Source organism: Caretta caretta, chromosome 10, assembly GCF_965140235.1.
Source record: "Caretta caretta isolate rCarCar2 chromosome 10, rCarCar1.hap1, whole genome shotgun sequence".
Lineage (NCBI taxonomy): Eukaryota > Metazoa > Chordata > Testudines > Cheloniidae > Caretta > Caretta caretta.
The window spans coordinates 70,651,062-70,777,970 of record NC_134215.1 but is presented as its reverse complement, the minus strand read 5'-3'; the positions used below and the strand labels follow the sequence as shown (position 1 = coordinate 70,777,970).

General features: G+C 47.8%; 3 protein-coding genes and 1 long non-coding RNA gene across 5 annotated transcripts; 2 read left to right on the top strand and 2 right to left on the bottom strand.

Annotated features, from left to right (window-relative positions):
• Positions 1-27,799: 27,799 nt before the first annotated feature.
• MRPL46 (mitochondrial ribosomal protein L46) lies at positions 27,800-32,752 on the bottom strand. The gene is made up of 4 exons (XM_048867090.2): positions 32,544-32,752; positions 31,310-31,502; positions 29,324-29,497; positions 27,800-28,222 (listed from the first exon to the last, which is right to left on the bottom strand). The coding sequence occupies exons 1-4, from the start codon at positions 32,733-32,735 to the stop codon at positions 27,972-27,974; spliced, it is 810 nt and encodes a 269-aa protein (XP_048723047.1). The 5' UTR covers positions 32,736-32,752; the 3' UTR covers positions 27,800-27,971.
• A 42-nt stretch (positions 32,753-32,794) lies between these two features.
• Positions 32,795-39,501, top strand: MRPS11 (mitochondrial ribosomal protein S11). Its single transcript, XM_048867092.2, has 6 exons — positions 32,795-32,953; positions 34,412-34,531; positions 34,799-34,897; positions 36,137-36,266; positions 38,577-38,642; positions 39,153-39,501. Exons 1-6 carry the CDS (start codon positions 32,901-32,903, stop codon positions 39,258-39,260), a joined length of 576 nt encoding a protein of 191 aa, XP_048723049.2. The 5' UTR covers positions 32,795-32,900; the 3' UTR covers positions 39,261-39,501.
• A 16,776-nt stretch (positions 39,502-56,277) lies between these two features.
• DET1 (DET1 partner of COP1 E3 ubiquitin ligase) lies at positions 56,278-71,016 on the bottom strand. The gene is made up of 5 exons (XM_048866639.2): positions 70,886-71,016; positions 69,422-70,518; positions 63,167-63,357; positions 61,181-61,372; positions 56,278-56,767 (listed from the first exon to the last, which is right to left on the bottom strand). Exons 2-5 carry the CDS (start codon positions 70,502-70,504, stop codon positions 56,578-56,580), a joined length of 1,656 nt encoding a protein of 551 aa, XP_048722596.1. The 5' UTR covers positions 70,505-70,518; positions 70,886-71,016; the 3' UTR covers positions 56,278-56,577.
• Positions 71,017-71,084: 68 nt separating this feature from the next.
• Positions 71,085-92,592, top strand: LOC125643642 (uncharacterized). 2 transcript variants are annotated; one of them, XR_012670290.1, is made up of 5 exons: positions 71,085-71,219; positions 73,353-73,506; positions 74,211-74,359; positions 91,564-91,682; positions 92,503-92,592. It is a non-coding gene; the product is annotated as an uncharacterized LOC125643642 (long non-coding RNA). The 2 variants fall into 2 exon arrangements; XR_007358777.2 differs by lacking the exon at positions 92,503-92,592 and having other exon boundaries at positions 91,564-91,907.
• Positions 92,593-126,909: the final 34,317 nt, after the last annotated feature.

The window sequence follows — 126,909 nt, the reverse complement described above, 5'->3', positions numbered from 1 at the left end:
AGCAGTGGAGCTGGGCCTCCCCCCAAGCCGCAGCCCTGCATGTGACCTCCAAGTTTAGAGCACTCAGAGCAGGGGGGTTGGCTTGGCTCGGCTCCTTAATGGGGGTGGGGTCATTTGTGAAGATCAGATACAGATCTAAATCCAGACCCAAAGTGCCTCAAAGGTGAGCACTGTTTGGTTTTGGCCCAGGCCCAGCTCTCACCAGCATGATGAACATTCTTCCTTATCTTAGAGTTTGGGCTACCCCAGTATCTCTTCCCCCAATACAACAGGATCCATAGGTGCCGACTCCGTGAGCGCTCCGGGACTGGAGCACCCACAGTGAAAAATTGATCGCCGCCCCAGCTCGCTGCCCCAGCTCGCCGCCCCAGCTTGCCTCTGCCTCCTCCCCTGAGTGCGCCACCACATCCTGCTTCTCCTCCTTCCCTCCCAGCGCTTGCGCCATGAAACAGCTGTTTCACGCAGCAAGTGCTGGGAGTGGGGAGGAGGAGAAGGAACGCGGCATGCTTGGGGAGGAGGCGGGGCCGGGGTGGGGATTTGGGGAGGGGTCCAATAGGGGCAGGGCGGGGGTGGAGTCGGGGGCACGAGCACCCACCGGCGCCAACAAAAGTTGTGACAGGATCTTGCATAATTGGAGACTTTAACACGGTCCAAGGACATGGTTAAAATCCCATCTCTGCATGGTGTCAGGGGAGATTTGTGGTGGAAGCAGGGCCCTGATGGCTGTATTCCTAGCACATAGCTGGGCCTAGGTCAGGATTTGGCTTGACTTTGGGTGTGGGCTGGTGGGCTCTCCAGCCATACCCCACCCAGTCATGCCCTCTGTTCTGGTGCTGAGGGTATACCTGTGAGACAGGACTAACCCCTCCAATGCAGAGAAAAGCAGATTGGCTGCTGGTCAGAGGATGATATGAACAGCTGAGTCTCGGAGAGGGAAGTGTGGGGAGAGGGTGTCCTGTTATTAGATGAGAAGGCTTTGCATTGCCAAAGTGCTTGGCAAGCATTAACTAATTAAGATTTATTGGGAGTGTCAAGGCCTCCCCGACATCAGCACTTTGGGGTAGGGGATCTGAGCAGGTGGGCCTTCCCCAGAGATGGAGGAGAGAGCAGAAAGCACAGTGCACACTGGCCCTCCCGGGGCTTCCAAGGGAGTGAGTTCAGGGCCCAGATTTCATTGGTCAAACCACTCCCTCTCTGTGGAAAACAGAGGAGGCACGACAGTGGAAGCACTGACTGACCCTGCGAGGTTGGATCCGCCATGAATTGGATGCCCATGGGGTTGCTCCACATGGAGCTGGGCCATTGCCAGCAATCTGCCTTGCTAGAAGGGGAGTGAGGCAGGAAGAGGAAGCCAGCCGGGGCTGAGTGTCAGGAAGGGGAGAAATCACCCTGCCATGCAGAATGGCTCGCAGAGCCTGGGTTCTCTGTCTAGGGCAGCTCAAGGGGCTCCTGGTCCACTTGGCTCTGGTGAAAAGCAAGTGCTGGGCTGCTGTATGGGGCTGGGGGTTTATTGTTACAAACTCCTAGAAGAAACAGTTCAAGAATCTTGTTCAGACAGGAACCCCAATTGTTTACGCAGCACAGGCTGCCAGTTTGTTAGAAACACATGGGCTTTTATGATTACATTTCCCTGGGGAAAACAATGGTTTAAATTAAGGGGGAAAATATTTTGTGAAAACCAAAACTTTCTTTTTAAAAAAAGGCCTTGCCCTGGGCTCCCCTATCCCTTCCTGGTTCCCCTCTCAGAACTTCCTTGGTTTCTCCTAGGGAAGTTCATCCTCCATGGGCCCAGTTGCTCATGGCAATAGACCAGGGATTGGCAACCTTTGGCACACGGCCCATGAAGGAAATCTGCTGGCGGGCCAGGACGGTTTCTTTACCTGCAGCGTCCACAGGTTCGGCCGATCGCAGCTCCCACTGGCCGCAGCTCGCCGTTCCAGGCCAATGGGGGCTGCAGGAAGCAGTGGCCAGCACATCCCTCGGCCCACGCTGCTTCCTGCAGGCCCATTGGCCTGGGACGGCGAACCGTGGGCAGTGGGAGCTGCGATCAGCAGAACCTGTGGCTGCTGCAGGTAGAGAAACCGTCCCGGCCCACCAGCGGATTTCCCTGATGGGCGGCATGCCAAATGTTGCCGATCCCTGCAATAGACAAAGGAGTTGCCTTTGGCTGGGCTAACCATGCTGCCTGTATGGCTAACAGAATGGTTTTCTTTACAAGCAAAGTGTCTCCTTTCCCCTGGAGTATATAAGCCTTGCAATATCCCAGGATGCACGACTTTCTCCAGCTAAGACCTCCAAGAGTTATGGCCCTGGGACCTACCCACTATTGTGATGACCTGACTGTCAAGAAAGCGGCTCCTCCAATGCACCTCGAACCTGATCATCTGCACCCCCTGCTATTTTAGTCCTGGGCTCCCCTGCATGCACAGCTCTGCCAATGCACCTCAGTCCTGACCTGCAGTACCTCCTGCTGTTCCAGTCTCTAGCCCCTCTCACACAGCTCTCTGGATGCTTCTCAATCCTGACCTGCAGCCCCCACCTGCTGTTCCCCGCAGGAGCTCCTATGCATTCAGCTCTCCCCATGCACCTCAATCCTGCCTGCAGTGCTCTAGAAGCAAAGCATACTTTCATAAACATGTGCTACCTGGAAATAACCCTTCCGGGAGAGACAGATTAATAGTTACTAATTATACAATTATTTTATTCTGTAGCATTAATAAAAAAATGATTTGGAGTTTTTTTTTAAAGTCTAAAGATTTATTTAATTAAAACTACAATTTATTGAAAAACCAAGTAATTTTTTATTGATACAGACAATGCTGTGATTGTATAATTAGTAATTAATTACTTATGGGAATGACACTTTCATTTACTTAGACCTATTAATTTTTTTTTTCCTGAGCGCTGGTTGCCTCCAGAACATGGATTCCACGGAAGCAAATTGCTCTGCGCGGTGTGAGGTGTCCCGAAGGGAATTGGATGACATCCACCAAAGTCACTTTCATTTGTGGCCTAAGACAGAAGCTGGTCTCTGGCCCTGAAAGTGCAGTATGGCATTTGAGGCCTGATCCTTTAAACACAGCAGCTCACTCCTGTGGATCCTCTGACTTCTCCCCAGCAACTTCATGTTGCTGTGGCTATAATAGCTGAGATCAGTCCCCAGATCCCAAAGCAACTGGACAACCACAAGGGCTGCTCCAGCAGCACTGAAGGCCCATCAGGATAGGCCTGATGAAGGGGAGTAAAAACCTCAAGTGCTGCCCTCTAGGAACAAGCCATACGGCTCTACAGTGCAACAGGCTTCATGTCTGGAAAAATAAAGCACCGCCCCCAACTCCTGTTTGCAACAAGCAACAAGAAGCTGTGGAGCCAAGTGGCAAAATGCTCGTTGCAGCAAAACCAGGGGAAAGGCAAACCAGGTTAGACTCAGGCTGATCCTAGAGTCCACTATGCTCTAACAATTAGTTTGGGGATGTTCTCTGGCCTCTGTGTTACAGAGCTCCTACTGGCTAGATTGTTGGGCTCAATGGGTAGAGATCAACGGCTCAATGTCTAGTTGGCAGCCGGTATCAAGCGGAGTGCCCCAAGGGTCAGTCCTGGGGCTGGTTTTTTTCAGCATCTTCATTAATGATCTGTATGATGGGATGGATTGCACCCTCAGCAAGTTCGCGGATGACACTAAATTGGGGGGAGAGGTAGATAAGCTGGAGGGTAGGGATAGGGTCCAGAGTGACCTAGACAAATTGGAGGATTGGGCCAAAGAAATCTGATGAGGTTCAACAAGGACAAGTGCAGAGTCCTGCACTTAGAAAGGAAGAATCCCGTGCACCGCTACAGGCTGGGGACTGACTGTCTAAGAGGCAGTTCGGCAAAAAAGGACCTGGGGATTACAGTGGACGAGAAGCTGGATATGAGTCAACAGTGTGCCCTTGTTGAAAAGAAGGCTAACGGCATATTGGGCTGCATTAGTTGGAGCATTGCCAGCAGATTAAGGGAAGTGATTATTCCCCTCTATTCAGCAATGGTCACCTCATCTGGAGAACTGTGTCCACTTTTGGGCCCCCCACTACAGAAGGGATGTGGACAAATTGGAAAGAGTCCAGGAGAGGGCAACAAAAATTATTAGGGGGCTGGCGCACATGACTTATGAGGAGAAGCTGAGGAATTGGTCTTATTTAGTCTGCAGAAGGAAAAAGTGAGGGGGGATTTGATAGCAACCTTCAACTACCTGAAGGGGAGTTCCAAAGAGGATGTAGAGGATGTAGGATGTTCTCAGTGGTGGCAGATGACAGAACAAGGAGCAATGGTCTCAAGTTGCACTGGGGGAGGTCTAGGTTGGGTATGAGGAAAAACTATTTCACTAGGAGGATGGTGAAGCACTGGAATGGCTTACCTAGGCAGGTGGTGGAATCTCCATCCTTATAGGTTTTTAAGGCCCAACTTAACAAAGCCCTGGCTGGGATGATTTAGTTGGGGTTGGTCCTGCTTTGAGCAGGGGTTGGACTAGATCATAGAATCATAGAATATTAGGGTTGGAATAATCATAGAATATCAGGAGGTCATTTAGTCCAACCCCCTGCTCAAAGCAGGACCGACACCAACTAAATCATCCCAGCCAGGGCTTTGTCAAGCCGGGCCTTAGTAACCCCTAAGGATGGAGCCTCCTGAGGTCTCTTCCAACTCTAATCACCTATGATTCTATGATCACAATGGTTCCTTCTGACCTTGGAATGTATGAATCTACAACAGGTGGGACTGCTTCTTGCCCCACCACCTTCCATCCGGGGCTGCCTCGGTGCAGACTCAGGAAAGATGGAGGCAGGGCTTTCTGTGTGATGGAGTCAGAGCATTTGGAGAAGCTGGGATGATGGGAAAGGGGCAGAGGGACTGGATATGCAGGTGAGGAGAGAGGGGCTCTGCTGTGCATGGAGCTGCCTCATACTCAAGCTGGGTGAGTAGCAAGTGAAAGCCATTCCCATCTGATGGCTGTGTGCAGTGAGGCTCCCACCACAAAATAATTGCCAGCAATAACTCCCTTCCTGTCCCGCAACAGACAGTCTCAGGCTAGAGCCCAAGCACTGACCGAGCTCCCCTCAGACACAGTCCCACCAGTTCAGGGCTGACCAAGGCACATTGGCAGGGCCAGATTTATGCTATCCCTAGGGTGGAGCTGCTTTTTCTTACACCTTCCTGCTTATTGCTTGTCCTGCTGCACCCCCATCTCCTTCTCTGCAGCCCAACTGATGCAAGTCACCTAACTTAGCCCCTTACACCAGATCAGTTTACAATTCCCAGTATAAAGGAGCATAGGCTTTATTGTAACAGATCACATCAATAGGCTGCTCAGTCTCACTTCCTGCCCTATCAGAACAGACTGAGAGCACCTAGCCAACATGAATGGAGTTAGGCTAACCCTAGGGGCTTTGGGAAACCCACCTCAGCTGTCCACCTAATTCTACTAAACAAGCTATCCTGACCCTTGCAATCTACCTGCCCGCCTCCTGCCACCTCAGATCAGACTGGAGGCTAATTGAGTCCACTATCCTGCTTCTTCCACGCTAGATCTAGCCACTGACCTATTTCATCTAGCACTTTATTTCTGGCAAGAGCTAATACTTCAGAGGAAGCACACAATCCCTACTCTAAAACAAGCAATGACATCTAGCCATTTGTGCAGTGAAGTATCAGGTGAGGAAATCCCTGATTCCAATCAGCTGATGCCCTGAAGCATGTGGTTTTACTTTAGCTGACATAGCTAGAGATGTTACCAATGGCTATTAACCTACACGGTCCTCTTAAATCCAGCTATAGTATTTTGCTGGCTACCCTCCAGGAGCAGTGCTAAGGAGGTAGAGCCTGCTCCCAGCTATGCTGGAGGTTTGGGGATCTCCCAGAAGGTAATAGTGGGAGGAGTCAACCCATTCATTAGTGGGGACAGTGCACTGGTGCATTCACATGCTCACGATCCCAGCGGGGGAAAGATGGTCTAGTAACTAGAGCACAGGGTTGCAAGCCAGAACTCCTGGGCCACGTTCCTCAGTTTGCTTCAGACTTCCTATGTGGCTTTGAGCCTCAGTTTCTCCACCTGTAAAATAGGGAGAGTGATTCTCCATAGGCAGGCTGAACTCATTAATGCCTGTCAAATGCCTTGTGCTTCTCGGATGGAGGGTGGTAGAGAGGGGCTTTCCCCCTCCTACAGATCCAGACCCACTCCTCCTCCCTGCCCCAAGAGCTTCCCTTCTGCTTGACTACCCCACTCTGTGTGTTTCTGTGTGTGCGCGCGCGCGTGTGTCTGCCTCTGCAGGGGGAGTTCCCCCTCTGGACAGCTAATGGCATGGGCGGTTGTGGGGGAAGCTCTGCATTCTGGCTTCCAAGGCAGAAAACCAGCAGAATCAATTTGGGGTTGTGGCTGGGTTTTTTCCCAAAATAATTCCACACACAGCATATTGTGAGCCCTTGTTCATGGAGAATCTATATTAAGTGCCAGAGAATTAAAAATTTTCCCTGCCTGTCATCCAGCCTGCAGCCCTCTCTCTCCTGATTGGCTTTAACCATCTCTTGCCTTTCATGAACAGGGTGGCTGGGATACTGGGTTTGAGCCTGAGGAAGGGGAGATGCTGGAGTGCCCCTCCCATCTCCTTACCTGGCTGTGTCCCAGAGGAGGTAGATAGCACCTGCCTGATAACAGGGCTTCTGGGCCCTGGTGGGACATACCCCCTACCTACCTGGGACATGCTTTAGCACTGGAGCCAACAGGGAGATCAGTCTTTGCATGAATTTCCTTCCATGCTATGTGGGTGTGTCTTTGGCCTTCTGAGCACCTCTCCTCTGCCCTGATGCAGCAGCAAGGGTAACAAACATTCAGTGAGTCTCAGAAAAGAACCCAGGAGTGTGAACCCAGAGTGGAAGGCAGGGCTAGTGGCTAGGCTGCCTTGACCTGCCTAGGCAGAGAGGGAGAAAAGAGCAAATCCATAGGGACAGGAGATTTAAAGTGAAAACCTGAGGCCACTTTGGAGTGTGACTAAATTGGGATTTTGGGTGATTCATCAAGGACAAAAAACTTGAAATCCTTCCCTCCGCCCCGCCCCAGCTCCTGCTCCAGCTAGGGAAAGTGGCAACATCCCCACCCTGGGTCACCTCCTATGGGTGCTCTCAGTGCACCTCCTCTGTGAAAGGTTGACAGGTGTGAGCTTTCTGGCAAGGGCAGAAAATGCCCACCAGCAGGGCTGGGTTTCCAATTAGGCACTGCAGACACATGCGTAGGGGCGCTGACATTCTAGGGGTGCCTAAAAGTTAAAAGTGGGTTAAAAGTTTCATTTTTTACAGAAAACATGATGGGTAGCTGTAGACAGGGGGGCTGAAGATGCTGTGCCTATGGAGGCCACGGTGTAAATCTGGCCCTGCCCACCAGGGGATGGGGGGCGGGTTTGCTGTGCCCATAAGGACCTGCCTGAAAATTCCAGTCCCCAGGGAATTGGTAGCAGGAACCCTCAGCCTGAATCAGGGTTCCTGACCCTGAAGCCAGGACCCAGGGCTCCAGAAGAGTCCAGGAGGCCCATGAACCTGGGATCAGTTGCAGGTGTTGATGTGGGGGGCAGGCAATGATGTTCCTGGAGCAAGGGCCCCATCATCTTATCAGGCAAGGGACCCAACAAACTAAAAGAACCCCTTATCAGATCCATAACTCTCTGCTTGCAAGTGCACCGCCTGCAATTATGAGGCATGTGATAGCCCTTGGCTCAAGGTCGTAAGAACAGTCAACAGACTGTGAAAATATGGACACAATTAATCTCTACCAGAAGAATTTTACTGTGAAAAGAAGTCACACAGATCAGCTGAGTCTGGGATGTGAGTGGAACAGTGGGTGCCGTGCCCTTGTCACTGCCTGGCCTCATTGCCAGAGTCTGCCTAGCCTGGGGCGGAGGGGTACTGGCTGTCACAGCAACCATGGGAGCCGTCACTGCCTGGGTGCAAGCTGGGGCAGCCCCAGGATAGGGAAGATGCATGGCTCACCTGCTCAGGGCTGGGCTGGGGTCAGTATCTTTATCAGTGATTACGATGCATGATCCAGACTGGGCCCAGCTTGATGCTCAAAGCCCAGGGCAGTTGGCAGGGCTGGACGGTAAAAACCATCTCTTTTGAGCTGGGAAAAATGGCTCTGCAATTGCACAATGAACATGGAGCCCAAGGTGGCATTTCAGAGCAGAATTGTGTCTTAGTCCCAGGGAGCAGTGTGAAATCACACTCGGCACAGAAGCCAGCCACAAACCAGCTCTCTGCATTCCAGCCCTTCCCAGCCCCAAAGTCTATTGTTCAGTTGTGGCCATGCCACAGGACAGCTCAGCTCTTCAGCCCAGCGCTCAGGTGTTCAGGCGCTGCATGGACTATAAGGTGGATAGGAAGCTGGCTAGATTGTTGGGCTCAGCGAGTAGTGATCAATGGCTCCATATCTAGTTGGCAGCCGGTATCAAGTGGAGTGCCCCACGGGTCTGTCCTGGGGCCAGTTTTGTTCAACATCTTCATTAATGATGTGGATGATGGGATGGATTTCACCCTGAGCAAGTTCGCAGATGATACTAAGCTGGGGGGAGAGGTAGATACGCTGGAGGGTAGGGATAGGGTCCAGAGTGACCTAGATCAGTGGTTCTCAAACTTTCTTTTTGGTGGACCACTTGAAAATTGGTGAGGGTCTCAGCAGACCACTTAATGATCTTTCCAAATGTTGTTTGTACCATTAGCTAACTACTGTAAAGCGCTTTGGATAAAAGCACTATATAAAAAAAACCCATACTAATAATTAATTTTTTTGTTCTACAAATAAAAGCACACAACTCATATTTTAGTATCAGTAGCCTTACCTTTCTAATCCGATGGATGTGCCCTTTCTCCCTTGCTACAGCAGCCCCCCAGCTGGGGCTAGGAAGGAGTGGGGGTCTCTCCCCTGCTGCAGCTCCACTAATTAGGTGGGTAGCCCTTCATTCTCTCATGTGCAGCCGCCCAAGTGCGCACCTTAGAGGGACCTATCCGTGGACTACCTGAATGGAGCTCGCGGACCACTGGTGGTCCACGGACCACAGTTTGAGAACTTCTGACCTAGACAAATTGGAGGATTGGGCCAAAAGAAATCTGATGAGGTTCAACAAGGACAAATGAAGGGTCCTGCACTTAGGATGGAAGAACCCCATGCACTGCTACAGGCTGGGGAACAACAGGCTAAGCGGCAGTTCTGCAGAAAAGGACCTGGGGATTATAGTGGATGAGAAGCTGGATATGAGTCAACAGTGTACCCTTGTTGCCAAGAAGGCCAATGGCATATTGGGCTGTCTTAGTGGAAGCATTGCCAGCAGAGATGGGGAGGCTGAATTTGGGCATGTCACAAAGGGTTGCCAACTGTTGGCACAGCTGGGGCAGGCATCAGCTGGAGCCTTCAAGCCCCAGCCACAGAGGCACCCATCCCTTTGCCTATTGGGTCACCTCACGTGCTGCCCATTCCTTTGAATATGAAGATGCCCACAGGGAAGCTGAAGTGCCAGGCTGTGACTGCCTCCAGGGAGACAGGCTTCTGCCATGAGAACTCAGGCCACACCATGGCACAGATGCACTTCCGGGTTGGCACCAATGCTTTGCCCCATGCAGAGAGCTCATGTCCACTTGCATTACACACAGCGAACAATTTAATTTATCCCTGGCTCCCCGATCCTCATAACAATGGGAGCCTCCAGCCCCAGCACGCAGCCCAGATCCACTAAGACAGCTCCAGATTCATATTCATCAGGAAATTCAACCTCCTGTAAAGAATCCCTGCATCAGCATCTTGCAGTGAGTCCTGACCCCTCAGCCCACTCTGTCCAGCCAGGACATCATTACAAACCTCATTAGCGCAAAGGAAACAGTAATGCTGCCTGAGGGATTCATGTGGACCAGCGAGGGGCCTCCATTTTTTCCTCTGAGGCTAGAGTCCCCGTCTCCCCCGGCTGCTGACTTTGAATCAATGGGCTACAGAGGTACAGTGGAGCAGAGCTCCATCCTCGGGAAAGTTGCTCCCTGGTGCGGCCCTGCTGGTAGCCTACTAACTCGCTAGGCTGTCAGCCTGTTTGTTCACACACAACCCCATGCAAGGTCAGTTCCCTCTCATCTTGGGAACTTGCCCCTCTGCGCCCCTCCCTTTAAAGCCCTATTGGGAGCACCATGGGCGCCCATCCAGTGGGCACATCCCCATGACACCAGTTCATCTGGGAGGGGCTCAGGCAGGAGAGAGCTACAAGGGAGAACAAACCCTGCCCTGTGCCCCGCTCCGCTGTCTAAGTCAACACCCTGATCAGAAATCCCTGCAGGGAGCCAGGGAAGGAATTAAAAGCACCGGCAGGCCTGGCACTGCCTGGGACCCAGGGTGTGGTGTGAGCAGAGAGGCCAAGGAGACTCAACTCCCCACTGACCCCCAGAGAGGATCCTGCCTGGCAGCCGCTGGGCAAGCTCCTTTGACTCAGCCCTGCCCTGGGGATCAGCCCTTTGGTCTCTGGGGATCTCAAGAGTGGCACCTTCCATCAGCCCTAAATGAAACTTTAAGGGGAGGAAAATGACCAGCATGTCAATACATCCTTAACTGAGACTTCTAATGCCGCTTCTTTGGAATGTGCCCACCAGGGGGGCGGTGTTCAGCCCCTGGAACAAGACCAGCTGCCACCGCTGGACGCCTGCAACAGCACTCGCTCGCGGGAGTGAAGGGCAGTTCTGTGAATCCTGCTCAGAGCTGAAAGCCAGGGGAGCCAGGCTCTGTCCCCACAGCTCCTGTCATAGGCCTCCCCTCTCTGTGCCTGTGCCCTCAGGTGGAAGCTGAAAGGGATGGAAGATGGGGTATTAAGATGATCATTCTGCTCCCTGGTGCAAGCCGAAACCACCTGGTATGGCAGCGGGAGGTGTGAATAAGACCCTGGCCCTCACCATAGTAATCGAGGGGGTGGGGAGGGGTGGGGTTCTCCTTGTGGGTAGATGGGAGTCTAGAGAAGCTTCATGCTAACGCTGCCAGGTGTGTGTGCCAGGCTGGGGAGCCTAAAGAGAACCTTGGCCTCTGGCTGGATCCACAGTGCCTTGGGAAAAAGCCAGAATGCCCCCAATGCTGGGCTCTGGCCTGGAGCCCCAGGCTCAGGCAGGGAGGAGATCTGAGGAGCTCCCCCAGAAAGCCGGGGCCCCAGGCTGGCTCCTACGCTGGTGCCAGACGGTGGATGAGATTACAAGAATTTGGTTTTCAAATAATCCATAAACCTGGCTGAGCCAATGGCATTTTATATGCATTATCTTGTAATCCCAGAGAAGAGAACATTTCAGAGCAAAGAGCCTGATTCTCCCTCCCTGCGAGGACTCTAACAAGCTACAGATAATCCCTTTTTTGTTGGAAGGTACTTACAGGGAATCTACAAAGGCACAAGGGCTTTGCCAATTCCACAGCACAAGTGCCCGCTGGTTACTTTGCATACCAGTGGCACCTGGCTGCACATGGCTACGGTGCCTCTGTGACACAGCCTGGGGCACATGGATGCAGGGTCCAGCATGGGGCAAAGCCTAGGTAAGGCACCCAGCATGGCCAGGTTTGCATGGGTACATCACCATGTGCATGCTACAGACATGGATGTGGCAGATGGTTTCTAGAGTTCCATTAGAGGACACATTAGAGGCTGTGGGCTCAGCTACAGGAGTGCCAGGAGAGTCCCAAGGGATCTTAAGAATATAAGAGCTGCCGTCCTGGGTCAGACCTTGGTCCATCTTGCCCAGTATCCTGTCTCCGACAGCAGTCCATACTAGAGCTTCAGGGAGAGGGTACACTCCTGGCTTCTGGTAGTCACAGGTTTAGGGTTGCATCCTTGATCATCTTGGCTAATAGCCATTGATAGACCTATCATCCATGAATTTATCCAGTTTTTTTAACCCAGTTTTGCTTCTGGCCACCACAACATCCCACGACAATGGATGGCAGAGGTTAGTTGTGCATTGTGTGAAAAAGTACTTCCTCTTGTTTGCATTAAACCTGCTGCCTCTTAATTTCTTAGCATGATCCCTTGTTTTTGAATTGTGGAAAGGGGTAAATAACACTTCTCTATTAACTTTCTGTATACAATTAATGATTTTATAGATCTCTATCAAATCCCCCCTTAGTTGTCTCTTTTCTAAACTGAACAGCCCTACTCTCTTGAGTCTCTCCTTGTATGGATTCCCTTGATCATCTTTGTTGCCCTTCTCCAAACCTTTTTCAGTTCCACTATATCCTTTTTGAGCTTGGGCAACCAGAAATGGACACAGTATTCATGATGTGGATGCACCATGGATTTATAAGTGGTATTATACTATTTTGTCTTTTTTTTATCCCTTCCCTAATAGTTCCTAACGTACTGATAGCTTTTTTGGCTGCTGCTGTGAATTGAGCAGAAATTTCTAGAGAACTATCCACAGTGACTCCAAGAACTCTTTCTTGGGTGGTAACAGCTAATTTGGATCTCATCCTTGTGTATGTGTAGTTGGAATTATTTTTTCCAATGTTCATTACTTTACTCTAAACAACATTGAATGTCATCTGCCATTTTGTTGCCCAGTCACCAGTTTTGTGAGATCCCCTTGTAACTCCTTGCAGTTTGCTTTGGACTTCACTATCTCGAATAATTTTGTATTGTCTGCAGCCTTTGCCACTTCACTATTCACTCCTGTTTCCAGATCATGAATGAATATGTTGAACAGCACAGGTCCCAGTACAGATCCTTAAGGGACCCTGCTGTTCACCATTCTCCTTTATGAAAACTGGCCATTTACTCCTTCCCTTTGTTTTCTATATTTTAACCAGTAACTGATCCATGAGAGGTCCTTCCCTATTATCTCATGACTACTTTAGTTTCCTTTAGAGCCTTTGGCAAGGGACCTTGTCAAAGGCTTTCTGAAAGTCCAAGTACGCTTTATATCAACTGGATCACCCTTATCCGCATGCTTGTTGACTCCCTCAAAGAATTCTAATAAATTGGTGACACATGACTTCCCTTTACAAATGGGAACAATCGTGTTCCAACAAAATTGTGTTTATCTATGTGACTGATAATTCTGTTCTTTACTATAGTTTCTACCACTTTGCCTGGCCCTGAAATTAGGTTTACTGGCCAGTTATTGCCAGGAGTACCTCTGGAGCCCTTTTGAGGAATTGGTTATTACATACTGGTCTACAGTGTATTTGTTTCCCAGGCAGCTCCCACGCAATGTTACCAACTCTCCTCCAGAGGCAACCGAGTCCCACTGAGCTACAGGCAGGCTTCCAAGGGCCCACCCCAGCTCCTGTTGAATCAACAGCAAAACTCTGCTGCCTGCAGTGGGAGCTGGAGAAGGCTCTTTGTGGGAGAGTCTCACAGGGGCCTGTGTGACGGTCCCCCTGACAGTGGGGGTGGGACGGGACTCGGAGCTGGAGGCCAATGTAGACTCATGCCAGTTTTCTGAGTAACCCAAGAGGACTAACAGGGGTGGCGTTCTATTCTGAACTGAGATTGTACCAAGCCTGTGAAAATCCCCCGACAAGGCAGGGCTGTGGCCTGCAGTGTCCCAGAGGAAGGAGTCCAGCCACAGGGGTCCTTCAACCATACCCCTGGCCAGGTCAGGCAGAATGCCCCATACAGCCCAAGCCAAACAATCCTTATCCTTCCACCAAGCCGAGGAGCGGCAGAGCCTGCGTGGAATGGGGATGTTTCCATGGCATTTGGGGAAGGGCCTTGTCAGCTGAGAAACAAAATTTGCCTCTCATCTCAAATGGGTGGGAGCAGGACGGGCTGCAGCAGCTTCAGAGCTACTTTACTACAGAAGCAGAGGGCAGAGGAGTGGACACTGACGGGGGCAGGAGGGCAGCCTGTTCTTGACCCTCCTTCCCCAGTCCTGCTCCAGCAGCTCTCCCTGCTGCTCTCATCTTTGAACCCAGAACTTTCCTACTACAAATGCCCTGGGAATCTCTAGGATAAAGCTTGGGGGCTTAGAGATCAATGGCACAAATACATCCAAGACTCTGCTGATGCACCTTCCTCCTGACCCACAGGCTGCCCCCACTCTCCAATATTCTGCATCCAGAGTCTCTTTCTGGAGGCTCCTCTCTCCCCAGCCCTGGGGCAGACCGTGGAAGCAAACGCTGCTTACACTGGGCAGAGATGGAAACGTTGCTAAATGTTCCAGGGGCGTCACTCCCCCAACCTAGCTGTAGCCATCAGCTCACAGCAGGGCTGATGCAGCCCATGGGTCAGTGCCAGAGATGGTACCTCCTACGCCCCTCCTGGCCATCTGGAATATGCTGCTGGGCACGTCAAACCCAGGAGGAGAGGGAGGGGGAGGGGCTTTACAGCCTAATAATTTATGGAGCTGCTGGCGAGTTTTCACACTCTCGCCAGATTCAGCTGTTTGGGCTCTGATTGACATGCTTCCATTGGGGAGAGACAGCCCACCCCCAGGGGGAAGTTCTCTGTGTGGCTCTGATGAGGGCAGGGGGCAGCATGACAGCCCAGGGCCACCTGGCATGATAGGAGATACCAACTGGAACCAACACAAGCCCTGTTGGACACAAGTTCTGACAGTGATGGACAGACAGCTGGGGCTAGGTCCTGGGTCTGCTAAAGAAGGCAGCAGCCATCATTAAAGAGGATGCCTCAAAGCACAAGCAGAGCTGGATGCAGCCCAGGGTAGGACTAGAATAGCAGGGGGTGTTTAGGGTGCCTAGGAGTGGAGGAGCAAGGGGAATGGCAGGTTGGAGTTGAGACACATTGGCAGAGCTTTAGGGAGAAGGGAAGAGAAGCCAGGACTAGGACAGTAAAGTTTCTGCAGGGCCGAGGGTTGTGGTGCGGGGACCCAGAAATGGATTGAGGTGTCTTGACAGATCAGTGTAGGGAGAGCCCAAGCCTGGAATAGCTGGGAGTGCTGTAGGCCAGGAGTGAGGGGCATCAGCAGAGCTGTAGGGGGTGCAGGTCTGGAACAACTTTGGGGTTGGCCTGTTACTTTCACGAGTGCTACATTAATGCACAGGTTTTACTGATGGTAATTAAAGCGAATGGATTCTCTGCTAAATTGCAGCTGGGAGGCTGACACCCTTCCGCTCAGGAGCCAGTCACAAGCATTTGGGGATTGAGAGACTCCTGTGACAGCCTACTATGGCAGGCAGCTCTCCTCCTCCTGGCCCAGCACAGCCCTGGTATCACACTCCCACCTGCCTTGGGAAGAGACACAAACATGCAGAGAGCTTGGCCTGTTAGTCCTGGAGGGTTAGTCCTGGGCGTGGCCTGGGCTTGTGTTACCAGGCGATCCTACCCCTGGCCAAGGCTCCCCACCCTCGAGAGAGTTCAGTGCGGATGGAGCTGGTTCTTGCCACCCTCATGAATTCTGCGAGGGACGCTGAGAGGTGGGGGAAAGCATTAGGGGTCAAAGCAGTGTTTTAAATGGCTTAGAGCAGGGGTGGGCAATAATTTTCGCTGCGGGGCCACTCCATGAATTTTGGTAAGTTGCCATGGGCCACACATTTCTACTATATTAATAGAGGGGGTGCAGGGTCTGGGAGGGAGTTTGGGTGTGGGAGGGAGCTCCGGGCTGGTGCAAAGTGTTGGGGTGCAGGAGAGGGTGAGGGGTGTGGGCTCTGGGAGGGAGTTTGGTGCAGGAGGGGGTTCTGACCTGGGGCAGAGGGTTGGGGTGCAGGAGGTGGTGCGAGGTGCAGGCTCTGGCCAGGAGGCACTTACCACAGGTGGCTCCCACCTGATGGCACAGCAAGGCTCAGGCAGGCTGCCTGCCTGCCATGGCCCCACACTGCTCCCAGAAGCAGCTCTGGCACCGCCCTCAAGCACCGCCCCTGCAACTCCCATAGGCCAGTTTCTGGGAGTGGCATGGGGCCACGGCAGGCAGGCAGCCTGCCTGTGTGCCCCACTGCACCGTGGGACTTTTAGTGGCCCAGACTCGGAGATTGTGAGGGGGCAGAGGAGGTTGGACAGAAATATTAGGTGGGCCAGATCCAGCCCGTGGGCCGTATTTTGCGCACCCCTGGTTTAGAGCCACTTTTACCTGCGGCTGGAGTCCTCGACTCAGCCTCTTGGTCCCAGAATAGAGTCCCTCCATCTCTTCACAGCTCTGTAATTGAAGGCTCTCCAACCCTATCCACAACACAGGGACATATTCACACAGTGCAAGAGGGAAGCTATTTGCTACCTTCACCAGAGGAAGCACCTACCACTTGGCCCATTGGAAATTTGAGCCTGACAGTCTCACGGCTTGTGCCTGCCTCTAGCAAAACCGCCATGTCCACACACACGTACTTCGCCATGAACATACATGTGCAGCCACCACACACACACAACCATACACTCTTACCCCTCCACCCCTTCCATTCTCAATGGCCCCATAACCTGACCCTCCGTTGGCCTCTCTCTCTACTCCCCTCACTGTGCTCAAGGGATAGAGCCACTCCGGCCTTCTGAGCCACCGGGAGCTTGGCAGAGTGGCCAGCTGCTACACCACTCCCTCTGCACCAGCCTCCCCAGGGCCATTCTGGCACAAGCCTCCCATGCTCTGAGCAGGGTTGGACCATGGGGTGGTAATAAGCACTGGCAGCTGGTCCAGGCTATTGCTCCCGCCCTTGCTGCTGACACTGATGGAGCTGATGCCCTGGGAGAGCTTAAGGAAAAGCTCAGTGTAGGAGAAGCTGATGGGATTTCCCAGGCAGAGCCTGCCACCTAGTGGCACAGTAAGGTGTTGGCCTACACACTGCTGTCAACAAACATTTGCTAAACCTGTCAAAAGGTTTCAGAGTAGCATCCGTGTTAGTCTGTATTCGCAAAAAGAAAAGGAGTACTAGTGGCACCTTAGAGACTAACCAATTTGCATCCGATGAAGTGAGCTGTAGCTCACAAAAGCTCATGCTCAAATAAATTGGTTAGTCTCTAAGGTGCCACTAGTACTCCTTTTCTATTTGCTAGAAGAGGAAGCCAAATTTGCCTTTTAAATTAGATCTAGCCCCATATCTGAGCCAGAGAGCATGGACCAGAGCTGCCCACAGCCTCAGAGCCCCAGTGCAAAGCAGCTCTGGCAGGGAGCTTCTCCTCTCCCTCTGGGCCATGGCTATGAGAGGAGGGAAGGCGTTTCTTAGGTAAGCAGCAGCCCAGATCACAGTGGGTCAATTCAACGAAAGCATAGTAAAGACACACCCTGCTGAGACCCACCTCCACCCCTTAGTACAGTGTTTCTCATCCTCTCTCTGAAGCCGAGTGCCCACTAGCATCACCTTAAGGGATAAGGATCACCACCGACTCAGAGGGGATAGAGCTGGTAGCAGCTGGCAGGTCTGAAGAAAGAGGCCAACCCAGTAACAAGCGGTAATCAGCTAGCTTTGTCTCTGCAACGACCCTCGACTGTCCTATCTAACATGGTAGAACGGGCACATATCTGGGGCTGCAGGGTGCTGGGCCGGGCCAGCACACCCACAGGACCGAAAGAAGCACACCAAGAACTTTCCTCCCTTGTCCCACTGGGCAAGGTAGCCAGAAAGTCGCTTCAATGAGTGCAGGTGGGTTTGGGATCTCCCACAGAAGCCCAGGTGGGCCGCTCAGGAGTCTGAAGAACAGTTGGGTTTCCCCTCCTTTTCTCCCCACTAGGACCATTTGCATTAACATGGGTTGATTTCTCCTTAGGAGCCTCTTAACTCATCTGCTTATTCACCCCCATCTAAAGTGAATGACACACCTCCATCAGCCCCACTGCAGCTGGGATTTCCCCTACACCTGTGGGGTTAGGAGGCCAGTGGGAAAGAGCAGTCACCAGCAGATGGACTCAGAAGCCACAAGAATCCTGTTTCCAGACCAGTGAAATCAAGGGGGTAGAAAGGCAGGCAGCCTGGGAGAATGGTCACTACTAGAAGGTTTCTAAAGTCCCTGCAGCCCAGCACCATGCCAGGGGATTGGGATCAGCATTGACTCAGAGAGGACAGCACCCACTATTGAGTCACTAACATCATTTCCCCCAGCACATGGCCCCTTACTCAGCACAGGGTCAGAATTGATTCAAAAGGACCACCAGTACCACACCCTGAAGCAAGCCCTTTTTAGCACAACGCTGGGCAAGAGTCTGTCCTGAGTCAGAAAGATTCATCCATGCTGCTTCATGCAACACAGAGCCCCTCACACAAGTGGAGCACTGAAGTCGGCCCTGACTCAGAGAGGGAGAGTCACCCATACTGCCCCCTGAAGCACAGCAGCCCCTGCATGATCCTGGGGTCTGCAAGAGCAGTCCATGATTTACTAGCACCTACCTTTGCGTTTGGCTGTCTGCTCTTGAACACACCCCATAGCTTTCCTAAGATCATCCAACATTCTAATTCCAAGGATCGCAAAACAATTTGTTTTCCAGAGTGGCACACTGGTGTCGGACGCTAATGGGATACGTTGGTGATTTGGAAGACCGGCCCAGGGCAGGTCAGCGGCTTACAAATGTGCAGACCCAGATTTCATAATTAGCACATGGCTCAGATTTCCCCCAATGCTTCCAAAACAGCAATAGGCAACATTAACAAAAGGATTACTCAGAATTCAAAAGCGAATGGGATTTGTGACCCATTATATTAACCAGAGACGGGGCAAAGCTCTGCCGAGTGAGCACTGCTGACAGGGCACCAAACCAATTATGAAGAGCTCACAGATCACTAAGCTGGATATATACACACATCAAGATAAATTCCTATTTGCCTGCAAATGCAGGATGCTGCCTAAGCCGCCCTACCCAAGCTGGTTTGCTTTTCTATGTGCCCATTAAACTTGGATTATATCTAGTTACTTTCCCTGGTAATTCACTTCCCCCACAGGTTTAGTGCTCAGGAATAACATTTGGGAGGGTAAAACCTGAAAGGATAAATGTAATGTGTGTAATTACTTTGATGAATGAGAGAGAGCAGAAGGCAGGCAGGGAGTACACTGAGCTATAAGGCCACACACACACACAATCATGGATGGGAATGCCACCGATGCTACTGGCAGATACATAGAACAACCAGACTGGATCAAACCCGAAGTCCAGTCAGTCCTGTATCCTGGCTCTGGAAGTTAGATGCTTCATAGGAAGGTGTAAAAACCCTGCAGTGGGCAGATGTGGGATAATCTGCCCCAATCTTAGGTCTCCTCCTGATCTCCAATAGTTAGAGATGGGCTTCAGCCAATAAGCATAAGGTTTAACAGCGCTTCCAAAATGTGTTGTCAATCATAACAACTCTGGCTATTCTATATCTATATATTTATCTATATAAAAGTCCAGTCCCTTTTAGAATCCTGCTAAGCTCCTGGTATAAATGACTCCCTGGGGCAATGAGTTTCAGTCTAATCACATATTGCGTGAAAAAAGTCTTTCTTTGTATCTGTTTTGAATTTGCTCCCTTTTAATTTCATTAAATATCCTTTTGTCCCTGTCTTACAAGATACTTCTGGGTGGCAGGGGAAACCCAGCTGGAGTCAGTTTCCCTCTGTGGAGCTTTATAGATAGAATCATAGACGTGTAGGGCTAGAAGGGACCTCAGTAGATCATCTAGACCAGTCCCCTGCACTAAAGGCAGGACTAAGTAATAACTAGACCATTCCAAGTTCTTAAAGAGAAAAATGTCCTTCTTGCGAGAGTCATATCTTGTGAGAGTCATATCTAAAACAGCCCCCTGCCCTTAAACCTCCTGCTCCAATTGTCTCCCACTGACCTTGATACCTTCAATGCGTTTGCTTCTCTTGTTTTTCTGACTTGAAGATGTAGTCTTATTAAGGTCAGAAGGGACCATCATGATCATCTAGTCCAGGGGTGGGCAATATACAGCCCGCAGGCCAGATCCGGCCTAACATTTCTGTCCAGTCCACCAGGCTCTTTGGCTGCCTCCTTGCGATATCTGGGCCGCTAAAAGTCCTGCGGCGAGGCAGGGCACTCAGGCAGGTTGCCTGCCTGCCGTGACCCCACGCCACTCCTGGAAGCAGCCAGCAGCTGCTGGCATATCTCTGTGCGCCCCTGGCCGGGGGAGGCAGCTCCACACACTGCCCCCACCCCCAGCACCATCTTCACAGCTCCCATTGGCTGGAAACCAGCCGCCTGTGGTAAGTGCCTCCCGGCCAGGGCCTGCACCTCGCAGCCCCTCCCTCACCCCAACCCTCTGCCCCAGGTCAGACCCCTCTCCTGCACCCCAAAACTCTGCCCCAGCCCGGAGCTCCCTCCTGCACCCAAATTCCCTCCCAGACCCTGCACCCCCTCCATTAATATAGTAGAAATGTGTGGCCTGTGACGACTTACCAAAATTCATGGAGTGGCCCCCCTGTGAAAATTATTGCCCACCCTTGAGCTAGTCTGACCTCCTGCACATTGCAGGCCACAGAACTTCACCCGCCCACTCCAGTAATACACCCCTAACCTGTGGCTGAGTTACTGAAGTCCTCAAATCATGATTTAAAGACTTCAGGTAACAGAAACTCCACCATTTACACTAGTTTAAATCTGCAAGTGACCTGTGCTCCACTCTGTAGAGGAAGGTGAAAATCTCCCAGTGTCTCTGCCAATCTGACCCAGGGGAAAATTCCTTTCCGACCTCAAATACGCTGGTGAGTTAGGCCCTGAACATGTGAGCAAGACCCATCAGGCAGACACCTAGGAAAGAATTCTCTGTAGTAAGCCCGCCCCCTCTAGTGTCCCATCGCCAGCCATGGAAGAGATTTCTAAGTCAGCTCCTCTCTGCTAATACCTCACCCTGTTATGCACATCCTGACCCTCCCTTCTATCCCTGTGGATCCTCCTCAGTGCTGACCTACAGAAACCCCTGCTGGTCCAAGACTTGTCGTGCACAGCCAGCTAGGCATGTCAGGTTATATGGATGGTTTCATACCGTGGGAGAAAATATCCGCTAGACACTAGAGAGACCAGGTAAATGCTTGCCACTGGTGACCTAAATCAGGCTTTGAAACCCTTAGCTGACTGTGCCACCTGGCTGCACGGAGTGAAATTTGCTTTACTCAGCACAGGCGGCCTGCTCCTTTTGCAGACTGCATACACCAGCTTATGGGAGAAACAGGCAGAGCTCAGAAATGCTGTGAGCTGTCAGAGAAATTCCCGTACAACGTTCCTCATGCTTCTGATGGTGCAGAACTTCCAACACAAATAAGATTCAGGGGGGTTTAATCGAGTGAGAAAGAAACTGCCAAGAAATCTAGAGCCCTCTCTCTCCACCATTTTTTCCAGCAAGGAAAACAGAGTGCGCAGGAGGCCTTATATACCATCATTAAATATACCAAGAAACAGAACAGCTGAGGCCCAGCCAAGATGCCAGCAAGAGGCCTGTAGACCCCGCCCACACCACACATGCTCCCTACTGGCATTTCACACCACAGGAATGTTGGGGCTGTAAATGCAGGGATGAGACAGGGGAACATGGGGCTGGGGCCAAAATCTACCAGTCATGTACCCACTCCTGGACAGTTCTCAAACCCACTGGGATGTGAGGGTTAATGTAATAAAACACAAAGGATTGCTTGCCATGGCTTTTTGCATGTCCAAAGGCGTGTTCTGTTCCTGGGGGATGGGAACACTGGGGAAGGAGGGGCCATAGGGCTGAGTGGGAGCCAAACCTTATCTTCTCTTTCCTTTCCCAGGGGAGAAGGGACAAATCAGAGCAGAGATACACCCAGAATTGAGGGCACAGGACAAGATGGCCTGGGCTGTTTCTACCAGTGCAATGAACAAGATCTCATCCTTCCCAGCTCAGCAGAGCAGGATGGAACCACACTCCAATCCAGGAGTGAAGAATTAGCTCTTGTCATGCTGCACACCGTCCCCCAAATTAGCCAATTCAAGGGTGTCTACAGCACTAACCCATTGCCACCAACAGCCTTGCCAATATTGTCAGCAGAGAGACTAAGGCTTGCATGAGCCCTGGAGACTGGTCTCCCTTCTTCCCCCCAGAAATGGTGCATTTGGGCAAGCTTGAGGACATGTTTGTGATAGAGAGGAGAAAGTAAAACCTCTATGAATTTAAGGACAGGAGGAGACCAGGCGGCTGGGGTGTCAGTGCAGGACCTTTCCCAGTACAACACTCCCAAAGAATGAAGCTCCAAGGATTGTGTTTTAAGGGTCTCACACTAACTGTACTCCCTGAGCCCTTCATGGTCTACTCCAGAGCTCATGATCTGACCAGCAGAGACCACTGGCTCCTGAACACACACAAGGGGGAAAAGGAAAATTTTTGCCTTACCTGTGAATTTTAGTTCTAGGACTCTCCATGTCAGAAAGTCTTCACAATGGGTGTTCTCGGTCTCCCGGGCAAATGGAGGTGACCTTATCTTTGATGAGCCTGAGCTTAGGACTGTCCCTTGGAGAGGACTCTCCAGAATGATAACTGCCAACACTGAAAAATCACTTCTTTCTAAAAGTGCTATTTCACTCAAGCAATTTTCAGCAAAACCTTGACATGAAGCTCAGGGATTTCTGGAAGGGATCCTCTTCCCTTTCCTTAGCAAGTGAGCAGTAGCCTGAGAAAAACCTGGGCACAATGCAATCCTCCAATGAAGGGTCCTGGAATAAAAAATTGTGAATTTTCTCTCTGTCCCCTCCATGTCAGGTAGTCTTCACAATGGGACGTACAAAAGCAGCAAACCATCCCTACAGAAGACAGAGGATTCTATTTTCCCATGTAGGATTGAAAAGGAACTTAAAGGTTACTGGGTCACTCTATTGCGTAACACTCTTCTACCAACCATTGTATCTGAACAATTCTCAGTGGTTAAGGGGGGGGCAGGGAGATGTAAATGAAGCTTTTTAAGTCCACCTCTGAGATAAGGGGAGAACAGCCTTCACTGTCAAGTGTCTCTTTCTTACATAGTAGTACCTCAATTTTCCAACTGGACTTTGATGCAAATAGGTCCATCAACAGGATTCCAGCCTGGCCTGTGTAACCAAACAACCTGGCCTGTACATCAAACAGCGAGATGGTCTAGGTCACATTCCTTTGTTTCTGTGCCAAGTTATACTCCATGTCTCCTCCTTGGACCTCAGCTCTTCCCCTCCCCCGCACAAGACAGACAAGAATTCAGATATGTGCCCCTTACATGGGGTCTGGTATCTGTACTGATCACCAGCTTCTCTGGACCCAACACCAGACAGCTGTAAATAATATTAAGAAAGCATCTCTTGGTGAATTCAAGTAGTGGATTTGGACGAAGATGTTTACATACTGATTTGCTGCAATTGCTGTCTGGAAGCAAAGAAAGAATTGTGCTGGGTATCCACATGAAACCAGCTAGCCCAGGAGTTGAGTGAGATTTTAATCTTAAGAGAGGTGTGCTAATGTTTGGTGAACTATCTTCTTCCGTTTTTCTTCTGAAATAAATTTGGTCTTTGATCATTATTTAGTTTCTGGAGCTCTGAGCATGCTGTAATTGGCCCTACCACCTGTTCACTCAAAGCCCTGTTTCTGAAGGCTTTTACACAAGGCCCAGGAGCCATTGCTAGCATAAGGTCATCCAGACTAGGGTAGATATGTATCCCTTTCACTTGAAAGGAAGGTTGATGAAGCATTGGGCTGTATATCCATTTAGAAGTTGAGTCCAAAAGGGGACTGCTTTGTATTGAAAATGCTTCTTGTGGTAGCAGAACCTAAAAGTATCCCCGAGTGACTCCCCGTGCATACCTTCAGTATATCTCCTGGAGGTGTATTTTCATATTGCTGAGTTTGGGGGGTGATAATGCTGTAAGGACTGATTTCAGTATTTCTGCATGGAATATTGATCTCCTCCTGGATGAAAGACCCAAGATCTAAAATAGGCTGTGTGCTATTGTTTCTTTGTACAACAAAGAATCTTATGCCTTTTCCAAAATATGTCTCCTATGAAACTGGTTCTGTCATTGTAATGTGTAGGAAATGGACTTCTGCACCCTTCATCTTCAGATTCTACAAGGAGACTTGTTGTTACTAGTGTTGATTTATATTAATTCACTTTGGGGAAAGGATAAACTTTGGACAACAAATGAGCTCTATTGAATAACTTTCCCCGATTATCTCAAGTACCCATTTTCGTAAGTGGGTCACTCACAGATAAGGGCCCATCATTAAGGTAATAGAGGGAGGGTTTGCCCAAACTTGGAAATCCAAAAAAATCACCAGAAGCTTATGGGGCTAGATGTTTTTTCCCCCCCCACAAAAGAATCCCAGCCCGAGTCTTCCACCTCTCAGGAAAGGCTGTAACAGCTTCTTCCTCATGTGAAATCTAAGCTGGAGCCTAGAGGAGCAGAGAGCTTTCAAAGGGAACACCTGCTGAGATAAATCAGTTTGAAGATAATCTCACTGGAAGGAGAGTGGGACATATTACTTTGTATATAGCCTCAACGACAGCTTTGTTGCTGTGCCCCCCACAGATGATATAAGTTCCTGTGGGATCCCTGGAGGCTGAAAGGGGAAAGGAGGTAGGTCTATCTTCCAGGGAAGGGGATCTGAATCACCGCATCACCCTTTGCTCCCTGCTGCTGAGTCCAGGCTGAGCAGGGCCTGACCACACAGAATGAGGAGTGAGCTGGAGCCTCTCGAGATAAACAACTCATTGGTAGCAGAAAAGTCACAGGAGCTAGCATCTTTCCTGGCAGCAGAGGCCTTGCAGGTAAAACATCTTGTGGGAAGAGGGGATGCTTTGGAGCCTTCTCAGCACTGGGGATTCAGGCGGTTCCATGAAACTTTCCTGCTTGCAAGGCAAACTGTGGGAATAGGGATCCCATATGGGGGCGCTGAAAAGAAAGAAAAAAACAAAACAAAAACAACTTGCCACTGATTCTGGCCTGGCTTCAGGGAAGGCAGCTTCCACGCAACCTGCTTGGGCATGGACCTCACCCACCCGCCAGCTCGGAGCTGGGTCCTGGAGAGCTGCTGTCCTTCAAAACCACCTCAGAGCCAACTGGAATTCTTTTTGTTCTGACAAACCTCAAAGCCAACGAAGAGAGAGACATTTAGTTAAAAGCCTTTGCAGGGTTTCTGAACGAGAGCTCTGGAGCGTGGAGGCGAGCTCCAACAGTCCTTCCTGAGGGGCAGCTCTGAGCCCAGGCTGAGAACAAAGATCCGGTCTGCCTCCAGTTGCCATGGAGACCAGGAACATCCCACTGTGAGGTGTGCCTGACAGGCCGGGGCGGAGAACAAACAGGTACTTAGCAGGGATGGAAAGAAGTGCCCATCTCCTCCTGCTGCAGACAGCTTTTAGCATCACAGCGGGCTGAAGTCCAACCCTTTGCCCCTTTCGGTGAAGCTGGAGTCACCAGACCTTGGCAAACTAAGCTCACAGACCCAGGGCACATTCTCTGCTTTTATTTAGTTTCTCTTTGCAGCCTGCTCTCCCTCTCCCTAGTCTCTCTGCGATGGTTCAGCTCCCCACTGAGCCTCCCAGGGCAATCTAAGACGAGAGGGGTTTTTATATAATTTATTACAAGCTTTGAAATTCCCTTGCTTTAGAAAACAGAAGGCTGCATCTCTGATTGCTTATGGGTGATTAACAGCTTTAATTTGCAGCCTGCAGCTCAACAGTTCCCAAGGGGTTGACAAAATACATATTGCAATCTCCTGTTGGTCCCCTGAAGCCCTGACTCTCCCAAGATGATTCAGAACTGCTTTCTCCTCTCTCCCTGTGCCACTTGAGAAGGTTGTTGCTCCACAAAGTACAGTGAGCACCAGATCCATACCTAACCCAAAGTCGGCAAAGCTTTCAGTTAGAAAATGCCTTTGGAAATCAGACCATCAGTGGGGAGATGGGTAAGGCAGAGCCCCGCAAGCATGGGACAGTCTTCAAAAAAATCACCCCACTACCCTGTAATCTGAAGTCACTGTAAATAACAGAGGCACTACCAAGTAAGGTTAGCAATTCTGGCCTAACAAGCTGTACGTAGGAATGGGGAGCCAGGAATTTCTAAATCCAGCTTGACAGAGACTGGCCTTGGATAAGTCATGTCCCCTCCATACCTTCTCCTATCCGTGAAGTGGCAACTCTAATGCTGAACTTCCTGATGGGACTGAGAAGATACTTGCTGGACAGTAGGTAAGGGCAGAGTGTAAGCAGCAGCTCTGCTTTCTGTGCTTCTAAGTCTGTCAGGCTTCACTCACACACTGGAGCAGTGGTTCTCAAGCTTTTTTTCCCCCCCCCACGGACCACTTGAAAATTGCTGAGGGTCTCGGTGGACCACTTAATGATCTTTCCAAATGTTGTTTGTATCCTTAGCTAACTATTGTAAAGCGCTTTGGATAAAACCACTATATAAAAACCTTAATAATAAACTTTTTTTGTTCTACAAACAAAAACACACAACTCATTTTAATATCAGTAGTCTCACCTTTCTAATACGATGGATGTGCCCTCTCTTCCCCGCCGCAGCAGTCCCCGAGCTGGGGCTGGGAAGGAGGGCCGTCTCTCCCCGGAAGCCGCAGCCCTGGAGCTGGGGAAAGTCACCTCTTTCTCTGGCCGCCACAGCCCTGCACGTCCCAAATTTCCTCCACCCCCTTTTCTCACCCCACTGCCCCCTCCCACCTGCCCCCTATTCCAAGGCCACCACATCACCTTACCATGTGTGTCTTCTCCAGAGTTCAGGCAGCTAATTAGTGGAGCCATGCCTGCACGGCTCCACTCATTAGGTGGGTGGCCCTTCATTCTCTCATGTGCGGCTGCCCAGGTGAGCACCTGAGAGGGAACTACCCATGGACCACCAGAATGGAGCTCGCGGACCACTGGTGGTCCACAGACCACAGTTTGAGAACCTCTGCACTAGAGGGTTGCAATGGCCTCACAGAAGCCCTGTCAAAATGGTGACAGGAAAGCTACATGATGGTCTTTATGCTAAAGAAAGAGAGTTGTGTGGTACGTGGCCAACACACCACCTGCTGCTGCACCCTTACAAGGCCCGGGAGTGCCACAGACAGGGATGAAACAGCTGCATGTGACTTAAGCAGTTTGACTTTCATTGTGAATTTCCCATGCAGATAGAAATAGAAGAGAAGCCAAGTCCTCAGCTGTAGCACGAACATTTCCTGGGGCATGGCTCAGAGCATAAAGGTCAGATGCTCCACTTTGCTGAGAGGACAGTTTGTCTTCAGCCACCGTATTGTGGCGGCCACTCAGACATACTTTCTACTGAGGCATAGATGGCACAAATTAATACACAGCACTGGCCTAGAACAGTTCTCCTTCGTTAGATAAATTACAGTGGCTGCCTCTGGAGAGGTCAAAGGACCCCCTGGCAGGTTAAAGAGGAGGATAGATGGGACTCAGCAGTGTGTACAATTTGCATCAACAGGGACCAGTGTGTTACTGAAGATGCTGCTTTCCCACGTTCCAGGCCAATGAAAGCTGAATTCCTTAGAGAAGCAGGTGGCTGCTATTCCCCCCACACACTGACAGGTGCGCCTCCTCCCCAGAGGGGCCACAATAACCCAGAAGGAGATTAAGGACTTAAAGGCTTGGACACAGAGTTTAAAAATGGGGAACTTTAAACATGGTCCTTTGCCAGGTTTCCCAATGCAACTAATTGGTAAATCCCCTTCTTACTCCTCTAACAGTGTCTCATCCCACCTAAGCAAGTAAAGGGAGCTCACTCACTGCTCCTTTTATTGAGGAACAGCTGCTAAAGGAAGAGTACAGCTTTTCAGAGAGACCATTTGAGCTTCAGGCTACTATGGGGATCCAGTGAAGAGAGGTACCACAGACCTAGGGAATGGCACAGCTGGGAGGGGGGAAAAGGAGAATCCTAGGGGCATTAAAGGGTGCAACATAAGCACAACACTCTTCACTTAGCAGAGGTTTTAATATTTTTTATTTGATACAGGCCTAGAGAAGAGGAACAGAAAACAAGGGGGAGGTTGGATCCTTCTTCAAATGCCACTCTCTGTACACAGAGGCAATGCACCTGTCTGAAGTTGTTTTTTGCGTCCTCCCCATTTGCTTGGAGCACAGCCCTGACTTTCACTGGTCCATCAAAAATCTGTTGACTTGTGTTAGGTAGTCCGGTTTCAAGTAATCCCCCAGCTCCCCCCTGCTGACCCACACGTAGTCTTCTTTCCTCTCTGCCTGGGGCAGATCACCGCTCTGGAGGAGAGCTTTGAAGAAGAATATTTTGGCCCCAACACTGCCCTCTGTCCTGAGGGCCCTGGGGAACTTGTACTTATAAAGCCCACATGGTGCATTCCCTAGGAATTTGGCCTGGATGCAATTTCCTGTGAGGTCCAAGGGTGTCCAGAGGGGAAAGAAAACAAAGCAAGAGATCAGGTCACACAATGACAGCAGCTGCCGCATCTAAGGGGTAACAGTGGGACAGTAAAGGACTCGTCATGCTTAGTTTTGGTTCAATTCTGTTATCTCTTTCTAGCAAGAACACCCCCTCCCACAGGTCCACACTGTGCCGTACCTCCCTCTTAGGGACCCTTTTTGGAGTCTCAATAACCCCACGCAAGGACTGGCCAGAGGTAGTGTGGTCCAGGGGATCATAAAATGCCCCCTCCCTTTGTCAGGCTAACTGTGCGGCTTCCACAGTGCTCCCCTGCTGGGAAGCAAGAAGAGACCTGGCTGAGGATAGGCTTTACGTGCCAAGAAAGGCTGCTAATGGGCTGTGTGTGTGATGGAGACAGAAGCCCTTTCCCCGACAACAGGGTAAGTCTACACTTACGGTGGTGTGCAGAGTACAGACAACACACACACACACACCCCCTTGCAGGGGTATAAATGACAGGGTAGATGGTGAGGCATGGCTTTGATGAGTGGAGTGCCCTACATGCCTGAACTCCGGGTACGCACCCCACACAGGCTCTCTACATACTAAGCAGCACCTCCCCTGTCTATGCTGCTTTTTTTTTTTTTAAAAAAGCAGTTTGTGTGTCCCTCTGCATCTCCACTGCCGACGTCTCTCTCTGCGGTGCCTCTACTGCAGTGATAAGTGTGGACGCAGCCTGCCTTTCACTGCCGCTGCATGTGTGGTACCTGTACTCTACATGCCGCTTTAAGTGTAGACATAGCTTGGGGCACCTAGTGCCCCCTGTCGAGAGCCTATACACTAGTAGCTGAGCTGGAATGTAGAGCAACTCTCCCTGCAATGGGCAATACCCCTGGGCTTCTAAGCAACTTTACCCAGACACAACTCTCCTCAGAGACCCCACTGGGTTCAACCCACCCCATCTGCTACTACATGCCCTTTCTCTGGCCAATCCTAATGGAGTATAATGGGGCTCTACTAGTATGAGCTGATAATATCCCAGTAATGACACAAGAGAAAGAAATGAGGACAGGAAGGGGTGGCAGCAGCTGCACAGCAGATGACTTACCCGAGAGAGTAGCCAAAGCTCGCTCTGCAGTGCTTCGCAACGTCTCTCCAGCCTGCCACTCTGCTTGAGGAAGGAACCACAACTCTTGGTTGCCAACTTTCTCTTTGACCAGAAGCATCAGGTTCCGATCCAGCTTCCTGTTCAAAGATGTCCGGTCATTGCGTTTATCAGCATCTGCCAAGAGAGAACAGATTCCAGAGACAGATAGGCTCCAAGTGGGATGGGGTCATCCAGTACCTAGCTCATCAGAGCCCACGCCTTCCTGTCTCTCAGACCCCTGACAACAAGGACACATGGAACAATTCCGAGTGATGCTTCTAGGTACAAATGCTCTCATCAGCTCTAGGAACTTTCTCCAGGGGTGGTCCAAGACTGTGGAATAAATTCCCCCAAGAAATAAGAAACATCACAAACCTCACTACTTTCCACTCCAAGTGCAAGGCACATTTCTTTGATATTGATTTTTCTAACATACACCCACAGTAATAGGTATATTTAATTAATAAATAATAATAATAATAATAAAAAAACCTACCAAAACAAGACATCTCCCCAATATGCAGTGACAGTCAAAAACAGTGTGTTAGGAACCATTAGGAAAGAGATAGATAAAACAGAAAATATCATAATGCCACTATATAAACCCATGGTACATCTAGACCTTGAATATTCCATTCAGTTCTAGTCACCCCACCACAAAAAAGATATATTAGAAATGGAAAAGGTATAGAGAAGAGCAACAAAAGTGATTAGGGATATGGTAGCTTCCATACAAGCAGAAATTAAAAAGACTGGGACTGTTCATCTTAGAAAAGAGACAGCTAAGGGGGGATATGATAGAGGGTTATAAAATCATGAATGGTGTAGAGAAAGTGTATAAGGAAGTGTTATTTACCCCTTCACATAACACAAGGACTAGGGGGTCACCGGACAAAATTAATAGGCAGCAGGTTTTGTTGTTTTTTAAAATCAAAGAAAGGAAGCACTTCTTCACACAATGCACAGTCAACCTATGGAACTCATTGCCATGAGATGTTGTGAAGGCCAAAAGTATAATGGGGTTAAAAAAAAATTAGGTAAATTCATGAAGGATAGGACCATCTTGGCAAATGGCCATTGATGGACAGGGACGCAAATCCATGCCCCGGGTGCCCCTAAACCTCCAGCTGCACGAAACTGGGACTACCCAAAAGGGTATAGAACACTCAAAATTGCACTGTTCTGTTCATTCCCTCTGAAGCATCTGGCACCGGCGACTGTCAGAAGACAGGATAATGGATTAGAACCACCATTGTTCTGACCCAGTATGGCCATTCTTATGTTCTCAAGACACTCCACTACACATGCTTCTCCCACTGGGTAGATGATATGAATATGATAGAAGTTAGTCGTGTTACTTAATGCAATTCTGGAAGGCACTCAGATACTATCGTGATGAGCAAAGTATAAGAACCTACATACAACAGAATAGGTGCCACCTGGGGATCTGGACAGAATCCATTGATTTTCAGTCATGTTTCATAAAGGTGAAAGCAGGACTGCACTTTAGATGCTCTTCTTTTTAAAAAAGACCATTTAAAGCAAGTAGTTTAAGTTTCTGTTCAACTTAGTACCTAATAACTAATAGTCAATGATTATGCAGGACCTACATAAAAACAACACTAGTATTGTGTGCTCTTGTGAACTACAACTGGGAGTCAGGCTGGTCATGGTTTTTCTGATAAGGACAGAATAACTAGCCTCCATACTTTATCCTCTCTCAAAGGTTCTATGAGAAAAGGAACAGAACACAGCTCTTTTCACAGACCAGATAACTCCTCCTATAATAGCTGAAAGGAGTCATGGGAGTCCCATGGAAGCTCCCTCCTCCTGAAGGCTCAGCACCCTGCCTCACCTCCACTCCACTATACCAAAGTCAACCACGTTCAGATAGACCAGGGAGGCCCCATCCCTCTCCTGCTCAGCTGAGAGAACTTGGATCAGAACCTGTTATTCGTGGGCCAGCTTTGAACTGTTGGAATTTCTGTTCCCAGGCATCCTCCAGGTCTTGGGCCAACACAATAGCTTGCCCAGAGTCCGCTTCCTCATCCTGTATATTGTCTTTCATCTTCTGCAGCTGCTCCTCTTCTGCCAAGCGACGGATCTCATGGTCTGAAAAGTTGCTTTTCTCCACCTCTATCTGGAAAGAACACCATAGAGAATTGTCAAGTATCAGGAGCCCCACTATGGGTCACAGTTACTAGCGCTGTTATCCAGGGTCACATGTAGAGAATAAAGCAATTTTTTATTGCCCCAAACAGGGCTTGCGTTTATTTCTTTGTGCTGGACCATAACGTCTCTGCCCAGAACATAATATGCTCTACCCCAGGAGGTTAAAGTTACACTGTGCAGAGATCACATCTAATATTGACGACATAAGGAGATGCTAGCCCACTGTAAATACAGTTATGTACTCACTACAAAAAATATGTTAGCACAATATTGTAGTCTGGAATCTAAATGCACATAAATCAGGAAATCCAAAAATTGAGGGTTTCACAGTAACATGGCCTCCATGTGACGTATAGCGGATATCCCCTTTGAGAACTACAGCCAGGCACTGTAGTCATTACTGCCTCAGAAGGGAGAGTTCTCTTCCCAACAAGTCACCCCCACCACTTGTGGGATCCCAGCTCCCACTAGCGCAGCCGGGGACATAGCGTTCATGACTCAAAGGACATGCCTAGTGCGCCATCCACACCATCCATACACTAGAACGCTACTCATGGAAGCGGAGTCACAGTGCTTAGAGCAAGAAGGGGACATGCTGATTGAGCGTCACAGCCCATGGAACCTCACCCAGCAACTCCTGCATCAAAGTGCTGAAACTCCTGGGGCACAGCCTGTGTCTTGCCCCAGTACAGTTACAAAGGGGCATTTTAACCTGGGTTTTAACTTTGTGCTTTACAAACTATTTGCATTTTAGACAGGGGACTTTTCCAGGTGGGTCCCAGCCCAGAGGCACAACAAACTGCTTTTCCTCAGGTCTGATACGCCTGAGCTTGACAAAGGGGAGGCAGCAGTCTCCTCCGGGGGAAACACAGCATGTGTCCTACACAGATCTGGACCAGCTCCACTGCCGGGGGCGGCTCCGACTCCGACTCCAGCCCCATCCCCAGGTACGCCGGGGGGTTTTCCTGCTCCCCGCCCCAGGAGGGTCGCCCACCCCCAAACCCACTACCTGGTGCACCAGCTGCGCCATCTCCTCCTGCTCCGGGCTCAGGGCCTGCGTGATGCTCGGCGGCCTCTGCAGACACAGCGCACCCACGAGCCGCCACCGGGGCGCGGCCGCGGCGGCCAGCCAGCGAGGGCCAAGCGCCCACCGCCATGGCACCGCGGCACCGCACAGTGCCCGCTGCATGGGGGCCGCCATCTTTTGTCCCCGAGACCACAATGCACCGCACCACAGGGCCAGCCGGGCGCCGCCATCTTTCCTCCCATAGGCCACAATGCACGACGCTGACCTTTCCCCTCTTCTGTCGGGTTGGGCCCTTGGCTCCTCGCTCTGGGGCCGGTCGGACGGCAGCGGGGAAGGGCCATGACCCGGGTGCCGGTGGTTGCCTGGCAGCGGTTCTTAGGGGCCGGACTGGGGTAACTGGAGCGGGGGCCGGCCAGGGCCTGTGGGGGGAGCGGAGCGGGCGGCCGGGGAGTTGCGGGGGTGAAGGGGGGAGCGAGCGGCCCGGGCATTGGGCGTGAAGGGGGGAGCGGGCGGCCAGGGCCTGGGGAGTGGGGGGCGGAGCGGGCGGCCGGCAGGGCGTTGGGGTCCCAGCGCTGGGCTGGCCGCAGCGCCCTGGGGGTGGGCTGCATTGTGGGTTCAGGCTGCCCCTGCCCCAAGCAGTGACTCCGCCAAAGGGGCGCTGTGGGGCTCTTTCGCTGTTCTCATCTTTCCTGATTCTGGAGCCAGATGGCGCAGAGCGCAAATGAAAACATTTGTTCTGCCCCCCCCCCCCCCCCCCCGCCCTGCGGACTCGGGCTAGCCTCCCTCTGGCTGGGTATGGTCACCGGTAATAAAGGTTCTGTTCCCCGGGGATACCTGTGCAATCACACCGTCTTCATGTTCTGCTCCTGTATACAGGCTTTGGGCCTTGTCATTGCAACTCCGTTCACCCTTGTGTAGACGAAGCATGAGGTGCAATAGACAGAAACCGGTTCACTTTCCAACTAATGAAACATAGGTAGCTACTGAAGTCAGCAGTTCTGATTGATACACACGGGGAAGGTCTCTGCTGGATAGGAAGAGATTGTTTTGGGTAGAACTAGCTCAATTATTAAAGCTACATATGTTTAACAAGCACCCTCCTTCCCAACTCCACCTGTAATAAGATCATACTGTGTGTTGTTGCTGCTGTTTCCATGTCAACAGATCAACTTGTGCAGAATCTAAGACCAATAGAGAAATCCAGGGCTTGAGGTTGAGGCTCTTAGGGTATAGCATAGGCTTGGCAGGAAATGATTGGGCAAGACTACTGTTTTATTGATGAACAGTCTTATTTTCAAACGTGCTCCCAGTTAAGTCTCTCTTCAGAATGGATGTTGTCTAATTTTGTTTGTATTTTGACAGAAACGTAAAATCCCCTCCTCTGTCCCACTAAAAGGATTATAACAAAATACCTTTCAGTGCTCATTTCAGTGTTTGTTTGCTTTTGCTCCTCCCTAGCTCCTGGCCAGTGAACTTAGCCTAGTCCCTTTCCATTTCTGTTTCTTGTGCACTGCCAGCATGCTGTCTGAGTTTATTTTTATTGTGAAAACAGTCCTCAGTTTTGCCCAACTGTTTGTTTTTATAAAAAACTGGAATGTGGACACCTGACAATGTCCCTTTGAAAAAGTGATGTTCCTGGGGTGGTTACTACTTGATTCCTCAAGGTGACTGGGGAACCGTGAGGGTGATGTTGACTGCTTGAGATAGTCCTGCAGTTAGCAAATAGCTTTGGTTGTTTCCTGTGCGAAAATATACTATGGGAGGTCTTATGTGAGGTGGCAAAAGATAATGTAAAAGACTATTGTGTAGCTGTGAAATCCTAATCTATTTCTCCCACTTCTTTCACCTAGTGGTTACAATGTTGCATTGTGTCGTGACATACACACAGGTTTCCAGAGGTTGCAGGAACAAATGGAGAATACCAGTGTTGCACCTGAGGTGATAGCAAACCAAAGCAAGAGTGACTTCAGGTGAGGCATCCTGTATGGCTCCAAACCAAGCTGTGGTGTAAAGTCTCTTCATCTGTCTCCCATCAGGGGGGTAAATCACCTCAAGCATCTTTCAGGAAAGTAAGGGAAACAAGTGACGTGAAACAATCGCAAACACAGTTTATATAAGAAGTTCTGAGCTTCGTTTGGCAGCATTTAATCCACATTTTTCCCAAATTCCAAGACTGTATTAAAAATTAGCATTGCGTGATATTGCAAGTATTTGATTCCTCTTATTTTACTTTTCAGCCTTTTCCCCCCAGTACCAGGACAAGAAAGTTCCTTAACTTGGGGTGGAAAGAAATATGAAGATATCCCAATAGCTCACATCAAAGCTACGTACAACAAGTAAGACACAAACTTCTTGGTATACAGGTCCCATGTAAAAGGGCCTGCAGCAGTACCGCTTTATGCTGAGAACACCCAAGCTAAGCAACTGGGCCCTGATCTTGGCTAGATGGGAGGTCTCTATGGAAAAGGCTGGGAAGTAGTGTTGGAAGTAGTGACTCAGGAGACGGCACTCTTTCTTATGAGTCAGTACTGAAGCAATAGTTCAGTGCAGTGCTGGAGGTGCCAACTGTAATGGGAAATGTAAGACCAAGGCCATTAACACATAGTGCCTTTCACAAGAGTAAAGCTGTTGATTGCATGTTTTGACCAAATTCAGGTATGGGTAATTACATCTTGTCCCCCCTATATTCCACAGGCAGTTTTAACAGGATACAGGAATCTGATAATTTCCTGTCCTACATTGTTGCAATATTGCTGTTCAGCTGTTGAACAGCTGCCGTGGTGTTCACCAGAGGTGGTTGCATTTCAGTGGTGTCCCCCAATGAGACATAATTTATAATTCTGTGAAGGTCTCTGAAGCTTAACAAAGGTGTTCTGTACATTTTAAAATAAGCAGAGGTGGTGAATCATACGCAGTGGGAAAGTGGGTCTGGAAATTTGAGCAATTTCTGGCAGGTGTATATTACCCCAAAAGACAGTACTCTCTCATTCTGCCACTCTAGCATCACCCTTAAGACAAACCAGGGCTGCTGCAGAGCCTTCTATTGTTGCCTAGAGCAGTGGCTTTCAACCTTTCCAAACTACTGTACCCTTTTCAGGAGTTTGATTTGTCTTGTGTACCTGCAAGATTCTCCTTGCTTAAAAACTACTTGCTCACACACTCAGGCATAAAAATACAAAAGCGTCCCAGTACATTATTACTGAAAAATTGCTAACTTTCTCATTTTTACCATATAATTATAAAATAAATCAATGAGAATATAAATATTGTACTTACATTTCAATGTATAGTCTATAGACCAGTATAAACGAGTCATTGTCTGTTTAAAATTGTAGTTTGTACTGACTTCGCTAGCCTTTATATAGTCTGTTGTAAAACTAGGCAAATATCTAGATGAGTTGATGTACCCCCTGGAAGACCTCTGCGTATCCCTGGTTGAGAATCACTGGCCTAGAGTGCAGTAGTGTAGAGGTATTGGGTGGGGCCTTCTGGGTGGCCTTGAGGATAATCAGAGCAAGAAAAGATTGGAGAATTACTTTCTTATGGCTTCCTACCCCCCTTTTTCTCATCCCCAGCACCCACATCCAGGTCATCAGTCCTGAGAACTTGCCATTTGCCCATACGTCCTGTGGCACAGAAGGATTCAGAAATGCCAAGAAGGCCACTGCCATTGCAGCACAGACTGCAGGCATTGCTGCAGCAGCGGTGAGTCTGGCCTGGTCACTCTGCTTGTTGAGGTTAATCTTGCTGAGTTCGGAGGAGGTGTGCTAGTAGTGGAGTGATTGCCAACAGAATGCATTTGTGGATGGGCTCTGAAGTTCTGCTTCCTTCTCCCATTTCTGTCTTCTGTTGGAGGAGAGAAGTAGAGTCCGCCAGTTCCTGTGTGTCTGAGCAGTACACCCCATTTACACATTGCTGCCCTTGTTTCCTTTGAGTGGGGGGCCATGATGAGCATCTCAGCCTGGATAAACTGTATGTGAAATGGGAGCTTTAAATGAAAATGTGGTGGCTTTAGTGGCCTGTAATGGAGAAATGTAAGTTACTTCCTATCCTTTTTTGGCTCCAGTTTGGACAGTGTTGTAGTTTAAACCATTGGTCTAAATGTTAAGCAGCACATTTCATTTGACTATTAAGCCCAGATGGAAACAGGTTACTCAGCTGTGACTTTCCTTCCACATATCGATGCTGTCATAAGCAGTGTCACTCATTGGTAAAATGGCAGTTGCTGTTGTGAGAGACAGAGCTTCCATTTCAGTTATAAGCTTATACAGGGTAAGAAATTCTTGTTACCTTGTGCAGAGTTGTGGCCCTGCCTTGAGTGTAGCTTTTGCTCAGATGGTCTCACTTGAAACATGGACCATTTATTTTCAAAAGCCAAATAAGGGGAAATGAAATCTAGGCACAAACCGAGCAGGTGTGAGGGGCAGGAAGGAATTGCTGTGTTTAGAATTATTCCATGAGCAGCACCGCATAGTTGGCCCGGTGAAGTCTCAGCTGTAAGCTGCTGTTGGAGGCAGAATATCACACCAAAGATCTGAGCCATTCTGGTAACCCTTCATTCCTAAAAGAGCATGGTCAGACTTTGAGAATATGACACAGTTGCACTTTCAGTTATTAGTTTCACACAAGAGTTTAATATCTGGTCCTGTGGATCTAGTGTAAGTATTTCTAAAAGAACCAAATTTTGTGTGTGATGTGTGGGGGAAGATGAGACTGCTTGTGTCCCAGACTCCAGCACTGCAGAATGGGGGGCAGTGAGAATGAAAACCTAAAGTATCCCCATTCTGAACTGGATAGAACTCACTCTAGTTAACCCTTTAGCCTCTGGAGTTTTTCTTTCCTATTGTGGGAAGAACAACATGTTGCTATTGGTTTAGATGAATAAGAACCATTTCCAGCACTAATCTTATGCATCGGGGACTGATTCTTAGAATACAGGTGCAGTGCTGTACTGTTACCCCTCACAAACAGCCAGTGTCAGAAATTAGCCTCTATCCCTGTAATCCTGGGGCCTGGTCTGTACTGGGAACAAACATTGGCATAGTTCTCAAGTGTGAAAAATCTACACCCAAGAGATGTAGCTATGCCATTGGAACTCCCGATGTAAATGGTGCTAGTTAGGGTGATCAGACAGCAAATGTGAAAAATCGGGACAGGAGGTGGGGGGTAATAGGAGCCTATATCAGAAAGACCCAAAAATCAGGACTGTCCCTATAAAATCTGGACATCTGGTCACCCTAGTGCTAGTTCACAGAAGAATTCTTCTGTCAATCCAGTTTCTGCCTCTCAGGGAGGTAGATTATCTACACCAATGGGAGAACCCCATCAGTCTACACTAGGAAATTAAGTCAGTATAACTCTGTTGTGAAGGGGTGTGAAAAATCCACACCCCGAACAATGCAGTTAAACCAACCTAACCTGAGTAGGTGGAGTACCTACACCAATGGGAGAAGCCCTCCGGTCGGCGTAGGTAGTGTTTTAACTGAAGTGCTTCAGTGCAGCTGCAGTATTTTAAGTGTAGACAAGCCCTGAAACTCTGCGGCTGTAGCATTTTAAAGTGTAAACATGTCCCCCGACAACTTTTAACATGCACCATCAGGGAGGGTTAGAGATCTCCACTAGGTGGTAGTGCTGCGCCACATTAGGAGAAACCGGTAAGGTTTGTTGATTTGAAGTTCTTTTAGGCCCTCCCTAATTTGGTCACCTACTAGCCTTAAAAGGACACAACATCTGCTGCCTCAACTCATGACCCAAGACAGCTTCCCTTCTCAGCTCCCCTTTCCTCTTTGTACATAATGTTGTGTTAAATCTGTCCCCGGCCACGCATTTCCTATCTTTCCCCAAATCCCTGGCTTTATCCAAATGATCTCCATGTTTATCTCCCAGGAACCATTCTTGATTCCATTTTCCTTTCTATCTGAAGAAGCTTGTGAGAGTGGATGAAAGGGATTAATCCAGAGAGATACCTTTTGACCTGCCTGCCTTTCATCACTAAAAGCTCTTTTTTCCTCACAGAAAGCCTGCGGGAAGGGTGTGTCCCACGTGCGAGTGGTGGTGAAAGGTCTGGGCCCTGGGCGTATGGTAAGTGCCTAAGATTCCTCTTCACTGGCATGAGCCCTCACCTATTTGTTCCTTTCTCTGAGGGCTGCAGGGTTTTTTATTCAGGCCTACAGAATTATGTTGCCTGTTAACCTGCTTTTCTGAAACTGATATGAAGGACAGAGGTGCTGGAGGGAATTTACTGTTTTGTCACCCCAAAGCATTAATCACAAAAAGAAAAAAAAAATGTCCTCCTGGTGAGATCCTAGAATAATTTTGTATAAGGGCCTGAGTGAAAGCCAAATTGTTTACGTCACTTCAAACTAGAGTAGCAAAACAATGGAGAATACATTGTAAGAAACAATCCTGCCCTAGCCAGGAGGAATGGACCATCTGGGACCAAACAGGGCTTCCTGATAGTTAAGACTATTCCAAAGAGATCGCCCTGTTCCAGATTGCCTCCTCAAAGATACCTTTCACTTTTCTGCCGGTCTGTGCTGATGGTGTAATAGTGCAGCATGCAGTCTAATGTCCATTCTCTTGCTCTTTCAGTCTGCCATCAAGGGGTTGACCATGGGGGGTTTGGAGGTCATCTCCATCACAGACAATACCCCAATCCCACACAACGGCTGCCGTCCTCGGAAGGCACGAAGACTTTGAGAGGGGAGTGGAAGGGAGACACCGTGTACAGTATCAGCTTGGTGCCCTGTGAACTAGTTTTGAATTTTGTCTTTGATGGATCTTGGCAGGACGTGTTCCTTGGAAGCCTTTCCTAGGAGAAACTTAGAGAATGGACACAACCCTGGTCTTTAGCTTAGTGGTTGAAGCGAGCCTGTATTTACTTTCTGAGTAGGAAGCATTGTCTGTAAAGTTAATAAATAAAATGTTTTAGTCTTTGTGATGGCCATGTCTACTTGGATTATTATTATTATTTTGGATTATTCTCTCAACTGCTGTTTTCCTCCTGTCACTGCTATATGTGGCTCTTGACAAATCCAGGTGCTGCTACTCTTGTCATTAGGAAGGGACCCTCTTGCAATGAATGGCAGATTTTTCTCGTCTCCCTTTTATCCAAACACAGAGATTTGGAAGCTGGAAGTGGAGAACCTCTTCTCTCCATCTAGCTTACAAAGCGTGGTGTTCCCACCAGAGCCCAGTACTGCTATGAGAGAGGGGTGCAGAACAGCCAGCTCCTCTAGCTGCGCTGAGTGGAGGAGTCTGAAGTCATTGCTGCTGTAGGTTTGTTTTGTTGCTTCATTTTGCCTTTGCTGCAGTTGGCTTATTGGTGGTATTTACTAACAGAAAACCCCAGTTCTACTGAAGCAGGAATCTTGCCAGCTTTGATCTACGGCATCATTGCTGTGACTGTGCCAACTCCATCCATAGCTAGCACTGTGAAATGCACATACAGTCGCTGGTACATTTTTCCCACCTATTTCTGCATGCAGTATTTTCAGTCCTCTCTCATGCCAACTGCACCTGCTATGCCAGGGTTCAAAGGGAGAGGGTAAGTAGGGGATTAGGAGGCCTGAGGAACAACCAAATGCTGCCCAAGAAATTTAAAATGCTAGGTCAGGCCAATGCTGCCCTTGGCTAGAGGCAGGACCTATCTGCCTGGAATGTACCTGCTATTTGCTGCCACCTATTTCAGCTCCACCTAAGGAGAGTCTCGTAGGCTAAAACAATGAGGAGTCTTCCACTCCATGCATCTGATGAAGTGGGTTTTAGCCCACGAAAGCTTATGCCCAAATAAATGTGTTAGTCTCTAAGGTGCCACAAAGATTCCTCGTTGTTTTTGCTGATACAGACTAACACGGCTACCACTCTGAAACCTGTCGTAGGCTATTGGCACTCGGGAGTGTGAAAGAGAGGTGGTAACTCTAGCAACTGAGGAAGGTGTCTCTTCCTGGCTGAGGGAAGTTTGCTCCAGGAGGAGACCAAGAGGAACAGAAAGAAGCATTGGTTACATATCCCAAACACTGGGCAAGTACTTCCTCTATCAGGGATGTTAATGAGCACAGATTTTTGGTTTATCTGCCAGGTCTAGCACAAATCCAGGCTTCTCTGTTCCATTATTTCTCTTTTCTTTTGCTTCCTCTTTAGTTTCTCAAACAGTGTAATTAGCTATTCTCTTCCCCTTTAAAGAGAGAGGGTGCCATAGCAACACGGCAATGTTTAACTCATTCATGGCTTTGTGAGATGTGCAGAAAGCTAATGAAATCAGGCTGTTTAGAGGAGCCTACCCAGCTAAATTTAACCAATGACAAAACAAGGCTTAAATGACTCCTCCTACCTCATTCCAGCTCTGTGTATGTGAATTTGGGCAGAGGGGAAGTTGTTTTAAAGTAGGGGGAAGTCCCTTTACAATTCACAAGACTGCAGGATGGGGAAGAGAAGCTTTTTCCTGTAGCAGGGTCCCCACTGATTTGATTTAATCACTCAAAAAGTTGAGAGCTTTCCCCCAACCCCAGGAAAGGGGTTTCTGGGCTTCTGCTGACTTCCAAACACTGTCCAGGAGGAGATGCTGGGTCAGTTGTAGACCCTACAGAAAAATATTAACCACATGCTTCATTAATGGCCAGGGAGAGTGTACATGGAGATGTGGGTGAAGCTTGATCATCTTTAGTGCTGGGTTCAGCAAGTAGGCGTGTGTATCCCACACATACTTAACAAGTAGCAGTATCCCAGAATGTGTGTATTCACTATCCAGCCAAAAAAATGGCATAGTTCTAAACAGGTGCATGTCTGAGCATTGCTGAACAGACACAGACTTTTATGAAGATGATAATATATGTTTTCTGGAGCAATCTAAATATTCACTCTTGAATACAAGTAGCTTATGTGCTGCTCAATCCAGTGGTACTGTGAGCACCAGTGGGGCAGCAAGAAGTGCTTCTAAGTGTAAATGGTACAAGGGAGTGAAAAAATAAGTGCTGTGGGGAGGTCTTGTTTTTTTTGAGTCACACGCTCATCACCTCTACCCTCTGTAGGTCCAGGCCAAATCTAGAGTAAAGCTTGGCCTTTCCCACTCTCTTAGCAATTATGAAGACGGGGCTTTTAACACTGTTGGTTCCTCAGCATTTGTAAAAGACATATGAAGCCAACAAACTCTTTGCACTGTATGTGCAGTAAAGAAGTTTCTCATCTCTTCTCTGCTGTTCTGTCTCGCCCCATTGCCTATTTCTGTCTTTTCCTATCCTATATTGATGTTTGCCTAGCTCTCTCTTAGAATCCCTGTGTACCTGGCCAGAAGTACCTGGCATTACCTTTCCATCTGTTCATTAGCTGGCCATATAGAACATCTTGACATGTTTGTTTCTCTTCCAGTCCCCCAGCTCAGCATAATCTTCATGGGCTTGCAAACACAATGTGTCAACTACAGAGCTTGTTTGTGAATTCAAATCCACCACATCCACCTCCTTTCTCTCTTTGACTTCACTGCTGAAAAATGGACAATCTGAGCCCAGGCCAATCGCTCATAAAGTGTGAGTGGAAGAGCACGGGAGCCTTGACTCTGCTGCAGCTTTAACCCTCTTTGTTCTGCAAAGCTTAGGCCCGTGCTGCAACTTTTAGCCTTGGGGAAGAGCAGAATTGCCTCCAAACTGGACTCTTACACCCCTTGTGTGGGACAGTTACCTTCACACACTGTGCTGCAGATGAAAATCTGCTGCAGATCTTTTAGGGCCGTGTGCTCAGTTGTGCTTTTTGGGTACGAATGGACCTCAACAGCACTTAATTACAGGATTTCTTTACAATTCCATTTCAGCCGTTAATTAAAACCCGATTTGAGTCAGCCACCAGGATTTACAAGTTTTAATTGCTTTCCCTGGTGCTTGGGTGATGTACAGTTCCATGCTGGCTTGCTTAGCTGCTGTTCCTCCCTGCGCAGCACCATTTGGTCCTAGTAATTTTGTTCTGGTCAGACTCTTCAGCCCCTGTTTGACTTCTCTCCTCTCAGGAGTTCTCTGTTTGCCCTGGCACTCACTTGGCATAGGGAGGCTTCTCGCTTCCTTGCTTTGATAACTCTCTGCCTACCATTGTAGCTTCCACTTCATGACTCAAGGCTGCAGTCCTTTCTTGCAAAAAAAAAGTGATGATTGTGGCACTCCTGCTTCGGGCCCCCTTGCTATAGCCCAGTGGCAAGGGTATTCAGCTTGAAGGTGGGAGACATGAGTTCATGCTTCTGAATCAGGTAGAATGGGGATTTGAACCCAGGGCTCCCACATAAGCGGTGAGTGCCCTAATCCCTGGGCTATAGAACAAAAAGGGGCACCATCACCTTTTTTGATGTAAAAGCACACTTAGTGGATCAGGCAAGACAGGAACAGGGAAATGACTAGTTTGTCAATCCCACTTGGGCTCAGTGTGAGCCTGGCATGAAGCAGCTCGGTAATGTCAAGTATGAGACCGCTTTCTGCGTGCTCGCTAGCGGGAATTTAGGTTGGACCCAGGTGCCAAAGTCTTCCTTGTGCATCTGTGCTTGGTGCTTTGAACAAAAGCCACAAAAACTCATCCCTCACAGTGCACTGCTGTACGTGGGGGAACCCCCTTCCTAGTCCCTGCACCAAGCAGTTTCCACCCTGGAGCTGGAGCAGTGGTCATCCTTGTTTGCTCAACCAGTGATTCACTATTTCCTTTGTAGCTGAGCTGTAAATGGTTGTTGGTGACAAGTCCGGTGCCCAATTCCTTTGCATGTTTCAGTTGAACCATTAATCCATTAACCAAGTGCAAGTGAGGAAGAGAAGAGGGCAGAGCTTCCAGTGCCAATAAACTGCAGTAGCTGGGGTGGTTTACTTCAGCCCAATGTGTGCCTGTGGTAGGGCTTTGCCTTAGTTTTCCCTCACTGCCCCTAGGGGGAAATGTTTGTAACCAGAAATCATCCTCAGGAGCACTGCAGTGGAATTACACTCCCTTACATTGGCAAAGTGGTAGTGGGCCAAAATCATGCTCAGTTATAGAGGGTAAATCAAATTAACTCCATGATTGGACATTCCTAACTACGAAGCCTTATGAACTCCCCTAAAGGGTGGAGGGGATCCAACTGAGGTCATGATTCTGCTCTTCCTGTGCACTGAGACTTTGGCATAAATAGAGGTATTCTCCAGTCTGCAAAACAAATCATTGATACCAACCCAGCTCAAGCCTCTTTACCTTGGCCATCTCTCTTCCTTTCCTAGTTACCTCTCCAGGTTCTTAGCATGCAACCTCTCAGGCCAAATTAGGTCAAGGGTCTTCAGATTGTTTTCTTGCTTTCATAATGCTCTCCACTCCCCAGGAAGAGGCTCAGGCATTAATTGGCACTCAACAGCAGTGAGTGCTTGGAGGTTTTGCTTTTCAGCTAGCTAATGGCATCCAAGTTCCTGAGATAATGGTGGGGGTAGGCAGCACATTTCACTTGGGGAGGGGGTACCAGGAGAAGTAGGCAGACAGTGGCTATTTTCCTTTTCCTTTTGCTGATCAAGTTCCTGCTGGGCAGCTAAACAACAGCTGGTGAGAAAACTGAGCACCAGTGTAGGAGGAAGCATTGTGTTCTCAGCCTTCCTGTAAAAGCAGTGGCAAAGCTCTCCTGTCCCACTGACCCACCCCCCTCCCTTTTGTTTCTCAGATGCTCATGATCCTTCCCTCACTGGGCCCCACATCTGCTGAGTGCTGGAGAGTCTACATGGGCTCCTATCTGAACTGAAATCTTGCACCAGCTGGAAAGCCCCAGTAACTCTTCCCCTATGCCCAAGCCAAGTGAGGCTGTTCCTGGGAGTAGCTAATGTAGTCAGTTTAGAGCTATTGTTCTAGAGGAAGTAGGCAGAGCAAACACATGGGGCAGGGGACCGAATGCTAAGCAAAGATGAAGGGAATGAAACAGGAGCAGCTCAAGAAGAGAGAAGTCTTGGATCAAAGTACAGAAACTGGTTGGTTATATTCTGCCATAATTATCCAAATCTTCTCCCGTGCTGAGCTTCCAGCTCAGTCTAGAGACGTCCGTGTTACCAAAAGCGTCTGGCAGTATGAACAGGGACCACTGCAGCAGTAACTGTATTCTAAGGACTTACAGCTATTCAAGGAGGACTTGTGGCACCTTAGAGACTAATTAATTTATTTGAGCATATAAATTCATTTGAGTCATTCAGTCTGACTGAATGCATCCGATGAAGTGAGCTGTAGCTCATGAAAGCTTATGCTCAAATAAATTAGTTAGTCTCTAAGGTGCCACAAGTCCTCCTTTTCTTTTTGCGGATACAGACAAACACGGCTGCTACTCTGACAGCTATTCACATGACTCATTCCCCTTCCCTAGCAGGGAAGAACCCTGCTTTCCCAAATCTCATCCTCTCCCAATACCCAAAAAAGCAGCTGAGTTTCCATGTATCCCTGACATTTGCATGAAGTGACATGGGGAGTATTCACTTAGCTGCCTTTAATACTGGCCTGACAATCCCCTTGGGAATTGACTCCCAACTTGCTCCTCTTTAGTAAATTTTAATTTCTCTATGTGGAAATGACACCCCTCAAAAAACTTTCCTTTCCCTCCCGCTCTGGTTCTGAAATGCTCCATGGGTCTGGCCATAGGGAAGCTCCAAGGGTATGTCCATGAGGCGCTCTCTGCTATGCACAGATCCCTTCTTTAGAGCTAGGTAAAATCAGAGCAAGTTTAGGACCTGCAATATCTCACCAGTTAGGATTCTGATTGGCAAAGCCAAAGTGAAAAACAGGAATGGCCTGGGTTCATGTTCTATATTTGTCCAAAACCATTTGGATAACAGTTTCACTACTGGTCCATTTTAATCACGCGTCCTTGTTTCCTCCACTAACTACCATGTCCAAGAACAGGCTGCATTTCCTACAGCAGACTGGACTCAGCGTCGCATAAGAAAAACAGAGCTGAGCAAGAGCCACGCTCACAGCCCTCCTAATCGGTCCCTCTGGCAGGTCACAGGTTGAAAGATTATTCTAATCTCTTCCCATTCCTGCCTTGAGGCAAGCAACTTTCTCCAGTAATTGTCAGGAATAGCCCTCATGCCACCCATTGCACAGACCTGGACTCTGGTCTTCATTTGCTCCTGCAGGGTCCATCACAGAAGCAGATGACGGATTAACTGAGCAGTCAGGACCACACTCTGCCCAAAAAAGTCTAGAAAACAAGAGTCAGACTAACCTCCAGTGTCAGCCCCCAATGCATTTCTCCTTATTCCAGGGAGGAAGGGGGAATAACAGGTGCAGCTTCTCTCCCTACTCCTCCCTCCAACAGTCTTTGTTGCACCCAACATGCATCAAAATGCTTCATCATTGTGCATGTTGGTAAAGAGTCTGTTTAATGCCAACAATGAGAGCCACGCTGATATTGTCCATTTCCCCACTGAACCGTAGCCAGCTGGACAGCTGCAAACAAAGCTCCCTTCCCAATGGGCCTGACCAGCAGCAGCCAGTCCATCTTTTCCCTCTGCTGAGATTGCCACCCTGTGTGCTGGTGTTTGGTGTGATACAGGCACCTCTGCAGCAGGAAGTGAATATTGTCACGCTCAACTCATTCCTCAGATGTCAATGAAGGACCACTGGAGGGTAGCGATAAGCACAGCTGGGTTTAAACAGGCCCTGTGGAAGAGAAATGCTTCCAGCACCCTGCTTCTGGGCCAGCCAGGCCCTCATATAGATGCCTCTTTAACTTCAAACCTATTTTGGAAGGAGCAGGTGCAGGCAGAAGAGAGATTTTATTCTCCAAAATGTTGGGTGGGAAGAGCGGGGAGGGCTAGACAAGAGATTCACAGCAGTCAGTGTGGGTATACAGAATTGCAGCTTTAAAAGAAAATAATCTCTTGGCCCTAGGCTATAGCTAGCTTTAAAAAGTACTTTCAGTCCTTCAGGTCAGTTTCACCTTTCCCTTAATCAGCACAGGATGAGCCCAGAGAGACAACGAACTAGATGAGGGGTTGGAAAGCAGAGCTGTTTGGCTGCCAAGCGCTACTTTCCTTCTCCCTCCCAACAGGCACACATTTTAGCCAAAAAATGGAATTAATGCCCATGCCTGTCCCTTGCTTTTATCAGTGCTCTGCACGCACTGGCTGGGAGAGAGACAGTGCCCAGCCATCTCTACCAATAACAGCATGTCTAACCTGGTTGGACGCTGGACTCAGCCTCTAGCTAGAAAATGGAATAAGCAGCACTGAAAACCTTCCCTCGGGGTAGGAAAGAAAATGAGAAAGAGGGACCAAGAGTGTGAGCATGGGGCCTACCCTGCAGGTGACACTAGTTACTAACCCCCTCGTAGAAAGTATTGGCATGAGCATAGTCCCAGTAGCAGTTCTTTGGCCATTGTGAACAGAGTTGTTGTAAGAGCCTGCTCCGGGGTTGTCTCCAGGGCTGGCAAGCACCATTCTCAGGAGATGTCCTTGCGCCGCTTGCTCTGAGTAGCAGGTTCATTCGACCCTGCTGTCATCTAGCTCAGGCTGCTGCATCCCACCCTGGGGAGGCTTAACGAGGACAGGGGCCTTGCCCAGACACTGGGCCAAAGGGTGGGAAATGACCTCGGCCACGTGCAGAGTAGCTATGTGCGCTGCCGCATCCTCCCCCCCTGAGCAGGAGAGCCCAGGCTGTTTGCTGGCTGCTCTTTCTTCTCCAAGCGGCTGTTTTAACTGGGTTTTGTTGCCCTGAGCCGAGGACGTTGCCATGTTGATAGCTGCTTTTGCGGCCTGTCTCTTCTGGTTGTCATGGTTACAGTGATTAGTAAGAGCTCAATCCTGAGATGGGGGAGGAGGAAAAGCTGCATCTCCCCATGTGCTCTCCAAGGGCAGCAGGTACATCTAATCCCAGCATTGCTCCGGCTTACGCCTTTGACAAGCATCAAGGAGCTATCAAATGACCAGCTCCAAGACTGCAATAGTTGCTCGGAGAGGATGCAGTACTCAGCCAGCTACTCCTATTAACACTCTAAATCAAATCTGACCAGAACTGGCAGACAGGTGTCTCTGGAGATGGCTGGGTCACCTCCTCCCACCTTGTTATATTTGTTCAATTCCAGACCGGGTTCTCCCTTTCCCCTTGCCCATCATTCCTGCTTTCTTACTGGTGAGAAACCCACTACCTGCAGGGCAGCCTGGGTATAGCAGTATGTCCGCACATCTCTTGGACACCTTCTGGCCTGAGTGCAGCTGTTCACATGCCTCAAGCATACCACCAAACTCCACATGCCATCTGGCTGCAGGCTCACCTCCATACCACTCCTCCCAGACACAGGCTAGGAAAATGCAAGCAGCCATACCCATTGCTTTGAAGGACCTGATCATTCCTTCCTCACACATCCACACTGAAGCCAGGAAGTTTTATGTCATAAGGCATGGAGAATGGGGCTCAGAGTGAGTTAGGGTTTACTGTCTCCTATTTCTACTTCGCCTTGTACTCAAGGCCTATAGCTGCCCCAGTGAGGCTGGGAGAAGAGAGATATGGCAGGTGAGAGGGGCAGGAGTCCCAAAGAGGAGCTTGCTCTGCAGGGTAGTCCCAACTTGGGAAGTCTGAAGGTGTGTGTCCAGGAGCAAAAGCCTGATGTGTCCTTCAGGCGAAAGCCAAACAGCGTGTGCCTGTGAAGGGCTCCACTTCTTTGAGATTTCTCTCTCATAACCAGCAGCTGACACATAATGAAGGCATTTGGAATGCTCCCGACTGAGGAACAGGGATAGTTGCTACTAAGTATGTGACTGGTTAAAAATTAACAGCTTCTGTTAAATTCAGTTGATCCTTGTAAATTAGCAATCCAACAAAGAGTATTCACTTCTAAGGCCAGTGACACCAAGCATCAGCCTCCAACCTGACAAGTCAGACTGCCCCACTAGGGTAGAGGCTGGGGATATTTAAGGTTTCCTTTAGCTCAGGGGTGGGCAAACTATGCCCTGGGGGCCGCATCTGGCCCTCTAGACATTTTAATCCAGCCCTCGAGTTCCCACTGGGGAGCGGGGTCTGGGGCTTGCCCTGCTCTAGCCAGGGAGCGGGGTCTGAGACTTGCCCCGCTCCGTGCGGCTCCTGGAAGCAGTGGCATGTCCCCACTCCAGCTCCTACACATAGGGGCAGCGAGGGGGCTCTGCATGCTGTCCCCACTCCAAGCGCCGCCCCTGCAGCTCCCATTGGCTGGGAACCATGGCCAATGGGAGCTGCAGGGGTGGCACCTGTGGACAGGGCAGCTTGCAGAGTCGCCGGGCTGCACCTCTGTTTAGAGGCCAGAGGGAGGACTTGCTACTGCTTCTAGGAGTTGCTTGAGGTAAGCGCCCCCCAGAGCCTACACCCCTCCCGTGCCCCAACCCTCTGCCCCATCCCTGATCCCCCTCCTGCCCTCTGAATCCCTCAGTCCCAGCCCGGAGCACTCTCCTGCACCCCCAACCCTTCAGCCCCACCTCAGAGCCCGCATCCCCAGCCGGAGCCCTCACCCCCCTCGGTTCCAGCCTGGAGTCCCCTCCCGCACCCTGAACTCCTCATTTCTGGCCCCACCCCAGAGCCCACCCCCAACTGGAGCCCTCACCCCCTCCCACAGCCCAACCCCCGATTCACGGCCCACCATGAAATTTCTGGACCCAGATGTGGCCCTTGGGCCAAAAGGTTTGCCCACCCCTGCTCTAGCTTCATGCTGCCTCATTTCAGTTTCCACAAGACGTTTCCCAGCCCCAGTGACTGGCCTCCAAGCCCTCTGGATCTTCTCAACCACCAGTGGATTCTTTCCCTGGTCTCCTCTCTAAGCTCAAGTAGGTTCTGCTAAGCTCACTGAGCAGCTGGCGATAGTCTGTCTCCCCACCCCCAGTGCAAGAATCAACTTTTCCCTGAATTCCTCAGTGCACTTGGCATTCCAGTCATTGCAAAGCAGATGGCAATTCTGTCAGGTGGATGAACTGCAGGAAGCAGAAGATGTTTTAAGAGAGGATCTCGCCAGCTGCCAGAGTGAGAAAACAAAAGGGAAGACCATGGAAGAATAGCCAAACCAGGCAGAGATGCAAGAGAAGTCTACCAGCTGCAGCTGTCTGTCTGGAAGCCAGCTCTTTAGGGCATGTCTCTACCCACCCACAAGACAGTAAAGCTTCCAAGCCTGCCATCTCCTAGGATCAAAGCAACAGAGTCAACACACTAACTTAGCATTATAGCAGAAGCTCCAAAACATGACACTGTAGGACCAACTGAGGTCTGGAAATATGGATTACCATTACTAGCTGCTAATGGAGCATAATTAGATGCAATACAGCTCTGTCAGAACTCACTAGCCCTTCTCGTTAGTATATCCCCCCACAAACCTCCGCTATGCTGCTGGTCACCCACGTCACGATAGTTTTCTGGTTGTTACCGTCTTAAAGCCTGTATTTTTATCCTGTTACATAAGAAAAACCCCATACAATTCAGCATTTTCATATCAGTGTTTCTCTGAATAAAACCAGAACTCATTTTCCAGCATGCCAACTAAAATTCTGCACTGGAGCAGACAGACTGCCAGCCAAAAAGCAGCTTTGGTTTTGAAGTCAGCCACATCTCATAGCAGCTGGCAGGGTCCTAGAGTTAAGCAATCTGCGTAAGAGTTTACTTTGTACAACTCAGCAGAGCATGTTTCTGCAGCCCAGCAGCAACAGGAGTTTGTAGCTGTCTCCCTCGCTCCATTCCCTTCCTTTCGCCGATCATTTCTCACAATTACTCTGACAAGAGAACAACTTTTAACATGATGCCAGGGACGCAGAAAGGGACAAGGACACACTAACAACCTGGACCCTAACATGGCATGAGTAACATGAACACACAACCATCACACCTGGCACATGATTTATTGATTACAGAACATTTTCTACATTCACTCTTTTAAATCAAAAAAACATGTAGCAGAAGCAATCCTGGTCTTACTAGACCTCAGTGACTTCTTCCCCTTTCCCCCTGGGGTGAAATGGTTCCCATAGAAGGGGGTGGTGGAAGTGAAGAGACAGGAAGGACCTGAAAAAAAGTTGCAGAAAGCCACAAACCTGTTTTTTCCCGCCGTGTCAGAAAAGTCCTAAACAAACCTAGCAGATACACTGGAGAGCATGTGAACAAAGGGAAGCTACCATAATTACACTGGGACTGCAAGGGAGCAAAGCCAAGGAAGAGGGCAGAAATGGTGGAAAGGAAGTCTGTGCTGGAAGGTTAATTGAAAGGAGTCTTAAGAAGGGATCTACCTTTAGATGAATACACAGATGTACAGAAGGCTGCATTTTTGAGCCCACAATGACTTCTGTAGCTTGTCACTTAATACAGCTATATATAATCCTCACACAACTGACCCAATCTTATTTTGATTGTCTGCCAGATCAAAGATGGCTGGAGTCACTGAAAGCATAAAGTAGAGCCGTTGTTAACCAACACACGGTCTTTTCAAGGCATGAGTTTCCCTGCCGGTTAGTTCAGAACTGAACTGAATTGAGGAGTGCTCAGTGCTAAAGGGCTTCTGTGGGGTCATTCTGACACAAGCTCAAGAGAAGCCGTAGAATAAAGAACACCTACACACAATAGAGGGAAAGGGCTCAGGAAGTGCGGTTATTGGCCTCTCCGGTGCTCTCCTGCTTGAAACTGAGTATGGAGGTACGCACACACAGTGTTGCTATTGAGTACTCGGTGCAGCAGAGCAGCGAGAAATCCAAAGCTGTGGAGCCTCAGGCCGGGCCCATTTGTGCACTGGCAGCCACTGTTCAAGCTCAGCAGAGGCACTTTCTACCTGGGAGGACCATGCAGTGAAAAAAATGCATAAATCAAAACAAAACCCACCAGTATTTTTGACCCTGTCAAGGAACTCTAGGGTACGGATGTAGGGACCTGCATGAAAAACCCCCTAAGCTTATTTTTACCAGCTTAGGGTAAAACTTCCCCAAGGTACAAACTATTTTACCTTTTGCCCTTGGACTTTATTGCTGCCACCACCAAGCGTCTAACAAATACATAACAGGGAAAGAGCCTGCTTGGAAACGTCTTTCCTCCCAAACCCTACACCCCTTTCCTGGGGCAGGCTTGATAAAAATCCTCACCAATTTGCATAGGTGAACACAGACCCAAACCCTTGGATCTTAAGAACAATGAAAAAGCAATCAGGTTCTTAAAAGAAGAATTTTAATTGAAGAAAAAGTAAAAGAATCACCTCTGTAAAATCAGGATGGTAAATACCTTACAGGGTAATCAGATTCAAAACAGAGAGAATCCCTCTAGGCAAAACCTTAAGTTACAAAAAGACACAAAAACAGGAATATACATTCCATTCAGCACAACTTATTTTATCAGCCATTTAAACAAAACAGAATCTAATGCATATCTAACTAGATTGCTTATTAGCCCTTTACAGGAGTTTTGACCTGCATTCCTGCTCTGGTCCCGGCAAAGGCAACACACAGACAGAGAGAACCTTTGTTTCTCCCCCCCTCCAGCTTTGAAAGCATCTTGTCTCCTCATTGGTCATTTTGGTCAGGTGCCAGCGAATTTATCCTAGCTTCTTAACCCTTCACAGGTAAAAGGGTTTTTCCTCTGGCCAGGAGGGATTTAAAGGTGTTTACCCTTCCCTTTATATTTATGACAGGCCCACAGTAAAAAGAGTTGGTGACAGCCCTGCAAAGCCACTCACATTGGCTTAACTTTCACGTTAATGCAGAGGTGGGCAAACTCTGGCCCACGTGACCGTCCTGCCTGGCCCCTGAGCTCCTGGCCCCTCCCGTGCTGTTCCCCCACAGCCTCAGCTCGCTGCATCGCCGGCACAATGCTCTGGTCGGTGGGGCAGCGTAGCTGCAGAGCTACGTGGCTGTAGCGCTGCCAGCCATTGGTGCTCCAGACAGCATAGTAAGGGGGCAGGGAGCGGGGGGGGGGTTGGATAGAGGGCAGGGGAGTTCGGAGGGGAGGGGTAGTCAGGGAGGTCAGAGGGTGGGGAATGGGGGTGGGGTTCAAGGGCGGCAGGGGGCAGTCAGGGGACTGGGAGAAGGGATGGTTGGATGGGGCAGAGGTCCTGGGGGGGCAGTCAGGAATGAGAGGAGGGGTTGGATGGGGCGGCGGGGGGCAGTCAGGGGCGGGGGGTTCTGGGGCGGCCAGGGGACAGGGAGCAGGTGGGGTGGATGGGGCAGGGGTCCTGGGTGGTCCATCAGGGAACAGGGGGGTTGGATGGGGCAGGAGTCCCAGGGCGGGGAGTGTCAGGGGGCAAGAAGCACGGGGCGGGGGCCAGGCCATGCCTGGCTGTTTGGGGAGGCACAGCCTCCTCTAATTGGCCGTCCATATAATTTCCGAAACCCAATGCAGCCCTCAGACCAAAAAGTTTGACCGCCCCTGTGTTAATGTCTCGGGGAAAGGAGATAAAATAGCCATAGGATGAGGCCTTAGGAACAGGCAGAAGGAAAAAGTCTATGTTCACAAGTTGGGCTGGCAACTTGAACACCAAAGTGGAAGAGAGAAGTGCGTCCCACCTTTGTCATTAGCTCACACCATTGCTCCTACAGACTCATTTGTATGGACATCTTAACAGCTCTAAGGGGAAACTTCAGCACAATGAATTAATATCCTAGACTTATGCAGACCCTCCTACACATATAGGTCATGACTCCTCAAGACAAATGCACCCTGTTTTTTCTTAATGAAAGGATTTAAGTTACCACTGATATCTGGTAGGAGATCTTGGAAAGAGGATACAAGTCAGACTCATGAAACAAGTTCTTCTTTATTCTGGTATTTATCCTGTGTTGCTAACAAGTTTTCATCCTAACCTAGTAAAAATATTAGATAGAAAATATATGTCCCGCCCCTACACCCGCACTTCTTGTTTCTTAAATAAAAGAATCAAAATTTCAAGCATGAGAATGAGACAGGCTTTTCTTTCAACACACTCCTGTGGTAACCTAAATCCTTCACTAGATACAAAATGTAGCAGCCCCAGCCATAGAATCTACAGTGCTGCACCAAGGCATTCATACTCCTCACAACCATCAATCTGTGCCTTCAGAAACACATTAAAGCAATATTTAGCACTTACCTGATACTTTTCATCCACAGAACTGAAAGTGCTTTACAAAAGTGAGTCCACATCATCTCCTTTTACAGATAAGGAAACTGAGGCAGAGGGAGGGGAAGTGACTCGCCTGAGATTACACAATTTAGTGGCAGAGCTGTGAATATGGTTGTTACTTATATCACTTAAAGGAAACGGTATCAACAGAAAGCGGAGATATTTTGAAGCACGGCTCTACCCCATCTGGAGCTCCAGGGTGAAGGAATGCTAGCTTGTGGCATTAAGGAGTTAATGGGAACTGCTGAGAACTTTTGGGAAAGACAGAAAGATACATTAACAATGGAAAAGGGTAATGAAGAGTGAAGTTTTGGTGAGAGAGGAAGCAGATAACTCAGTTATCTATCAGATACAGTGTGTTTTATCAAGCAGGAGACAATATGCGAAGACTCCCTGCTCAGAGCTTTAATAGAAAGAATTTGAGAAACAGATTGTAGGTGAAAGATTCTAAAACCATGAAATAGTGTTCTGGGCTGGAGAGGAATGAGGCACTACTGCATGCATGTCCTGACACCTCCCCCAGCAAGCGGCCTCCCAACCTGGAGTCATTTGTTGCAGCCCCGAGAAACTTCCCATCAACTCAAATACCCTGGGAAAGAAGACAAAGAAATATGTATTCTTGCCCTAGGACTACATTTTCCATAGCCCGGCTTTGAAAGCCCTTAGCAATCCTGCACAGATGCGGATGGACTACTGGTTACAACTGGAAGTCAATTCGATACTCAGTTTACACAAGGTCATATGAATTATTTCATCTGAGTCTCAATTTCACCATCTGCAAAATGGCAGCAATACTTTTGTAAGAGTGCTTTGAGATCCTTATACAAAAACTGCGTTATAGTGTTGAGATGGGGTTATGTTTGGGAGGAGAGAAGAAAGGAAGATAGAGCAAAAGAACTACACTGAGGGCTGTAAACATCCAAAGGACAGGATGGCTCAAAGAATCTGGTGTGGGATGTGGAGCCTGTCACATCTAGGTGAGGTATCCAAACCTTGCCCAGGTCAATAGTGACAAAAATAAGATTATCTGATGGCTATTCAGTGATATGTGAGATGAGCTTGTGACCTCGGGACTTTCTGAGCAGACAAGTGGCCAAAACGTTAACCACAACTAGCCCCCTTTTTGGTACCTTCAGCAGATATGAATGGGCTTTTAGTCTGAAGGGCTTTCCTTCGAGGGGGGCGCCCTCAAGGACAGTGCCCTGTCACAGCCCATCATGTGCATCAGAGAACAGCAGTCTCCAGTGTCAATCCAGCACCTTTCACCAGCCCCGTGTTTGCCTAAGATGACAACATTCCCTAGCAACATGCACATTTTTGGTATGCACACGTTTTGAGAAAGCCTATGTGCTACCTTGTAGTACAAATGCAGCAAACAATGAAGTGGTCTTCAGATCAAGGCAGGGCCAGCATTTTTATAAGCCTGCACTAGCTTAGACCCAGAGGCATTTAGGTGCACTTCTTCTGGATTCAAGTCCAGCAGCTCATTTTGCAGACATCTCAGACAATGTAGAAGTCAATCTTGCTTCAAGTATACAGCAACACACCAGCAAGATGTGCTTCAATCCCAGGGAGTCACCCATTGGCACCCCTTACCACCTAACCCCCAGTTCTCACAGAGAATAGGGTGTAAAGCAGGAGAGGACAGGCAGCATTAAGTCAGCAAAGTCAAACCTTCGGCTACAAGCTCCCAGCAATACACATGAATCCAAGTCTCCCCTTCTCCCAGTGCAAAATCCAGCCTAGCTGTCTTCTAACTGCAGGGGAAAGGCAAGTACAGCAACATTCTAGTGCCAAACAGATGCAGACACTATGGAATCAGCTCTCTCAGGTCTAACTCCGTTATCCCTGGTGACTATAACCTTACAGTTTGAGGCATCACATAGTAGTCATGGGAAAGACAAGGATGCCACAAGTCAGACATTCTCCACATTTACGTACCTGGCGTGCACCAAAGACTGGGGCTGGCTCTTTCCCATCCTGTCAGCAGAAACAGGGTGAGGGAAGAGGACGACACATCCCTGGGGATACATTCCTGGTCCATGCAGTGCTTTTCCCTAACTGAGGCACCAAAGAGAAAGCTGCTCTCAAGTTCCAAGCCTCTCTCGTGCATTCCTGCTGCTAGCTACCCACCAGCTCACACATTAGGCATACAGTCAGCTGTTCTGGTTTCCCTCCCTTTGCCACCTTTCATCTGAGGGGCTCAAAGTTCTTTACAGAAGGTGGCTCAGTCACATCCTCATTTTACGGTTGGAAACTAAGGCACAAAGATTAAGTGACTTGCATAAGAGTCAGGAACAGAAATCATCTCCCCTGCTTCCAGTGACCTGCTCTAACTACTAGACCTCCCCACTAACAGAGACCTTTCTCCCCTAATACCCTGCATATTGATATGGCTTGAGTGCACTGTGTGAATCACAAGAGCTAGTTTCATTTCCTCATAACAGTGAAGGTACAAATTTAAAAAAAAAACCCCACCACCATGGCTTCTATTCTCGCTCTGTAAGATGGACTACTTGTCTTGACTAGATGGAAGGGCACTGGTACAGAAGGAGTCTTGGAGAACTCTGCCTTTGCTATCACAAAGCAGACAAAGCAAGAGAAAAGACAACACTTCTTGGGGAAACAGGCAAGGTTTCTCAGCTACATTTTGTTCACCAATAGTTATGGGAAAAGACAGGATTTAATGCAACAAGGGGCTTTGGCAATATGAACTGGATGGTATCTATAGAAAGAAATGGTCACAAGACTAATTTCCGATCAAGATGGCTTCTTCAGAAGCATAATGGGATTCTCTTTCAATGGCTTGCAAGTGCCAGCTGCAGATGCTGGGGAACAATGCTGGTTGGTTAGGGCTTCCACGTCAGGTTCCTTAGGTGAGCAATGGTTTGGTTTCCTAGAAGGCATGAGTGTCCCGCTTTGGTGTGTCCATGATGGCAACAGCTGTCCCAGCCCAGTATTGTACTATGTGCAGCTGTGCCTCATGTGGAAATTAACAACATACTCTGCATTAGTCCGCTGCACCGAGATAGCAAAGGGCTCAAAGGGGTGAAAGGTGAATGCAACCAAGCGTCGTACTGTGTGATTGATGGGTCGGCCCAAGAGTCCTGCTTGGATTTCAAACTTCAGGAGGCCAGAATCCCTGGCATAAAATCTGTAAGGAAGAGAAACAGAGAATGCTGATTATGTCTATTCCTGCTCACTGGTTTTGCCATCTTGAACTCTGCATGAAAAGGGACAGGTGCCACTGATGACTGCTCATTATTCCATCCCTGGTATTTACCCAAAGGCATGCTGGCAAGATGGTGCGACAGACTCAGCCTGCCCTGGCCAATACGTAGCATTGACTAAGCAATACAAATGATGGAAGGTCATGTAGGGAAAGTCCCTTCCTGGGTAGAAGTTTTTAATCTCTAACTTTTTAACTCATTTTATTGCCATAAATGAGAGAAGCCTCTTGCAAAGAGCTGTATTTCACTCTTGCGGCCTCCGATTTCGGGATCCACAGTTAGAATAAAAGGGTTTATCCCTAATAAAATACATACTGGCTCCCTACCATCCCACTGTAACATCTCCCATAGTCATAATGGGAGTTACACATGAGCAAATGAGCAATGTCCACTTCTTACCTGAGCCACATTGCAGAGCACTTCAGGTTTGGGGAGCAAGGGTCCTATCTGAGTCTCAGAGGTGGATCTCTGCATGGTAGTATATTGGATGATTTCTTTCCCTTTCCAGATCACCCAGACTTGTTGTGATCACTGCATTTGGCCATTAAGCCAAACATCTCCCATAGTCATAATAGGAGTTACACATGAGCAAATGAGAAAACAGACCCATAAATTTTAAACAGCCTTCGCTCTCCAACTGTGAGAATGTGTTGTCTTTCTCCTGTTCTACCAAAAAGACATCACAACACCACATTGCTGCTACGTGACTTGGCTGCTCGCACATCATGTCCCCTCACTGTATCCCCATTCAGAAGATGTATGAGAGCTACTGGACTTGACTTGCTCTAGGGTTCCTTAAACTACTTTACAGCCAGACTTCACAGTCACTTGCAGATTTTCAGTGAAAACTGTCAATGTAAGAGCCTGGGAGGAAGTCACTTAATGGCCAAATGCAGTGATCACAGCAAGTCTGGGTGATCTGGAAAGGGAAAGAAATCACCCAATGTACTACCATGCAGAGATCCAACTCTGAGACTCAGATAGGACCCTTGCTCCACAAACCTGAAGTGCTCTGCAATGTGGCTCAGGTAAGAAGTGGACATTGCTTTCCACTGACTTTCTGGCCCATAAGCAGAGCAGTGTTGGCTGCCTCTAAAGGGAGTTCTGCCTAGCCGTCCTTTGTTTGTTTGATCTTTCCTGTGTTGTGGAGGAACTCCTCTCCATGTCCAAGAGTTATGCTGTTTCAAGCTGCACCCCCCTACATCTCTAGCAGAACACAATGATCTCAGCAACTTCACCTTCCACCCAATACTTCAGTGGGTTCTTCTGATAATTTAGAAACCAAATGGCCTCCTGTTATTACACAAATCCATCAGCACTGGCCCTGAAGTTGGCTCAACTACTAGGACCTTTTTCCGAGCACAGACTCGTGCTGGTCATTCTGTCCCTATCGGTTTCCATTTCCTTCCTGCCTTGTAGCTTTTGGTTGTTTGCATTTGCCTCTGGTTTCAGCTCAAAATTGCTTTTGTATCAGAGCACATTCTTCCCAACACCACCTGCTAGCCTGATGCACTCACAGCTCTTAGGCTGGCAGCAATGGCTCCAGACAGATTCTTTCAATATCAGACACCCTCCAGGTTTTGATAATGCACTTAAGGAATTGCTAAATTCCTTGCATTTTTCTAGTGCGCCATTCTCCCTCCTCACCTGAATAAGAATGCCAACCAGCTGGCATGCCGATTACACATAAGAACGAAGCAAAAGAGTTACAATCTTAGATTCATAGATACTAAGGTCAGAAGGGACCATTATGATCATCTAGAAGTAGTTGGCTTTCTAAAAAGCTCCCTCCTACACAGAACTAGGCATGTGGGGGGTTGGTTTCTAACTAAAACGGGGCCTATGCGCTGCTCCTCTTTTCACAATTCAATGTAATTTAAACACACTCAAGATGAGCTCCCTGTAATCTCAGGTAATCTCAAAGATGTGCTCAGTTTGGTATAGTGCTCTGCAATCAGAGGCCATTTCCATGGACTCTCACTCTGTGGATAAACTAGGCACTGAAATATAAGACCTTGCGTCAATAAAAACAACAAGACCAGGCTTTTCAAATTGTACAAAAATGGTAAATTTACCTGCAGACCATTTCTGTAGGCTCCTTATTAACCCTTTAGATTTACAAGATTTAACCCCCTAACACAGAAGTTGCTGTGTTAAGGATTTGGCAGCCCATGCATCTCCCCCACAAGCTTTGTGGTTCCCTGCTGTGAGTTTGCTGCCAAGCCTCTTGTAAACAGATATTGGGGAAAAGGCCCTGAAGGCATTCCATCAGCAAAGAGGCCAGGAAGCAGGATGTTAACCACTCCAGCAGCTGAGAGAGAGGGCTGCTGCAGCCTTCCAGGGGAAGAGAGACAGTAAAAACAAGAGTGAGGAGGAGGTAAGCTAAAGGCAGCATGAGTGGGTGCCGAGTCGGTGCAGGACACAACTATGGGACCTCAAACCATGTATGGCGTAGAAGAAAATAAAATATAGATTGAGTGTATCTTGGGCTGCTGATGGGCTCTGTGCCAAAGCCAGGTGCATGGAACTGTCACTATAAATCCTACATTACCAGTAAAGAGAAAATAAGCTAATGCGTCTTTATTTCAAAACCGATTTCTGCATGATGGGCCGCTGTTGTATTTTATTAATCACTGTCTTGTGTGAGAGAAACACGGCAGCACTTTTCCAGCTGTTCAAGGGTTAAGGGTTACTTCTGCTATTGAATTGCCCTACATACTATAAGCAGGCAGCTGGGAAGCAGGAGCCCCCCCAGCTCCAAACCCCAATTCAAGTCCTGATTGACTCTGGCATTTTATAACCTGATCTTCTAAAGCGCAAAGCTACACGTCTACTCAGGGGAGAGAGGGAAGGTGGTTGTTTGCTTTGTTTATTACAGAAGATGTGACCATAGCAAATGTCTGCAGTCCTACTCCCTTTTGTCTGTAGAAGTGGCACAAATGTTGGCAGATGCGGACAAACACCACCCAGTGAGATCTCTGAACATCAAGTAGAGTGACAGGAAAAGAAGCAGATATTTCTCTGCAGACTGCACAGAGTTTGAGATCAAACCAAACCATACACGAGAAATCAATTAAATAGCTATGATTTGGGGATTGTGTGTATGAATGGTCAAAAGTTCCCAAATCTTAGGCAGGTGTCATGTGCATGGTGCAGGAGGGAATACTGTGGACAGCAATAAAGTTGGTGGTTGCGACCTGTTTCCCATCTCTCTGGGCAGAACAAGACACCAACCTCAGGGCAGTCACAGAGCACAGGATCAACTCTTCGATCTCTCTCTTTGTTCACAAAATGTAGGATTTATTTTGCTCTTCAAGCACGAAGAGCTGTGCAGTTTTCTGCCTTGGGACACTCAGCACATTTAGGCCCAAAGTATGATCTTCCTTAAGACGTTTTGAATCTGGTGGGGGAAGTGCCAGAATCCAAACAGCTATTCTTGAAATCCATTGCTGTGGCCAATAGACAGAAACAATTTGTGCATGCCCAAGATAGAAATGTGCAAGCTCCACCTGTTAGTCTGCAAGGAGCATTGCAAACCTCCCTACTTTCAAGGTTAGGCACAGTCCTGTTAATAAGGCACAGACAGAAAGAAGAAGAATCGCCCTTAGGTCTGACCAAAGCTTCTGCTGTGCAAGCAAGTTTCTTATGCATTATAGGTTTCCAATTAATGAGAAACACAAGGGACGATAGGGAAAAGGGGACCACGGACTCCAGTGTTTGTTAAATGAAGAGGAATAAAGTTCATAGTGAAAGATGACATTGGTTTCTAAGTTTCTCAGTGTGCATTACAGACAACGGAGTATGAAGACAGTCAAACCCTGCTGTGAATGTTATGGATAACATATAAAGATATTTAAACAAATCAGACCTGTATAAGTGCTTGCCAGCCCCACCTCCCAAAATGAACATTTTCTTGACGTGGCAAAGCAAACTCATACATTGCAACCATAGCATGCTGGCTGTCATATAGCAGAAGGCTGGAGTCTGGGAAGAGGAGGAATTTAATGTTCATATAAAAGGCTGTTCAAGTTTCGCTACCCATTTCTGCCTTTCAACATGGCCAATGCGCCTCAACTCCAATTTTGAAAGAGCCGAATGTAAATGTGTGTATGTAAAATAGGCACAGTCCATAGGAGAGAAAAGACAGAGCTTCCTAATTAACTGGTCTCTCTGGAATAATTTACACAAGGACTTTGATGGAATGGGACACAGGAGGGGAAAAGGCAAACAGCCCTATATGTACACTTCAGTCTGAGACACAGTCGAGACACATGTACATTTCTGAGAAACACACATTCAGTCCTAGCCATATGCAATTTTCTGACTCTTCTTCATACCTGATGGGGTGATCTCCACATGTCTTTGGCCGTTCCATGACTGACACCCACTTGTCATCATAACTGAAGAGGGAGAGGTCAAGGTAAGGACTGCCACTGTAGGACTGAGCGCTGATTGGGAGCTGACCCAGCAGCCTCCGCACAGCCTCTGTGTGCCCTCCATACTTTGCATTCACAATAGTGTCCTTAAACCTGGAGCACACAAAGGGACAGATTTTATTTGCAAAGCACACAGGTAAATGGCACAATGTAGATACATTAGTGTTCGAAAAGGACAGAGATAAAAATCAAAACAGCAGCAGTTTAAAAACTAGTACTACTAAATTCAGAAGTTGTATTTCATCTAATACACCATCAGTCTCAATTCTGGTAACCTTTTACCAGTGTTCTATTCTGTTTTGGAACTATGGACTGACAAGTGGATAGGAACTTGTCATTCCACAAGGTCTCGCTACAGCTGCCCAGCAGTACTGGAAATGTACAGATCAGAAACGGGGAAAGATGGATTAGCAGCTTATCAATCAATCCAGGTTTTATTGCAAAGATTGTAAACATTGTAAGTGAAGCCTGAAGGGTGTGCTATAACAGTTGAATTCCTGAGGTTAAAGGAGGACTTGGGAATCCATCTCTCCCCAGCCATTATGTTTTGATTGCATAAAGGGAAGAAACTGTAGAAGAAGAAGAACCTTGAAGAAAGAAGCCTGCAGCTGTTTAGCTCAGCACAGTCTGAAAAGTTCTTTCCTGTGAGAAGATTGATCTGGATTGGAGTTTTTCTTCTTTACAAGTTAGTAAGCAGAATCTGAGATTTCTGCTGGTGAGATCCAACTTTTTTTATGAGACCAGCGGTATAAGAGCAACTTATCAGGAACAGTTTATATTGGACTGTAAACTCTCAGGGCAAGGGCCTATTGTGTTTACTTATCTAACAAGCACCATACCAACCCTATAACCACCTCCGTTATAGGCTCTGACCACCAAGCAGAAGACTGAAGAGGTTTTTGCCTCTGGTTTCAGCTACAAAACAAGAGCCGCACTTCATATGTTGGCATTAAGTTCTGTCTCTCACAAGCAGTACGGAATCTCCAGTGGGAGTTATGGAAATATACAAGACGACTAAGTCTCCTTCACTTGCAGGGATTCAACAACTTGAATCAACAGAAGTCTCCCCTATAAGCAATGGCAGCAATGGTCACTATATAGTTCTGCTGAAGTTTAATAAGTTGTGGGAAGTACAAGAGGCTCTGGCACACTTGGGTACATCACCACATATTCCTAGGACCACATTTTAGAAACATCACCACCTGCATTACTCACATGACTTTAGTCTATTTACAAGAATTTTAGAAGCCTGATTTACTTTTATCTCTCCCTCCACCTTCACTGTGACACTAGACTGGTCAGTTTTACTCTCACACTGGAAAGGAAGGTCCCACTGAAAAAAGGAACAGCATACTTTTTGCTGAAATTGTAGAAAATGCCATAAACACACAGTTTTATTCATATTACATTTGGGGAAACCTGTCTGGCAAAATAAATCCCAAATGTGGTGACATTTTTGGTTTAACAAATCCTAGTTTTGGGCCCTAACTACTCAGAGAGCATCACTTAAACAGCCCCAAAGGAAGTCACAGCACAAGGTGTGCTGGCAGCATGCTTCCCTCAGAAATCTTTCTCCCTAGGGTTGAGTGCTTAGATTGTCCACTGTATATTTTCTAGCCTTGGTCTACCATTTACATGGCAGACCAAACAAGACAGTGAATGTGGAATACAGAACCAGACGTACCCTGCCTCAGCCTTGAGTTTTCAGCACATTTCAGAACCATAAGGCTGTGGTGAGATGTGCCATGTTCAGAATGGACTCATACACCAGGTCAGTCACTAATGAGCTATGTTTCTCAAGGTTGCCACCGCTATTTGATACTGGCCTTTGGCTGGCAGTGTTGAGCATGTACCCATATGGTATAAGGCATGCTCCGAATGGCTCACCGGCGCTGGATCTGTCTGGCAAAGTTGTTACTGGAAGCTGAGCAGGGAAATTGGACAGCCTCGCTGTGCAGGGTGGCATTCCTGAAGAGATCACAGAAGTTCTCAAAGAGTTCCAGTAGCTCATCCGAAGTGTTCTCGAACACAGCAATAACTTCTGTGGTCACCATGTTGTACACAACAAAGAATGAAGGCTGCAGAGAGTAGCAGAGTTAGTGGTTTTCCAACAGAGTGCAGACAGACAATACAGTGTCCATATTAGTTGGGAATCCCTCCCCCCGCATACACACAACACACACACAAAAGACTACCCATGATTACTCTGCAATGTAGGAGAATCTCACATTCACTATACAAATTCATTATGCTATTCAAATACCTCAGAGGGTACCAGATTATCCAGCCTATTCACGACAGTGTATTTATGAAGGGAACTAAATGCACTTTCAATTTTTCATTTCAAACTGGATGTCAATATTTCTGTTTTCTCTTCCTCACTCTCCACCAAATATAAAATGCTTCTTAAAGTGGCAGATTTAATTTTCTTTCCTGCTGGGGAAGTGATTTTAAACCAGGTGCTGGCTGGCAACAAATTATTTTTCTTGTATGTGAAGAGCTGAGAGCTTTTTGGGGGGCATTTACTGTTTTCCCCCTCTTAATATTTCCAGCATGCAGAGATGAGATTTTTTAGTGCATTGTGTTCCAACATTGCCTGCAAAAGTTTTACCCATTATAGAAATGAAAGTCTGAAGGACAATAACTATTCCTTTTTAATACTGACACTCTTATCCAAGAATTTCCAGGTGCCATTGTAAATCCAAAACATAAGTCAGGTACTTCTGCAATAAATCTTTCCCTAGATAAGGTTACTCAATCGTTAAAGACACTAACTCTCAAACCATGGGTGTCCAAATTTACTGGCCTTCAGAGCCACATACAACAATCTTCAGAAGTTCAAATGCCGGAGCACATCTGCTGGGAGCCAGGGTTGGGGCTTCGGCCCAGCTCCTGCTGAAACCCCGAGCCCTGCCAGGTGTGCTCTGCAGGGCTGATGCCCCAAGACCCACCTCCCCGCTGGACAGAAGCCCCTACCGCACCGTCCCACTAAAAAGGCAGAGGTCCTGAGCTTCCTCTCCTCCCCCAGTCTGGTAGGTGAAGAATGCGGGGGCATAGTGGGCTCTGCGAGCTGCACTTTAATGGTAAAAGAGCTGCATGTGGCTTGTGAACCACAGTTTTGCCACCCCGTCCCAAACCCAGATACCAGTCACATGCTTGACCTCTAACAACATAGTAGCACCTTTGTAAATTCAGATGAACTCAGACCTTAGGATTTCCATATATATTAGATGCTTGGGGAAGCTCTGAACATATTCCCAACCTATAGACTCCACCTTGCTATACTCACAATGCAAGACTGGCCTCATTTTACAAAAAAGCCCAGCTGCAGACACACCTCAAGACTTCACCCTCTAGGATAATTTGTGGGCTGGGGAGAAGAAGAATGAGGAAAGAACTCAGATGGGTCTCTCAAAATGGGACAGAGTTTAGACTATCACTATACCAAGCCCATGGCTTGTTAAAGAATTGTGTTGGTTTTGGAGAAGTTGGTCCATGCTATCCAGTTTTCTCTCTCAAGGGAGCTGTTACTGACACATTGTACTTAGACTATTCAGAAAATGGGGGAAATGGGTGGTTGCCAAATACCCACATATTACTCCCAATCACCTGAACTATTAGCTAAATCACCACCTCCTGAAAAAAAAAAGTCCTTCTGGGCTATAGGATTGGAGTGCAGAGGGAAGGAGAAGGGCTTGACTACCCTCGATTCATTCCTGTACAAATATTTACCACTTTAAAGATTGCAAAATTACACTTATAAGATATTTCTTTTACAGGGATCTCTATATTTACTGTAATTATGTGTCTATAGAATGTGCTAAACCAGAGAAACTTTTCTCAAATTATGTTTTAAAGCCACTTGTAGTTCCTGGGTAGGATGTTATGCTATACTTGGCATAAGTTAGGTAACCACATAGCTATTGAGCAAAACATAGTATTTCCATAGAACGCGTCATATCTCGACCCATCTGAATAACTGAGAATTCATCTTCCATACTTTCAGTATAGGTTCCCACTACTCGTGCTGGTGTTAATCAGATGATTGAGATAGGAAAAACCTACTAAATCATCTGGTCCATGTCACTGCCAATTTAAAGCTCAGATCGTGTGAGTGTGAGTGTGAGTGTGAGTGTGAGTGTGAGTGTGAGTGTGAGTGTGAGTGTGAGTGTGAGTGTGAGTGTGAGTGTGAGTGTGAGTGTGAGTGTGAGTGTGAGTGTGAGTGTGTGTGAGAGAGAGAGAGAGAGAGAGAGAGAGAGAGAATAAACCAGCCATAGATATTCAACTGGATCATCGTTTTAGGCCTCACTGCATAATCAAACAAACAAAGGAAAGGTTAGGCTCAAGTGCAGAGGAAAGAACAGAATTTTCACTAAATATAGAACCCTGCTACAACTGTCATAGAAACCATCCAAGAGCAGTGGAAGTGGCAGAGCATGAAGAAGGGACCTTGTGGCCAGGTTGGCAGATCTAAAACGTGACCATTTTTGCTTTACTTTGTACCACTTCTTGTTTATTAAGATGCATAAATATGTTTATCAAAACTCAGGCTTCATGTACAACATTTGAAAAACAACCTTTTAGTGAGTTTTAATAAAAATTAAAACCTTAATTTTTCCCTCTCAATGCACCCAAAAAAAACAGTACCCTAAGTACCAATCCACCCAACCCCTCCTCATGGAAACCCTAGGAGATGAGATGGGCCTAATTGTCAATAAGCTCTAGCTCCCTCAAATCAGAAGTAAGGGGAAAGACTTTCCACAACTGAGAGCCCTACACACAGAACAGCTTGCCACAGGTGCTTAAATCTAGAACCTGTTAACCAGTTATCTTGAATGCCTCAGCTGATCAGACTGCCAGAACCTACACAGAGCTTCACAGATCAAAGTCAATATCTGGAAGTGGACCCAGAAACAAAGGGGAAGCTCAGTTCATCTCCTGAGGAACTAGTGTAGTCTGCTGCCTGCCTCTGCAGCTTCAAGCCAGCCACAATCTGCATTAGCTGTGAAGTCTAAGTGGTCTTCAAATGGAAGCATTCTAGAGAGCATTGCAGTGACCAGTCACAGATGCCTGTCAAAGTCCAGATCCAAGAGAACTGGTTGCATTCACCGAATCAGGAAGGCTTATGATATTTTTGGCCACTGACAGAGCTCAAGACTCCAGGAGCAGTAAAGTGGGCCCCAAAACCTCCCAAATTGCAACCCACTTGGACAAAGGTTTAATATCTTTGCAATATCCATGTTGTTTATGTGTATTTGTTAGACAAATATTTCAATGCTGCTTTTACAAAAGACTCTCAATCCTCAACTACTTTACAATAATAAACAGTGCACACAATCTACAGCAGACTAATGTATGTGCACAATGGAAGAAGTAACACACAAAGAAATCTTCAAAGTGGACAGTTAACATCCATTCATTCCAACTTCTAGCCCTTGAAAAACAATGGGACAAATATTGAAGGGGGGGCGGGGAGGAAACAGAACAGTGAGCAATGAGCAGCACTGCAAGTTTAGAAAGAGTTCTTGCCAGACATTTTTAATAGAATTATAAAATAAGCAGATGAAAGGAATTAAATAGATTAAAAAACTTAAAGTAGTCTCAGACCATCTCACATGGATTGAAAACTGAAGATCTCTAGGAAAAAAGGCAATGACAAACATGTGTTATGGTGGGGACAGAGCGGTAAAGGATGTCTACCATAGAGATAGGCATTAGAGCTGGTCTGATTTAACTTCATTACCGACCTGGAAACGGGAGTAAACAACATTTTAATTAGAGATAGCAGATGATACTAAATTGGGGGAATTCTGCACCTCTACACAAGTGCAGAATTAATGTCCTCCGCAGATTTTTTTCCCCCTGCAAAATAATCAATTCTGACAGGAAGGCAAAGGGAAGTCATGTGAGGAGTCATGCTACAATTACATCTTTTGCCCACCAGGGGCTGATGTGCTGTCAGAAGAGAGGACAACTGGCTCATGAGCAGGAGCAGCCAACCATAGAGAGGGAGGGGGCAGATGCTGTCTTCCTCACAGAACCCTGCCTGCAGAGTCAGGTAAGGAGGCATGGAATGGGGTGGGGGGGGAGACAGAGAGTGGGGCACATGGGGCTGCTGCGAGGGGTCACGCAGACTGGAGTTCATAATAGCTAGTGAGGGGAGACAGATTGGGTACAGGAGCTAGTGGGGGACAACATTGACCCAGGGGCTGAATGGGAATGGTGATGCAGGGCCACAGGGGGATATGGGCAGCTATACCTGGCTGAATGGGAAGAGGGGGGTGCAGGGACACATGGAGACAGGGCAGCTATGCATAGCTGAGTTAGGATGCAGGGACACATGGGGAAAGAGGGGAGTGGGGGTGCAGGACCACACAGGCACATTTGCAGATATGCCTGGCTGAACGAGGAGTGGGAGTGCAGGGACACACAAGGACAGGGGCAGATGTACCTGATTGAATGGGAAAGGCTAGTAGTCAGCCAGGGTCTGCCTGGGGGAGGCTCCCAAACTCCCTAACAATTGCCCCCCCTCCAGAAAAACACCTTGTTCTATACTTCCCCCACCCATACCCAACAACACTCCAGATTCTCTCCCAGACTCCTTCCCTCTCCCTCAGCTCCTCCAATACCCCCAACTTCCCAAAGCCTTTGCACTGCTTTGGAGGGGTGCGGGAAAAACATTTCTGAATTGTACTTTAAATGAATTATTACTTAAAGTTCTGTATTAATATCACGAAAGCTTATGCTCAAATAAATTGGTTAGTCTCTAAGATGCCACAAGTACTCCTTTTCTTTATGCCTAGTAGGGAATCTATTTGTCAAAAACCATTTCCTGAATCTTTTTTGTTGTCTGTATTGTTACAGACATACTTGCTGACAGGTATTTTGAAATAAACTACCAAAATAATTGAAACTGGCATGATTCTGACAAATAACATTTCCAGAATTTTAAAATATTGTGTGCAGAATTCTTAATTTTTTGGTGCAGAATTCTCCCAGGAATAATTGGGAATTGCAAATACCATCCAGGATAGAAAGATAGTAAGAGGCTTTGAGAGATTAGAATTTAAGCAGAGAAAGTGAGATTCAGCTTGGAAAAATGTCATTACATCTGAAAAATACTCAAACACACATACCTAATAGGAAAGAAGCATCTGGAAAGCAGTAATGGCTTAGAGATCCAACTATGCAGTACAATATGGCAAGAAAAAAAGGTCAGTTTGGGGTGGCACATGCAGAGTCTGTAGACCACAGAGTAGGGAAATTAACAGTTCTTTCTTTATATTACTCTGGCATGATTGCCTCTGAAGCACTATTTAGTTCTGGGCACCCTTCAACAGAAAGAAACTGGTGAGAGTGGGGAAAAGGAACAAAATGATCAACAACAAAATGGAGGTGTTGAAATAATAAGCTAAATTAAAGGACTAATTGTATAGTTTGTATAAATTGGTTAGTCTCTAAGGTGCCACAAGTACTCCTTTTCTTTTTGTATAGTTTGTGTAAGACATCTGACGGGGAAATGACTGGATGACTCTCAACAGGTAACTGAAGGGTATATTTACCAACGATGGAAAAAAGGTCACAATACGTAGGGTAGCACTTGAATATAATTAGGAATAATTGGAAGAAATTAAGAAAAATTTCCATTAAACTGTGAAATAGTCACCCAAGGGAAGTAGAAATACTGTCACTCGGGACATTTATAATCAGATTGTATGCTCATCAGGACAGAGACTATTTTTCAGCCTGCATTTGTACAATGCCAGACATGATAGGTCCCTGATCCTGACTACTAAAAAACAACAACAGACTGGACAAAGCACCAATAAGTGTAGTACAGGAAACGATCCTGCATTTGCGGGAAGACGGAATTGGATAACCACGTTGGTCTTCTCTCTTTCTAATTTCTATGAAGTTTTGACATTGAGAGAGGGGGAATCTTACTGAATCCCATCAAAGATACCACCAAGGCCCCTCACAACAGGATCCAAATTATATACTGTGTAGGTCCTAACAGAACATTTCTACCCAACACTCAAAGACCCAAATCAGCACTTAGACCAGAAATGTAGTTTACAGTATTTATCTGCATGAGAATAACCTCAACAAAGCAATAACCTGCCCAAAGAGGACAGGCCCTACCTGTGAAGGGTCTGTCACCCGCAATGTGACCACATCTTCACTGGTGTATTTAATAAACAGATGGCTCTCATCCAACAGCTGCATTTTCCACATGCGCAGCTGCCTCAGCTGATCAAAGTACTGGAAGAACCTCCTTTTTGCCATTGCACTCCCATCCTGCTCTGCCCTCCTCCACAGGTACACCAACAGTCTGTGTTTCAGAGAATTTATGAAGGGTTCTTTGTACGGGTTTGCCATCCCTGTCTGAGTGTCTCGCTGCACTTCTGGATAGACAGCGGACAGGGTCAGGAGATCATCCTCATAGCAGAAGCGACCTATAGTCCGTACATCAATGAATGTGCCCTCAGGCGTCACCTGAAAGACATGAATAGTCTGCTGCTGCACAGAGAGAATAGCCAAGATATTCTTATACAGGTATAGGCCCTGGTTGTGAGACAAGATGACTTTGTCACATTTGAATGTCCTTGTGTCACACAGTCTACCTGTGTGAAGATCTATGATATGCAGAGAATAGTCCTCCAAAGGAGACCTGGGATTAGGGGTCACCGACTCACTGTTGCGATAAACCTCAAAAAATGGGGGATGAGGTTCCTCAGGCAGGTAGGCAGCAGAGCCAACGATTACATAGCGACAGTCATCTGTGAACAAACTGCACTCGCGGTTCAAGTGCTCGCCATTGGAGGCCACATTAGTGATATGAAGCAAGACGAAGAAACGTTCAAAGAGCCGCCCACGGATGTTAACAGATCTTTGGTCATTGCCATTGGCCAAGATCTCGCCCTCATAACCCTGTAGGAGATCCTCTGCTGCCTGGCAGCCCTGATACTCGTAGATCTCCAGGGAGGTCTGGTCCGAGGAGAAAGCAATGAAGTAGCGCCCATCGGGGGAGAACTTGCGCAGGAAGCAGGGCGGCTTCTCAACATTGACCACAGTAAAGTTGGGGAAGACATTCTGGTGGAAGACCCGGACCTGGTGCCAGTGGGTGCCGGCCTTACCAGAGCTGATCCTTCGGCGCTCCAGACGGTGGATGACGTTCTGGTTCTGGATTCTGCGGGGCCTGATGGTTGGAGTGTCATGATCCATCACTTCATCGTTCCCTGGGAGGGAAGGAAACACAGAGGCCACTGTACTGGACAGGGAGCAGCACGATCCTACACCGGACCGTGTCGCGGGGGGGTACTGTCAGGGGGTCTCCTAGGGGTGCAGGGCGCCGCAAGGGTAACCCAGAGGCGAGGTGCTCTGGAGATGCCTGCTGAGAAGAGGGGGCGCGGGAGGCTCCCCCGGAGGCGGCCCCAGCGTCAGGGCCCGGGGGTGGGAGGCTCACAAGGTTAGGGGGCCCTGGGCGCCCCGGCAAACGGAGGTAGCGGTTTCCAGACGCCGGGGCGCTGCGGGGCCGCGGGCCCCCAGGATGGGCGTGCGGCGGCGGAAGCCGGGGGCGCTGGCGGGTGTCGCGCGTCTCCTCACCTCTCCGGGCCGCAGCGGGTCCTGGCGCCTCCGCCGTCCGGTCACTCTATGGCCGCCGCCATCTTTCCGCCAAGGCGGCGCTGCTAACGACTCCTCCGCAGCCTTGGTGACGAGAGCAAGAGGGTACCGCGCCAGCCCGGAAGGGCTTCCGGAGGCCACGGCGTCAGGTAGGCGCCGAGTGTCCGCCGCAACCGGCAGACAGTGGCCCCTGGCGGCCGGAGGAGTCACCGCGGGGCTGCGGGAGCCCAGGGCCCTTCAGCGCTGCCTTCAGGGGCCGGGCCAGCCCCGCCCCGCCAGGGACCAGGGCAACCACGGCAGCCGGGCATTATGGCAGGTGGGCCCCATCCCCAGCAGAGCAGGGCACCCCCGACCTCCCCCCACCCAGGGCACCGGCCAGGCATAGCCCAGGAGGGAGCTGTGCCCCCTCAGGCGTGCCAGGCACCTCCCTGCCCAGCGTGCAGTGCCCACCCTAGCCCCTCCCCTGCTCCTAGCCTGACCCCTCGCTTTACAGCCATTGCTGGCAGACTCTGGGGGGAGCCTGGCTCTGAGGGGCATGGCGGGTGTAGGGTAAACGCCATGGGAACTCGGAACTCTCTCCCAGGTGCAGGCTCCCACGGCCTACTGGGGCCTGGGTTTCTGCAGTGCTGCCTGGGGCACTACCCCACTTCCCTCGTATGACATTTTGGGGTGCAGTCCAGAGCAGCGAGGGGCTGTGTCACCCCTGCCCTTCAGCTGTGGGTGTCACACAGTGCTTTGCTGTTGTGGCTTCTAACCTGGGCTCCTGCCAAACAGCCTGCAGGTCACACCCTGAGTGTCTGTGTGTCCTGGGCCAACAATTCTGACCCCAGCAGCCTGTCAGCAAATACCAGCCACGCTCTGACTACCAGCAGCCTTGATTACCACATGCAGGGTAACCCCAACACACTCCCAGTCCTGGATTTCCCCCCCAAAAATGTACTGCCCTCTGCTGGACAGATCAGATCATAAAGGTCTGTTGTCCCTGTAAAGGAACAATATACAATTTGCCACCTTAGTTGGAGTTACCCACACAGTTCACAACACTAGATTAATTTTGATTAAAGAACAAAAAAGTTTATTTAGCTACAAAGAAAGAGGTTTTAAGTGAGTACAAGTATTAAAGCGTTAAAGTCAAAAATGGTTATAAGAAAAAAAGATACTGTACTAAACTTTTACAAACTAGGCTTGGTTCAAGGTAAAATTCTTACCATATGTTTCCAACAACATTACTGACCAGTCTTCAGGTCAGGATCCTTCCCAAAGTCAAACAGCTGGATTCTTTTGTCTTCTTAAGTTCAAGAGAGATCGATAGGGAGAGATAACTTGGAGTGGTTTTGCCTCTTATGTGTATACTTCAATCACCCTTTGAAATGCATTTCCTTGAGAAAAAAGAAAAGGAGGACTTGTGGCACCTTAGAGACTAACCAATTTATTTGAGCATGAGCTTTCGTGAGCCACAGCTCACTTCATCAGGACATATCTGATGAAGTGAGCTGTGGCTCACGAAAGCTCATGCTCAAATAAATTGGTTAGTCTCTAAGGTGCCACAAGTCCTCCTTTTCTTTTTGCGAATACAGACTAACACGGCTGTTCCTCTGAAACATTTCCTTGAGAGTGACCCTTGGGCCTTGCCTACACTGCCACTTTACAGCGCTGCAACTTTCTTGCTCAGGGGTGTGAAAAAACACCCCCTGAATGCTGCAAGTTTCAGCACTGTAAAGTGGCAGAGTAGACAGTGCACCAGCAGCTCCCAGCGGTGGTAGCTATTCCCCTCGTGGAGGTGGAGTGCCGCAACTACACAGCTGGTGCCACGACAACACAGGCACGTTAAAGCGCCACCATGGCAGCGCTTTAACATTGCAAATGAAGACATATCCTTAGATAACGTTCTTTCCAGTCAGAAGAAAAGGAGGACTAGTGACACCTTAGAGACTAACCAATTGATTTGAGCCTAAGCTTTTGTGAGCTACAGCTCACTTCATCGGATGCATTCAATGGAAAATACAGTGAGGAGATTTATATACACACAGAACATGAAAAAATGGGTGTTATCATACACACTGTAAGGAGAGTGATCACTTAAGATGAGCTATTACTAGCAGGAGAGCGGGGCGGGGGGAGAAAACCTTTCATAGTGATAATCAAGGTGGACCATTTCCAGCAGTTAACAGGAACGTCTGAGGAACAGTGGGGGATGGAATAAACATGGGGAAATAGTTTTACTTTGTGTAATGACACATCCACTCCCAGTCTCTATTCAAGCCTAAGTTAATTGTATCCAGTTTGCAAATTAATTCCAATTAAGCAGTCTCTCGTTTGAGTCTGTTTTTAAAGTCTTTTTGTTTAGGTCTGTAATCAAGTGACCAGAGAGATTGAAGTGTTCTCCGACTGGTTTATGAATGTTATAATTCTTGACATCTGATTTGTGTCCATTTATTCTTTTATGTAGAGACTGTCCAGTTTGACCAGTGTACATGGCAGAGGGGCATTGCTGGCACATGTGGAGAGCAAGGAGACATCAAGTGTGTGGGGGGGAGATTTCATACTGTTCCTTCTCTCCCCTCTGTCTGAGGGCTCTGTTTACAGCTTATATGCAAATTGAGGTAAACACACATCCCTTTGTTTAAGACTTGCTTGATCAGCTTTACCTAATGGTTACGTGACTTTAAACATGGGCCTTTAACATTATACAGGGGGGAATTTCATAACTTTACACAGAATGTTGCTACATACATTCCACCATGATATTATTGACCAGTGAGATATTAGTTTTCAAATGATACCTCATAAGGTGAATACACGAGTGCATTCCATTACACCTTGTCACAAACATGTCTTTCCAAAATGTGTTGTGGGTGTTCCCCCCTCAGGACAGGGACTGATGCACAATCCCCCTCCTGTACTGCCCCACTGCCTACTTTCTTCAGTCCAGCTCTCATTGGCCATCTGCCATGGAGCCTTCCTGACCCTTCACTTTCCAGCATTACCTCCCCTCCTGGTAAAGCACCATCGCCCCAGAAGAGTTTTGTACAGCCTGAATGCAGAAAAAGCTGATACTCAATGTGGGGAGGGCACACTGTGCCCCATTTCACTGCCCTTCTAGTCAGAGAGAACCATGCTGCTCGAAGACTCTAATGCTCCCTTCACATCAGTTCTCAGAGGAGAGTCCACCCCACCCTCCTCCCTGAGGATCGCCTGGCTTTGCCCACTCCCCGTAAGATTATCACATTCCTAATTGCCATTTGGGAATAGATTAGGAGTCAATGAGAGCAACAGTTTTGCTAACTCAAAATGTTCCTTTCTAAAGGATATGACCTGGCCCCTTGTGACCAGCAAATTCATCACATTTGTGATCCAAGGAAACTGGGAAGCCTGGTCACCTCCAGAGAAGAGAATCAAGTGCGTGCTGTCACGTTGCCACCTGGTCCTTCAGTGAGGCAGTGAAAATCGTCACAGGTTTGAAAACCTTTTTCCTGTTTTGACCCCTTCCTTCGGTGGTTGGAATATCTCTCTCCTCTCAGTGAGAGGTTCTGCAACGTTCCTGTTGTGTATTGTGCATTTAATTCAACAACAGCCCCTGTGGTTGTAGGCTCTATTGATCATTAAATATGACAGAAGTGATGCAGCCTGAGTTGTGCCCCACGCCAGTCCCCAATGGATGCAGCTGACCTATTGTTATCAGAACACAATGCAATCCAAGGGTTTGGCATTTCGACCATTCGTATAAAACTATGAATATTGTGCCAGTGAAAAATACAGGTTCAGCAGTGCTAAAGATTGAAACCTCTATAGATCACCAGGGCAGGCAACAGCAGGCAACCATGTCCCCATGCACCAGCCTCTTCACCAATGGGCCATTTCAAAGGTGTGACAGATGAGTTCAGCTCCAGGGCCCAATGAGTCCTTGGCCTCTATGGTGGGATCCCAACAAGGAAGCCAATTTTTTTGTTTTTTCATGTGATCATGTTCCCAAGGATCTGAACTGAGATTCCCTCTTGCCCTCTTATCACTGAGATTAGACTGCACTAATGCATAATAGTATCCCTGCCATCTCTTTCCTTCCCCAAGGACCGGGCACTAGTTTTCCTGAACACTTTTTGATGAGATATCTTATCATTTCTGGTAATCAGAGGGACTCACTCATGCATGCTCCCTCATAGTGGGAGTACTGGAATAGAGAGGATGTTTCTTCTGTCACTTGGTGTCACCCTTGCTTCTTGATGGGAAGAGCTATGCTTTGTGTATCTCAGTCTTCCATTCTAGTTAATGGCCAATGACAACAGTCATTGATTGGATACCAATGGGCATTGAGTGGTGTAGGGATAGGATATACTTCCTGCTATCTTTCACTTCTGTCAGTCCCATCCCCTTGTTCTTAATGAACATTATTTTGTGGGAGGGAAGCAGCAATTAGAGGAGGCTGCAGATTGAGATGGGGTCTTTCCTGAGGTCAGATTCAGCAAAATGGCTTGGAGGGCAGAATTTCCCCTTCCTGTTTCCCCATCCTCTCCCATCCACAAGAGATCTGCATGCCTCACACATACAGAGCCCTGAGTTTGTTAAATAGGGACATCTCATTCTAGAGCTCAGACTGTTTCCAGTCCTCCAAGGACTAATTGCAGTTACATTTACATCAGCACAGGAAATGTGGTGTCCTCACCATTCTGCAGACTGCAGGCTTGTAACTGTTGTAACTTTGGCCTTAGTGACCAGATGGCCACTAGGGAGAGTCACCCGAAAATGAGAGAGAAATAGGGAAAGCATTGAGCTGAAAACTGACCCATGGCCTCCATTAGTGTAGTGTATGGTCCATGAGGTGTGCATGGCCTCCACGTTTTCAGAGCAGTTTGTTTGCAGGAGGACATGATTTTGTGATCATTCTATTTCATGGTATATTTTTTATGGGATTCACCTTCCAAATAAATGATTCCCCAGGGCAGTAAAATAGCAAAGAAGTGATACCATTCACCTTTCAGAGTATGGTGTGTGGCGGGGGGACAAACAAACAGAAAAGGTTATGGCCCACTCTGATCTCCACTGGCCCCCACAGTGGGGCCAAAGGGAGAGACAACTCTCAGGCCCATTTATGTTCCACTCCCAGCAGCCTCTTTTGTTCGCTCGCCCACAAATTGCAAGGCTGGCCCTGAGCTGAGCTGTAACGTCTGTCTCAGTACGTCTCTGCATTAAAGACATTGTGAGCGGCAAAACATATCTCGGTGCTGCGTGGAGCTGCAGGAATGAAACAATTATTGTAAAGTGCCTCTTATGCAAACACCTTCCTCCCAAAATAGCCTGAGAGGCAGAGAGAGGGAAACAAAGCAAGCAGGAATTTGGAGTCGGATTCTTTCAACAAAGAATCATCTGCCCTTTCTTGTAGTCATTGGGGGCCTCATATTCAAAAGTGCTCGGCACCAGCAGCACCAATCAACTTGAGTGAAAGGGATGCTCAGCGCTTATATCTGCCAGGCGAGATGGGAACTAACTAGAGCGAACGCTGCCCCCTCAGCCAACTTTCAGCAGCTGGGTCTGTAATTTAAACATACAGGATTGAATGTGACTGTCCATTCGGAGGCACTGGCAGAGCCATGCTGGAACAATACAATCTGACCAGTGTGGCTTGGGACTGTTACACCCAAATGAGGCCATTCCAGTTTATCTGCAGTTTCAGAGTTGCTTCTGTCGGCCCTGCTCCTCTGAGTCAGTGACTTCAGTGGGAGCTCAGCATCTGAGCAGATCATGTTTGTTGGTAGAACAGGTTCAAGAAACAATGAGCATGGAGTTATGTTAAGTCAAATTCAGCACTAGTGTATTTAAATCCCTGGTTGTACTGTACCCAGGTTACAATGCATTTCTATCCATTCTGATTGCGCGGAATAATTTCTCTCTCAGATGGTTTCTGATTGAACGTCAGCTGTTCCCATATTTCAGTAATGTTTCTCGGTTGACCCCTATGCCTCTTCCACCCCTTCTACCTCTCACCTGTGCTGTACCAGCAAAGATTATTTATAGGGAAAAAGCCAAGAATCTCCCTCTACCTCTGTATGCTTAGCAATTTCCGAGCCAGGGAATGAGTTTGTCTGCTCTCCTTCTCTGTGTTTCTGTGGTTTGCATTGTCATATGCAAACTTTATTACTTCACGCTGTATACCTTGCTCCACAGTCTGGACAGCTGTGTGTGGCCTCCCTTCTTGCACAAGTAAATAGCTGTCCCCTGGCTGCCTCTGCTACACTGAGGACCTCAAGATCTCCAGTCAGTGCAGGTCAAGCCTAGGCTTCACGGCTAGTGTTGAGTTAAAATCTGCTGGTATTTGATGGTGGGTGGTATTTTTCGACCCAGACTAAGGCACATGAAAATTTGTGAGACACACTTTAATATACAGCAAAGGCTGGTCTTCCGTGCACAGTAAACACCTCATCTTTTCAGAGAGATTGTTCTAATTCCAAGAGATGCTGCTGATGTTGCAGGGTGCTGGAAAGCGATCTGCAGCATGGTGAGAAACTGCAGCCGTCTGGCCTCCATTGCCTTGTGTTTGTTAAATAGGAATCGCTGCTTTCTCTCCATCCCCTTTTGCCCTTGCATGCACACAATTCTAAGGACACACTGGATTCTAAGGGCTGAATTCTGTCCTTTGGTACATGTGAGGCAATGTCTTTTATTGGACCAACTTTTGTTGGTGAAAGAGGCAAGCTTTTAAGCCATACAGAAAGAGGAGTTCTGTGTGACTCAAAAGCTTGTCTCTGTCACCAACAGAAGCTGATCCAATAAAAGATATGACCTCACCCACCTTGTCTCTCTAATATCCTGGGACCAACATGGGACCAACATGGCTACAACTACACGGCATACTTTCATGCGTGTAACACACTCATCCTGAAGACAGGAGGAGCTTTGCCTGAGGATTTCAGGGCTGGTCCCACAGTCCCTCCAAAAAGCTTTACTCACTGCCTTACTCTTTGGAGGTCTGGTCAGTCTTCCCCCAGATCTCAGGGTTGCACATGCTGTGAGATTCAGTCATAGCTGATTCACGGAAGTAATTTCTCAGAGTACTGACTTTCTGCAAAACCTTCCATCCAAACAAACAAGCTACAAAATGTATTCTGCCCAAACTCCTCCTCTGCCAGTCTGTATCCTTGAACACTGACCTCTCTAGTGGCACAGGCCCTTGTCTAAAACAGTTCCTATACAAACCATCTTTTCATTTAACTCAGTACCACTCCATCTTGCCCTCCTCATGTTTCTTTCAAACCACATCCAACTCACCCAGGGCTCATAAGCTCACACACAATTTTTCATAATGGTGTCTTCCCAAGAGAGTCCTGGGTCAGGAATAGGATGGGTCGTTACAGACCAGCATTTAGGTGCATTGGCTGAGCTGTGTGTGCACGAGGGTGTTCCTGGGCTACACTCGGGGGATATTGTGGGGCAGGATTAAGGGGCAGTGGCAGAGCTGTGTATGGGGAGCCCAGATCCAGAACAGCAGGGAATGTTGTAGGTCACTAGTTGGATGTATTGGTAGTGTTGTGTGGGGAACCTGTTCTGGACTAGGAGGTCAGGATTGAGTTGCTGTGGTGTTGCTGTGTGGAGGCTGGAGAAGCTCAGGACTGCAACAGCAGGGGATGCTGCTGGTCAAGAGTGAGGAGCATCGGCAGACCTGATGTGGGAAGGCTGCCCATCCCCTCTCTGTACCACACCTACCTTTAGCCAGTAGCTTTTTAATTCTTCACTTTCACAAGCTCTATATTAATATAGGCTTTAAATCAAATTGATTCCTTATTTTTCCCCTTCTCAACTCATTTCTTCCTATCTGTGCATGACATGGGGACTATAACTGGCCGATTAGCCTGGTCGGTGGGTGTCTTCTTTACCTGAGGAATGACCAGTGGGCAATGGGTTGCTCAGGAGGGGCAGCACTCGGTTGCTTTTAAAGGCCTTGAAAGCTTTTTGTTTCTCCTCAGGTTTGTGCAGCAAACTGAGGCTTGAGTCTGCAAGGCTTTTAGCAGCTCTTCCTCTCACGCCCTTTGCATTAGTGACATGCAGCAGCGGCAAGGAAGCGGGAGCGGGGAAGATGCACTAGAGGGACACTTGCCTTTTTTTTCCCCCTTTCCTTTTTTCTTTGAAAGGAACAATGTCAGGGGTCCCTCGAGTTCCATTTGCTGGCTGCTGGTCTGTCCTCTTTCACTCTGAGGCTGAGTGGTTTATTAAGCATTCCTGGTGCAGGCACTTTGAGCTACTTCATAAAGCAGGGATATAAGTGCAGTAGATATAAAAGAGAGATGGGACTCGGGGAGGAGGGTGAAAGAGGATGATGTTGAAAATGCTAGCATTCTTTATCGCATGGCCAGCAGTCTGAGTGGGCCCCTGCTTGCTGTAGGGTTGAGAGGGGATATTGGAGCTAACCTATCTATGGTCTGTAGAGAGCCTGTAACCGGGCCCCATATACAGATCCACCCACCACAAAAGGCTTCACTGCAGTAAACAAAATAACTTCCTGCTCGGAGGCCTCATTTATGTGCTGCAGAGACCATCCCATCTAACGAGACCTGAGTGCAGTGCCCAGCCCAGCAGTCCTGGGCAGGCTACACAAAGGAACCAAAGTGGTGCAAACTAATAACAACGCCAGGCTCAATTCCCAGCTCTTCTCAAGATCATTGCCTGAGCATCTTGAGGAAATGGAGAGAAGTTCCCTCTGGCAGTCTCTCTGTACGCCCCTTTGTGGGGATGGCGGCACAGCTGTGTGAGTGAATCAGGCTCAGAGGGCTCATACTCTCTCCCAACTCCCTGAGCTTTGTCAATAGCTGTCCTTGGCTCTAGTGTCTCATGGAGCCCTCCTGTCCCAATAGGTAGGCTGATGCCTCCTCCCTTATTAGTAAAACTGGGACCAGGGTGCATGAGGGTCCCAAAGGATCTGTACTGGCTGGCACAGACCCCATCTCCCAGGTACCTAGGTGAGAGGGGATTATTATTTCCCATCCAGTGGATGATCTAGAAATGCTATTATTATATATTTTGTTTTCAAAATGCAGCGTGGGGAGGGTATTCACCACCGATCTTACATCTGGTTCCTCTGGGCAATATCCTATATTAGAATTTACTCTATAAATACAAAACAAGGTTGATCCTTGGGCTAGGGACCATATCATCCACGTATCTGTACATTGCCCAGGACAGCGGATGCAGGCACCAACTTTCCAATGTGCCAGGGGGTGCTGGACTCCAGGCTCTACCCCAGGCCTCACCCCTACTCCACCCCTTCCCCCAAGCCCCCACCCCTACCCTGCCTCTTCCTGCCCCCGCTCCACCCGTGCCCCGCCTCTTCCTGCCCTGTTCCACTCCATCCCCCAAGCGTGCTGCATCCTTGCTCCTCCTCCTTCCCTCCGCCCCCCTGAGCCTCCTGCATGATGCAAAACAGCTGATTGTGCCAAGCGGGAGGCATGGGGAGGGACAGGGAGGTGCTGATTTATGGTGCCTGCTGGCAGGCAGGCAGAAGATACTAGGGGGTGAGGGGGAGCTGACAGGGGGATTGCTCAGGACCAACCATTTTTTCCTCATGGGTGCTCCAGCTGCGGAGCACCCATAGAGTTGGCACCTATGACAGAGGGACCCTGATGCCGACAAAGGATTTGACACAATAGAAATTTTAGATTACATTTAAAAAACTATGTTAAAAGAATGTTAAGATTGCAGAGTCAAGCACTCAAAAGCTAGGCAATGCCAGACTCTAATTTGTCTGTGCAGCCTTAATTTGCCTCCCCTTGTGCATATGCACTATGATACAGTCTTTAATTACACCATCACATACTATTTTCTCACAGCATCCCAGCCACATTCAGTGAATAGGTAGCTCTTCAATGTTTCTTTTATCCTCCACATTCAGTGTGTGACCCCAGGCCTTCCTTACTGCACACTATTCAAACCCTGCTCTGAATACAGAAGCATTAATTTCCTCATTGGCTTTTCTTTGGCACTCATTGCTGTAGCGTCTGAGCTCTTCACAAACATGAATTGATTTATCTTCACAACCCCTTTGTAAGATCCAGGGGTATACCTGTTTTACAGATAGGAAACTGAAGTACAGAGAGGTTAAGGTCAAAAGTATCCACTAATTTTGAGAGCCCAATTTGAGATCCCTAGGGTCTGGTTTTTCACAGTACTTAGCATTATGTAGCACTTTATTTGTTCAAAGCACAGGTCTCATTGACTTCAGTCGTAGCTGTGAGCGCTCAGCACTTCTGCAAACCAGATCCCAGGGTCTCAAGTCAGGCACCCAGTAAATGAGGAACACTTAATTAGTGAGTGTCTGCAAAAAACTTGGGTTAACTGACTTGCCCAGCATCATGTAGGAATTCCGTGGCTGAGGCAGGGGTAGAATCCAATTCTCTAGGGCAGCATTCAGCTGCTTTAATCATGAGACCCTCACGCTGCTGTTGTGTTTCATCCTCACACACTGGACCCCTGTGCTTTAAGTTTCCTGAGTCTGAGTGGGCTCCAGCACTGTCTTTTACCTTGGGCTCTCTGGAACACTTCCTGGACACAGGCTCTTTACCTGTTACCTTTGCTTAGAACTGAGACCTCACAATCCAGCTGCCCTAGGTCCCCAGGACCTGTCCTGATCCATCATAGGCTCCCCAGTTCCTTAAGGACACCTTTTCCCAAAGCACCAACCTCATGGCACTCTGGTTTACTGTATCTCCCCCCAGGGACATGAGATAGTGGAAGCACATAACCGCCTGTTTGCTAAGGTTTCTAACACAATTACTCTTTACTTTAGATAGCTCAAGGAATACACAGAGCTAGACAAAAATCTAAACACCTGTAAGCATTGCCCTGCCTCAGTTTCCTCCAAGCTGCTTGCGCACCAGCAGAGGGAGCATTGAGAGCACCGGAGATACAGTCTCCCTGCTTTCAACGTCCAGGGCCACAGCGATTGGCAACAGCCCAGAGCAGTACTTGCAGGGAAGTCCTGTTCAGCTGTGAAGCCCTGGGATGGAGCATGCCTAGTCATTGTGTGGGGATGGTGCATGTACAGTCCCACAGGCACCGACTTTTGGCTTTCTTTCGGGGTGCTCCACCCCTGCTCCACCTGAGGCCTCAACCGCACTCCACCCCTTCCCCCAGTGCCCCTGTACTGCTTCTTCCTGCCCCGCTCCTCCCCATCCCCCAAGTGTGCCCCAACCTCACGCCACCTCTTCCCACCCCTGCTCTTCCCCCTGTCTCCCAATGCCTCCCGCCCACCGCCAAACAGCTGATCGGTGGTGGGCGGGAGATGCTGGGAGGGGGGGAGGAGCTGATCAACGGGGCCCACCGAACAGTCTGTTTGGTGGGTGACTGGTGGGTGCTGAGCACCCACTATTTTTTTTCCATGGGTGCTGCAGCCCCAAATCACCCACGGAGTGGGTGCCTATGCACAGTCCAGTCAGCATGTCAGACCTGTGAGGTATTGGAGCTTGTCCCATGCGGATGGAATCTTTGGAGAATTTACCTGCCAAACTCTAACAAGTCCCTGCTGAGCATGTGAAAACAGAGATTTTTCAAAGGCTTATAACATGGCCAAATTGGAGTGTTTTTTCATGGGAACAGAAAAGGCAAACCCCTGACATCAGGACCTGCTGCCCCCTGCCCACACCCTGCCAAACTGCAAGTCCTTGTTCCAATGAATGGAAGTGCTAGAGAAACGGTTGGAAGAATTTTTTTTGTCATGGGCAAAACAATGTATTTTTTCAGATTCTCGTTCTCGGAATTTTCTGAACCATTTACGCTGAAATTTTCCAAAAAAAATTCAGCCAGAGACAGACACCCTGCATGGGAAATTTCAGTGCAAATAGTTAACATCTGGCAAAGTTATAAGCAACTGAAAACAGGGTGTTATAATGGAAAGTGTCTGGAAACCTGGAACTATAGGGTGCTGCTGGCTCCACCTATAATCATAGTTGTTATTATTATTATTATTATCATTGCAAGGGGGTGAGTTTCATCTAGCCTAAGTATTTGACCCTCACCAAGAAAAGAATCCAAAAGCCCACACCTGAGTTTGGAGGCTACTAAAAATGGTTTAAGAACCAGATGATACTAGAGGGGTCAGTGCAGTAGGCCTTCCACCTCTGGAAAACCGGGCTCCGGCTCTGGGAACTACTGCAGTTCAGGACAGAGGCTCATTGGCAGAGTTGTGTGGGGAGACCTGGAATGAATCAGTGTGAGGCAAGGTGGGTCAGGATTGAGGAGTGATAGCCGAGCTGGGTGGACTGAGGAGAACAGGACACTGTGGGCCAGGATCTTGGGAAATACATGCCAGTTACTGCACCTAGGCCAAATCGAGACTGGAAGAACATTCAACGTATACACCAGGGGTGGCCAAACCATGGCTCATGAGCTGCATGTGGCTCTTTTACAGTTGAAGTGTGGCTCCCGGAGCTCCCAACCCCACCCCCCATTCTCGGCCTACTGAGTGGGAGCTTGGGGCTTCTGCCCTGCGGCGGGTGCTGGAGCTAGGAGCAGAGACGACTGGTGCCTGCTGGGGGGGGGAAGGGGGCACAATTGAAAGGTTCGTCCCCCCACCCTCCAACAGCTTGAGTCACACCCCCTCCATGCATACACCACCCTCTTACCTTCAGCTGCCCCTCCCTGCAGCTCCCAAGTGTTAGCTCCGCATGGAGAGACAGCGGCAAACAGCTGGAGCTGCAGGAGGGGCTGCTGCTTTAGCTCTGCAGGGAGAGACAGTAGCAAAAGCAGCGGCTTTTCCTGCAACTCGCAGCTGTTTGCCGCTGTCTCTACCCAAGGCGCAGCTCCCATCTTTCTGACTCCAGCAGCTGCAGTGCAAGAGGGGGGGCCTGGTGCACCATGTGACCAAGTGGGGCCAGAAAACCACGGCAAAAATCTAGGGGAGCATGTGACCCCCATATGCCTCCCTCATGCATTGCTTCTGGCTTCTGCCCAGCGGGAAGGGGAGTCTCAGGGTTTCAGCCCTGTGGGGTGCACCTGCTGTGGCTCAGGGCTTCAGCCCCATAGGGCGCATGTGCCAGGGCTCAGGACTTCAGCAGGAGTGCGGCTGAAGCCCCGAGCCCAGGCAGGGGCTTCCCACGGGGCTGAAGCTCTGAGACCTCCCTCCCCACAAGGCTGAAGCCCTGACAGGCACCTTCCGCGGGGCTGAAGCCCCAAGCCCCAGCAGGCACGCCCCAGCTCTTGAACTTCTGACAATTGCCATATCAGAGGGTCAGTAAGTTTGGCCACCCATGATAAACACCAAAGAAAACTGCATGAAAACACTGCTGAGATGGGGACCCTGAGTTTCACAGATCTTGATTCCAATGCTGAGAACAGTAAAATGACCCCAAGGAGTGTAAGCCCTGTGCCCTGCCTTATGCACAACAGACCTTGCTTCAAGCAGCCATCAATAATCTGCATCTCGCGCTGCACATCTTACCTTGGTTTCCATGTGTTTATTTTAACCTTGATTTTATTACATGTTCTTTGCGCCTTAGGCGTGTGTAGCCCAGGCACAATTGGTCTGGAGGCTGGGCAGGATCGGAGATTTCCTATTCGAATGAAGGTTGCCCAAGGCACCTGAGCCTCGCCATACTGGTGATAAACGCCAGCCAGGCTTTTCTGATTCCTTCAATGCAGTTTTTAAGTGCTGCTCACGTGTACGATAAAGGGAAAATATGGAGACAGAGGGAAGGGGACATAAAAGTGTCTTGAAGTAGCTGCAGGGGAAGTGCTTTTATTCACAAGGCTGGCAATGAAATTAGAGGCAATTGTGAGGACCAAAGATTCAATAAAACCCAGGGAGGATGTCAGGTGAGAGAGGGGCTGCACGGCCATTTCTGTAAATTGAACAGATGTTCCCTGCTGGTGCCAATAATCAGTTACTGATGGTGCAGTTAAACAAACAGCGCCAGGCCTGCCTCAGGTGCTGTAAAGCTGACAGGGACATCTGTTACTACCACCTTTGAACTTCAGAGTGAGAGGACAGGCTTCTTTCACTTTGGCTCTGGTTTAATGAGGCATGGTGCTTTAAATAAACCCAACAGCCACTACCTGTCTGATGGGCAGAGAGGTGAAAGGGCACTGGGATGTGACAGGCGTCACATCTCCGCTCTGCTCCGAAGTTGTGACGCGGGGGAGATTCAGGAGAGAACTGAGGGGATGATGGGTGTTCTGGGGCATGTGCTGGGACTCATGTCAATGTGTTCTCGGCATCCTCATGCCTGGACATGCTGTTGCCAAAGGCAGTGAACGTGGAATCGCCAGCTATGCGGATATTTACAGGGACTGAATGGAAGTGGAACGACACAGCTGCAATATTCCCTGCTCCCCTGGCAGTGAGAAGGGGTGCAACACTCGCTTTTCTTTCCTTTTTCTTTTTGGGTGAATGGTGGGGTCTATGAATCTGATAGGTTCAGAACGTTGGCCAGAAGCAAGTGAAGTGCCAGCAGGCTCTGAGCAACTTCCCACTCCTTCTGCAGCTCTGACAGTGCTCCTCAACCTGATCTGCAGCACCTTTGCTCTTTCAGTACTGGGCTTTCCTACCCAATTCTGTGGCTGCATCTGAATCCCAACCTCTGGTGCGTCTAACTGTTCCGGTCCATCAGCCACTCCAGAGTGAAGTCATGTCAGAATGAGTTGCTGGTTTCATGGTGTGGTCATGTACTCAGTTCGCATGGGGATCAAACTGAGCCCATCAAACACATTCCATTTGTGATTTAATCAGAAACTGAATTCAAGTCAGAGGTGAAAGGCTAGTGTATTAACCCCCTGAGCTAGACGGGCATCTTGGTTATCCTCAGTCTTATAGCTACATCTATGTTGCAAAAGCATGATGCCAGGACTTAAACGAGTGGATCCCAAATTCCCTCTTTGTCTCTCTTCCTCCTGTGTAATTAATTGAGATCCACCTTAATAGGATAAAACTAAATACTGAATAGCATCCAAACGCACAGTGGCTGGCAGGAAAACAACAGCCAGACATAGAAAGGGAGAAAGGCAGCTAAATGGACAAAAGACCCATTTAAGAGTGTTCATTAGAGGTTCCTAAGCTAATAACATCATTATTACAATGTCAACATGGCTGTGATGAGCTTGGTGTGTGCCAGGAGGGGCGATCTTCTTATGTGTTTTGACTAATCAGCTGGGGATTTACATGATACACAATAAATCTTATTGATTCTAAATGAAATGTGCCTTTGGGAATCTTTAGCATTCACAGCGAGCCTGAGCCAAACCAGGCAGCAAAGCTCTGTCTCCATTGGACTTGGAATATAAAAACCTTCAGACAAAAGGATTTAATGGAAAATATGGACAGGAATGAGCCTCTGAACTGTAGTATTACACGAGACAAGCAAACATGCAGATATGCCTGAGAAAGGCAGCCAATAGGAGGGGGCAGGGAGAGGTTGGGGCACATAGAGAAATGTGGGTGGAGGAGAGAGAGAGCTTAGATCAGTTTTCTTGACCTTCAGGGCATGCTGCCAGACTTTATTTCAGCCTCTGAAGGAGGATGCTTTTGGTGTTTGTTAACTGAGGTTTTGTATAGAATGTGCCCAGAAGAATATACAATACCTAAATACATAGCAGAGTGCAAGAAGAAGGGATATATTGTCACAGCTGTACGAAGGCAGTTTGAAATAACTTCCTTTCTAGGACATTTTGGTGTCCTGGAGGGGATGGCATCTCTGTTAAGGTTTGAAACACCTAGGCTCCCTAAAAACACAAATTTGAATAGCATCAGCGGCAACGTAGCCATTTCTTGGGTCGTTACACTAAGTACTTTGTCATCTCTTCAGTAGGAAATTCCCCATGCCTGCTCTACACAAACTTTTCTAGGGGATGGACAGGCAGTACCTGGAAAGATGTAGCTGGGCTTGGGTAGCTCTGCATTAGATGCGGGATTCTGCATCTACTGGGAAATGGGGATTTACTGTCTTTCTGTGCTAGCTGACCATAGGGGCTGGGGCTGCACAGTCTGTCTGTGCTGGCTGACAAGCCATTTCGTCAAGTCAGTCATAAATTTAAATTGAGTGCCATAAAAGTGTCAGGTGGGGAGTGAGATGCCACAGTCCATTTCCTGGCATGTTTGTCAGGTGGCGTTTGCAGAGCTGTTTATATCCTTCAGGACATGCTGCTGTTAGGATCTGGGTTCTTGTTTTGTTGTCTCTGACAGAGGAAATAACCAGGTTGGCTGCCAGGGTCAGTTCAACACCAAGGCCTCCTCATTGCCCACCTTATTTCCTTTGAGTCTAATGGAGAGATAACAGTTCCTGATTGTAATCATGGAATTAATGAACAGTTTGCAAGGCCATTTATCTTGGTGTCTCTCGGTTTCCTTTTTCTTAATGTTACTAAGGAAATAACCATCCACCCTTCTGCTGAAGGCTACACCAGACACAAACATCCATCCAAGCTGACGAGCACTTTCTGTGACTATTCCACCAAAGGCCCCAGGAGATCTAAGAACTGTTCAAACAATGTCCCATTGCCACTTGTGACCAGCAACTGTAAGAGAAGTTCATTCCAGGTCCACCCCAAATTCTTTTTGGGGATGCTGATGCATTCCCTGAGGTCCAGTTCAATGAACCCTATATCGTCCGGCACAAAAATCAGCTGTTCATAGACTCCAATCTTTTGCTCTGGCTACTCTTTCTGGAGTCTCTGCTGTGGCTGCTCAGTAGCACTCACTGGGAAAGAAAGGCTGGTAGCAATGGGATGATAATGGAACGGCACAACCTAGTTCTCAGCAGTGGCTGGTGAAGTGCACAGAGCAAAAGAAGCAGCTCCTTTTCCAGTTTGCAGCGAAATCTCTTTAAATTCATAGCCCCAATATGCATTTTTTCATTGTGGGTCTTTGAGTTGGTGCAGAGATCTACAATACAGACCTGCCTGCAAGTCATGGGACCAACAGTGCAAGTAGGGCAGTACCCTCCAGTATGCAATACCTGCAAGAAATTTCTAGCCGGTACAGGATACTGGAAAGACAGGGGCCAGCACCCCCACAGGAGCACACGGCTGGGGGGCGGGTCTGCGCTCTGTTCCTTAAAGGAGCAGAAAGTGGCTAGGAAGGGCATTCATTCTTTATGGCTTTACCAGCACACTACATATGCTAACAAACTTTAAAAAAGGCTTTGTTTAAGTTTGTTAGCATATGTATTGTGTTGTTTTACGTTGGTCAGGAGTCCTCAAGAGGGGAGGGGTGAGGGGGACGGAAGGTGTTTTAATAAAACAATGGTTTTTATTCTGTTTCTCCCCATTGGTCTGAATTATCCATGGCATTCATGCTGCATCACATCAAGTCCAGGTCATTAGAGGAATGCCTCTGCTTGCACTGACCAGAGGATGTTTGGATTCTGATGTGAGCCCAGTTCTGTGTAAACACAGAATTATTCTTTGCAGCCAAACTAGTCTAACATGCATTTTGTTGACTGGAACTGGAGCAGCAAAACAAACAAAAAAAAATGCCTCATTTTCCAGCTTTTGGGGTGAGAGAACTATAAGTTTCAGAGGAACAGCCGTGTTAGTCTGTATTCGCAAAAAGAAAAGGAGTACTTGTGGCACCTTAGAGACTAACCAATTTATTTGAGCATGAGCTTTCGTGAGCCACAGCTCACATCTGATGAAGTGAGCTGTGGCTCACGAAAGCTCATGCTCAAATAAATTGGTTAGTCTCTAAGGTGCCACAAGAACTATAAGTGAAGATTACGATGCTGGACACTGCCAGCCTTAAACCAACTGCCTTAGGAATCTGCCACGAATTTTGCTGAAAATATGTTCTTCATCTTAGCAATGGAGCTAAGACTTATCACACATTTGCCCACCTTTATTGGAATGAAGCTCCTTCTGATCTGACAGCTCAGGCATTGTCAGTTTCATCCAGAACAATTTACAAACTTGGAAGCTAATCCTGTAAATCCTTAATCATTTGATCAATCCCATTGAAGATAATGGGACTGTTTGCATGACTATTGACCACTTTTATGGACTAGTAAGAGTTTCAGGAGTCTGTTCCTATAAAGGAAATTGAATCCCCCATTGAAATGCAATGTTTGGGTACAATACTATAAAGCAGTTTGGGATACAGTTCTACTTAAAATTTGTCTTTTAATAAGTCATACATATGCTGAAATGGCTCCTCACCCAACTCCCACATTCCATATAAAAAGAAAAGGAGTACTTGTGGCACCTTAGAGACTAACCAATTTATTTGAGCATGAAGTGAGCTGTAGCTCACGAAAGCTCATGCTCAAATAAATTGGTTAGTCTCTAAGGTGCCACAAGTCCTCCTTTTCTTTTTGCGAATACAGACTAACACGGCTGTTACTCTGAAACCATTCCATATAAACAGACTGAATACTACATATTTGGGGGGAAAGTGATTAGTTAAGCATGTTGATGTTTGTATATACAAAGGGGGGTGTCAGAGGAGATGGGGAGAGTGTGGGGGCCCTGGGATGGGGGTGGGGTGGAGTCACACGGAAGGTCATGTGGGGTGGTTACATGCCCACCCCTTATGTCTGTCCCATGAGTGCAGTACCAGGAAGAAATGATTTCTACTTGCACCACTGCATGGGACTAATACATATTCTCTCATGTTGCCATTTCAGATGCCATAGTGATAGTCAAATAGCTGCTATTAACAGGTTATGACCAGGTGTTAGACTTCAGGGCTTTGTGGGGTGATGCAGAGCTATGCTGCCAACTCATGCTGGCAGTTAGATCAGATGAGGCTCATTAACACCAAGAAAGGAGTATAAACAGCTGAAAGTCTCTCTGCTTGGAGGAGGGTCAGGAGATCTAGAAAGGGGGGGAAACCTAGAAGCTGTTAGTGCAGACCAAAGCCTATCTTTGTAAGTGCAATCCTATCTTGGGGCTTTAGTGTGTATGTTAAGAATAAAGTCAAAATTCAGGAAGGAATGGATTTGAACCATAGCCAGTGTGTATTTGTGATGCAATATTCACAGATATTGTTTTATTAGTAGCAAATCATCACGCTATGAAACGTCAGTTGGTCCCGCCACAGAAATCATCCTGTTCAGTCTCAAATGAGGCTGAATGTTTAACTCCCTTCTGAAGGTATTGTTATTTATATGTGAAAACAGAGGCACGTATTTGAAAAGAAGAGAGATCTGGGGTGCTATACGTATTGGTTTCCAGTTTTGATTAAAGGTCAGGTTTTGTAGGCATCCTCAAGGTCTGAGTTTGGGATCTGATCAGGGATTGGAATGAATTAAGATTCTGGTGAAGGACGTCATGATGTGGGGGACAGATAGGGCCTTTGTTAGGACTAGGATTTCTCATCTAAGAATCTTTACTTCAGTCCTTTTCAGAAATCTCCAAAACCCAAAGAGAGCCTCAACCCTCTTAGTTTGAGACAGACCAATTTGTTGTTGTGTGACACCTTTCACCTTGTTTCCTTCTTTGTAAAGTTCTCTCTCCATTTAACCTGGTCCCATTCCTCTCCTCTGGGACACAGGTTTGTCCTCCCAGTGTGGTGTCCCTTTACTATTATTTGTATTGTGGCTCCACCTAAAGGCCAGATGCAGGATTTGGGCTCCACTGTGCAAGCAGGTAGATATGACCCCTATCCTCAAGAGTCCAATCCAGCAGAAGAAAGGCTCTGCCTGACTTCTCAGCCATGCTGTTTGTGAGGCCTGAGTGGAACAGGAAGAACAAGTGCTTTCCAATTCCCGACTAGTAACACTGATCCCACTCCTGCTTTGCATTGGAAAGCTTCTGTTTCAGGTCTGCTTCACCAGCTCCCTCATGTGCAGAGAGCAGGCACTGTGCCCCATGTATAACTTTTCATTTATTTGGTATCGGAACAACTTTTCTTCTGATGACTAATACTTTTTTTGTACTCTTCCTGATGCCTTTTACTAACAGCCTGCTGGATCTAGATCTCTGTGCCTTCTTGTGTGCAATGAGTGGCCTAATGTGGCAGATTATGGAGATGCTATGAGCAAGGGGCAATGGATTACCTACTGCATTGTGGATTTCAAGCCACTAGGCATAGCCTTGAGTGCCATGCTGCTACAGAAAAATGTCAGCCTCTCTCTTTGTAAGGGCCACACTTGTAGAGAAGAAAATGCTTCCATTTCTGAACCTTAAACTAACTTCCCCCTCCAAGGCTAGCACTAGGCTTCAGAAATAACAAAAGCCACAAGGTCTACAGAGTGTTGCTGAACATTAAACATGACTTACACGTTGTTTCAGAGAAAATACGGCTTTCTGGGGATTTGCTCAGAAAATGGTTAGTACAGATACTGTTGAGCAGTTAAGATCACTTCAGCCTTGAATACTATTTCTTACCAATCATCAGACCTATTCCCTCTCAAGGACTGAATTCTCAGAACACACTTGGCTTGTTAATTAAATGTTAACTCAGTGTGCATACAACAGCCTCATGCATGCTTAGGCTGCTAGACCATTAGGTTATCCAGCAGCTTCAGTGAATTCTGCCATTCTCAGCTGTCAAACCATTTGTTGTCCATACAACCTACAACTTGCCTTATGAAAGCTTCCTTCAGAATGGTATTTTATGCCACTTAAATATAAAAGGCAGTATTAATTCAGTTAGGTTAAACACTCTAAAAGCTATCCTTTAAAGATTCCTATGTAGGATGTAACCAGTCAGTTCTGCAATGAGAAATCTAAGTCCTGCATTTTTTTTTCTTTAGAAAGGATCTATCAGCACAGTGTTTCTAACGCAAAGCATCCTGCCTTACATTCAAGTACCTTGAACTTCAGCCTGGAGAGGGAGTGGAAGCTCCATTGCTTGAGTAACTGGACAAGGAATGTAAGGAACAATCCAGCCCTAGGTTTTGGGGTGGGCAGACACTAGCTGGTTTCAAAAGTCTCAACTATCTCTAATGTCTAAGATTTTTTACCATGCCAAAAAATCCCAAAACAACCTTAATTCAGTAGTTACTTACCTCCCAAGTCTGTGGGGAGATTTAATTGATGTTTGGAAAGTATTTTGAGGTCTTTGGGTGGAAGGTGCCATGTATGATCTTTAATAAAGTATTATTCAGAAATATGAACTTCACTTCAGCTCTGAGTGAAAATGTTCTCAGTGCAGGCAAACACTAGGATGACTTATGTTGTCCCCAAATTCACAAAAAGTTAGGGGCCACATTTTGCTCACATTGACACTTCTGCAACCTCATTGACTTCAGCAGGATGGTAATGGTGTAATTGAAGCAGATATTGGCCCGTTGTCCATTTGCTTTAAATTTTTCACTTTTTTTTTATGTAGTCCTTTATGTGTCTGAGTCAGATTACGTCTTTTTGGGGCCAGGACCTTGTTTTGATTTGTGATTTGTAAAACACTATGTAGCTTTATAGCACTATTTAACTTGGCAATATGCTTTCCTTTTCCTCATAGTGAAACATCACAAAATCCCATTTTAACTGGTGCCCAAAGCTCTTTTCACAGCTGAAAATGGCAAAATTGTATTGTTACCTGTACTTTGCTTGTGGCTAAGGACCCCACAAAGGGATCAGGGCCCTATTGTGCTAGATGCTGTACAAGCCCTTACTGAGAGCTGTAGACAATTTAAAAGGTTGCATGAGATCTTTCTAAATGATCCTGACTCTTGCAGCAATCCATGTTGCAGGGCATAACACTTCACAGAGCCAAAGGAGCAAGGCAATGGGACTTGCCATCAGCGTATGTTCCATCCATCAAGATGACATTAGTGAGCTCAACATATGGCTGCTCATTGAGACCATTTGGAAACTGAGGCTAATGCAGCATGTAGCTACCCACTTGTTAATCAGTGCATCGCTTTGAGAGTAATTTACACCCATTCTCAGGTAACTACACTGGCTACTTAATAGCAGAGCTATTGACCTATAAAACATGGTATGGAATGGGAGCTGCCTAACTGAGAGGCCATCGCATTCTCTCATATCATGCTCCCACAACTGGAACACTTTCTGTATATGAGAGAATAATATATTCTGTGTATACAACAGGGCTCTCGGTAAGGCATTTTCTGGGAGGTGTCCTTGACTTTGGAATTGGTTCCCCTGCCTGTTCTGCCAGAGCACAGATGGTTAATCATCCAAACATCCCACCTTCGCTTTCATTTGGGGAAGTGGGTTGATGGACATTGTTGTTAAAGGGGTTAGTTTGTTAAGATGATTTCCAGGCCACCTATTAACGATGCCGAGAGGGTGACAATGTTTTAACTTTTGCATGGAATTGTTTTAAAGGGCCCAGAGCTTGAGATGGGCACTTAAATCGTCACAATCAATATCTAGTTACGTATTTTTACCAGACCCAGGTAGTGTCTGAACATCTAGTATGCTGAGCCCTGTGGGGTTGCATCTCTGCACTGAGTTGCCAGGGGGAATCTGCAAGTGTTTCAGAGATAGCGCCTTCACCCCCTCCTCCTATCACACCCCTCTACATACCCAATCTGTTCTAACCTCTTCAAGTAAACAATAAACCTTTCCACATACTGTGCCCATTTGCTGACTTTGAAAGGGTAGAGCAGGGAAGGAGGGCAGCAAGCAGATTTGAATATGTCTATAGCTGAGGCAAGTTATTCTCCTGCAACAAGGAAAAAAAATAGGACCAGGTGTGTGTAAAGAGGTTATAAAAAGGATAAGCAGCTGCATTTTAATCCCTGTTTTCGGAACTAAGGCTAATTGGTGTATTCCTTAACTCTGAATGGAACCCAGCCTCTTCTCTCCTTCAGAGAGCTTCTTCCTATTGACAGTCAGATGCAAAACATCACTTGTTTGGGATTTGCTCTAAGCAAGGGAGCAGCTAAGCTTTTTCCATCCTAGGAGCTGCTGCTAGTTCTCAGTGGAGAGAGTGAGAATAAATGAAGGTGCTATGATGAAAGAGATTTGCTGAGGCACAGAGGATTTTGCAAATCCGGTAGCACCTTTGGGCAGCCCTGCAATGCTTCTTCCTTAGCAAGGCTGGCACCGCTGCTAACTGCTGTAGATTTACACTGATTCCACCCCCCACCCCCATGTGGGAGGCACTAGGAAGGCAGTTTAGTAGCACCAGGATGGATGATGTGTGCACTGACATTTGCAGTCTGTTGCCATGGTCGCCCAGGGACTCTTGTTTTGAAGTCGGATTTTTCTCCCTACCTCCTTTCAGGTGACGTCATGGATGTCCACGGTGGTGACAGGCCACCTGTGGGTTGATCAAGGGTTTAAAGAGACAGTCCTGTAACAGGAGCCCCGGCTATTGTCTCTGCACCTGATAAAAAGATGGGGCCCAGCAGCCCCGGCCCCACCCTCCGTCCAAGCCTGCTGCTGTCAGGACGGAGGAGGCAGGTGGTCCAGGTGGCAGGACACGGCGCAGCCTGGCCAGCCTCAGCCCCCCCCCCCCGCCCCCCCAGCGAGCACAACTACAACAAGAAGCAGCGTTGGGTGAAAGCCTCCCTCCTTCCGGTGGAGACCGAGGCGCGGAAAGAAGCCTCCAGACCGGCTGTCCGTCCGCCCCAGGGAGATGGCCAGAGGTAAGGCTTCATTTCAGACTGCCCCCCCGCCCCCTCCTCCCAGGGCTGGGGAAAGTTTGCCCGGGAGCCCCTGTGCCCCCAGCCCCGGGAGGCTCGCAGGGTCTTGTGGCGCTGGCGTGAGTGCGTGTGTCTAGATTTGCAACCGGCGAAGGGGGCGGCTGCCCTCCCAGCTCCACGGTCGCGGTTCTTTTCTCAGCCTGCCCCGGTCCCATCCCGCTGGGCCTCGGCCCCCGGCTTTAGGGGAGCGGCCAACACGCGTGTGCGGGTGGCTGCAGCCTGAGCGAAGGCGCTCGGGGAAGTAGGAGGAGAACGGAGAGAGACTCTGGCGCTAGTCCTCCCGAGAGCAGTGCCCGACCCCGCCGGCTGCCACGGACCCTGCAAACCCGCCTCGGGAGCAATCGGGGCGAGGCAGCTCTGGCGGGTTCCTAGCAGCCCTCCCCCGAGCCAGGACTTCCCTGTCCCAGAGCAAATCTTGGCAGCGGGGGACGCTGCTAGCTGCATCCGCTTCTTCACCTGCTCTCCTTCTCCCTCCACGCCTGCCTCTCCTTCCCTTCTAGCTACTGTGTTCCTCTCTCTCTCGCACTTCCATGTCCCCCACTCCCTCCATCGGGCTGAGCGTCCACGCATACAACCAGTCTGGTCTTGTAAAGACCCCACCCCGTGAAACTGCCCCGGGACTCTGCAGCGGCTAGCTTCCCCCTTGTTAACCAAGAACCTAAATAGCTCCCCTTTCCCTGCGACAAGCGGTTTCGCCCGCCTTTCATTTCGATTTCCAGTCCCGGCTTCCCTTCCCGTCCCGGGGATCGGTGCAATTAATGACATCCTAGCATCCTCTCCTGGAAAATGGCAATTACCCTTTTGCGGGACTTGTTGAATGCTAATAATTTAATTCAGCAAACTCTTGATTGTGTTATTGGGCTTTAATCTAATATCTCCGAGGATCTCTCTCTCTCCCTTAGCTTCCCCCTCCCCCTTACAAGAGGAGAAAACGCTTTGCTTTGACTTCTCTTTAGTGCAAATCGAATTGGAGAACAACTGCGGGCTGTGATTTAACAAAGGGGCTTCATTGTGTGTCACTGCCACCCCCAATTACTCCGCTGCTGTTTATTAAATGGTAGCAGCTAGCGGAACTCATGCCCAATGGCTTGATGTTTGCACTTCTCCATCATCAATGCGTCCAATCCTTCTCTGTTGAGCATCACCCAGCAAAAAGCATGTCTTTTTCCCAAGGGTCCCCCATCACAAGGGAGCTATTTTCCAGCAAAGAGGTAGATTGGGGAAGGTGGGGGAACAGGCGAGAGACAGTTCAGGATGGAGGGTTGGCTGCAGTTTGGATGGTGGGTAGGAGGTTAGAAGCACTTCCCTGGCTGAGGTTCTGGCTCTTCCCAATTCTTCTGTCTTCAGTGACCCAGTCTAGCCACCGTTTTTCTCCAATCTCTCCCAGCCTCTCTTGATGGGGGGAGGGTGGGATGTCCTAGCTGATGAACTTTTCATGTGCTGGGTCATGTGTCCTGTAATATCCTAGGGTTTAATAATTGAAAGGCTGGATTTGGCTGCCTTTGTGCGGCGTGGTGAATGGTAACCAGAGATTTGTCAGGTGGGCGATGTCATCAGAACCCTGAGAAGTAAATGCCCCCGGTTTCAATAACTCCGGCGGGCAGATGTGTGAGGCGTCCGGTAACACCTGAAACGTGGCCCCAGAGGGAGGCTGCAGTACGATTTCAGCACCAGCAAAGTGGACAGCATTTCCCCAGACCATACCTATTCAGCGTCCTAGCAGCACCACAACCGCGGACAGCTCTCTGCTGATCTCTCTGGTTGACGCCTTCACAGACAGTGTCCTTGTCCTTGCAGTCTGCAGGACTCTGGAGGGGGGCTCCAGCCACGTCTGCCTAGCTCTCTCTTGCGTTCATATTTAGATCTTTGAAAATACCCTTCATTCTGCTGCCTCTCCAGCCCCAGCACGAGCTAGGGGCAGGTCGAAGCTCATGTGGGTGTCAAGAGGCAGCAGACGCTCCAGTGGTGGGTATAAACGGGTGTGTAGCAGGGACTGTTTTTAAATTGAGTCAAACTAGGGTTCCCAAATTCAGAGGGGCCCAAAATGCAGCCGTATGCCTGGCCAAAGCCAGAGAGCTTGGTGTTTTCTCACCTGTGCTTGGCACTTGGCAGCGAGCTGGGCTTGGGGCATGGCCCCGGCATGTTGCCAGATGGCTTGGAAAGTCTCTGGCAGCTTCAGTGCAAATGGGGAAGACGCTGCTGCTGCCTGCTGGAAGCAAAGCTACCAGGCGCCAGTGCTAAGTGCGGAGCAGAAATGGTGTGGGGGGGAGGTGAGGGGTGTGTGCCCTGTCCAGGTATCCTCTACTCATGAGACGCCCAGGGTACATGTGGCAGGAAACATGATGATCACCTCAGGAAGGGCAGAAGGCTGCACAAAGCCAAGGGGGTGAGGTGGCAGATGCAGCTTTCTCCGGGTTTGCAGTGCTCCTGCCCTACCATCCATGATTCTTCCATCTCTGGGGGGAAGGAAGAAGCCAGGCTCCAGTGCAGGTAAGTGCCTTGCGTTAATTCTTGCCAAGGATTGAAATGTCACTCTTGGACTGGATGGGGGGGGGGGTGGGTTGGGAGAGGCTAAGAGAAGACGAGGAAGGAGCTGTGGATTGTGTGTTTCCCCGCCATATGGAACTGCCTTCCTGACTGTATAAATGTGACTGTTTTAAAAACTCTTCAATTCACTTCCCCCAGGCTACCTTGTGCTCAGGTTTGAACATCAGTGAACAAGATCTTCCACGGGTGTAAATGAGTGTAGGTCCCTCCAACTCAAAGAAGCTGCACTGGTATACATGAGCTGAGGATCTGGCCCTCAGTGTCTGTCTGGATTGGTGGAGGGCACTGGGTCAGCTCCCTGGGACTAGCTCAGTCTGCCTGTGGACGGAATTCCTTTCCTACCCAGATCACAAAGGGTGGATGCTATTCATAGATGAGCTACTAGATACTCTGTCAAACATCCCATCCCCAATATACAGATTTTTTCCCCTAAAGCAACAGAGCAAATATCTCAGCTCCCTGGAGTGTGTCCCTTGTCAGAGAAAGTAAACATCTCTACTTCGTCTCCTGCCCCACTTCAGTATTCATCTGCAGACAAATCTGTTGGTGGAATTTACTTACACTGATGTTGGGGTGTTGTCACCTAGGTGACAAGTAATGATGTCTGAAATTGTCCAGGGTGCTGAGGGTTTGGGCTGGTCCCTCCTTTTTTTGACGTAGCAGAAAAGCAAATAAAGTCATAAAATGGAAATCTCCCACTGGGTGGGAATCTGAGGCTGCTGCTTTCCTGGGTTTGCACATCTGCTTCTCCCACTTGCAGCAGCAGCACGGGGAGCTGAAGTGTTTTGGCACACATTGGGTTAAAATCTCCCAACAATCAACCCCAGGGGGCTTATCCCTGGGTGGATTTTTTGTTTGTTTGTTTGGGGGTTAGGGTAAGGGGAGACGTGATGGGGTGACTCCAGCCAGTGATGCAGCAGCACCTTACTGATTACAAGGTTCAAATGGCCTCTGTGGCTGCATTACTCCAGCTTGAATTTAGAGCTGAGAAGGGCAATGAGGTCAATCTAAGAAGCACCAACAACTGCACACTCTTCTATATAAAGATTAGATATTTGAGCATCCACATTGTTCACAAAGGAGCTAAAAATAATCCCCACTGAAAGCAATAATAAGGAAGCCCCAGAAAGCCTGCTTGCTCTTCCCCAATGATATCAAGGGAGCTTGCTATTGGAAGCCTATACAGTGATGGATGAAGCCTTTGAATCCAATGGTGAAATCAACTGAGCCATCCTTCCCAACTGACACTTTGGAAGACACTTATCACCTGTGCAATAGCCTAACCATTATGCTACTCAGAGAGAGCTGAGATAGTAGTGACCGATGAGCAAAAAGGAAATCCAAGAGGCCACCTGAGCATTACCTGCTGGTGCAGCAGAAAGGTGTGCAGGAGTGTTGGGCAGTAGACAGTAGGGTGTGAGTGTTTAGGAACCCACTGAAAGACCAAGAACACCCTCCCTGGGGAAATTTGAGGGTTAAACCCTTTGGAGGAGGTAAAAATTCTAGGAGAGTGATTGTATGTTGCTGTTAGCTACAATTGTAACAAAATGCCTGTATGCCAAGAATCAGGAATACTAGATAATGTGCTGGTGCTACTGTCATCCAGCTTGAATCAGTTGCTTGTCAAATGGTAAGCCCTCTGTGGAGTCCTGATGAGGACTGGACTAATCACCTATGAGATCTTCCTTCCTGGGCTAGTTCAGAGCAGGCAGTTCTTGCTGACTTTCCTCTTCAAGGAATGATGAGAGTGAGACTAGCCATAATTTACTAGCTAACATGTTGATTCATCTTATTCATGTACATGTTGTTAGTGCATTCTAACGCCGTTATATGATCTAAGACTGAACTAGTAAAACAGGAGTGTATCCACAGTTGCCAGAGGGTTTGTTGGTCCAGCTTGTTGAGGAAGCTGTTGTTGTTCTTGAGATGGCTCCTTTTTGGGTAACTCACCCTATGGAAGATTAGCAAGGTGACCTGCGGAAGGTCTTAACTGTGTTTGCAATCTCTGCTGCACAAAACAGCAGAGAATACAGCTCTGATACCATGGCAAGATAATGCCCCATCAGATTCTCATTGACAATTATAGCGGGTGCTAGATTGGATTGTGGAGATCCATGAATGTAATAACCACTTGGCTGGAGGATTGCTAGAACCTGACCTAACTCTTTCTTTGTCACTAACAGTGTAGTAGAAGTGGTTTGGGAAATGTAATTAACTGCCTGTGGTTAGTACTAGTTATCTACAGTTGTGGGCATACAATTATTACAGTCATGCCCATAATGTGCTAAGTCTGTACTGACATGGAAAGGCACAGTTATTGGCTTTGAGCTTACATTCTGAAAAGACAAAGAGGGAGGGATACAACATACGAGGAAGATAGCTGAAGTAGTGATTGTCCATGTCTTGATAATCCAAAGGGGTTTTGTTTGTATTTCTTAAATATTAGATACCTAAATATTTATATTTTTATCACTTTAAAAAAAATCCTAGGAAATTCCATACAAAACCCTACATTAAGAGCATTACAGCTGCAGTTAGTATATGCAGTTCAGAAATGTCAGAGCTATGGCTGCTTGTGCATCCTGTAGCCCTGTCCCCACACATTTATTTTATTTAAAATAAGTATTTTCATTTCTAGAGAGGAAAAATTGTAAAAGTTGGTTGACAGATAGCAATTGCACATTTTGCATCCTTCCTCTTAACAATAGAACCGACGTGATCTAAAATAATTTAATATTCCTTATCATTATCATTCATGGGGCCTCAGTTCAGGATAATACTTAACCTCAAAGATAAATATATACTTAGGTGCTGTCCTAAAGAGTAATCAGGACTTAATTTTGCACCTAGTGAATGAGGTAGGGATCTTGTGGAAACAATAGTATGCAGTCATGGAATTATAGTAATGTATTGAAAAGCTAATGCACAGGGGACAGAGTTAAGGTTATGTGAGTAACTCTAGACTTCTGATTGCTTCACTATTTGATCATAACACTTGATATAATTCTTGCATACAGTATATGATATCTGCCCCTACATGGTCTGCATGATTCATGTGTAAGAATGAAAACCCTCATTCTGTCTGAATGTGGATCTAATGGAGAGGGACAAGAGATCTCAACTTTTGTGCCCCTGCATGATATGGTCTGGATTTCATAGCATTTGTAAGGGGATTTTTGAAACTGATGCCACCGGGAGCTAATGGCCCATCTTTGTGTCTTCAGTAGGCAGATCAGCTTGTGTGTGTGCAGCATGCACAGTCTCTTCTGGAATAATATGCAGTCTCTTTAAAATCCACCCTATTAACTCTGTTAATTCTATTGTTTTCTCTCATCAGCCCCCCCTTCACCCACAAGAGAGAGCAGCACAGAGCCCACTAATTACACTAACAATGGGCGTTCTGCAATGTGTCTTTCTGTTTGTCAGTTTCATTATTTTCTGACAAAGCCAACAGTTTCAGGGGGGCTGTTCTCCCTTCTCAGGCAGCATGGGATACAGCGGTAAACACCAGGAATCCTCTGGCTCTAGGAAGCAGCTGGAGAGGAAAGCTTTCTGCTTACTCCCCCTCACTAATATTGGCACAGGAATATTTAGCAGGGATATTTAGCTCAGATCTGAACTGAAGATTTCCTGGTTTGACCCTAAAAATCTACATGTCCCTAGTCATCTGGTTAGGAGGCTTTTCCCAAGCCTACAACAGATGACCAGTTTGGTCCTTCTGCAAACTAATGCTCCCCAAATCCACTCTGGCATTGTGTACACACTAGAAATCCTGACCATCAGCTTACCACCCCCATTCACGGGACAGGAAGGAGAGGGGAGTGGTACCACTCAATTTCAGACAAAGAGTGCCCCAAACCCAGTCCACGCCTATCCATGTTGCTGGCATCTTTGTGCAATAGCCCGATTCCATGATCATACATGTGTGATGTCTTAGCCCCCGATCTATTTGGGTTCTTTCCTTGTCCTGGGGGTAAGCTTAGTTTACTGGAATCAGGATTGTCCCACATATTTTAGGAGCTGTAGCAGCCTCCCTCTGATTAGCAAGGACCTCTTGCATTAACTGATGGAGATGACCATAGGTGCTAGAGCTTCCTCTGACTGTGCTCGCTACCCAGGAAGAAGCACGGCCCAACTGCTAACCTGGCAATCTAAAGATGTCTCCAAATACCAACTACAAAGACCGCAAATACGGGCTAAAACATGAAATGGCATGGAATTTTTTTAAGGGTCCATATGGAAATTGGAGCTAAAGAGGGGATGTCCTCTAGTTCACTTCATTCCTCTCCTTTCCCCTTCTCTACTGCTCCTTTCCATCTCCCCCGCTCCAAATGTACCATCTGGCCACACTCATACATGTTAAACAAATGTTTGCCTCTGTTATCAGTGTGTGCTTTGCCTTTCCCCCTCCAGACAGATGGAGGCTGGAGGTGCACGGAGCCCAAGCCTGCAGCATTCATGTGTGTGAATGATAAAATTGAATTATTTATGACCATGTGAATAAGGGTGACTGCTGCTGAGGCCAAACGGAAAGGGCTCCATTACGTGGCAAACACCTGTTGCTATGGAGAACTTGGCTCCCTCTCCCCCTTCCCCTCACTGGCTCCAGGCATAATTACCTCTTCACACCAGGCTGGATTTCTGATTATTGCTGGGGGGTGCTCGCTCTCTGGCTGTCTTACTCTCACTTTTTTCATTCCGAGTGTGGCTGATCCTTACAGTAGCTGTGTTTTGGCTAGCCAGTAGGGGAGCAGGGTGAAGAACTGGGAAGGCTAGAGCAGTTCTCTCTGTCTAGGTATTTCTATAGCCCCCAGCACTGCAGCATCTGAGCACCTCACACACACATCAATAGATGTACTTTTCAAACACCTCTGGGAGGCAGGGAACTGTTGTGATCTCCATTGTCCAGAGGGGGACCTGGGATGCAGAGAGACTGTGAATTTCCCAAGGTCACACAGGGACTTTGTGGCTGAGCCAGAACTTAAATCCAGCTCTCCCAAGTCTCTGTCTGTTGCCTAAACCACACAATCACCGTCCTTCTCTGGCTAGACTGCCCAAGTGCCCCTCTGAGAGGAGCTGCAAGAAAGGGTCCAGGCAGTTCTGCAAAGAATGAAACAGAGTGCAGGATTCAAACCAGTCACCTACTCTAATGCAGCATCACCTTCCTCCTAGGCCACATGATGAACCCCTCCTAAGTGACTGGGGCTATGTCTCTGAGAGTGGGCAGTGCTCTGCATAAACCCTGCTTCCCCCAGGGTGGATGGGAGCTCAGACTCAGTCCCTGCACTCACAATAAGGACTTGGGGCTTTTTTCCTGTTGCCTGCTGAGGGTGCTGTTAAGATCTAGCTGTGTTGAGCATACACCCCGTTTCTTCCCTCCCTCCTGCTTCCCTCCCCTCCTTCCACCAAGGCTGCATTCCTTGCCTTAGGGCTTGTCTACGCTTAAAATGCTACAGTTACAGAGCTGCACCACTGTGTGCTTCCATGTAGACACTACCTATATGGACAGGAGGGGTTTTCCCATCAGCCTAGGTAATCCAACTCCCTGAGAGGTGGTAGGTAGGTCAACAGTTGAATTCTTCTGTCGACCTAGTGCTATCTGCGTGGGGATTTAGGTCAGTGTAACTATGCTGCACAGGGGTGTGGGCTTTTCACACCCCTGACCAATGTAGTTTTGCTGACCTAACTTTCTAGGGTAGACCAGGCCTTAGCTAAACAATGAAAGTAGCCCTGCTTGGGCTGTGTGCAGCTTCTAGGCCACCCATAAATATAAACAATTACCCATTCTAACTCCATTCAGAACTTCAGTGGGATTGTGCGTGATGGGGAAATAATCTGCATGCTCCTTATCCATCCCACGAGCCAATGGGGCCTGTGAATGAGATCGGACTTGTTCCCCACCCCCTCAATGTGGAACATTTGAGAGGCTGTCAGAGCTGGACCCTCCAGCTGCTCAGAATGCCTTTGGTGTCCTGGTTTCTCCTCCCCTTCACAAGGGTGTGTGAAGGCTACTTCCCTCAGACTTGAGAACACAAGTCTAGCTCCAGCCTTTGCCTTCCTTGGGCCTTTCTGCTCCTTGGCTCTGTAGCTGACTCATGTTGTCAGTTGTAGCATGTTCTGTCGCTTGTGCACACACACCACTGCACACGCCCCCGCCTGCCCTCTCAGACTCTGTCACTCTTCTCCACCCACCCGCTGTGAGGCTTGCTTGCTGCAGTGCCTTGACAGCTGCTATTGGGAAGATCCACTCTTCCATAAGAGGGAAGAGAGGAAATTAGAGCAGGGACTGAACCTTTGATTGAGGAGTGGGTGGTCTGCCCTCCCATATTAAGTCTTCATGGGCCAGTCCATGTTGTGATACACATGTGAGTCCCACTGAAGTCAAGGAAACTGTGGGCAGGGATCAGAGGCCAGAATCTGCCTCCTGAAGCCTGAACTGTGACAGAGTTTAGTGCACACCTTGCATTAACTCTATACACATTGCACATCCACACCTGAATATCTCCCGTGTTCCCCTCCAAAAATCTACATGCCCCATTCTTCTGGGGAGGAGGTTTTCCCTCAGCCCTACAACTGATCGCTAGTTTGGTCCTTTAAGTAAACTGATGCTGTCCCGTCATCTCAATGATTCCGCTGTTCCAGAGCCAGATCTGCTACTGGGACTCTCACATTGGTGTAAACTGACATCTGAGAAGTAGATTCACCAAACTGAAAGGATGAGAAACTTCATACATAGGATTAGGCTTCTTTCTCCTCCCCATCCCCCACCCAAAAGGATACAATGGTCGGGTGTCCTGGACATTGTGACATGACCCCCACCTCCACAAAGCAGGACTTTCTGAGGTTTAACCAGGCAGGGTGCTCCCCACATTCTCTTGGCAGGAGTTAGTGCTACCCTCCCCTAGGGATCTGATCCATTTCAAAGTGGCCTGCATTGCGGCCTGCTCCTAGTTATGCAGTGATATGTTGCATTCTAGAGTTTACTGATGATCCTTTACAACATTAATGCTCAGAGGAGAGAAATCTGGAGATGGTCCTTGACAGTTGCGAATGGAGTCTCGAAAGAACATGGCTGACTTGCTCATGCAATAAAAAAGAAAGATATTGAATGTTACTGAATATTAAAGCAACTCTGTAAGAATGGCATTGTGGGCTTCTCTCATGTCTGGTTTCTCATTGATCCCATATCACATTGGCTCTCCTGAAAAGTGAAAGAAAGATTTTTCTAACTGCTGGTGCACACGCCCAGCCTGGGTGCTGATAGACAAGCTGGGCTCCTTCTGGCTCTCGCACCATCCTCCCCAGTAATAAAGAGTCTGGTGGATTGCAGAGAGTGTAACTGAGAGCAGAACTGGAACTAAGTGAACAGTTGTATTAATGATGCTCGAGGTCGGACCAAATCCAGCTCCCTCTCCCAGAAATGAGTGGGCTTTGCAAGGCTGAGAGGAATAAAAAGCCATTCAGTGCTTATTTTAGTCACTGCAGTGAGCAGCTATGACTCCGTTACACCCAAGCAGCAGATTTGTTGAGTAAGAAGGTGCCATTTTTACAGTCTCTTTTCAGACTAGAGCCACATTTTAAGCCAGCTGCTCTTCTCCTTCACTGCTGGACTATTAATGGGTACAAGCAACATTCCTTGCATTACTGGGTTTTACCCTCAGGTCCGTCCTCTGGCCTATTGTCCCATTTTTGAGGCTTCAGTAGAGTGAGAGGAGAACAGCCATTTGCTAGCCTAGACTGTGCCATAACTCCCAGCAAAACCATGCCAGGACAGCAGGGCTTAATTCCTGCAGCCCAGAGGACCCAAGAAATCTGACCATCCTTGGGACAACTGCCAGGGCTGGGGAATTGGCTCAGGAGCCGTTTGGGTGTGGGTGGACCCATTGCATACCATTTTCCTAATCCCCTTTTGGTCTTGCTTCTCCTTGCAACTTAATGTGAAGGGAGGCATGACGGAGATGGGGGGGACGACAATTATTGTTTTGGGGGAAGTCTTGTGGGTTGGCTTTGCTCCCCCTCCTCCAACCTCTGTCCTGTAAGTAAATTTTCTTACTGGACTGGAGAGGAGTCCCCTCCCCTCCCCCAGGCAAGGCCCTCGAGGGTGCTAGAGGTGACCTCCTCCCTGCGGGGCAGCAGCAGTGCTCTGGACACATGGCCAGGAAGGGAAGCACCTGGCCCCTGGGAGAACAAATCTGTGTCTGTCTAGTTAACACAACCCCTGAGGTAAAATAGAGAGCTAATTGTTACCATAGTTACATGAAGTGGCCTTTCCAAAGAAGCCACGTCATCGCTGCTGTCACAAGGTTAAGGCGGTGGGGTGGGGGGGGAAGTGTTTTCTTTGGAAAAACCATAGCAACAGCTATTTCTAAGGGAACAGCTGTGCGTGTCAAGGCCGTGGGGAAGGGGCTGGGTTTTTCAATGCTCTAGATGCTTTCAAAGCAAAAGCAACAGGTACAATGGTCCTTCGCTGTACCCCTCCCCTCCAGCGCACACTGCTCCATGCCATCCTCTTCTTCCTGATGTGAGAACTTGCATGAGAAACAGTTGTGGCACTTAGTGCAGTGAGGCTGTTATGGGATAGACTGGCACTGTGGGCTGCAGCACAGCATGGGCCTAGTGAAGCTGTGGGAGGCAGAGGCCAACCCTGACCCTGCAGCAACAACTGACCTCCAGTAACAGAAAACCAGCCCAGTGCAAGACAGTGCAAGGGGCTGGCGCAGCAAATCTAGTCATGGGGGCAGGGAAGAGAGATGATTTTAAACTCCTAATTCCTAGTGCTGAGATTGGCTGGAAGCAGTATGGAAGCTCGGCATTCAGCCCCTTAAAAAGGGAGCCCACACTGCCAACTCTAGCTCCCATAGGAACAGTGCTAATGGAGGCCGTGGCATATAGCAGATGGAAGGGCATTGGCCTTTCATCTACAGTGGTCAATGTCAGCTTGGGAAAGGCCAGGCCTGCAACTGCAGGGGACACGGCTGGGTGAAGGCTATAGCAAGTGACAGTCAAACAATCAGTCACAGAAAAGACTGAGTTGGCTTTGGGATTCCCAACCCCATATGTTCACTCTCCAGGAAAGTTCTTATGAGCAAATGCTAGTCAACAAGGCTGTGTGCAGAAGGGGAAGTGAACACTAGTTTGACTGTATTTGCACCAGAAGCCTTTGTGAAGATTGTGGGTGGGCCGGCCCCCACTCAGGGAGCAGGGAAGTGACACACTGCAAATACCCCAGGCACCAATCATGGAAGATACAGTTAAGAGCAAACAACAGGCTGACCTGAGTTATCTCAAACCATTATGCAAATACATGCAGCGAACACAGTCATCCAAATCAAAGCCTGAACAAACAGAGAAAGGGGCAATATGTGCTGAATAAATTATTTGCTGTGACTAATGCACCGAGTCCTTGCAGGAGGTACCACATGTCAGGACTGAAGTGCAGGGAGCAAGAGGAGGACCGGAACAGTAGGGTGCATTGTGGGTCAAGATTGAGGACCATCAGCAGAGCTGCCTGGGAGCCCAGGACTGGAATGATGGGGGGCTGCAGGTCAGGACCACAGAGTTCTTTAGGGGCCCAGGACTCAGGTGTGCTAGCAGAACTCATGTGGAGGTAAGAGGGGTGGAATCTTGTCAAGTCTCTCTCTGTCCTTCATTTCTGCAACTGGCCAAATTGATCCAGAGAGGAGAAGATGGCATGGGGAAAACTTCTCCCTTGCTGCTCTTTCAAGAAGAAATGTTTAATCTCTAAGATTAAAATGATCTCTCCTTGCAAGACAGACTCTTAATTAAGACATTTCCCTGAAGGAAGCCAAGATGGAGAGCCTGACTTCTCGGTGTTCCAGAGCATTCTGCTGTTCATTTCCCCTTCAGTTACTGCCTGAATTAGTCATCTGGAGATGGGCTTAGGCTGCCTGCTCTCAAGAGAGACCCCTCTGCACAAGTGTCATCTTCTCACAGAAACTAGGGCTGTATTTGGAATCCACTCAAATTAGGCCACACAAACCCCACCCAGGATAACCTTTGATAATTCTAATAGTCAGTGCTCCTCACTCTGTACCTTGAAGCCCAAGGCTAGAGCACAGAGCCACAGGCTGATGAGGGGAGCTCTCTATTTAGTACATATGGTTTCCTCTGTGCTCAGTCCCCCCTCCGGACTTCAGGCAGATCACCAGTTGTTGCAGGGACTTAGGGAGAAGGGCCTATTGGTGGTGAGCAGCTCTTCCACACAGGAGCTGGGGTCAGGATCAGAGGGGTGAAGTCACAATGACAACCGAATACAAATACCACTCCCGGAGTGGCTGGAGCTGGGCAGAGCCATGCTTGGGGTTGTGTTTCTAGAAGGGATGTCAGGAAATCGACCTCTGACTTCTCGCAGAACATCAGCTCTGCCTGAGATGGGGTGGTAACCTGCTGTCGCTCTCCTTGCTGTTAGTAGCAAGATCCTGAGCAAACACAAACTTCTTGAATTGTTCTTTACTTCTGTTTTCTACTGGTTTATTTTTGCCACAGGGATCCACTTATGGGACCAAAGTAACATGAGGTATGGTGTTTTCCCCAGCTCATGTATGTTATTTCAGTTCCATTAATGGCTCCCTTATACATTAAAGGCTGTGAGAAACAATACTAGAAGCTGTGTATATGCCTAGTAGTAACCAGTTGTTGATAGCTAATGTTGATGCTATTTTAAAATCCAAGGGTTGCGGGTTCTAATCCCAAGAGAGGCACATCCTCCCCGTTCCATATAGCTGTCAGTTAAATCTTCAGGTACTGCTGATCCCTGTTCTTGTACCATGCTCCACCTGTGTTATTTCTCTCCATGGGAAATCTTCAGCTCAGGTGCTGCTGCATCTTATGTGGAGTTTCTGGTTATTACTCAGTTTCTCCACTGATCTGGTGACCAAGGTGAAACTACTTGCCTGAGGATCTCACACGCGGAGTTAGACTAGAATGCAGAAACCTCCTGTCTCTCAGTCCAGGGCTCTAAGACTTTGTCCATGTGATAGGCCTCCCCTGTTGGAGGAAGCCACACCCATTTGTGATTTTAATTCACAAGACTACAGCCTCTCTTTGGTAATTGTATTTTTGTCATATAGCACGTAGCATCTCCCCACCCCACCTCACCCCAATAATGCTGAGCTGTAATTCCACACCTGCTCCCTAGTGAATTTCAGGAGAGGGAAGTGAGAAATATGACTTAGGACTTTTTGCTGCCAGGAGTAACCCACTCCAGCCAGCAGCACATTTCATTTTTTAACATCAGCCCTCTGTTTTTGTCACTGAGGCTAACTTGGTTCTCAAGAAGCCTGCGTTTGTCACTCAGGAGCATAGCAATGTTTGAGAACACACAAGTAGCTTCCAAAGCTGATGCACTGGAACTGATTTAGATTGCACTCACATTAGTGTTAGCAGCTGAGACCAATGGGGTACAAATTCCTTCAATTCACCCCACCTTAAAACATACATAAAGCAGTGTGGCTCAGGGAAAAGGACAAGGCCACGTCTCATCAAAAGTATCATTAGCCTTAACCCTCAGCCTGAAACCCCATCTGAAAACCCTCTGTCTCTTAATGGGGGCAAGCCTGAAATGCCTCCTGTCCTCAGCTATGGTGGGCAAAGGTTTGATTTTCCTCCCTTTCATAAACCGAGGGCAGGCGTGACGGAGGGGCACACTCTGCCCTAGCAGCTGCAGCCTCCTTTTTCTGCTTCCCTTTCTCTTTTTTGTTTCAAACTTGCCCACTTCAGACTGTGCTTTGAACCAGGCTGGCTTGGCCAGAAGAGAATCCAGCTTCAGAAACCCTGCCCGGGGAGCAGTTCTGCTAGATGCAGATGTGCTAGTTAGTGGGGGGGCCGTGAACCTATATAGAGAGTTTTGGAGCTGATAAGTGTGAACTGGAGCCGTGTCTGTGCTATGACTGTATCGTAGCTGATACTGGGAATTGTCCTCTCCAGGGCGAAAAGCATGAGTCTCTAAAGCTAAAGTATGTTAAAGAGCTGGGCTTTGTAGTTGGGGGCTGGAATAGACTTGTCCTGTGTGGATCTGTTGCAGAGGGAAGAGGATGTGTAACCCACTGAACAGCCACTTTTACTCCACGCTTTCCTGTTGCTACCAGCAATACAGCTCCACTGCCAGTAACTGTAGAGGGAGTGCTTGGCCATCCATCCATGAATGTTTTAATCACTGAGTCACCTAAGCCTGCTCAGAGCAGCTCCAGATGACATAGTGGTTAAAATGGCAGTGGTTGGTGGCATCTTGTCTATATTTATAAGACTCCCACCACTGCTACTACTAGTGAAGTTATACTGGGGTAAGAAGGGAAGGAAGTTTTAGGGAGAAAAGCCTTGCACAGAAAAGGCCCTAGAGTTGCTTTTCTTTAGGCAGGTCAAAAACCCACTCTTGCTTTGTGTGTAGACTTCCCGTGTATAGCGTATAGTCACTTACAGCCAAATTTCCCATGTGGCCACTGACTTTGGGTGCCCAATTTGAGGTGCTGGGGCCTGACTCTCAGAGCTACTGATATCAAGAGGTGCAGTGGGTGCTGAGCAACTCTGAAAATTAGGCCCAAATTGTCTCAAATTGAGCACTCAAAAAGTGAGATCCTTAAAGTCAGAGGACCCTTTTGAAAATGGTTTTGTCATGCCTGCCACTTTTTGCTCACTCTCCCTTGCATGATGTAGTCACAGTTTACAATACAATTAGCAGAAGCCCTGTGTGTTTCTCCTGAAGTCAGGATACAGGACTGTTCCTGCCCTCCACTTCCTATAAGCGTGCATGATGCTGTAGGGAAAGAACAAAGACATAGCATCTCCCCTGGGGAGCTGACAGCCTAGGTTTGAGATGACATGGTGCAGGGAGAGATGACAACAGGAAAAGGAGGAGAATCAGAAAAGCCAGCCTCTGCAGTAGAGCTGGGCACATTTTTGGGGGTTGTTTTTTGGGGGGCAAAAAATGCAAATTCGGTGACACCAAATGTTTTGTAAATTTCATGTCAATTTTGCTAAATTGTTTTGGCTGAACCCTCTCCACCCCTCAAAAAAACCCCTCTTTTCAAAAATGTCAAAACTGAACCTGTTTGACTTTTTTCAGAAATTTAACATTCAAGGTGTTTGGTTTGAAATGCCTTCTTATTTTTAAAAAATCAAAAATGTTTTAGAATGGCCAAACTCAAAACAAAATGTTTCTTTCAACCCCAAATGTGTATGTTTTAATTTTTTTGTTTTTTTACTTTTGGATTCACTGAAAATTTCAAAACAATTTTGTTTTCAGTTTGACCCAAAATAGTTCTGCCCCCCATCACAATTGTCTGAACTGCCAGCAAACCAGAAAATCCATTATGTGCCCAGCGCTGTTATGAAGTTGCCTGTTTTTATACTGGTTGCTGGATCCAACTCTCTTATGTTGTTCTTAGCTTAGAATGCAGATGTTTGGCAGGGGAATCATTGCTGGGGAGAATGCAGGAAGAAGTGGGTTTGAGGAGGGCATGTGAAATCTCTCCAGTTACTAACTGAGAATGCTAGCTGCTCTCAAGACAGAGAGAGAGAGAGAGAGAGGGATCTTGCAAGCAGGTTGTACGAATTCATTGAACATGACTTATGACACCTGCAGAGAGCACTGGAAACAGACTCCCATTGCTAAAGGAAGAGTCTGGATGGCTGACTGATTTGAGAGCTGATGCATGGCTGAACAGCTGACTGGAGACCGGATGGAGAGATGGAAAGACGGCTGGGAGAAGATATCATAAGGCAATTTTAACTGCTGGTGTCTGTCTCTGCCTGGATAACCTGGAAAACAAGCTCTCCCTGTAGCACAATGCATCTATTTTGGCTGTGGCCCGCACCTGTTTGTTCATATTGCACTGAACCCCTCTGTCTTTGGGTACATCTTCATTGCAGCTGGAGGTGAAATTTCCAGCTTGGGTAGATGTACATGTGCTAGTAGTATAGGCAGGCCAGCACAAGCAGTGGGAGGGGTTAGCTGCTCAAGTACAATCCCATCTAAGTTATTGGATGGCTCGCCCATCCCGCTGCCTGCACTGCCACAGCTACACTGCTATTTTTAGTGCACTAGCTCCATCAAAGCTAGAGCAGGTATGGCTACCCGATTTGGAAATTACACCTCAAGCTGCAGTGTAGACATACCCTTTGACTAGAGAGCTTAGATTACACACAAGTACAACGTTAATGAAGGCTAACCTTCCAGCTACTAACCAGCTAGTGAGGTTGGGTTGGAAAGGATGGGAAGGGATAGGGTTATATTGGCCGTTGTGGTAGGTTAGGGTGTGGGGTTGTGAGGTAGGATACAAAGAAAGTAAGCTATGAAATACAGAAGCAGATGTAGATTAGGGTTCTTACTAATTGTACATCCTCTTTATTTGATTACACTTGTCAGGTTAGGAACTTCCCTTTTCACAGCTATTGCATAGGAATGGACCACCCTGAGTTTAATTTCTTTCATATAAACTAGTGTAGAATGAGACAAGAGCTTAGTTTATAATTCTCATTGAGAAGCTGATTCAGATTTCACCACCTCTCCTTTTGTTTGCAAATGGTCTGTGAGCAACCTAGTTTTCTCAGATGTATTCATTATTTCAGATGATCTGCTGAACAACTGAAATGTGTAGTTCTAAGTCTGTAGATTCTGTGCCAGCTGTTCATAGTGAGTGTTCAGAATCTGAGCTGTGTTGCGTGGTTCCAACAGGTCATGATTGGTCATATGGTTTGTTTCTATTCCTTGATTGGATTAATGAGATTCATGGAGCCAGGTTTCCTGTGAGAACGTTTGTGATCACAAATTCAAAACTCACTTCCCACAACCATTCTCCAATATATGCTTAAAATTGCCTCTTCTTGCTGATAACCTCATTCATTTATCATGAGCACAGGAATTGCCATACCAAGGGTCCATCTAGCCTAGCAGCTGGTCTAACAGTTGCCAGCCCATCTGCTTCAGAGGAAGATGCAAGAAACCCCACAGTGGACAAATATGGAATAACATGGCTTCCTAACCCCATTAGATAGTGCCTGGCTTATGCATCGAAGCATGAGGGTCTGTATCTCTACTTTTCTAATCCTGTCTAATGTAACTGAGAATGTTCTCATTAGCCACATAATTGTCTAGCAAACACAAAACAGGCCCTGACACAGTCAAAGTAAATTGGTTTAAAAATCTGAACGGACATTTTCAGATTTTGTTTTTCCTTCTGTGTTCACCCAGCTCCATGCAGGTCAATTAAATGTTACATTTCCCTTTAAAAAACATCATTAAGAGACCATCACATGAAATATCCACAGTGTGAATCCAGGCTGACACTCTGGGCTGTAAGAGGGAAACTTGCATTGCCCACCTCCCTCCGAGCAATGGAGAGTGGGCACTTCCGAGGGTATACACGTGGCCATTTTCCCTCACGTGCAGACGCACTGCAGCATTTTCCCAGTCAGATGTTTAACTATCCAAATCTACAAGTGAAAGAGCCTGTTAGCTTCAAGGGGCCCCCGTCCACTTCTCACAGCAGATCACAGAGCTGGGCTAATCAAGTCAGCAGTAACAAATCTAATTAACCTGCAGTATAATGTCTAATTTGTGCAAAGTCGTTGTGGTTATTCAGCTATACACTCCATCCTGGATTCTAATTACAGTGAGTGGCACTGTGACATTCATTGTTAGCATCCTGGTTGTGTCCAGCCACTTTTTCCTCACTCCCCAGGTGCCCTCAATTTCACACAGACGGCTTCAGTGACTACCTGCAGCTGGTGCTATCATGGCTGTTGAGATACTATGATTGCTCCAACCTTTGAAACATACAGTAGTCACATCCTCTGATTCCATGGCTACTCTGCCATTAAAGCCAGTTCTCATGTGCTCCAGGACCCGCAATGTCAATTTGTTGTTTCAGCCCATTCATGCAATACCTGGTGGGAGGAGCCTCTGAGGTTTTTGAATTTCCATCAGAGGTGTTGGAACTATTTCTTAAAGCTTTTTGTTTAATTTCTTTGCTCTTGCCAACACTTGGAAGCTTTTCATTCAGACTGTTCCCAGGAGTGGCCTCCCTGTGACATCCCATAGCTCAGCCCAGTTGAGAGCAAGGCTCATTATTTAAATAATTTCAAAAACTATCCTCATGAGACACATTGTTCCCCCAAGAGCCTTTAAAAATTGCAAGTCAAATCTGAATGAGCAAACTGGAAAGGAACACAACTCTGCTGAGTCAAGTGTAAAAGTAGAATTAGGCAGGCTACAAAAGAATTTGAAGAGCAACTAGGAAAAGACAAAAACTAACAGCAATTTTTTTTAAAATGCATCAGAAGCAGAAAGCCTGCCAAACAATCAGTAGAGCCACTGGATGATCAAGGTGCTGAAGCAGCAGTCAGTCAAGACAAGGCAGTTGTGGAGAAGCTAAATACATTTTCTGCATGGATCTTCACTGTCAAGGATGTGAGGAGATTCCCACACCTGACTGATTCTTTTTAGGTGGCAAATTTGAGGAACTGTCCGAGAGAGAAGTGTCAGTAGAGGAGGTTTTGGAACAAATTGATAATTTAAACAGCAATAAGTCACCCTAGAGTTCTGAAGGAACTCAAATATGAAATAGAATTACTAACTGTGGCATGTAACCTATTGTTTAAATCAGCTTCTCTATCAGATGACTGGAGGATAGCTAATGTAAAACCATTTTTTTAAAAAAATGGCTCCAGAAGTGATTTTTGCAATTGCAGGTTGATAAGCCTAACTTCAGTACGAGGCAAATTGATTGAAACTATAGTAAAGAACAGAATTTTTTGACACATAGATGAACACGATATGTTGGTGGAGAGTCAACACGTATTTTGTAAAAGGAAATCATGCCTCACCAATCTATTAGAATTCTTTGAGAGGGTCAACAAACAAGTAGACAAGGGTGATCCAGTGGATATAGTGTACTTTGACTTTCAGAAAGCCTTTGACAACGTCCTCACCAAAGACTCTTCAGCAAAATAAGCAGTCATAGGATAAGAGAGAGGATTGTCTCATGGCTCAGTAAGTGTTTAAAAGATAGGAAGCAAAGGATGGGAATAAATGGTCCATTTTCACAGTGGAGAGAGCTAAATAGCAGGGTCTCCCAAGGATCTGTAGTGGGACCAGTGCTGTTCAACATATTCACAAATATTTACAGTGGCAAAGTTTGCAGAAGATGCATAGTTAAGTACAAAGCTGACTGTGAAGAGTTACAAAGAGATCTCACAAAACTGGGTGACTGGGCAACAAAATGGCAGATGAAATCCAATAAATGCAAAATAATACACATTGGAAAACATAATCCCAACTATACATAAAAAGGATGGTGTCTAAATTAGCTGTAAATTAGCAGTCAAAAAAGCTAACAGAATGTTAGGAACCATTAGGAAAGGGCTAGATAATAAAACAGAAAGTATCATAATGTCAATCTATAAATCCAGAGTACTCCCACACCTTGAATACTGCATGCAGTTCTGGTCATCCCGTCTCAAAAAAGATATATTAGAACTGGAAAAAGTACAGAGAAGGGAAACAAAAATGATTAGGGCTATGGAGCAGCTTCCATATGAGGACAGATTAAAAAGACTGGAACTGTTTATCTTGGAAAAGAGAAGATTAAGGGGGGATATGACATTTGTCTATAAAATCATGAATTGTGGAGAAAGTGAATAAGAAAGTGTTATTTACCCCTTCACATAACACAAGAACCAGGGGTCACTCAATGAAATTAATAGATGGCAGGTTTAAAACAAACAAAAGGAAGTACTTGTTTACACAATGCACAGACTACCTTTAGAACTCATTGCTAGGGGATGTTGAGAGGGCCAAAAGTATAACTGGGTTCAAAAAGAATTGCCTAAGTTCCTGGGGAATAGATCCATCAATGGTTATTAGCCAACATGGTCAGGGACACAACCCCATGCTCTGGGTGTCCCTGAACTGTTGACTGCCAGAAGCTGGGACTGGATGACGGGATGGATTTCTCAAAATTGCCCTGTTGTGTTCATTTCCTCTGAAGCATTTGGCACCAGTCACTGTTGGAAGACAGGATACTGGGCGAGATGGAACATTTGTCTGACCTAGTATGGCCATTCTTATGTTAACCAGATGTTGTATATAGTGGCTTCTGAACTTCAGGAGTAAGCAGTGTTGATGGATGGGAAGATAGTTGTATGGTCTTATTGGAGTGATGCAGAATGAGCTACTATTGAATGTGAAAGAGCGAACTGTACAGTGTTTCCAGCTAAAACCTTCTTTCCAGGTCCTGGACCAATTGGCAACACTGCAATAGTGTAACACAAGGCCCTTCCCCTGTCGGTTGTGTTCTGGAGTGCTGAGTTCCTCTCTCTGGAGAGGGAATGATGTCTTTGGGCTAATCAGTTGGTCTTGAACCCCGACCTCAACAGCCTCCTTTTCCCATCCCAGCCAAGTTTGGTGGATATTCTGGAGAAGAGCTGGTTGGAAAATGCTATAAAGAAACTAACAACCATTGAAACATTTTGTTTTTAATTGAAACGTTTTCAACAAAATTTTCCAACCAACTTCTACTTCAGAGTGACAGCTGCAAAGCTGGACTTCTTCTCTGGCTGCAGTAGTCCTACCATTGCTGTGTTGTACATCATCCAGACCCTTCTTTACAAGTAATGCCACAGGGGAGGAGTTGCCAAGGTGAACTGCACTGCACTGAGTCTAAAGGGAAATCCAGGGTTAATACAGGCTCCTGTTTCAATAGGATGTTTCCACCCTTCTGCAAACTAGGGTAGGTATAGGACATAACAAATGTCATGGCCATGACATTCTCAGACTGTGATTTTGGATGATGCATTGTGCCATAGGTGTGGCAGCTTTGTTCCGCATGACAATCACTTCAAGGTAGTGGGTTCATCCTTCCTAGTTCTTGATGGAGCAATAGCCTTGACTCACATGGTGTTGGCTGCTGCATTTGTAACCCACTGTTCTGTGCATATTGTCCTGATCCTCTGAGGATGAGAGTCTTCTACAGAGGAAATGGTCCTTGAGCTCAGGCTCATGATTTTAGCTTTGCAACTCCTTAGTTCAGTCCCTGGTGGATGCCAAGATGGCAGCCATCACACTTACACCTGCCATAATCCTGCTTTGCATTTCCATGGCCTTTTGCATCCAAGGATCTCAAAGCACTTTGTTAAGATTAAGAAGTCTCAAAAAACCACTATTGCCCCCTCCCCACAACAGGTAGATTTGCAGAAAGGGAAACCTGAAATGAAGTGACTTGCCTCAAAGGTGCATAGCAAGCCAGTGGCAGAACTGAGACAGAAACCAGGAGTCCTGCTTCCTACATTTCTGTAAGCCTGGGCATAAGTAATTTGCCATAGGTGACTTGCCTCATTTCTTGTTGGGCATGACTGGGAAGGTATGGAGCGGTAGGCTAGAGACAGAGTGTCTGTACTAGCTGATATAAGTGGGAACACCCTGGTGCCATTTACAATAGACAAAATAATCCTGGAATGTAAGATGAGGTAAAGAGTATGACATGCATAGTCAGAGTATGCTGCACAGGAATTGGTTCCTGCAAAGTAACCAAGCCAATCCCGAAGCATGTCATGCAATATATAGGTAGGATGCATGTGTTATTAATGTTGGTAAAAATGTATATAAGGAAAGGTTTTTTGCTGAATAACTTTGGATGTGTTATATATCCCCGCCCCCCATGCTTGAGTCTGATCAACTCCACATAGTTTTGCTGTATGCCAAGTAAAAAAATCTGAGTGACAAGATTGGAGTCAAACTAAGTTCTTGGAGAACTGAGTGGAAGAGATCTTGGAGCAACCCCAACAGTTTCTTGCTATTGTAGTCAGCTCTTTGGGGCAGGGACTGTCTTTTCATGCTGTATTTATACAGTGCCTAGCTCAATGGCTGGGGCTATGGTGATACAAATAATAAATAATAATAGTGTATTTATCAAATGTCTTTGGGATTTTTGGAAATTGAACTTGTGTCATCAAAGGCTGTAAAAGAACCTGTTGTATCTCAGACAGATACTTTCAGCTAGAATGACCTTTCTTTCAGATCAAGAGAACAACAAAACAAGAAAGAAGTCTTCATGAGAGAGTGTGAGAGCACAGTGTGTGTGTGAGACTTTGCTATAACAGTCTGTATTGAGTTTTGGAACAAAATGGCTGCAGGGCACTGCACACAAGGAATGTACATATTAGAAATTTAAAGGAGCAGTATACAAACAGCCATAGTCATATACACAGCTAAATACAGGGGGACATTTATTTTCAAAAGGGTATCTTCTCTTTTGTAGATACAACTTGTACCTCTTACTTCAGCTGCATTTCAACGGCAAACTGGAGCACTTGTAACGCCGACAGACCCCAGTCGTTGGCGGGCAGGATCGAATCTGGGACCTCTGGAGCTCAGTGCATGAGCCTCTACCGCATGAACTAAAAGCCAACTGGCTGTTAACTAAGGCTGTAGAGCAAACTCCTTAATCTCTCTCTCGCTCGCTCATATAAAGAGAAATCAAGACACCCGTTAGTTCACAGAGGGACCTGTGCTGCCTCCTTTGGCAAACCCTGGGTCTCTACCTGTAAAGTCGTGGTTTCATTAGACTCCTCCAAGTTCCCCACTACACCCCCGAGCTATGTACTCTGTGGCTTCTGAGCCTGGTTTTTTGTTTATTTTTGGTAGTTTTTTTTTAATTCAGGAAAGTTGGCTTGTTGCATTGCTGGTGGGAAGTGGGGAAAAGGAAGAGAAAGAGCTGATTTCTTTTCTTTTTTTAAAAGGAATTAAAAAGTGGCAGTGCTAGTGAAGGGTAATTATCCCTCTGTTCCAACTAAAATACAATTAAGGCAGCTCTCCGTGAGCCCCCGGGATATTGTGGTTTACTAATTAACAAGCGGATACGCTGTGGCCCCTGTCAGGGCAATTACAGCACGAGACAGGATTCAGGAGTTCTAATTACACATCAGTCTGCGACACACGCTGCAATACAAATTAACAAGGGGCCCTGGCTGGCATTAAAGGGAGCTTACCTAGCAAGTGATTACTGCCAGCCAACAAGCAATGGGAGTCTGGGAAGGGGCATGAAGCTGACGCAGACTCTGACCCCGAGCCGAGGCAGGGAGAATACCTGAGCTCTGTTGGAGGCTGAGCTCAGAGCAGGATTTCGTTGGAGCATTTTCATCCTCATTGTTGTAATTTCCCACCCACCGTATTTGTGGGTTTGGATTTTCAAAGCCAAAATTGCTAATCAGAGCAATAAATAAGATGGGGCTAAATGCTGTGTCTCTCCCATTCGCTGTATATATACAGCACTTGTGTAGAATACATGCTGACGGCCAGTGGGATATGAGAATGATTCCTCATGTCTGGAAGGGCCTTTAGCAACTTGTGTATGGTGGAGTGAAACCATGGACCAAACCACTCTAGCGACTGAAACATATAGCTGGCCTTGGCTGCAGGATGGGGTTATTTTTCTTACAAGGTATTTGTAGAGCAAGTTTTATATTTTTAAATCCCACCTGCAATGTTCAGGGAGGGGTGTGCCTGCTGGACACTCTGAAGTTGTACCTTGTAAAGTTGGTGCATCCATAGTGCTGGTGCTCTTGCCTGGGTGCTGCTACCAGCGGAAGAAATGCTGATAGGCTTTCACCCTCAGTGACCTTTTTATAGTTATTTTATTGTGGCCACCTGCTGGAGGCAGTACTTCCAGAAAAGGAGTCAGATCTCCTTGGGTCAGGGAGTCTGGGAGGTTAGGTGGAGATTTTGATTCTGGTGAAAATCTGGTGAGGGTTGATGTGAACATGAAGTTCTTCAGCTGAGAGAGGAAGGACAATATTTAATGGCCCTTACCAGCAGAAGACCAGCCCCCAAGTTTTCCTGTGACAGCATTTCAGGCTGGGACAGGCATGTGGGGCTTTGATTCCTCTCTCCCTTAAGTGTGGCTGTGGAGTAATTCCATTGAAGGCATTGTGGTTATACCAGCATAAGGGAGAGGAGAATCCAGCCTGGGAGTTTTGCCATGTGGATGCTTGGACAGTGCAGACAGTCCAATACAGCTCAGCGCTATGTACTTCATTACCTGGTCTCAGTACCTGGGACATAACACTGGAATGAGCATCACACACAGCCCCTGTCCATACTGCTTTTACCCATGTTGGAAAAATGATTTCACACCATTAAAGTATGGCAGGTTTTGGGTCTATGCCCAATATGACTACAGTGTTCGGAAACCATGTGACTAGTTACTTGGAGGAAGCCAACAGCCTGACTCTTTATATTGTTATTTAGTATTTATCTGTGTACAGTGCCAATCTGTCTGTCCACTATGGGCAGAAAACTCATGATCCAGCCCTGCCAGCAATAGCCATGCTGGAAAGCTGGCTTGAGTCATGGTTTTGGTATCATAGTGCTGGAGACCCATTTGGGAGAGGGGATTGCAGGCCCTATCCACAATCAGAATTGCACCCAGACTGACCTAAACTTTGAGGGTTTCAAAGGCAGATTAAGCAGACAGGCTCTTTCTGCTGTTGCTTCACTGAGCCTCTCACTAAGAGGCTCAGGACATATTTCATTTAATTCAACAATAACACAAAATATATGTAACCCTCCACTCCAGCTGAGCTCCAGCAAATGAGATTTGCAAACAGCTAGCAGAGCATCCATCAGGCCTACAAGCAGCTGGCATCCGACAAAGGAAAAGGATTCTCTGCTCTGTCCCCTGAATAAAAGAAGTTGCTACCTCCGAGGACATGTTACTCAGCTGCTGTTCAGCTCTGCAGAGAAACCCCATCAAGGCAGCAGGAAGAGGGTGGAGAAGAGGAGGAGGCTGGAAGGGCCTCGGAAGGTATTTGTCCCACAGCAATCACTGCTCCATACTGTTGTGGCTCCGGATGTTCTGCTTGAGCCACGTACAGGGGCCTGGAAGAGAATGGGGCAGGACTATGCATTCTGTTGGGATGGGGTGGAATGGAAGGTCCGGTGAGTGCCACGCGGTAAAAGGATTTAACCGAGAGTGCACATTTCCCGATTGCTGAGCTTCTTCCACTCTGACAAGCATGTGTCCCACAATCTCTCAGAGCGCCCCAAACGCGCCCTCTGTCTGCAGCTGCTGGTTACTGCCCCTCCACTCTCTCATCCTTGCAAGACAAAGAGCCCCACCGGATTCCCTTACCCAGCTGTCTGTTCCCTTGTTCTCTCTCTCCATCCCTGCCTAGACTTTTGGCCTGAGCTTGCCTCCCTTTCCAACATGAGACCAGACCCCAGCAACCTCCCCACCTATTGCTAACTCCACCTGACACCCTCCCTAGCCATTAGAGTGATCTGGTTCTATGGTCTGTCCATCTGAGAGCTAAAGGGGTGGGGATAGATGGGGTCTGTGGTCAAATGACTTCCTTTGGTGCCTGTTGTGAAGCATGTGTCTAGAACAATTTGGCACAAACCTCCACAGGGGGATGGGGAAAAAAACCCATCGCAAGCAGAGCCGGGCATTTTCATCCCCGCTAGGATGCATGAATCATTCCTTGAATGAATGCGCAGCTGAACCGGGGCCTTTGTTCCAATAGGACAATTATCCCAATGTACTTCCCTCCCTCTGCATGCTGAACCCTCTCTCCTGCATTGCCCCTTTCAGCATTCCAGAGGAGACCGGGCTCAGTCATGCCCTGCTGAGCTCCATTGCTGCTCTCCCTTCCACAAGGGATGTTGGACAGGAAGATAGTGAGCTGCTGGCCTCTTGGGACCTGGGGAGTGACATGGCTGGCAGGCAAAGGCTGCATAGGGTGAGGTTGAAGAGGGGACTTTAGTGCCCTTCCCCTTGTGTGGAGTAAGGGACTCAATTGGTCTTTCATGGGACCTCAAGCTACCAGAGTTCTCTCTTGAGCTGCCACTGTGGCGGATAGCAGGGGTGTGTCTGGGGAAGGCAGCCCTAGAATAATCATTGTGGGAAATTGCATATGATAGGATAATGGAGGGATCCACCCAGTCAGCAAGAAATAATTAGCTTGCATCCACGGATTTTCTGGACCCAGTGAGTTTTGTGAGCTGGAAGCGGGGGCACTGTTTGAATGGGGATCAGATTTCAGGGGCAGGGGTGAGCAGGAGAGACTAGGAAACAAACAATTTACACTTTGCAAAATATACACGGGAAATTGCTGCAAGTTTTGGATAGTGTGATGCTTCAGGCTGGCTCCCAGAATTCCCTTAGACTCCCTAGCAATCCTGTGAAGTCAACATGGGTTTGGAATAGGGGGTTAGTTTGTTTTTTGTTTTTAATTTAACCAAAGCAGAGCTTGGCTGTGGCTGCTGCATGTGCACACACACACACACACACGCACACACACACGCCTACTTGCTTCCTCTCGTCTACGGCTCAGCAACACAGTTATCCATTGGCCACCTCTGGTGCAAAGCAACAACAGTGGGGGAGGGGGGACAGCGTACATGGCCTCATTCAGAAGTCCCAGAATAAATCTCATTAACAAATGCAATTAATGGGAGCTGAGCCCCATCCCCCTACCCACCCCAGACAGAGCCATACATAAAAATAACTGTTTTTACACAGCAGGCGCAGCCTGGCTTATCGCTGCAGACAGGAAATTACAGCGCAGAGCTGCACGTTTCACTTTTAATAACTTTGGCAATAAAGCGTCTTGTCAAACGAGGCTGAGACAGTGTGATAATGAAGCTTCCGCAAGGCCCATAATTGCACACTGTTCTCCAAGGGCTGAGCCAGCAAAGTGGGGCAGTTGGGAGGGTCACCTGCTTTCCACCCCACATGGGATGCCCCAGCAGCAATAGGGCACTTCCACCCCTAATTCCTAAAACTATGTTAATCCAGCCACCCTGTCCCTCGAGGGCAAATGCAGAATTGTTCCTCCTCCTCTGTGGTGCTCGTGGTATTGTCTTCCTCTTCCCCGTGTACCCAGTACCAGCACTCTGCTCCATCTGAAATCAAATGTCTCTTGGCAACCTCTCCCCCAGCATTGCAATGCCGTGATACTCTGCAAGGTGTCATCTTCTCCCTCAGACCTGATCAGATGAGATGGCCTGTGCTTGCTCCTGGCTTTGTGGCTTCCTCCACCGTGTTCAGCACACCAGGAAGGCTGCACTCGGTGTCTGTATATCTAAGGGCAAGGAGGGATGGTGCCACAGAGAGAGAGAGGTAGTTATTGCTGTGGGTGAGTGAAAGGATGCAGTAGGATCTCTCTCTGCAGGGCATAGCCCTGTGCAGAGAGTCCGCAGCTGACCAGCATTAGCCATCTTTATGGCTGCTCTATGTGCTGCCCAATAGAGTTTCCTCTGCCTCCATCAGGAGGAACACAATCTCCCTTGCACTTGGCTCTTCCTCTGCACATGGCAACTCAATAAAAAGCTTCAGGCTGCAGCCGCAGCGGGATTATCAAGGATGTGAGGCAGTTGGACGGAGATGGGAAAAAGAGGTGGGAAGAGTGCTAGGCCCTGGCAACTACTGACCCATCAGCATACCCCTACTCCTTGCTGAGGTCATCATCAGCTAGAGATGCTTACCTAGACATAAACTGTTGGCTTCCATGGTTGATGTCTCTGTTCAGTTAATATTTACGGCTTCTTCCCACACCTGCCATTAGCTTTCTGTATACAGCAGTGACCTCTTGGCTGGACTTCTTGCCTTCCTGCTCTTGAGCTTGTGGTTGACTGACACCATGAGACAAGCTGCCAGCCTGAGACTGAACTCTCCTGCCATCTGCAGAAGTGGCCCCTCCAGGTCAGGGATGGAGGCAGATGGCCCAAGGGCAATGTGGGGAGAAGGAGAGTTCTCAATATCACCTCCTGTGCTGTACCTCTCCTATGGAGTAACAGGAGAATTCAGTCTCCAGCACTCATTATAGATTCATAGGTTTTTAAGACCAGAAGGGACTCTTAGTTCATCTAGTCTGTCCTCCTGCATAACACAGGCAATGGAGCCTCCCCCAGTAATAGCTGCATCAAGCCCATAACGTATGGTTGAGCTAGAGCAGATCTTCTAGAAAGACGTCCCGTCTTTGTCCATCTGTGATTGACATTGCTGTCAATCCAGCGCTGACATTGATGGTAATAATAACAATGGGGAAACCCTCCTGTTCACCCATAAGCAACTGACTGATGACCCAGCTTCCAAGGCAGCTCCCTGAGCGGCAACCAGTCCATTTATCACAGCGGGAGTTTGAAAGGGGAATGCTTCTCTTTTAATTGCCCAGCCCTGTTCTTTGGATCACTTCTTGCTCAATAATCTTGCCTCCCTCCCACAGATGCGTGTCCCGGCTGTTTAGCTCTACATCTCAGGGCAATCAGTTTGTGCTCAGTGCACCCAGCAGGTACGGCAGGGGCACGGGGAGAGCATGTGGTGGCTGCGTTGAAGGAAAGCGAGCATAGGGAAAGATGGAGGCTCAGGGAATGAGACTGGAGCATTTAATTAGGGAGAGAGCTAGTAGTGTAGGCCTGGGCTGGAGAGGACAGGAGATGTGGCATCTGAAGAGTCATGTAGTCAGCGAGTGGCAGAGACACTGGGGGTAGCAGGAGGGCAAAACTTACCACCCATTGTAGTTGCCACTTCATGCTGAACAGTCTGTTACCTCCAAACTAGGAATCCTTGTATCACTTCTTGAGGCTTTTATTTGTCTGGACTGGTCTTTCTGAAGAAAACTCACTCTGATGGAGTCCTCCTGCTGCTCACACCTGCCTCCAGGCTCGTTACTTAGCTTCATCTCAACTTTCCCCTCTGTTCCTCTGCTGCTGCCCCCCTGCTCCATACTGCCCCCTTCCAATCACTGAAACCCCTCCACATCCTCTCTCTCCCTCTGTTTTCATTTGTAGCCCCTGTGGGACACAGAATGGCCTTCTTAACTATACCTGCCTGCCGATGTGATGGGTGACTGCGGGGGCTGCTGGAAGAAAGCCCCGCTCCTGGGTTCTGTAACTCTGCTGAGCCACAGTTGACTGGAAGATGCCGTGGTGCCCTACAGACCCCAGGGACATTCAGGGTCCCTACAGAAGCCCTAGTCCAGTAGGTCCAAGAAATTTGGGTAGGTCTGGAGCACAGGGCCTTCCCCAAGCCCCAGGACTTCCCCCTCCTCTGTGCCGCCTTCCCCTCCAAGATGTGAACTGGGCCCCTCTTCATTCTCAGACACTAAGCTAACAGGAAGCAGGGGCCAGGGCATCTTTGCTGAGCTGGCTCACCCTCGTCCTAACCACCTTCCCTCCCTGCTGGCTAGTCCCAATTGCCAGGCATTGCTTTTGCAGGCTGGGAAACAAGCAGAGGTACACCATGGTTCTGGTCAACCTGCTATATGTGTTAAAACTACACACTGGGATGTTACCACCTGTTAGCTAGCATTTGGTTAAAAATCACCTCTTTTCCCAGTGAAGGCACCCCCCTACGGGCGACTGCATGAAGCTTGATTAGTTAATGTTTGTAAAATAGCTGAGATCCTTCCATGATCCATGTCCAAAAGGACAAAACATTGTTATTGGCATTTCACTTTAAGAATGCCTGTCTGTCCCCATGAAGTGCACTTCCCCCTTCACTCCTGGCACTGCAGACCCCTCCAGAATGACCCCTGGGATGGTGGGCTCTGGAAATGGCAAAGCTAGGTCCTGCATGTACACAAGTCTGTGACTGCCTAACATAGCGAAGGCCAGTGAGAGACGATATGTAATGGGACGATCTACAGCAGCTCTGCTTGGACTCCATAGGCAGTGCTCCAGGTTCTCGCTAATAACTTCTTTAGGAGACAAAATGAGACTCGTCCAGGCTGGGATTGAGAAATGAAGCATTTTGGAGTCACAGCAGGAACGTGCTGCTGTTGTTGGAGCCCTCTGCCCATTGCCTGGCTCCCTGGGCAGGGAGGAGGCATTGTTATCTGGCATTAGCACTCTCAGGGACTTTACCTGGAATTACTGATCCACATTCATAAACATGATCATGCTAATTGTCTGCTACAGCAGCCGCGCTCGACCGTCGCTGCCTCCTCCCTGTGCTGGGACATCGCATGTATTCATTTCCATTCTCAATCCAAATGTCAAGATGTCTTTATTCCACAGCCTACTTTGATTAAAGAGGACAGGAGGAGGCTAGAGACAGAAAGAGAGAAATGCAGGGACAGCAGAAACAGACAAGGACAATGGACTAAACTGTGACCTGGTATAAGCCAGTGCATCTCCATTGACTTCAGCTGAGTTGCACCTGCTTCCACTAGGCCTGAATTTGGCCCAGTGACAGAGCATGTCTGGAATATTGGTCTAATAACCACTGACAAACTTTCCTTTGCCTTCAAGCCCAAGAGCATTACAGACCAATATTCTGCAGAATCCAGGTGTGATGAGTCATGTACACAATGTGAATAGCTTCTGTCTAAATAGCAAGGATTATGGTGTAACAATTAAAATATTGCAGTACAGGAAATGGCTAGCGATCAACAACCAAGCCATCCAAACTCATCTAGCCTTCTAAGATCACACTTGCTTCTTTCTCACTCTGAGCCAGGCCAATTATTTGTAGTGAATTATTCATTCTACAAATTTAGCTCTTTATTCTATCCACGATCTACTCAGTTTTACAGTTTTGTTCATTATTCAAGATTGTTCAAATGCTTTACGGAAATATATCTCAGCCTCTGGGTTCTATGTAAATGATTCACCTTTGCTTCTTTGTGCTGACTGATCACTTAATTCACATGGCTTAGTCTTTTATTTCTGATTGGATCACTGAAACTTTCCCGGACCAGAGGAAGGGAAATGACAGATTTCAAGAGGGTGAGGTGAACATATCTATCCTGCACCAACTTTCACACGGACATGAGGAATCATGAACTTTCACTTTCCACAAACATGCTTGGGAACAAAGGAAGCTCACTTCTCTGAATGCGTGCTGAAAAAAGGGGGACACAAATGTCCTCAAAGTTAATGTGCAGTCAGATAAGTGCAGGTAGGCTGCTGCACTCACACAGACGACAATGAAGTCTGTAGGCATTGGGGGCCACATGCATTGGTCGAATTGCAGGATCAGGGCCGTAATCTGAACAAATGGTTTTTGCATAGTTCACCCAGCTCTAGTCTGGCTGGTGGATGCAAAGTGACAGCTGTGTGACTGCTATCCTTTCTGAAACATAAAACCAGGTAAGATGTGCTCAGGGGGCAATTGCAGCTTAAAATTAGCTCTGAGCTCTTGTTAATAACGACATAATACAGGAAATGCAGAATAAAAATTGTGGTTAGTCAAATAAGCTGAATCCACTGTATTCAAATGTAAAGCAATTCTGACTTTTCTGTTTCCATGCCTGTGAGCAAGTGGACAGCTGGAATGCAGATTGTTTGGGGGCATATGACCTAAGTGTCCCCTTGCAAGCTAAGCAATAAATAACAGGCTTGTAAAACTGCAAAAGGCTGTTTTCACAACTGCTTGTGCAAGGGTTTCTTTGCAATTAAAAGGAAGGGTTATAACTTTGCATGAACTTGTACAAATTGCATGCTCTTTTAATATATAGGGTTTGCAAAACAAGACCTCTGAGCAAAGATTAAGAGAAATGGATGTGTTTGGTCTCGCAAACGCTGACTGATAAGGTCTTATAAATTCAGAAAGGGATGTGTTAGAGGAAAAGAATCCATTAGTCTTGTTAGTCCATCAGAACAGAACAACAGTGATGGGCTTAAACTGCAGTAGGGAAATTTTGGGTTACATTTTAGGAAAACCTCTATGACTGGGTGCAGTTGAGGAAGTCGGTTATGGCTGCCTGATCCTGGGGTTAGTTCTACAATCTACAATTCTGGCAATTCCCTCCCTCTGAGGAGAGCCAACCTTTTTCAGGCTGGCAATGCAAAGAGGCTGCAGGATCTGGTCCTCCAACTCTAAGACCAGTTTGGTTCTGGGAAGAAGCTGATGAGAGATGCAGTGAAATCACCAGCACTGGAAATGCTCAAGGCTAGATGCCCACCTATGGTGGACTGAA

Coding starts and splice junctions, on each gene's coding strand:
- MRPL46 (XM_048867090.2), bottom strand. CDS start 32,735: ATGGCGGCCCCCATGCAGCGGGCACTGTGCGGTGCCGCGGTGCCATGG. Junction 31,503..32,543: donor TGGCGCAGCTGGTGCACCAG/GTAGTGGGTTTG, acceptor TGTTCTTTCCAG/ATAGAGGTGGAGAAAAGCAA. Junction 28,223..29,323: donor AGCTTTGGCTACTCTCTCGG/GTAAGTCATCTG, acceptor TGGACCTCACAG/GAAATTGCATCCAGGCCAAA.
- MRPS11 (XM_048867092.2), top strand. CDS start 32,901: ATGACCCGGGTGCCGGTGGTTGCCTGGCAGCGGTTCTTAGGGGCCGGA. Junction 32,954..34,411: donor TTCTTAGGGGCCGGACTGGG/GTAACTGGAGCG, acceptor TCTTTCACCTAG/TGGTTACAATGTTGCATTGT. Junction 34,898..36,136: donor ATCAAAGCTACGTACAACAA/GTAAGACACAAA, acceptor TCTCATCCCCAG/CACCCACATCCAGGTCATCA.
- DET1 (XM_048866639.2), bottom strand. CDS start 70,504: ATGGATCATGACACTCCAACCATCAGGCCCCGCAGAATCCAGAACCAG. Junction 61,373..63,166: donor GCCAGACAGATCCAGCGCCG/GTGAGCCATTCG, acceptor TGTGTGCTCCAG/GTTTAAGGACACTATTGTGA. Junction 56,768..61,180: donor TGTGGAGATCACCCCATCAG/GTATGAAGAAGA, acceptor TCTTCCTTACAG/ATTTTATGCCAGGGATTCTG.